The sequence below is a fragment of the Lissotriton helveticus genome, chromosome 2_1, assembly GCF_964261635.1.
Source record: "Lissotriton helveticus chromosome 2_1, aLisHel1.1, whole genome shotgun sequence".
Taxonomy (NCBI): domain Eukaryota; kingdom Metazoa; phylum Chordata; class Amphibia; order Caudata; family Salamandridae; genus Lissotriton; species Lissotriton helveticus.
Genome location: NC_136059.1, coordinates 100,520,404 through 100,664,582, shown reverse-complemented (window position 1 = coordinate 100,664,582; position 144,179 = coordinate 100,520,404). Strand labels below are relative to the sequence as shown.

The following is a 144,179-nucleotide window of genomic DNA, read 5'->3' as shown; positions in this document are numbered from 1 at the left end:
ACAAACTTAAGACAAAATCCTAACTTCTGTGAATACCAAAAGGAGTAAGTTTAGGATTTTGTCTTAAGTTAGTTCTGTGAATCGGGCCCAATTTTTTTTTTTTTTTTTTAAACCTTTATTTGTACAGAAAGGATATACAAATCTGGGCCTACAACCAGACCGGCCGGCCACGACACGATAGAGCAATCAAGAAATACAGAAGAAAAATATACAGAAACAATCAGAATGGTGTGCAATCAATACAGTCCAAAAAAGGAGGGGGGGGGAGGATATGGACGGCCCACAAACAGGAATAAAGAAGGTTAATTTTATAATATTACAATAAGGAGTATAACAGGCTCGGATACAGCATAAATGAATCCGGGTTCCCAGAGCAAACCATTGGCTATAAGAAAACTAAAGGGCAGCAATGCGGAGAAGTGTCACTACAGCATACACCAGTACGAAAACAGATACGGTTAACCCAAATCAACATTCAATTAGACTCATCTTATGCACATCTACCACCCAGTAGTACATCGGAAACAGAACGAAGGAACCGGAATATTAACATCACTAGAACTAACCCGTCATACTAACCTTTGGGAGAGAAAGAAGGAGAAGGGGAGGGGAAGGAAGAGGGGAGAAAGAAAAATATAGACTGAAAGAGAAGAGCGCCGCGCCGAAACAAGCATCCCGTAGCAAGGACACAGAAAAGAGCAGGAGTATTAGCAACAAGGAGGGGATGGGAGTCGCCATTGAAATGCAGCATAGCCACAAGAGGGAGAGCAGCGACGATACAGACCCCATCCCAATCATACCATGGGAGGCAGGGACAGACGCGGCGCTCCTATAAAGAGAGACAAAAGGGCCATAGAACTAAGGAAAATAAACCAGCAAATAAGACCCATCCCACCCATCCCACCCAGCACCCCTGCAGAAGGCTACGGCCTACCCCCCCAGCAGCGTGCCTGTCGCCCTAATCCAGAACCCGAAATGTAGTAGAGACAAGAGAGAGAAGAGGAATAAAGAGACAAAAAGAAGGGCATGAAGACAAAAGAAGTAGGAGAGAGGAGTAAAGGAGCAAAGACAAAACGGTCGGCCTCAGCCCTCCGCCCAACCATACAATCGTAATACGTTTAAACGAAAACGACACAATCTGGAGCGTCATAAAACTTACAAGGGGGTCACCCACAGCACTATTCATACGGGAAACTTCGCCACGGATATGTACACCAGCAATCCACCGGGAGCAATGTATCTCACCCCAGGCCTTTCTTAGCCACAATTAACACCCACCACATGACAGCGGGAAGTGAGCAACTCGGTGCGGGGCAATCACACGGATGAAAAGAAGTCCGATAAAGACGTAGGCCAGGGAGGTCAATCCATAGGCAAGAGAACAAAAGTCCGGGTATGCAGTTCAAGTGTCCCAACAATGTTAACAAGGGCAGGAAAAGACAGGAGTTCAGTCTCGCCGTTCGGGAAAGCGGGGGTTCCCCTGCAGTACAGAAACGCGACCTCATCAAGGCAAAGATATGTAGCAATCCACCATGCTTCTCGGGCACTCGAGTAGGATCGGACCCCAGCACGATATCCAGGCCCCCAAACTCCAAACATTGAAGCGCAGGAGGTTCCAAAGCCACTTGCTTGCATACCTGTCGACGGACAGCGGTAGTAACCCTCATCGCGGCCGAGGGGGGCGAGGCAGTGGCATCACTGAGACGAGAGGAGACCGTGAGGAACCGGCCATCTAAGATGGCGGCGGACCGCACCGGTCCCCCAGGGGCATCGGGGGCCAAGGCCGCATGCAAGGATCGTAGTGCGTCTAGAACGTCGCCAATTGTAGGCTCACGCACACATGTTCAGGCCCCCGTGCAGTCCAGCAACCCACGTCCGCCGTCTTGAGGATATCCACGGCCTAGTTCGACGGCCGCCATTTTGTAGATTCAGCCTCGTCACCACCCTCCGCGACTCTCGGATCAGGTTCACAGATGCGGACCCCCTCAGGTACCAAGGGGATCCCACTAATGTAGCCTTGGTGCAGAAAGGAGAGCCGCCAAAGTCGGGGTTCCGCCTGCAAGATCGCTGGCGTGTCCGATGAACAGAGCCCGGGCGCGAGGCTCCAGGGTGGATGGACGGAGCAGCGGCGGGGAGACCCCTTCACACGATCAGCCCTCAGAGCACCGCTCCCCACACCAGCTTCACGGCCGCCAAGGCAAGCCCGGATCAAGACCACCGGGATGTTCGCACAACGGTCTCTCGCCAGTGGCTCACTCTCTCGGCCGGGGCCGACGTTTACATCAACGCCAGGCTGGGTCCAATAGGCGAGGCCCCGGTTTCATCACCGCGGAGGCCCCGGTTCCTCAGGGGGCACAACTTCGGAACCGCGGCACGCAGGAGCCTCCAGGTCAGACGGTGAGTAAGAGCAACACGTTGCGTTTCTATTTCGGCTCGAGTGTGTCGTCTCGGGGCAGGATATGCAGCAGGATATGCGAGTCAGGCCGGAAGGCTGACGGAGCCGAGCTACAGAGCGACCATTACGATCGCGAGCTTGGCTCCTCCCCCCGGGCCCAATCTTAACATCTGTCTTCCGTAAATCAAGCAGGCAGACCTTTACGTTGGCCGAGAGCATACTCTGTCACCAATGCTAAGCACCTGATCGGGTGTAGTATTCTACTCTTTCACCCATGTTCAGAGATGGTAAGATTCAAGCATTAGCTCACTTTATTCCAATTGTTTAATAGTCATCAGTGCCTTGAGACCCATCAAAGGTCAGAGAGAGCTACACGTGGGTACTCGGTAATGGCAGGTTCTTTAGGCTGCCCTGTTTCTGCACTGCCTTAGTTATCATCACAGTATAAACAACCCTTGCCACTATCACTCAGGCACTGATTCGCATTTGAAGCAGTTTAATGGTTTTCATTTCATCACTGTTGGAAGAGACCATCAACGAGGCAGACGATGCATGCATTACTTTATTTTTAACCATTATACTATATCAATAACATTTCTGTCAATCAATCAAGTTGTATTTGCATAGCATGGCTAATCACCCCGGGGGTATCCAGCCTTTCTTTTGGTCATTGACAATGTTGCATTACACGTTCCTTTTCCACACTACAAAAGAGAGCACAGGGCAGTAGATGGTAAGTGGTAGGCATTATAGATCATGTACATCACATCAACATAAGTCAATGGGAGTGATCGGGTGGGGATGGTAAACATCATAGATCTTGTGCATGACTCGTCACATCAACATAAGCCAATGGGAGTGAGAGGGTGGGGTTGATAGACATCATAGATCGACGGCGTTTCGATCCACTTTAACTGGGATCATCATCAGGACTGGGTAGGGTTGATAGCAGTGCTGGGTCGGGTGGGGCTGGTACACAAGGGCTGGAAGTTCCAAGGGCCTCGTGGGTTGTCAGATGCGACGAATGTAATTGGCCTATCCAAAAGTCATTGGCGCTTAGAGGAGAACAAATCTCTCTATGTTTGCAGACGGACTGCTCGTAAGCTGTGCCTGCGTTGCTAAGAACTTCCAGCCCTCGTGTACCAGCCCCACCGATCGGATCCCCACACGCCGATCTCCATCATTACACGACGATCGCTGGCCACACTCCTGTTTTGGCCTGACGTTCCGGACGCCGAGCGCCTCGGCTACTCCACCCGACCCAGCACTGCTATCAACCCTACCCAGTCCTGATGATGATCCCAAATAAAGTGGATCAAAACGCCGTCGACTCCTCAGCAAAACCATAGGCGCCCCCCACAAAGTGGTTCACACAGAAAATCAACATTTGAATAACCATTCTAAATCATCTGGAACCACTCTGTCGTTATTCACTGTACATATCTATTCACCAGTCACCTTGCGCCGTCCACGCTGACCACGTTGTCACCTGCGTCGCCTCTGTGTTTTTTCACTCACACACTTGAGCACCTTGTACAATTTGGGTTGTTTTCAATTCTTTATTTGTAATCTGCAGTGCTGATACAACTGCTGTTTGTTTTGACCCCTGATTTAAATTGTTTACATAAATGATGCCATGAGCACATGCTACAAATCGAATAGAGTCTCCTTATTTCACTCCGGATAATGCTGCATTCATATCCTTACTAACTGTCTTCAAAATTATACCAGTTGGGACATCATGTGTTTTATATTGTAAGAAAGGTGGCATTTCTAACCTAAAAGCATTATAAATGTTGCTGCCCCTCAAAGGCTGGTCGGAGCTCTACTGACTGAAACTACTGCACCCTCCTTTTTAAGTATACAGTGATAAATGCAAGAGTTCTGGCTTTTATAAGGTAACCGTGTTGGATATTGTAATGAGGCCACGCAGGGGCTTTGATTCTGAAAAGCACCTTTTGTTAGAGCCAGACCGGGCATGGGTGGAGCTTCATCAGTAGCCGTGGTCAGCCTCTTGGCGGACTTTGTTACCATCCATCACTTGCTCTTGCTTGAGAGACTGGAAAACATAGCAAGGGCCTCCAGCCAGAACGCAACGTGGATTGCCTGTTTTCACCAGAATCATACAAAGTGGATGATGTTAGTATAATACAAGCCAATCCAAGGGATCCAACATGTGGCGTCCCGCAGTACGATTGGGAGCTGCCCTGCTTCAGGTCCCTAGATATCATATATCAGTACAACATTGTATGAATCAATACTCCTGGAAACCAAAAAAGAAGCCTTAATCTTCACCTCAAGATTAACCGTCCCCACAGCCTGAAATAGGAGGCACACTGAAGGGGTTCATATCACAAAAGTGTCAGCAACGATATCCCAGCATCTCCTCCATGTGTGGCATCGCCCAATATGTTCGGTGAAGTCAAGTTCTCCCTGGTGTGATTTGAGCATATACAGGATTTTCTATAGCCGGGGACACACAAATTGCAATTCCTGCCCCTACACCAGGAATGAATGACTTAAACCACAATAAATGTGGATCCTTTTTTGTTCTGTTTCCCCGAATACCTCAAGCACTGGAACCCATTCCCCAAAACACCTTTTGTCAGTAGGCACACTATTGCGTCAGTATCCACTTCTAACCCCTTGAGGACAACAGCAGCAAGAAATGTTCAATCTCTGACCTTCAAGTCCCACCAAGAGGCACCCAAGAAAGGGAAACCTGAGACTCTGGTCTTTGCAGCACATGCCTCACTTTCCAAGTGCTCCGCTTTCCATCCTAGAAGCGAAAAGGTGACCACCGAACAATTCCCAAACTCTCAATGTTTTTTGGATCATGCTTTGTTTTCTTGTAACATGTTACCACAGTGCCCACATGTTGTTCCAGGCACCCCATTTTAGCTCCGGCTTTGAAATGCAGTCAGAGAGTGCTTCCAAAGCCTTTTCAATCTTAGCCTCAATGCGCTTCACAGCATTTGGCATTTTTTTCAGTTCCTCTTACTTAGTGTTTCGTCCTTTCTGAAGTAGACATCATCCTTCTCCAGGCACTCCCCATTTTCCTAGTGGTGTGCCAATGATAGTAGAGATATTTGGAAAGAGGAGTCTCCTTTATTTTCCTCAGACCTCAGTACCTGTACCTTGAGTTTTATGGCTACAATTTAGAGAAGTCCTCCCACTTCACTCAGTGACCAAACAGGGAGTAGAGGCCAAACTTAGAGTGAGTGAAGCCTGTAGTGACCTGTGTTTTGAAGGGCTGTCCCTCACCAGTTCTTGATGTGAACAGTACTAAAACCTGGAAGTGACAAACACTAATGTGTCATTTAGTTTCCTGCTAAGCGCCCAGAATACTGGTACCGCTGACATTCAAGATCCCTCAACTCCACAGATATGCGCGTCCTGATTGGCCCAAAGCCTACAACTGCTGAAAATGCCCAATTGGTAATGATCATCCTAAAAGGTGCACCTGGCCTATGAGGCTGCTATCGAAGGCGCGTGCCACTGTGCAATCCCGCTGTGCTAATTCTGCCCCATGGCCAAGTTCTGAGTGAGGTAGTCCCAGAAGCTCCCATTGTGCAAAAGTCACCATCGCAGGAACGCTGAAAGTGCCTGGCTGCATCACCAGCACAAACCATTGCGTGGGACTCATTTAAATCAAGAAACCTCATAAGGAAATTAGAGGGTACAACACATCAATCGAAATTATTACATCTGTTAACTCAATTAGTCATCAACAGTACTAAGTATACACTGTTGGAAGAGCCATCCTTATGGCTCTTTGATAAAAGAAAAAATCAATAAAGTTCTGTACCAAGGAAGGTTCAGTTATACGTGTGTTGTTTTCATACATATATATATATAAAGGTGTGACAGTGTGAATCAATAGTGCAGACGACGCGGTGTCCATACACTAGTTCAAAATACAACAATCATTATAATACAAAGACACTGTGTAATCCCAATGGTTGTGTGTAACTTCAAGTTCACAAAAATGAAGGGAGGCTCAACAATCTAGGCACCCTTCTGGTTAAATTACAATAATCAAACCAACAGGTAATATTGTCGACGTTTTGACCCAAGCTAATTTATAGGGGTTTCTTCAGGATGTCCTCATAATACAACACAGGGGGTAAACAACCTTTACAACGCAACTTTTACCACGCAGTGCCTTTACAACGCAACTTTTACAACGCAAACGATTACAACGCATTGCGCTGGGGGGCGCTCTAGGATAGGGAATAGGTTTAATGTACTATCCAACACCTTCCCTACTATCCACGGGGACTGGAGTTGGAATAGTAAATTAAACAATTCACTATCCAGCGCCTAAAAGCACTATGCGTTGTAATGGTATGCGTTGTAAAAACCGCGTTGTAAAAGCATGCGATGTAAAAGCATGCGTTGTAATGTCATACATCCAACAAAGGGACAGGATGCAATGCCTCAAGGAAGAAAACATTGAGGATCACAGCCCTTTAATTGAGAACCTAATTGAGCTGTGCAGAATTTAGTTTTACTGAAAGAATAAAGCATTTGTTTTCACAAAGAGATGAGCCATGTTATTGTGTCTGCTGGTTGACTCTTGAGTTCTGAGCTCCTGTCCCCAGAAGCCTGTGGCCACTCGCTTTCTCTCTCAGAAAACTTGACAAAAGCTGGAGAGTTGTTACTGACTGGAAAAACGCTGTTCAGCAGGATACACTGACTCAAGGCACTGGAAAGAATCTAGAGAACTACGGGGCATATGTAGGTAATTTTTGTTTTGCGATTCTCAAATTGCGATTTTTTAGGAGTCGCAATTAGAGAATCGCAAAACGAAATGTAGGTAGAATTAGCAATTTTTTGTGTGAATCCCAATTATTCCTTATTTGCGAATCGCAAATAGAGATTCGCAAATAAGGAATACCTTCTCAATTGAGAATGCAATTTCAGGGTTGCAAGGGTGTCAATAGGACACCCTGTTGCACCCCGGAAATTAACATGTGTGCACATGTGGCCCACATACATGCCCTAAGGACATGTATGTGACCCACATGGCACTTTGAAAAATGCCAAAAAGTGCATTTTTCAAAGAAATCGCAATTTACCACCAACCTGAAGTTGGTGGTATTTTGCGGTTCCTTAAGCCACAATTCGCACAACTTGGGTGCTTCCTACATTGCATTTAAGGAATCGCAATTTGCGATTCCTTAAAGGCAATTGCAAAATAAGGAATCGCAAATTTTGGGATTCCTTATTTTGCAAGTGGGTTTTTGTGTGCTACATTGCACACAGCCCTAATTGAGATCGCAAATGCTGAAATTCTGCTGATTTCAGCATTTGCGATCGCAAATGGGCTACCTACATATGGCCCGATATCCGAGGCAACCCCCTACAACAAAGGGGATGTTGGGGGCAACTGACTTTCTACATCAAGAAAGATGGAAAACTAGCAGACTGCTAATTAACAAATGGCTTAAAAGAGAAAGGCGGCCACAGAGCAGACCATAAAACTCGGCTGCACAACGTGGGGGTCTGTGGTGCCAATCCCAAGTTAGTTTTTGGGTCGCAGCCCACTTCTACAACTGGGCAATCCGATTCCTCTCCTGATGTCTGTGTCTTGCTGATTTGTGTGTCATCTTTCTTTATACAAGGTGAGGGTAGAAGAAAGGGAGTGGAACAGAGCATCTGTGGGCCTCTCAATCATTGGCCCCCCCAAAGTCGGCCAATTCCAAAAGAAATAAGGCTACCACCTCCTGCTTCACTACAGACCTGAGATCCCTTAAGCAGAGCTGCAGAAGACAAGAGGAAAAATGGTGCCAGGGGTACAATGAGGCTGAAAAGGCCAAGCATTAGTCATGCTTGGCCATTTGCAAAACTAATATTTTTACAAAACAAAACGCCTACTTTACTCAGAAAATTGAATCGGCCAAAAATTCTACTAAAGAACTCTTCTTAACAATCGCTAAACTTACAACAAGCCCAGATTAAAAATCCACCAATTCTAGCCAGTCCTTTTGCAATGAGATGGCTAGCTTTTTCTTTATCAAAGTCGAAATCTTTTTTTAAATACCTTTTCTATTAAACACACTCCTTCCTTTGGACATCACACTCCGCCACGTCTCACTTCAGTAGCCTCCAGCTTTGCAGCTTTTCCTCCTCTGATGACTGATAGAGTTTCTAGATTGATTAAAGCTGTAAGGCCAGGCTCTCCCTGCGGCCTTGGCGCAGATACTATTGCCCCAGTCTTAACAAACATCTTTTAGCAAGTATTTGATTTGGGCTCCTTTCCAATTCGTTGGAAGAAGGCTTCAGTTCATCCTCTCCCCAAGAAACCTTCTCTGGATCCTTCTGATCCAAACATTATTGTCCTATATCATGCCAGCTAAGATTATCAAAAAAGTAATGAAATCTCAACTCGCGGTTTTTATTTAATCTAACAACCTCTTGGACGCAACTCAGTTCGGTTTCCATTGAAACCACAGTACGAAACAGCCCTAATTAAAGCTACGGAAGGAATCAGAACGACCTTCAATGCAGGAGGCAAGGCAACCATGATTCTACTGGATTTGTTGGAGGCATTCAATACCATTCACCACAGCAAACTGCTGCCCCGCCTGATTGAGATCGGTATCACAGGCTCAGCCTGGAACTTACAGCTAGATGCATCAAACAAAAATCTGCTTGCAAAGGGGCAGATTCTCACATGGTCAGCGACTAGCTGCCGCCTCCCCCCCAATCCGGCACCCGATACCCAGGAACGTGGACACGAGACGTCTTTACTTTTTGGAAGGCGGGCGCTAGTCGCCCGGCCGTATTTATTAAAGTATGAAATTAAAAAAGGTTTTAATTGCATAATCAACAATTTATACAAAAATTCAGCAGGACATTTAGGTACATAATTCTTAGCAACAAGTTTGAGAGCCTGACTTTAACAAAACTCTAATACATGTTGTTTCCTAACTTAGACTAAACATCCTCATCTAGAATTTTTGTACATTTCTGGCCATATGGCAGGGTCACTACCGGTGTCAGGTCCTACAAGCTGCGCCTCCCCTCTGGATGTGCGCATGCGCAGTGTTACCCCGGGAATTGCCCGGTCTACGCCCTGAACTCCATTTACCCACTAAAGGAGGGCCCTTACTCTGCGCCGGTGGCGTCATGAGTCCACGCGCGCGGGGTGGCTACCAGCCTAAGGAAAGCGTGAACTACTCCTACCCGCGCTCCTTTGCCTATTACCTTGCCCCTGGAGTTCTGGGAGTGGCCCGCAGGCCCCTCCCCCTGGGCGGGAACCTCCATAGGATGATGCCCGCCCCCTCAGACCTCAAATATGTGCTCACCGATAATGACCTTACCGCATGCCCCATACCTAATAAATACGACGACCTATGGGAAAAAATTCTAAAGGACAGCTACACTGGCTAATAAATAACAGTATCGACGTATAGCTACAAAGGGAAAAAAGGCCTAAAGACACTTAGCATCAAATACAATTCACTTCACACATGACTTGCTAAAAGGGGAAAAAATTCCTAGACAAAAGCATCAACAAAATATACCGACAGTTCATCTCTATTACCCTGTGAGGCCCGTGGACCGTACCTTCAAAAATTACCATTCAACCAGACATAAGAACTGCTCCAAAACTTTCTGTTCCAAGGGATGGTGGGTGGGAAAACAAAGAAGCCCCGAGCGCGGGGCACACCGTTTCGGCGAGGGAGCGTCCAGGGACAAGGGGGTCTCCTGGGCGCTCCCTATCTCTTTATTCCCGAAGGGCCAGGTGGCCCCTCCTATAGCCCGCCCCCCCTGACCCGGACCCACTTCCCAGGATCCGGGTCAGGGAGGCCGCCAGCCAATCGGCGGTGGGCCGTGCCCCCCAGGGCACGCCCCCACCGCCGAATGGCGACAAAGGAGACAGTGGGGGCGACGGTCGCCGCGCCGCCATGCGTGCGGGGGGCCGAGGGCCCCCCCTTTTCACATGGTCAGCGACTAGCTGCCGCCTCCCCCCCAATCCGGCACCCGATACCCAGGAACGTGGACACGAGACGTCTTTACTTTTTGGAAGGCGGGCGCTAGTCGCCCGGCCGTATTTATTAAAGTATGAAATTAAAAAAGGTTTTAATTGCATAATCAACAATTTATACAAAAATTCAGCAGGACATTTAGGTACATAATTCTTAGCAACAAGTTTGAGAGCCTGACTTTAACAAAACTCTAATACATGTTGTTTCCTAACTTAGACTAAACATCCTCATCTAGAATTTTTGTACATTTCTGGCCATATGGCAGGGTCACTACCGGTGTCAGGTCCTACAAGCTGCGCCTCCCCTCTGGATGTGCGCATGCGCAGTGTTACCCCGGGAATTGCCCGGTCTACGCCCTGAACTCCATTTACCCACTAAAGGAGGGCCCTTACTCTGCGCAGGTGGCGTCATGAGTCCACGCGCGCGGGGTGGCTACCAGCCTAAGGAAAGCGTGAACTACTCCTACCCGCGCTCCTTTGCCTATTACCTTGCCCCTGGAGTTCTGGGAGTGGCCCGCAGGCCCCTCCCCCTGGGCGGGAACCTCCATAGGATGATGCCCGCCCCCTCAGACCTCAAATATGTGCTCACCGATAATGACCTTACCGCCACAGGCCAGCATTGTTAACCGACGATCTGGCCTCCCCCTGCCTAGACCTACCCTAGGAAGTTCTTAATTTAACAAAACCTTCTAACCAAGCCCTGACATCATCAGACCCCAGGACCCTTCCTTCCTCCGTCAAATGGACTCCCCTCACCAGGTAGAACAAATACACCCATGTTGGATCATCCGCAACCGAGGGGGGCTTGCAATAATTCGTCCCTCTGTGTGTTGATCCTCTTTATCGAGTGATTCAACGCCCTGACCGAGTTCCTGCCACCACGGGATAAGTTGAGACCCTACTACTGTGCCACCCGAGCCAGTCCTGAAGACCCACCCACAGTGGAGATGAACTCATTAATGAGTATTCGCCTCCCCAGTTTGGCCAATTCGGTCCCCCCCCAGGTGAAGTATCACCACTGACAGGGGGTCGGGCTGCTGAGCTAAAAAGTCCCTGAAAGAAGTTCCTGAACTGACCATGGCACAGACCCTCAAACCGACTCTTCCCTGTCCTGCGTCCGGCCTGTTGCTTGTGCTGGCACATTGTAGCTCCTCTACTTCTAAGGCTGAGTTCCTCCCCTGCGTGACAGGTTTGAGAAACTGCCCGAAACAGGAAAAGACCAGAAAACCTGGGTGACAATTCCCACTTCCACCTCCAGGAATGGGTAGCACTTACACCTGCCGGCCATACTTGGGCACTTGGTGTCCTCTTTCTCGACGTATGCTTCCCTTTTGACGTCGACCCGCTGCCGATGTTGCGGTGTGGAGCACTCCTCCGATATCCGCAATGGACCCAGCCGTGACTGACGTAAGCCCCCCTTGAGCTGTCCACCTGTTGCAGCTGTTGTGATGTGGAGCACTCCAGATATCCACCATGGACATACATAAATCGGAAAGATAGATACACATCATTAGTGTTCCCGGCGATAACTGCTGTACATACGTTAGACTTACATTACCATCAGTTGCTAAGTGTTAGATAATCTTAGCGCTATATCACTACATATTAACACATGGACAGTCAATCTTAAGCATAGCCTCCGTTTGTCTGGTTGCTAGTGCAGTATCTGTGTCGTTAAGCATAGGATCAGCGCCGCCCCAACCCTGGTAGGCTGTAAAATTGGCTTCCTATTTCCACAATCATTGTTACACAAGAACGTTGCGCTGCAGGCGAGGACATTGCCTCTTAACCCTGGTTTTCTACCCACGTCTTTATGCATAGGATCTATGTGTAAAAAACAGACAGTCTACTTAACAGTGCAGCATCACAGTCTTTAGCTAAAAGCATTAGTACAGCCCTAACTCCGCCAGGCCATACGCTGGCCCAAGGACCTTTTCCGCTCGCCACTTTGGCTTCTGGGAAATACCAACCCAGCCAACTGGACATGATCACATGCATCCCCAGAACTATGTGATGCCGCAACTAGGCTCTTGGGCACCTTTTAGGTGTGACAACAGGGTGTGTATCATTATCAGGACCCCAAGTAGTCTTTCTAAAGGCTCTAGGCCCTGTCTCTATGCTGTTCGTGGTTCCCCCCCCATATTATTAATATCTGGCGTTGGTACACCCCAAGAGCTCAACGTATATGGTGCTAAATTACTGTGTGCTATATAAATTTCACACTGTAATTATTCGCCTCAAATCTCATCATGGGCTCAACGTATATTGTGCCATTTTACTTGTGTGTTAACTAAGTTTCCTGATTGAACTAAAGGGGGGGGTGTTCAGTACAGATACATATATTTGTCGTTAAAGACCTGTTCTTTTTTCATTTACTCATTCATGAGATCAAAAACCGGTAAAACAAGCTGCTCTATAATCCTTCAAGACTTAGCCTGAAGGCTGCATGCAATACAGCTAACCCTAAGATAGCTTACTAATAATGTTGACTTTACCTATCATCCATGAAGGGTCGTTTGAACAGGTGCAATGTTTGGACTGGTGTAATGTCCCCCCTATAATAGTGAACAGCACCTCATATGGTGATTACCCCCACAATGAAATAAGTCCATTGTTTGGCTTTCTGCTTGGCTTGCGAAGGAAAGTGGGACCTGGGAAACTGGCTTTCTCAGTGTCGTCAAGCCCTACCCTTAGATGTTAATCCCCAGGTTGACCCCAAGAGAAGGTGATATCCCTATTCGTGAATGGTTCCATGATTGTTCTCACTATCACCTAGCAGCCACCAATGATAGTCGTTCTATAGCGTCAAAACTTTGCCTTATGTCAAAGGCTGTCCCTTGCGTAAGAGAAATACGCAGCAACCAAGGCTTGGAAAAAGTATTGCAAGTGCTTAGAGGACCTCAATAAAGCAGCCCAGGAATGTCAACATCTATCCTATTCTCCAGGTGAAATTTAATGTCACCCATGTAGCGTGAGCTCTGATTTAGCCAATGAGTGTTCCAAAACGGAACTCATCAACTGAATGACCTGAGGTCTTGAGTGCCGACAGAGCAACTTTTGGGTGGGGACCCGTCCCAACAGGGAGCTGCGTGTGCCTTGTGAATTCTACAAAAAGTACAACCCGAGCATTTTAAAAAACCCAAGCTCCATATTGATCAGTCCCCCCCCAGCACGTGGATGCGATCCCGTTGATGGGCATCGGTCCTTTTTAGTACATCATCGGTTCACATTGAATACAGTGAATCATGCCGGTGCTAATTTAAGATAGAGTAAGTGCCACAGTTTTGGCTGACTGGACTCTTAAATGCTTGAAAAACTGGGGAAGTGTTACTTGACCACGTTTGTGTTAAACTGGTTACTGGTGAAAGAAACTTTTAAGGTACAAGTCTAATCTCGGCTAGAAAGGCAGCAGCATGCCCCCCAATAACCTTAATGTAACAATATAACACAATAATATATCACAGCCCAGCTGGCTTGTTGTGACAGCACAGCCCCACTATTACAGAGTGTCTACTCCGGTTTTACGTGCCCTTAGCCAACAACATGATGACATTGCAAATTGCGTGAAATCTTGTCTTTTGGGATACAAAATCGCATGCAGATGAAAAATGTTCGCGTCAGCCTTAAAACATTCAACCAAGCTATATTTTACCGGAATCATTCACCTGTATGCTCAAGCAAAGTATTGAACATGTTACCTTAATCATATTACGATATTCATAGATATTCATTTAGTATGTCTCCGAAGCTCAACATTGGTGTGACATTTCAGATCATTCAGAAACATTTCATTTAAAATTGTAGTAAACCGTAATTTACTCGAAGTTGCAAAAGTAGAAAGTTCAACTAAATTTAATTTGCAGTAACAAATAGTAACAAATATTTCCAGGTAGAAGCTTGAATGATAATTAGCGTCCAAACGTGTTGAATCGACTATTTTAGTCCATCTTCTGTATGGCAGATACTTAGTAAGTTTTGCGAATTAACTTCGATATCGCTTTGATGTGCATCGTGTTCTGATGGCAAACATCTGATAGGTCTAACTTGGACATTCTACAGAAATGTCATTGTGAGTAATTCTTTTTTAGTGTATTAACGTTGGTCTGAAGTGAAACCAAATCTTCCCTCCATTATGTTTTATACGAGAAATCAAGGAATTCATCTACCAAATGGAGGTGCATCACTCTGCCTCTCTGCCGCATGCTTCGTGATCTGCCCATTTCTCAACCCTATGAATTACGACAGCAGTGGCTTCACGTTGAGCATATATAAGTGCGCCGTGATGGATGTTGCATCACTGTTGAATAACTACCTCTTGTCTGATACAAACTACTTAAATTGTGATATATATTTTTTGCACACTGACTGGCAAATTCGAAGAAACATCCCCACTTTCTGACTGCTCCATGAAAACACACCCAGGTAAAAGCATGGAGCCCATTTTCTTTTTTCTTTGTGCAGACACCCTTCTGAAAGGTCTATACATTCTCCCAATATATGAATACTGAACCTATAAATTGTCAACATTTGTAATATGTTGAATATCTCCTTAGACAATGCATACTGTGTCTTCCAAGATATTCTGTACTAAAATTCTATGCAGTACCTCATCTATTCAGCACAGCTACCGGATGCTGAAGGAGAAAGTGTCAGCAGTTAGCGTAGCTCAGGTCTCCTGAGAGGCAAGCAAACAAAGAAGCCCCGAGCGCGGGGCACACCGTTTCGGCGAGGGAGCGTCCAGGGACAAGGGGGTCTCCTGGGCGCTCCCTATCTCTTTATTCCCGAAGGGCCAGGTGGCCCCTCCTATAGCCCGCCCCCCCTGACCCGGACCCACTTCCCAGGATCCGGGTCAGGGAGGCCGCCAGCCAATCGGCGGTGGGCCGCGCCCCCCAGGGCACGCCCCCACCGCCGAATGGCGACAAAGGAGACAGTGGGGGCGACGGTCGCCGCGCCGCCATGCGTGCGGGGGGGCCGAGGGCCCCCCCTTTTCAGAATCTGCCCCTTTGGGACCGGTATTTCTGCATTTGGGATGCATCATCCCAAATGCAAAAATCGCAAATGGTGAAATCGCTAAATTGCGATTATTTGCATTTAAGGAATCTCAAATTGAGATTCCTTAAATGCAATGCATGAATGTTTTAAAAATAGCGAATTCGCTAATAGGGCACGCAAATTACCATGAAGTACAACTTCATGGTAATTTACAAAAACTTTGAAAAATGCACTAAAGTGCACTTTTCAAAGTTTCATGTTGCGCACACACATGCCCAAAGGGCATGTGTGTGCGCAACATATGTGCACAGATCAATTTCAGGGGTGCAACAGGGTGTCCTTTGGACACCCCTGCACCCTTGAAATCGCAATCTCAATTTGCGATTTACTAATTGCAATTTGCAAATTGATATTATCTTCCCATTCATTCCTATGGGCCTCTAGGCCCATAGGAATGAATGGGGATGTATTCCTTAATTGCGAGTCGCAATTAAGGAATTCTAGGAAATCGCAATTTTTTTAGTGATTTCTTCATGCATTCCATTTTGCTATTCCTTAATAGCCAATCGGTATTTTTCGCTATTAAGGAATCGCAAAAAGGGTTGTTGATGCATCTGGGGGTTACTCAGTTAATTTCTATGATCTTGAGAACAATTGGTTTGACTGGACAACTATGTCTCTCGGCCTTTCTCTCTTCCTTGCGGGGTTTCACAGGGGTCTGCGCTCAGTCCCACGCTTTTTGACATTTATGTTACCGCTCTGGCCAAGTTCGTCAAATCATTTGGCTTTGCCCTTACTTCCTATGCAGACGACACGCAAATCGTTGTCTCTGTTGACAGGGAGGGTCCCGATTAAGGGATCTGCTTTTGCACCTGCATGCAGGCTGTCAGACATCTACAAAAATCATTAGTCACCTCTCTTGCAATTTCCAAACTTGAATATTGCCATGCGCTCTACCTCAATACTCATCAACACGTGCATAATAAGTTACAAACGCTACAGAATGCTGCGGCCCGCCTCCTCCTTTACATTCCAAAACATCATTCATTGTCTAAATATTTGAAGAAGCTTCACTGGTTGCCGATCAGGCACAGAATTGTTTTGAAAGCTCTCTCTATTGCCTACAAGGCTCTACAAGATCAAGGGCCTGTTTTCCTGAAAAAATAGTTCCAACTGGTACATTCCTAACGGGCTGTTAAAATGTTCTGCTGCCACATCTGTGATTCTGCCCAAATACAAAGGTGCATTGTGGGGGTGCGCAGCTTTGTTCTGTGTGCCTCCACTACCTGGAATAAGCTTTCCCTTCATATCAAATCATCCACTAATATGCTGTTCTTCAATAAAGCTCTTAAGACCTGTTTATTCAATTCTGCACCGGACTTTCAATTTTCTTAAGGTTTCTTTGCATTACACAGTAGCCAGCGCCAAGACACCTATGGGTATCTGACCGCTCAATAAATTCATATAACAAACATAACATAACATATACCCACTCGCTCCCCACCACCTCACGACAGGCAACCCCTTAAAAATCCTTTTAACTTAAGAAATTAAAAAAAAGACTAACAGGAGCTTCATCTTCCCCTTTGTAAACCGTGACTCTGCCGGGGGGGATGAGGGTGATAGAAAGCAAGAGGGGCGGGGTATGAGGCAGACATCCAAAGGTCCACACTCCTAATATCTTCCGAAACTGAAAGCTTTTTTTTTTTTTTAAAGTAGCGCTGGCTTCTTTATTGGGCACAGGTGCAAATGCAGTGACGCAGGCCTGCTGTCTCGTGCAGGACTCCATCCCTCCATTTGCAGCCAATAACATTGGGTCTCAAAGTGCTATCTTACTAATTAATATTCTTTAGGCAGGTCAGATTGCAATATGCATTAGCATCTCCAAACCTGATCAGAGCAGAAATATAACATCCCCGATTTGGCAATAGCATTAGTGCATTAGGGGCCATATGTATCAAGCTAATTAGCATTCCCAAAGGCCGAAATTCTGCTAATTAGCTAAATGGTATGTATTTAACATGTTTGATGCAAAATAAGGAATCGCAAAATTTGCTATTCCTTATTTTGCGATTGCACTTAAGGAATCGCAAATTTTGCGATTTCCTAAATGCAATGTATCAAAGAAAAAATATTCAAAAAATGCCCATAAGGATTCGCAAATTACCACCAACTTCTAGTTGGTGGTAAGTTGCGAATTCTTTTAAAAAAGCTTCTTACAAAAAAAACAAAGGTGCCATATGACGCTCATACATGCCCTTAGGGCATGTGTGTGCGCCATATGCCCCCACATGTCATTTTCAGGGGTGCAGCAGTGTGTTCTTGAGACAACCCTGCACCCTTGAAAAAATTCCTAATTAGCGATTAGCAAATTGCTAATCGCAAATTCCCCCTTCATTCCTATGGGCCTCCTGGCCCATAGAAATGAATGGGTAATTTGCGATTAGCAATTTGCTAATCGCTAATTAGGAATGGTAAGGAATCGCTATAAAAAAGCGATTTTGTACATAGATACCGTTTTGCGAATTCTAAATAGCGATTCCTTAAAAATCGCTATTTAGAATTCGCAAAACGGAACTATGATACATATGGCCCTAGGTCCTAAGGGCCACATATGCTTAATTTGCTGCTCGCTATTAGGTAATCGCAAACACCTATGTACTAATGTGTCTTTGACACGTTTAGCGATTCCTAATGGGGTTGCAATTCACCTAACTCATTAATATCCATGATGTAGGTTTCAATTTGGGATCCATTGGAAATCGCTAAAAACCCAGGGATGGTGGCTTGCTGCAGACAGCAGATCACAATGTCTGTGTTTGCTTTTAAATAAAGCAACGTTTAAAAAAAATACAGCTTGTTTTCCTTAAAGGAAAACAGAATGTGGTTCTAAAACAAAAAGAAAAAGTTTTCTTTCACTTTTTAAGAGTAGGCAGTGGTCTGTGGGACCACTGCCTGCTGTTAAAAACGTTTTCGCATACATTCACAAAGGGGAAGGGGTCCCAGTTGCAAATGGCCTAAAACAGGGATGGATGTGTTTTGGCGCCTTTACACTTTTCACTTCATTTTTCTGACTTTTCAAGTTTTATAAAACATCTCAGCCCTTCCTTCTGAAACTGTGGATTATGAGATTTCCAAACTGATGTGTGCTGATGACCTGGTGCTAGTAGATCTCACCTCAGGGATTGGAGAGAGGTTTACATGCATTCGGTAAGCACTCTGACTCACATATTCTGTGAGTTAATGAAGCTAAACCAAAATGATGATAATGACAAAGACCGCCACCTCCAGGTGAATAGTGATTCAATAACAATCTTGAGGTGGTTAAAAGCTATACTTCCCTAGGAGTCACAATGACTAACATCCATTGCAACACAAAAAGATGATGGATAGAATTCTAAACATTGTCAAACATTCACCCCCAGTCACACTTCTGGGATTAAATCCATCGTTTTTTTGCCCCCCATGCCATTACAGTTTGGGCCCAGCCATATGCAAATCAGTCTTGACCCTGTGCCTCATGGGAACAGTCCAGACCGAACTGCCAAGCCATGTCCTTCCTAGACCAGAAACAACATCCTGGGACCGGTTTCGGAGTATCATGCCTCGAAAGCCAGCCTATGTTGGTCAAGTCACCTCAAAAATGGAATTAGCAATAGCCAGTTCTGTTGCATAGTTCTACTTCCTTTTTTACAGTCTTGAAAAAAAAGTGATATGTCTTTGAAGTACGCATATACCTACCTCTAAAATTCCCCATGTTGCACTTCAAGCTATTGAAGCACAACCGATTACTTACATCGCAAAGAGGAATGAATAAACACCATAATCATGGAAGACATATTTGGGCTTATGGCACTGGACTCCAGTTGAGACTCTGAGATTAGAAATGGCATTGAGGGCAATTAGTTATTGAACATTTTCTCAGGTGATACATTATGATTTCCACCTCTCAAGGTTCCATCAGTTGTTATGAGAGAGATCATTTGCCCCAAAATCTGAAAAGATCAGAAAGATCAGGAAACAAAATATTTGTTTTCTGAGCTGGTCTCTTATTGCTTAAATTCATTAGACATATCAGATACTTTAAATCAAAGTACCTCAGCTGGTATGAAAACAAAAACTGTTTTAATAATGATTTCTCTTGTTGTGTAAATGGTAAAAGATTACATTTTAATTGTTGTATATTAAACTGGAGTGAGGCTGCGTTTAACCAGTTCTCAGTATACATACATATATAGGTGTGTGTGTGTGTGTGTGTGTGTGTGTGTATGTATATATATAGTAGTCTCTACTTGCACAAAAGAAGCTTGCAGAGAATTGTGGATGAGAACAAGCTGTGGAATCTAATCAACATCGCCCACGGAAGGGAAAGAACTGGAATGCCGCCAGCAAACTACGAGGACCAGAGTGCTCCAGAGCGTAATCCATCACAGCCCCTACCTGAGGGAAATCACCGGGAGAAACAATTAAACAGCAATGAACTGGCCCGAGTATGTTTGCCCAGCCTCCAGAAACGTAGCTCCTCCTCTGAAGAAGGCCACAGCAGTGGCAGAAAAGCATTAGGAAACGGAGCCTTGCTAAGGAAATAAAGATCGGATTCCAACTCACCGTGATGTGTGTGACTCGTGCTTTCCTCTAGGGGAGAGGTATTTTCATATATATATATATATATATATATTCACTGAAAAAACCATAGGTTTCAGGCCTTATATAGTTAGGAATTAGCATTTAAAAAACCTTTGAAATTCACTGAAAAAACCATAGGTTTCAGGCCTTATATAGTTAGGAATTAGCATTTAAAAAACCTTTGAAATTCACTGAAAAAACCATAGGTTTCAGGCCTTATATAGTTAGGAATTAGCATTTAAAAAGAAGACCGAGGTTGTTATTTTAGGCAAACACAAGCAACCGGTTACCCAAGTTCGTAACCTGGTGTTTATTATCGATAACAACCTCTCAATGCGGCAACAGGCGGTTAGCGTTGCTTCCACCTGCTTTACTATTCTAAGATGGTTGCGGAAGATTATCTGAATGCTTCCTGACCCCACAAAAAGAATGGTAGTCCAGGCGCTTGTCACCTCGCGCCTGGAACACCAGGAACGTTCTGTACCTGGGGGAAATCAGGAGGTGCTGAAGAAACTCCAGGTGGTCCAGAATTCCGCAGCCCGCCTTCTATGTCATATCCCAAGGAGATCATCCATCTCTCCTGTTTTGCTGGATTTACACTGGCTCCGCATTGAGAGTTGCATTAAATTTAAAACCCTGTGCCTTGTTTTTCAAATCAAACAAGGGTCAGCCCCTGTTTACCTTCAGGAGATTGTCCATCCCTATGTCCCTCTCCGGCCCCTACGTTCAGCCACCCAAGGCAATTTGGTAACACCCAGCTGAAGACTATCTAGAATGGGTGGTCGTTCCTTTGCATTTCTCGGCCCCAGATTATGGAATTCTCTTCCCTGGTCCATGAAACAGGAACCTCTTTATCTTAAGTTTCGGCGAGACTTAAGATCTGGCTTTTTTCTCAGTGATTAGCTATCCGGTTATTCAGTTGTAGTATTTGAACTACCTGCGCCGGGAAACCCTGTCTAGGGTAGCTGTGCGCATTATATAAATTTAATTAACAATAATAAACCCACTCAGAAAAAGAAATGAAAGATAGAAAAGAAAGTATTAATATTGTGAATCTATCAGGCTTTGAACGGAATGTGGAGGAAAATAAGATTCTTTCTCTTGGACTCTCATATTGTGCCCACATAAATATGGATCATGTCCAGAGTAGAAAAGATTGTTTTAAATGTACTAGGAAGTTCAGATTAACAAAATTATTTGACAACAGAAGGTATATGGGCAGAAATATCCCTATGAATGGGAGGAATTGAGTAATCTGGCAATCTGATCTAAGTCTTTTAAGGGATTTGGACAGTCTCTCTAGAGGGGATTTCTACTATGCAACTGACGATAGTTTAATTCTTGATCAATCAGTCCATATGGGTTGTGTAGAGTGACAATAATTACATATTACAACTCAACAGCTCAAAACGAGTGGTCCGAATTGCACAATGTCACTTTAACAATTATATATATATAAATACCCATGTATATATATTTACTCATGATATGTACCCACTCATGAGGCAGGGCACACACTTGATCTCGTCTTTACTATTTCAGCGGATGTTACTTGTACTACCCCTCTACCGATTGCATTGTCTGACCATTACTTAATTCAATTTCAAATTTCTTGCAAGCCTACTGTAGCCGCACCTGGGCCGAGACCCTCCAAATTCATCTGTTCATGGAGAGCAGTTGCACCTGATTTTCAAGCTGAACTCTATAAATCAATTTCCATTACATCATTTAAGTACATTGAAGAGGAGGTCAAATCATACTATGAGTCTCTGATTAGGGTCTTTGACCATGGGTCACGGTCAAAAAAATCTCCACCATAGCAGCAAAATGTCACGCCCATGGTATAATAACCATCTACACAATTATAAATCAAAGTGTAAACGCTTAGAGGCATGTTCACAAGAAAGTGGCAGAGCGCAGGTTAGCTCCAGAATTCCTAACACTGCTCTTTTAAAACGCAGGGATGCACTGTATTTACAATAATACGGCTAACCCCTTCTTTTCTCCCTGTACTGGTGCTAAATTCAGTTGCCTAGCACCAATGCAGGGACCCCTGCACCATAGTGCAAGGGGGCCTGCATTGAGGGAATGATGGTTTATGTGCAGGAAGGTGTGTGCCTTCCTGCACAAAAACAATCCAGAATGGCAATTTGCAACTCCTATGAGTGCTGCATAATGCAGCACACATAGAACTTGCAAATTGTCATTTTTTTAAATGGCCTTTTGCTGTTTCTATATGTGCTGCAAAATGAAGCACACATTGAAACAGCAAAAACGAGGAGAAATATAGCATTTCTCCTCGTTGTGCCCTGTTAACCAGGTTTTCGCTGGTCTTAATTTTGGCACTGCCTCCTATTTACGCCACCCTTGTAAATGGGGGGCAGTGTCAAAATCAATGTGGGTTGCGGCAGAACACCCGCCGCAACACCCATTGCCCTCCCTTTTCACGTTAAGTATAGCATGAAAAGGTGCCTTATTTACAAGGCAGTGATAAGCCACGTTAAATAAGGGCTTGTAAATATTCCCCTTAGAGCGTAGATGGCGTACCACCAAATTCCCAGCTGACAAAGAAGCCTATAAGTTGATATTAAAAAGGGACCACAAGCAGCTTAGGACGTCTCGAAGAAATAACCTCTTGGCTACTATTGATAATGCGAGAAGTTCAACTAAAGAACTCTATAAAACTTTGAATAGCTTTTTAAAAGCTTGTTCTTGCATCTAGTCTATTTTGGACTCTCAACAATCTTTGAGGATAAAATCAATCTAATTTATAAGAATTGCCTAATTGCCCTAGAAGGGCACATGAAATAATATGATATTAATCAAGCACCCCTAATGTCACTAGTTCACTAAGTAATTATGACTCATGCTTTCTGGAGCAGGTGCAAAATATGTTTTCACTATCCAAATTCCTATTCCCTCTTTGTCCGTGTCTCCCTAGGATAGAGGCTATTTTGAATCTGGTGATTGCCCCAATTAAAATGAAGATTTCAAATTTCTTGTTAACATCAGCAGAGCTTCCAGCAAGTTGGAAATGTGCACAAGTTAGGCCCATCCATAGGAAGCCTTCAGCTAACCCAGATGGCCTTTCTAACTATCATATTCACTACAACAAAACAACCTTGGTTCAACCCTTCACATAACTCATGTACCATCTACATAGAGTTAAATAGTCACAATAACATCAAGTGACTTGTATATACAAAATATACTTTCTCCTGGGTAAGGAGAGCCCAGATGATGACTAGGGCGGAACCGTTTGGGAACTGATGGGCACTTTTTCCCAATTGTGGGATTGTGTTATTTACTTGCACTTAATGCACTTTCGTCCAACCCTTTAGTACCTTCCATTCCACACATCTTCATTTAAACTTGACCCTCAGATGTTCTTTTTGTCATTGATGTATATAATTGGGGTACATGTCTGATAGGGTAATTAATCTAGCCCCAGGATCCTCCTCTCCACATGCTTTGTTCTTTGGCTTTCTAACTATCGCCCTATTTCTATGCTACCATCACTTGCCAAAACGTTAGAAGGGTATGTCAACTCCCAATAGTCGTAATTTTTGGAAGAGTATAAAATGTTAGATAAGGCACAGTCAGGTTTAGAGCATCCCATATTACATGGACAGTGTAGTGGCAGTCTCTGATAACATCAGGCTTTCTCTAGTTTCTGGGACCGCGATCATGCTGGTTCTTCTGGACATGTTTGCGGCTTTTGATTCTGTCTCCGATTCCATTCCAATCCAAGAACTGTATGAGGTTGGCATATGTGAAAGTGCCTTGCTCGGCCTAGGGACTATTTGTGCGACCAAACCGAAAACATCTGTCTTTTATGTCCAAAACTTGATGAATAAGCAAAGGAATTCCACTATGTTCCTGGCTGAGTCCGACTCTTCTTAGCATTTACATGGCACCTCAAGCACAGATAATGAGAACGTACGGATTTGAGATCATATCCTATGCAGATGATACGCAATTCCTTATCTCCTATGGACCTGATTCCAGGAAGGTTGAGTCGCAGTTCCCCCACTGTATGTGTGAAATTGCTACATGGATGACCAATAATTCTCTTCAGTTGAACAGAGATAAAATGGGGGCAAAATCGATCAATCTTCATCGAGGGAATCCCAGGTTGACTTTATCTGTGGTACCTGCTATGCCACCATGCGGCGCTTCAAGAAAACTCTCTTGTGGCAACCCGCCATATACAGAAAGTCTCTAGTCCAAGCTATCATTAACAGCCACCTGGACTATGGTAATGCACGTCTAGGAGCAGCTAATGACACCTTAGTATCAAAACTCCAAGCGGTACAGAATATTGCTGCCCGGCTAATTTGTAACTTCCATAGCCCCCATTTTAAGGGACATGCATTGGCTGCTCATAAAAAAACGTATATTCTTCAAGTTATTCTGCTTGACACAGAAAGCCTTAATTAAGGCCTTGCCCACTTATTTGCATTCCGAGCTTTGCCTGTATCAGCCCTCTTAAGATCTTCCAACAAGTTTTATTTACAAATACTGCACATCTACACGGCTAGATTCGTTGGTAGATCATTTTCCTATACAGCGGCATCTTACCGGAATGAGCTTCCCCTGCCTATTTGGCTATGTGAGGACCATGCTAAATTCAAAAAGCTATTAAAAACACAGCTATTTGATGTTTTTCTCTAAATTTCTGGTGACTACTCATGCCCATATGCTGTGCCCAGTGCTGAGACGCACCTCTGGGAATGAGTCGTGCGCGAAATTTCAATAACCTAATCTAACATTATTTTCATGAAAGTCTGAAAATCATGCACTGGGAGTCTGGCTTTCCTTTTTCTAGCTTCACTTTAACTTTTTTATTAGTGCCTGTGTTTGTAACACTCTTGCTTTTACAAATTCGTATGGGTGTTCTCTCAAATTATTGATAACCCCATGAGCTCTCCATGAAATACAATAGAACTTTTGAGGTGATCTATTACTTTCTGCTTTTAGATCATTTTATTAGTTAGGGGACACAAGAAATTGACAATCATTTTATCTCATTATTTGGGATTGAATTTTCACTTTTTTTATTGTTAGTAATTAATTATAGTCAATTCTTTTTGTGATTAAGCATTTTAAATAGTGGTTTTGTTTGCTCTATCGTTTCTTTCTATCTGTACTGGCTTTGGACATTGTTCTATTTGGTTGCATTAGCCTTATCAATAAACAGATTTATGTTTTAATAGTGCCATGTGGTTACTCTTTGACGCGATGAGGCGACATTACGTAGTCAAGAAACACCTGTTGGCCTTTTCTGTGAGAGATTTTTATCTCTCACAGAAAAGGCCAACAGGTGTTGAATTGATTTTTGGCAAACCAATTTTTAATAAAAGATTCAACTTATTATAGATTTGCAGAAGTCTCCTGCCTGATATCTACTTAAAAATACCCAACAACACCTTATCCTGTTGTATATGGATCTCCACTAATAAGAGACCATAAGAGTAACAAACTGCAGTGAACAAAATAACACATATGTTATATCAGGTGATTTGAAGGGTGGGAAATAAAAATATCTTAATAGAATTTAATTCCTGTATTTGTTTTTTGTGTGTTGCTTTTTTCATATACCTGTACTTTATTTCTTTCATTGGTTGATTAAGGAATACACAGCAGGCCACAGTATGCCACTTAAAGCCAGTCTGCAAACTCACTGATCACAACCCTTCTATCTTTCATCTATACTGACTAAAAATTAAACTTCCACCAACTGCAGGTTGTCCGCAAACATCCCCCAACCAATGGTTTTCTGCATACTTCCATCAGCAACTCATTGTGTGTAGCCTTCCATTAACCGCAGGTAATTCACAGCCTTTCACCAAAGGTGTCGGTAGACTGCCACCAACCACAAGTTGACTGCATACTTCCATCAACTGCAGGTAGCCCGAAGTCTCCCACCAACCACTGGAACTCTGCAGACTTCCACCAATCACATGTTGTCTGTACACTTTCATCAACTACAGATTGTCTTCAGACTTCCACGCAGCGCTGACTGTCTGCAGCAATCCACCAACCGCAAGTTGTCTACAGACTTCCAATCAACTGCAGGTTATCTGCAGACATCCATTAGTTGCTGGCTGTCTGTGCACTTCCACCAGCCACTGTTTGTCTGCAGACTTCCACCAACTGCTGGTTGTCTACAGACTTCCACCAACTGCTTGTTGTCTGCAGACTTACACCAACTGCTGGTTGTCTGCAGACTTACACCAACTGCTGGTTGTCTGCAGACTTATACCAGCTGCTGGTTGTCTGCAGACTTCTGCCAACTGTAGGTTGTCAGCATACCTCCATCAACCGCAGTTTTTCTGTAGACTTCCATCAATTGCAGTTTGACTGCAGACTAACCCCAAGTTGCTGATCTAGTTTCAGAAACCGCTGGTTGTCTGCTGACTCCCACCAGCTGCAGGTTATCAGCATACTGCCATAAACCTCTGGAGGTTTGACGACTTCCACCAAGTGTGGATTGCTTCAGACTTCCACCAAATGAAGGTTGTGTACAGACATCCACCAACCATTGGTTGTCTGCAGTCTTCCACCAACGGTTGGTTGTCTGCAGGTTTCCATATATCTTAGGTTGTCTGCAGACTTTCAGCAACCGCTGCTTGTTTAAAATACTTCCACTATCCTCTGGTTGTCTTTAATTCAGATTGTAGGTATGGTATGTGATAGCATTCCAGAATGAACTGTTTCCTATCCCATTGAGTTTCTGTATCCCTGGTCCTTGTATGTATGTATATATGTATATTGTCTTCACATAGGGAGCACTTAGCCAAATGACAGCAAACAACTGTATGTGGTCAAAGGGGTCCTTGGTTAGCTTCAAGACTCCTTCCTCTACATAAATAGTTGACTCTTCAGGGAGAACTGTGGTACCACCATGTCCTGGACAGCCATAAATTAAGTAAGACTCTGCATGAACATACGGAAGAAGCAACGGAGCTGTCTTAAAGCTTAGAGAGATACCTATTCCATATACCCTAGTGTCTTCCTTTAATGGAAAGCGGGGATTTTTTAATCAATTTCAACCTCTTGTAGGAGGGCATTACAGCTTGTACAAGCTAACAAATACACATTTAAGAACAATGAGTGGGAAGGGAGTGCAGCAGACGAGGCATAGGGATGCAGGGATGTGAGGGAGAACTGGTGGACACAGCGAGAGGTAGAAAAATGATGCACTAAGATGAATCGCTGAAAGAAAGGAAGAAAAGGGTCCCCTTGAGTGAGCTGTAAAGTATAAAACTTATCCAACCATAACACAATGCTACAGAAATGCTTCTGGGTGTGACAAGCGCAACAATCGAGAGGAAAGTTATCAAATCAATTGGAGATACCTTAGAAAGACAACAAAGCTACTCAGTCATGAAATAATAGGTCTGCCTACAGGTAGCCAAGACCTAAAGACAAGCATTGTCATTATTACCATGGCAAATGGGGTGGCTATAAGGTTACCAAATTGTATCTAAGATATGACAAGCCATATGGGTGGGAGCCCAGACTAACTGGGGGATGCCTAAATAGAAGAGTGAATCAAGAGGATGTGGCCTAACTGCTGGGGCGGTCGACCTCGAAGCTGGTGGAACTGGGTTCGAGTCTCGGCAGGATTCTCAACATCCTGTGTTTCTGGGCAAATCACTTAATCTCCCTGTGCCTAAAATAAAAAAATGAATGTGTCTGTCTCTAAGCAACTGGTGCTCAAGTTAAGCACTCCGATACCTTCTGGTCTATAAAACTCAAAACAAAAAGAGGAGAGTTAGGGCCTGATTTAGATCTTGGCGGACGGGTTACTCCGCCAACACAGTGACAGATATCCTGTCCGCGGAAATATAAATCCCATAGGATATAATGGTATTTATATCTCGGCAGAGGGGATATCTGTCATCGTTGGGATCTAAATCAGGTCCGTTTTGATGGAATAACTCGTCCCCCAAGATCTAAATCAGGTCCGTTGTGATGGAGTAACCCATCTGCCAAGATCTAAATCAGGAACGTTGTGATGGAGTAACCCATTCGCCAAGATCTAAATCAGGAACGTTGTGATGGAGTAACCCATTCGCCAAGATCTAAATCGGGTCCATTGTTAAGGAGGAACCCGTCCGCCAAGATCTAAATCAGGTCTGTTGTGATGGAGTAACCCGTCCGCCAAGATCTAAATCAGGTCCGTTGTGATGGAGTAACCCATTCGCCAAGATCTAAATCGGGTCTGTTGTGATGGAATAAACTGTCCGCCAAGTACTAAATTAGGTCTGTTGTATTGGAGTAACCTGTCCGCCAAGATCTAAATCAGGTCCGTTGTGATCGAGTAACCCATTCGCCAAGATCTAAATCGGGTCCGTTGTGATGGAGTAACCCATCCACCAAGATCTAAATCAGGCCCTTAGTCTCAGATCCTGAGGAATTGTTAGTCCAAATATGGAGGGCGCCTAAAATCATATCGTTATCACGCCGGATAGTGGAAGCAGAAAACAAATATGACAGTAAAAGGCAGAATATCCTCAGCTTTTAAATAACAACAGACATGTCATCAGTGGGAGGATGGTGCTTGGGGTGTGCACAGTACAAACTCACCCGGGTGCTCTCTTTAAGTGTTCTCAATCCCTACACCAGAAAATTTGCAAAAAACGTGTGAGCAAGTGTGGTATGAAGCCAACATCTGCGCACAATGTGGTGGTGTTTACCTGGGAGGTTTTATGTCAAATACGACATTGGAGAAATTCTGAACTTGATGACATCACTCAGGAGCTCCTGAAGGCGGGAGCTGTGCCCTGGTTTGAATAGGTTGACATCTGAACCCAGGAAGTAATGGGGTAGATTTCCTTTCTGGAGGTAAAGCACAAGATAATCCACCAGCCTTGCAAAGCTCTTCGTTAGGTCCTGCCAATCGCTCGGCGAGGGGTTTTCCTCACAAGCCCAGAACAACAAAGTCTGTAGAAAGAAACAAGTGCATTGACAAGTTAGTATTCAAAAAGATGCTCTAAACCACCTCATGGTGACCATGTGTTTGTCACTGCATTAAATGGGTTTTATGGCAAGTCTTTTTCAGACGTTTCTGTTTGCACTTTGGTAAATGTACTGTTTTTTTTAGTCACTTGTGCTTTACATGTTTACGTTTTGTTTTATAAATACTAAGCCCCACTTCAGGGAGGTTATATTGCTGACTGTCGCAACTGCTATTCCTTCCCCTCTCCCTCCCCTAGGAGACACCAAGGCCCGTATTGTAATTGTAATTGCATTGGTATAGCACTTACAACCCCATATAAAGCATTGAAGTGCTTTTCGGCGAGTAGCACGCTGCTCCGGAACCCAAAAAAAGATTAGTAGTGAATTAGTATAGGGAAATATGAAATTAATTTGAGCAGTGGACATGTGAGTCTGTTAATTGGATTGAAAAGGATAGTTAAGGGAAGCAGTGGCGGCTGGTGACTTTACAAATTGGCGTAAAAGTTAGGGGTGAGTTAGCCCAACTGACATGAGGGAGGTTCGTGGGCTTCCCACATGGGAAAATTTGGAAGAGAAAAGGGCAAATAATTATTCTCATGTATGAATGAATGAATGAATGAAAGGGGTTTTTTGTATAGCGCAATGTTCACTCCAAGGAATATGAATGTCTGGCATACATTTTGGTGTTTTTTAAGGGGCATATTTGTTTTACAGCTGTGGGACTTAATGAGCTAAGTATTTCACCCAAACATTTAGAAACTTAAGGCAGAACATTGCACAATAGACGGCTATGAAAGTGGGGATACCGCGATAACTTTGCATAATTATTTAGTGACGTGTGCATATTACACAGACGGTGCCCGATTGAAACTGCTCACTCAGAAATCAGACCTAAACATGCAGGGGCAGATTTACAATTACTTGCGCATTCCTGCAAATTAGCAGGGATGCGCCACTAATTGTGCACCGCAGCTCCATCACCCATGATGCGCCGCATTTACAATGTGGCGCACCATGGGGCCAAAACGGCACAGATGCGTCACGCATCTGTGCCGTAAAGGCGGCACATTGCTGGAGTTGCGTCGCAAGCGTGATGCAGCTCCAGCAATGCTCTGGGGGGTCCTATTATTTCAATGCTGCTTAAAGCCTTACTCCTGCTTCAAGCAGGCGCAGGGTTTTGACGCAGCATGGGCCTAAAAGTGACTGAGTGAAATCTTGTAGATTTCACTCAGCCACTTTTAGGAGGCGTTCCTGCGCAGGAACGCTCCCCCCTGCGCAGGAACGCCTCCTTATGGCGCAGGGCTTTACAACGTGACGCATCTCCCAGATGGGTCACGCTGTAAATACCCCGCACCATGGCGCATCTTCTGCGCCGCCGCTGCGTCACAAAAGTGACGCAACGGCGGCGCAAAAGAGGCGCAAGGGGCTTGTAAATCTACCCTGCAGTGTCTGATTCCCTAAGTTCAAAAAAATGCCAGCACTATTGCCAAAGTATTAATAATTTACATAAACGCAGTGTGTGGTAATATTCACGTGATTGATCCTTCATCCTGCTCTCCAAACAATCTATTAAACATGGTTAAATCAAGCAAGGAATACAAGAATAGGTGCAGCATGAGAGACCCATTACTATGATCCAAATATAGGGGAAACATCCTTTACAACGCAACTTTTACCACGCAGTGCCTTTACGACGCAACTTTTACAACGCAAACCATTACAACGCATTGCGCTGGGGGGCGCTCTAGGATAGGGAATAGGTTTAATGTACTATCCAACACCTTCCCTACTATCAGCGGGGACTGGAGTTGGAATAGTAAATTAAACTATTCACTATCCAGCGCCCCAAAGCACTATGCGTTGTAATGGTATGCGTTGTAAAACTTGCGAAGTAAAAGCATGCGTGGTAAAAGCATGCGTTGTAATGTCGTACATCCAAATATAGCAGTAAACAACAGGCAGGGAGGGCTCAGCTGGTTTCCAGGCCTCCAATGAGCACTTTCTGTACGGGAGCTCGGTGAAAAAATTAAATGGAAACTGTTTCTCAACACGTTTGTAAGTACATCCCCTCCCCTTTAAATAAATAAGCCATTTCTTTCAAATCCAGAATTAAACCATGTTTTGTTTTTCAGCCTATCGAGCTTGCTAGAAACCCCAAATTAGAGTGTCTGAGAATGCAATCGGAAGAACTAGGCCCACGGCGGTGACGATCTGACCTCGAACGACACGTCATTTCCTGCGGCTGACACCACAGACGTGCAGACCCCACACCAACATCAACTGAATAATCGTGCGATCACTTTCAGAAGAAGCCAAACTGAAAAAACAAAGCTGGGTGTTGCTGTGCACATTTACAAACCCTGCAAATTACAAGTCACCCATGTCCTTATGTAATTGGTTTTATTGGAAAGCGCTCTGACACCTTCGGGTAAAGTTTGCACTATATAAAAACGCATTAAATAAAAAAATAAAACCCCACGATTTAAGCACGAGAGGTGTGTGGGTGGCATTATCATGAATATTAACTATAACAGAGGTTTTTGAAAAAGGCCCAATGATAACAAACACTTGGAGAATTGGGGTGGGCACGGTTCCCCCATCCAGACAGGGGTGAGAGGTTTTGGTTCCCCATCCAGGGGTGAGAGGTTTTGGTTCCCCATCCAAGGATGAGAGGTTTTGGTTCCCCCATCCGGGGGGGAGAGGTTTTGGTTCCCCCATCCGGGGGGGGAGGTGTTGGTTCCCCCATCCAGGGGTGAGAAGTTTTGGTTCCCCCTCTACGGGTGAGAGGTTTTGGTTGCCCCCTCCAGGGGAGAGCAGTTTTGGTTCCCCCATCGAGGGGTGAGACGTTTTGGTTCCCCCATCCATAGGTTAGAGATTTTGGTTCCCCCATCCGGGGGTGAGAGGTTTTGGTTCCCCCATCCCGGGTTGAGAGGTTTTGGTTGCCCCATCCAGGGGTGGCAGGGTTTGGTTCTCCCATCCATGGGTGAGAGGTTTTGGTTCCGCCATCCAGGGTGAGAGGTTTTGGTTCCCCCATCCAGGGGTGATAGGTTTTGGTTCCCCCGTCCAGGAGTCAGAGGTTTTGGCTCCCTCATCCAGGGGTAAGAGGTTTAGGTTCCCCCATCCAGGGGTGAGAGGTTTTGGTTCCCCCATCCATAGGTGAGAGGGTTTGGTTCCCCCATCCATAGGTGAGAGGTTTTGGTTCTCCCATCCAGGGGTGAGAGGTTTTGGTTCCCTCATCCGGGGGTGAGATATTTTGGTTCCCCCATCCAGGGGTAAGAGGTTTTGGTTCTCCCATCCAGGGGTGAGAGGTTTTGGTTCCCCCTCTAGGGGTGAGAGGTTTTGGTTCCCCATCCAGGGGTGAGAGGTTGTGGTTCCCCCCTCCGGGGGTGAGAGCTTTTTGTTTCCCCATCCAGGGGTGAGAGGTTTTGGTTCCCCCATCCAGGGGTGAGAGCTTTTGGTTCCCCCATCCAGGGGTGAGAGGTTGTGGTTCCCCCCTCCGGGGGTGAGAGCTTTTTGTTTCCCCATCCAGGGGTGAGAGGTTTTGGTTCCCCCATCCAGAGGTGAGAAGTTTTGGTTCCCCCATCCGGGAGTGAGAGGTTTTTGTTCCGCCATCCATGGGTGAGCGGTTTTGGTTCGCCATCCAGGGGTGAGAGGTTTTGGTTCCCTCTTCCAGGGGTGAGAGGTTTTGGTTCCCTCTTCCAGGGGTGAGAGGTTTTGAGTTGATAGTGCAGTAGGATAGAAGGGATCACCGCTTGAAAGCTATATATATGCCTGTTGCACTGTGTGGCTTCAGCATGGCACCCGGTATGAAATCTAGTATCGGGTATCAATGATGAGCACTGGGTTGGGGTCCGGGCTTTAAGATGGCTGGTGTTAACCACATACAGGGCTGGGTGTAAGTCTGGAGCCCCCGGGAGCTTTACTTTTGTGGTATATAAATAAATAATACCGGATCTATTTTTGGATGAATGAATGAATAACAGATAGCTCAATAAAATAAGAGTCAAGATTCGAGGTAGTAGGAGTTTCTGCAGGTTTATTACAGCATAAGGACAGGATCAGGACAACCTGCATAGGAACAGAGGTGACAGGGCCCAGCAGGACAACTGGGGCCCAGCAAGGGAAAAGAGGCCCAGCAGCTGCTGGGGCTAGGTCTGGGATGAGCGCGCTAACTTTTAATAACAATACATTGACTTATATACATAGCGCAAACACATAGCATTACATTGCAGTAGGCGTAGCAGTGGGTGGAGCAGAAGGCGTGACGCGTAGCAGTCGCGAGAGATAACAGTAAAGGTAGGTGTAACTGGGCGTGTACATAGACATGTGGTGCAAACGTAACAGAATATGTCATGAATGGGCGGAAACATTGGAGGGGGCTACCTAAGGAGCCGGGACCTCTAACCTAATGGTGCGCGAAAACTGGCAATGACGTGTTACTAGGAGAAGCTGGGGGGCTACGAACTCTGTGCTAGGAGCAGAGACTAGAGTCTGGAGGGTCGGAGCGACATGTACCTAAACCCTATCTGGTATCTGATGTTTAGGGAACATGTTGATATAAACTAGGAGTCATGAGGGGAAAAGCTAACTTGACTCTAAGACTGGACCATGCATTATTCTACATGTAGTGCGTGATGAAGAATATTAAATGACCATTAATACAGTATTTCTCTAACGTGGAGACGAGAAGGCTAGACAATGACGGAAACTATTGATGCAGTTCAGTAGCTCAGGAATGCAGAGAAGGAGGACTGAACTGATAACTGGAACTATAACATACTTTTGGCAGACTCAGAGGCAGAGCCAAGCTGCACCGGGCACTGCGAGGTAGGAAGTAAGTGAAGGGTCGAGGATACAGGTGGGGGCTGTATCGCTCCTTAGCGAGGCTTTCAGGAGACAGGAGCTGAATCTGTTGTCCGGGCCCCTTTGAGGCCTGGAAACGGGGACTTTATAATGGAATAACGTGCACACTGGGAAACGTGGCAACGTAACTTTACATAGGCCTGATATTCGTAGTATTCACGAGGACTGGGAGCTGACATACCAGAGGTGGACACAACTGTAATTGCGTCATTAATCAGACATGGGGAATAACATATGCATATTGGTCATGCACACATAACATATGATGGATGAGGCGTAGGGACACAGAACATGGCAAAATTTACTTTTCCACATTCCCTCCTTGTCACTACGTTTCCATCAGGAAACATCAATTTTCATGATACCATCTATCATTTCATACAGTACCATTTGCTCGTCTCGAATTGTCTTGGAACGGGATTTAGAACGGGGCTTGGGACTAGGAATACAAGAGGTAGCACACATGCTGCAAATCGCAGGGCCACATTGTATACAGAGGCAGCAGCTAAATATGATCGCTACTGCAATACCTAAAAAGGACAGGACTTTCCATCCCCATGCGGAAATTATATTCCAGAACCAACCTGACCATGTCCAGGTGCCTGGATCTTGGTGTAACAGATGGGCAATTTTATGGAGTCTGGTTATAGCTGACTAAACAGACGGCGCGTTATTTGGAATGAAAATACAGCAACTAGATCCGATGACTCTACAGGCCCCGCCCCTATCGGCCAGTATGACGTCAAGGACGAGACGATTTTGCAAAACGACAAATCTCATAGCAGATTGTTCTTCGGTTAGGTTACCTAGAGCAGAGGCAGTCTCATTTACTACAGCTTCAAGGGTTCTTGTTAACCTACGGATCAGTTTACTATTCTGGACAGGTCCTACAAAGAAGAAGAAACCTTTATTGAAATCTGTATACTGTTCTAGAGTAGTTTCAGTATAATCGACAATTGGGGACTCCCTTCTATGTCTAATGTGTACTAGATGTGTGTTTCTGTGATAATCAGATGGGGCTAGGAAAACAGGTGGCAGTAGGAAAGCAATGTAACAGGTTCCCTCCCAATCGAGGGGCAGACGAACATATGCAGTTTGACCACAAATAAAATAAGAATGACGTGAAGCTTTGAAAACAGATTTCCCACTGTCACTATACTGGATAACAGTAGTACATTCACTATGACCTACATGTATGGAACCATAATTACGGACACATAATTCGCCTTTGACAGGTAGTACTGAAATAGCAGGTAAGTCTGGAGTGGTATCAGACTGAACATTCAGGACCATGAAATTCGACGAATAATTACCTAAATTATATACTTCATTTTCTAGATCTAAACCTGTTCTGTGGGGGAAACCTTGCTTGTCTGGAAAACATGTACTGTTAAGAAAAGACATATCTGTTGAGGATGACGTTAACGTGGACCATGCTCCACACGAACCATTGTGTGAGAATGGATAAGGAAACAGTGGCAGAACTCCCTTCGGTGTCTGAAAAGGGGGGAGTCGACCACACACCCAACAATTAGTGGCATTGCTGGTCTGGTGTGAATAATGTAACATACGGATAAATGTGTTGTTGCGCATAGCGAGGCGGTAAGAATATTCGTGAGGAGGCAGATCACTAAACGTGTGCTCTACTGTAGCATTAGCAGACATATTTACATGAGGAACTGGAAAATACAGGTAGAACGCATAGCTGGTGCAGGAAATCATTATGCTGATGAATAATACGAAACTCAGAAAAACGATACATCGAATTGAACTTCGACTGACTCTCTCACTATGGGGGTCTATTTTATACATGTCAGAAACAGTCTAACCGTTTCACCTAGGGGAGGACTTATACAATCAAACTGACTGACTTATTTTACTAGACCTGAGCTTTAACTTATACTCCTGCTGCGGAGTTTTCTCTAACAAGGGAGGGGTTGTAATAATGTCTTGTGCGGGACAGTCCTTAAGAGCAATATTTTGGCAGTCCTTCGAATCCTGGGAAATGTTTTTAGAAACGGATTTCAGTCCTTTGAAAAGTTTAACATGAGACAGGTGGATCCATCCTTTTCTGCCTTCCAACTTGACGGCAGTACGGGTGGTCAAGAGGACCTGACGTGGCTCCTTCCAACGTGGTTCCAGCGGACTTGATCTGTCGAAATTTCTGATCATCACCAAGGAGCCTGGAACGATCTCGTGCGGTGCCACCTCGGTATTGTCTGGAAAGGCGGCAGCAACCTGTGAACGACATGAGTTGAGGGCAGACATCAAGGAAGCTAGGTAATCTGTCAGCATATTACATGAAACATCGGTAATACTTCGGGGTCTAGGAGTACCCCACATGTTAGGGGGGCGGCCGAATACGACCTCATACGGGGACAGACCTGATCTGGAATGTGCGACCATGCGCATATAAAACAAAGCGACTGGCAGAGCTACTAGCCAGTCCACACCTTTTTCTTTACAGACTTTTGCAATACGGATTTTCAGGGTCTGATTGTGTCTCTCTACGAGACCGGCTGCTTCAGGATGGCGTACACAATGGAACTTCCACTGGTACCCTAACAACAGGGAAACGTGCTTCATGAGTTCGGATGAGAATGGCTGACCGTTATCAGAATATACGACTCTAGGGAGTCCATATCTAGGGAAGAATTCACGAACCAACTGTTTGGCAGTGGTCGTGGCTGTGTAATCTGGGACTGGATATGCTTCTGTCCACCTGGACAAAGCGCATACTACTACAAGGACATACTTGAAACCTCGACATCGCTCCATCTGAATATAATCCATCTGGAGGACCTCAAAAGGGTGGTCAGGCGGCTGGAAACCACCTTGTTCCACCGGGACACTTTTACCTGGATTAAACTGACAACATATCATACAGGTACGGACTTTCTGCTTGGCTGCAGCTCGTAAATGCTTGTTGAACCAAATGTTCTGGATACTGTCTAACATAGCTTTTTCTCCTAAATGTGCTGGACTATGTGCGGTATTGATAATGACTTGAACCATAGAGTCGGGGAGAAACCATGTGGCTCTACCCTTCGTTAACCATCCTTGATCTGTCTGGACCCCTCCTTGTTCAGACCATTTCTTGATTTCCTCGGGAGTAGCATGTAACTGGATATCTATGACGTCTTGAGTAGGGTCCTTAACTGTCATGCATGTAGTCGGATCTGGAGTATGTGTCATGTTAACTGGAATGTCTGGAGTCTGTGCTGTAAGTTTGGCTGTGCGGTCTGCTAGATCATTACCTTGGGAAATAATGTCAGTAACTTTCGTATGTGCTTTGCATTTCATGATAGCAATAGATGTCGGTAAATGTATGGCATCTAACAGGGCTTGAATAAGGAGACCATGCTGAATCTTGGTTCCATGAGAAGTCATAAAACCTCTCTCCTGCCAGAGCACTCCGAAGTCGTGTACAACTCCGAATGCGTAACGTGAATCTGTGTAAACATTAACTTTCAAGTTCTTGGCATGTATACAGGCTTGTGTCAGAGCGACTAGCTCTGCTGCTTGAGCAGACAGGGTGTCAATACGGTGTGTCTCAATAACTTCAGTGTCAGTAGTTACTGCATACGCGGCGACTAGTTCTCCTGTACTAGTTCTCATACATGAACCATCCACATAAAGTGTCAGGTCAGGATCTTGTAACGGAATGTCTGTCAGGTCTTGTCTTGGCTTTGTCGTAATGTTAACTACTTCCACACAGTCATGTGGGTCAGGATTTGAACTAACTGATGGTAACAGTGTAGCAGGATTCAGGACGTTGCAGCGTCTGATTTCTATGTGTGGCTGGAACAGTGTCAATTCATAACCTGTTAAACGTGCAATTGTCAAGTGCTGTGTTTGTGTTCGGTTTAAAAGAACTTCTACTGAATGTGGAACTTGTACTGTCAGGGAGTGCCCTAAAACTATGGAATCACTTTGTCTGATAGCTAGTGCTGTAGCTGCAACTGACTTGAGGCACGCAGGCAACGCCTGGGCGACTGGATCTAGTGTGCTCGAAAAATAAGCACAGGGCTTGTATTGTCCTGCTTGATCTTGTGTGAGAACAGATAATGCTGTACCTTCGCGTTCAGTAACGAAAAGTGTAAAAGGCTTACTGTAGTTCGGTGTGGCTAGAACTGGAGCTTGACATAGGGCTTTCTTTAACTCATTGAAACTAAGTGTATGTTCAGATGTCCAAGGGAGGACAGTCGATACGGCTGCCTCCTGTGTCGTTAACTGTATCAGTGGCTTGGCTAGAAATGCATACTGGGGAATCCATTGTCTACAATAAGAAGTAAGGCCGATAAAGGCACGTACCTCCTTCTGGGTTCTGGGCTGGGGAAGACTCGCTATTAACTGGATACGATCGGGTGTCAACTGCCTACCCCTCTTGGACAGCAAGTGTCCTAAGTATACCACTTGCTGGACACAGAATTGAAGCTTCGAAGGTGACACTTTGTGCCCCATCTCGGCTAGAAAATACAGAACTGTAAGGGATGCTCGCTCGCAGTCACGTTCAGAACGGGCTGTGATCAGTAGATCATCGACATACTGGAGCAGGGCAGTGTCAGTTGGCATGTGAATGTTGTCTAGTTGTCTCTTGAGTGCTTGACTGTAAATACTAGGGCTTTCTGTGAAACCTTGAGGAGCGCGTGTAAACATATAGCTCCTTCCATTTAAACAAAATCCGAAAAGAAACTGGCTGTCTGGATGAATTGGGACACTAAAAAATGCATTCTTGAGGTCAATGACAGTGAAAAACGTGGCTTCGGAATCAATAGCAGTTAACAGGGAAGAAATGTCTGGAACAACTGGGTACTGAGGAATAATACATTTATTAAGCTCTCGTAAATCAATCACTAATCGATATACTGGGGGTGCATTCGGATCAGTACGTTTCATGACTGGAATGATCGGAGAATTGCATATATTGGAGTCAGTTTCTACAACTACTCCTTGAGCCATGAGCTCGTCAATAATTTTGGATAAGGCTGCTACAGCCTCAGGTGGCAATCTGTACTGTCTGATTCGGGGTAACACTACACCTGGTTTGAGAGTCACACGATGGGGTGTGATTTGCATGTAACCTACATCAGTTGGACCTTGCGCCCATAAGTGCTGTGGAACATTAGACAATCTCGAATCAAAATCTCGTAATACATAGTGACCCTTGAAGTCACGTAGGAACAGACGTATTCCCTCTGGGGAACAGCAAATAACTGCACCTAACTCTTTCAGTGTCTTAATGCCTAATAAGTTTTCTGGACATGACTTAGTAAGTAACAGATCAGTAGTGCGGGACAATGGACCTACTTCTAGAGTGACTGGCTTAGATATCTCATTAACTATTGGCTTTCCTGAAAATCCAAGGGAAACATTTCTTGAGCCTGAGAGCGGAGCCCCTGGAACTTCGGCATGACTAATTGTGGTCCTACTTGCCCCTGTATCGATCAAAAACTTTCTATCTTTCCCTAATACTTGACTGTGAACATAGGGACCCTCTTGATCTACAGGTATCTCGATGAGAGGCAAGCCTACCTCCCTCTCTAGGCTGTTTCATGAATATGGCTGGTACTCTGGATACTCAGACTGTGCATACTGGTACATCTGTGATGTGACGTGCTGTGTTGCAGCAATAGGCTGCGGTGCGGGAACTGTCTGTTGTGCATTCTGTGACTGAGGAATCTGTGAAACTTGTTCTTGTCTCGGCGGACGTGGTCTTTCTTTAGTCTTACCAGTAGCTATGTTATGTTTCAGAACTGCACACTCGTTTATAAAATGACCTGGCTGTTTACAATAATTGCAGTTCCCTTTAACGGGAGCTGCAGGATGACTGGCTTGATTCGGACCCCTCTTCTGACTGTCTTGAGGAACAGTTTGTGCAACTAGCACTTTCATTTTCGTATCTTTCATACGTTTTCTCTCGTGTTCTTGCTCTTCCCTAATTCTATTCTGGTGATACTGAAGCATCTGGAGCATCTGGGACGGAGTATTTGCTTGCCAGGTGCTTTCGACTTTCAAAACTCGATTTTTAATTTGTGGACTTGAATTCTCGACTAATTTAGTAACAAAAAGGTGAGGGTATGACTCACTACTTGTCTTGAGACCACTGTTGATACTGAAACATTTCTCAAATCTAGAATAAAAATCACTAATATCTTCATCTTGTTTCTGTTTACAGGCTGAGATTGCATCCCAGTCTTCTTTTCTCGTTGTCAATAATCTGGGTAAAACTTGAATCAATAATTCTGGTAATTCTTTACATTTATCTCCAAGACCGGTACCTGGTACTCGTGCCTTGTCTTCAGCTTCTAGAGCTGCCCAATCGATCTTTTTCTCTCCCACCTCCCATTCTTTTTCTTTTAGCTTTTCATATACCCCTGCGGGCAGCAGGACCTTTAACATTTTAATGATATCTGGGTAAGTGTATTCTCCCATACGGAGCATGTCTTTTAATTCTCTATGGAACCCCGCTGGATCTTTGTCATGACAGGGAATTAATTTCTTCATTTCAAGAAGTTCCATCTTTGAAATCGGAGTGTATACAAACACTCGTTGCATTACGCCACCCGCCCCTTGGACTGGGTGGACTTCTCGTAACGGATTCTGTCTGTCTATGTAAAATGATTTACTTTCTGGGGGTGAGACATGAACAAAATGCGGGTTCAAGAACGTTCTATATTTGTGGCGCTGTTCTAGAATGACACTAATTAAATCGGTACCTAGACCTCTCCATCTATACTGGAGTAACTCGTTCAGGATATCATGCAACGGACCTGGATCAGAATGTTGACCCTCATACAGAGTAATGAGGTGCTGGATCATATACATACCCACCAGTCGTTGCTCGGCTGGGGGCAGTTTCAGAAACATTTGTGCCACTATTTCGTCTGGAAAAGTGGTAGAATCAGTAATCCATCGGACTGCTGATCGGGCTAGTTCTTGTTCATGCATGGTACTTAATTCACTATAACCGATTCGTGATTTCAGAATGTGATCGGTAGCTTGAAATACTTGTTCTAGAGAACCTAGTTCTGGTGCTGGATGATGAAAAACAGACTTGTGTTCTAGACGTAAATGACGATCTGGAAATCTAGATTTTCCCACATACGCTATTCTGGCGGAATTCTCGTCTTCCTCTTCAGGATCAGAGATACTTTCTTTCTCGCTTACTTGTGCTGCTTTACGTTGTTCGTGTAACCTTATTATTTCTTTACGAATTTTCTTGTACATACTCTCCATGGCACCGACGGTCTTGTGCTTACCCTCGGCTATATTATCACTCCACCTTGTCAGGATTCTCATTTCGGCGGAATCTTTAGACGGGTAATCTTGTTCTCTTATTAGACAATTGATCAGGAACTTTAATATCATGAGCTGGATCTCGGCTTTCCTTTGAGACATAGTCTCGCTAATACTTTCTGGATCATCCCCTGTACGGATGAAACGATATATTCTGTCTAGATCTTCTTTCATATTCGGTAAGGTGACTAAATACTCGGCCACCTTTCTTACGCGGAATGAATATAAAACCATATTATCCTCGCCTGGGACTGGATCATAGCAACATTCGGCAAGGGATTTTCTTATTTCTGCTACAGACTGATATCTAGGCGTACGCTGTAATGCTTGTGCATGTAATTCGGCTAACGTTAAACGCTTGTGTGGCGGCGGGGTTTGAGGAGGACCTCCTCCTGCGGCCCCTATACTGGAGTCGTCTACTGAGGCTCTACGTCCTGGCAGAGTGGGAAATGGAAATGTAGGCTGGACTTGTATGACGGGCTGGACCGGGGGTACCGTAACAGGTACTCCGGTGTCTGGAAGAGCGGGAAGTGCCTGATTTACAGGGACTGGCGGAGCGCGAACAGGATTTGCATATTCTGGGACTGTGTCGTCCAAGTAGGACGAAATAAAAATATCAGCTGCGGTCTGTTTGTGACGTAACTTAGTCGGAACTAATGGTGGCGGGAAATTACTGGATGCCTCTGGGGTCGCTTTTGGCAAACCTTCGGCAAGAAGAGGATACATACCCTTAATGAGGGCATGCCTCTGTCTGTCTGACTGTTCGGCTTTGACTTGTTCACCTATCTCGATTAATTCTCTTTCTTGGGCTCGTTCCTGGGATTCTCTACTTAACTCCGACTTTCTGACTTCCTTTTCCGTTCTTTTATGAGCTTCCTTACGCCATAACTCGATGGCATCTTTCTGTGACTGTCTGGCTTTCTTTTTCCATAATGCTTCTTCTACTCGCATGATACATTCGGCATCCCATGTACCCGATACGGGCCATCTATACTTTTCTTCTAACTGTTTGGTATACTCTACCCATAAATCTAGATACATTATGGCGCTTATGCCATGTTTCTGATACATAAAGTGACCTGGACTGTCCCTAGGCGGAACAGGAACCGCTTCCTCTAACAGACCCTTTCTAGTTTTTAACTGACGTAACTTGGAAAAGAGTGGCATGACTGAACTGTAATCTGGACACAATACAATACACAATGAAAACACGAAATCACATCGCACTCATACCACAACAGTAAAATACATAAAGAACATTATAAATAACAGTTCGAACAGAATATTACCTGGAATACTGAAAACAGAAATAGAACAGATTTTCTCGAGAACGGAACAGACTAGAGTTACTGGATGCACTGCTGTAACAGTACGGAACATACCGGTCCCATAAAGGAACGCATCAAGACCCGTATCCACCTAGGTGAACACTTCGTTTGTGAGTCTGGGCACCACCAACCCACGGACCAGGAGTCAATTTAGATTGGTCCTGTCTAGATACTACCCCAGCAATGGTACTCACCGGGCAGCACGGAACGGAAGGCCTCGGACTGGACTGGACGACGGACGACGAACTTCGGACTTCAGTTACAGGTGGGCCTCCGGATACCTCGGACCTTGGACTCTCGGCTTGGGCTCTGGTCGGGACTCGCCGCGTTCCTCCACCGTCTCGTTCGGATGCTGGACCGCCTCCTCCGTCTCCTCCGTGGGCCTGAGGGATACTTGGAGCAGAAATATCTGCCAGTGCACGGTATGGTTCCGTCACGACTGCAGAGGGTCAGGGGGTCGGCGTGGCTTCACCGACGCGTGGGGAAAGGGCAAGTCCCTGTTCGGGCGCCATTATGTGGTATATAAATAAATAATACCGGATCTATTTTTGGATGAATGAATGAATAACAGATAGCTCAATAAAATAAGAGTCAAGATTCGAGGTAGTAGGAGTTTCTGCAGGTTTATTACAGCATAAGGACAGGATCAGGACAACCTGCATAGGAACAGAGGTGACAGGGCCCAGCAGGACAACTGGGGCCCAGCAAGGGAAAAGAGGCCCAGCAGCTGCTGGGGCTAGGTCTGGGATGAGCGCGCTAACTTTTAATAACAATACATTGACTTATATACATAGCGCAAACACATAGCATTACATTGCAGTAGGCGTAGCAGTGGGTGGAGCAGAAGGCGTGACGCGTAGCAGTCGCGAGAGATAACAGTAAAGGTAGGTGTAACTGGGCGTGTACATAGACATGTGGTGCAAACGTAACAGAATATGTCATGAATGGGCGGAAACATTGGAGGGGGCTACCTAAGGAGCCGGGACCTCTAACCTAATGGTGCGCGAAAACTGGCAATGACGTGTTACTAGGAGAAGCTGGGGGGCTATGAACTCTGTGCTAGGAGCAGAGACTAGAGTCTGGAGGGTCGGAGCGACATGTACCTAAACCCTATCTGGTATCTGATGTTTAGGGAACATGTTGATATAAACTAGGAGTCATGAGGGGAAAAGCTAACTTGACTCTAAGACTGGACCATGCATTATTCTACATGTAGTGCGTGATGAAGAATATTAAATGACCATTAATACAGTATTTCTCTAACGTGGAGACGAGAAGGCTAGACAATGACGGAAACTATTGATGCAGTTCAGTAGCTCAGGAATACAGAGAAGGAGGACTGAACTGATAACTGGAACTATAACATACTTTTGGCAGACTCAGAGGCAGAGCCAAGCTGCACCGGGCACTGCGAGGTAGGAAGTAAGTGAAGGGTCGAGGATACAGGTGGGGGCTGTATCGCTCCTTAGCGAGGCTTTCAGGAGACAGGAGCTGAATCTGTTGTCCGGGCCCCTTTGAGGCCTGGAAACGGGGACTTTATAATGGAATAACGTGCACACTGGGAAACGTGGCAACGTAACTTTACATAGGCCTGATATTCGTAGTATTCACGAGGACTGGGAGCTGACATACCAGAGGTGGACACAACTGTAATTGCGTCATTAATCAGACATGGGGAATAACATATGCATATTGGTCATGCACACATAACATATGATGGATGAGGCGTAGGGACACAGAACATGGCAAAATTTACTTTTCCACACTTTCACAGTCAACAGCCTGCAGCAAGCCGGGGCTGCAGGCAGGTGGTGGCTCCAGGAAAAATCCACACAGATAAATGGCGCCAAGAGTTTTGGAATGCTGTTCCAAGTGCCAAATGAATTGGCTGCTACTACCTAGACAGAAAGGGAGGGAGAGAAAATGGTGGGAAGGAAAAGGACAAGACAAGAGTGAATAAGATTTTAAGACAGGAGTCAGGAAAAGATAAAAAAGGGACTTCAGAAGGAGAAGGAAGAGAGCAAGGGAGGAAAAGAGGGAAAAGACTACTTACCCAACAGGCTTGTCCTTGGGTTCGTCCTGTGGGTGTGGGAGATGGGCAGTCGCGGTCGGCATGACTCGTGGGTGTGGGGGTGTTCGCGGTTGTGGGTTGGGGGGAGAATACAACAAATATTGCCTCCTCTCTTGTGTTTTCCGCTGCTCTACTGCTCCACTGCCTCCGGCAGGAACAGGATGCAAGAAGCCTCCCTCCCCTCCCCGCACCTCCCCTCAGCCAATCACAATGCTGCAATGGCAGTGCTGTGATTGGTGGGGACAGCGCCCAGCCAAGCGCCTATGGCGAGGCCATTATAAAGATGGTCAGCAGTCGAAGTTGATGTTAAATTATAGTTTATTTAATTCATAAACTATGGACCCACCGGAGCAGCAGGGCAAACATCCCAACTCTCCAGAAACCAACCGCCTTCTCCCCACAGCTCACAAAACACCAACATTCTAAATTACATCATGTTGTTCCACAAATGACATAAGCAAGTTCTACAAATGATAAGGCATAACATACAGTAATAGACATAGAGAAAAGATACGACCTACTACCACATGTCTCTTTTTACAAAAACAACAAAATAAAATAAATCAAACATCCAAGATATAATCGTCAAATTTCTTTGGAATTCTAGAAATCCTTTTGTGAGACAAAGGACTAACCTGAGGAGAGGATTCAATAGACTCCTGTAGGTTGGAAGCAGGAACAAAAGAAGCTTCAGAACCACTTTCACCAACAATAGGACACTCAGAAGAAACAACATTTTCAGTACCAACATGTCTGTGCAGTGCCAATCCCATCCTCGTCGCCAATATAAAGATGGTCAGCAGTCGAAGTTGATGTTAAATTATAGTTTATTTAATTCATAAACTATGGACCCACCGGAGCAGCAGGGCAAACATCCCAACTCTCCAGAAACCAACCGCCTTCTCCCCACAGCTCACAAAACACCAACATTCTAAATTACATCATGTAGTTCCACAAATGACATAAGCAAGTTCTACAAATGATAAGGCATAACATACAGTAATAGACATAGAGAAAAGATACGACCTACTACCACAGCCATTTTCTCTATGTAAGAGAAAAGGGAGAGTGCACATGACTGCTTAGGCCCGCAGCATTGGGCAAGCCACTCCTCCACAACTGGTAAACCAGGCATATCCTTCTGCTTTCTCGCAGTGCGAAAAGCAGAAACATAAAATTGTAGTTTTACCATTTTATGTTTCTGCTTCTCTTTACCATTTTATGTTTCTGCTTCTCTTTACCATTTTATGTTTCTGCTTCTCGCACTGCGAGAAAGCAGTGGGGAGATGCTCCTCCACCCTCGTGGAGGAGCCGCCCCTGGAGGGAAGGGTCTAGAAAGTGGCTATTTGTAGATCATAGAAGAAGGATATGGTTTGGGAGGAATAAAGAAGAAATGGAGGTTGGAAGAGCCTCTAGAAGTGGATAAGGGAGGGAGATAAGGTATCGGATGAGTCTAGGAGGAATACGTGAGGGAGAGGTTTAGAAAGGCTTGTTTGGAAGATCTGAATAGTAAAATAGGTTTGAGATGATGCATGGAGGGGTAGATGAGGGAACAGCCTAGAAAGGGTTATTGTGGGTATCGCAAGAGTAGTGAAGGGGAATTTTGTGGTATTTAACAAGGACTGGGACCAAATATAGCTCAAAATCAACTATATGGTCAAGAGAACCTGCAGCGACAAATCAAATTCTATACTTTATTTATAACATCATCATAGCACAAACGATGAGCAAGGAATGTGAGAAGCATGGTTAAACACTAGGAATGGTGACAGAGGAGCTACCTGCCCCCAAAGAGTGGGGAGGAGAGCAGCAGCAGTAGCAGGAGGGTTGAGAATCAAAACCCTCTTCAATTCAAAAATTGCAAATTGTGAAGAGTTCTGGCCCCTGGAGGAGAGAGGAGAAAAGTGTCAGTGACTGCAGGGACGGCTGGAGCAATAACTACCTGTAATGAATGAAGCCCCCCAAACTCACAGGCCACATCGGTGATCAGTGCCAGACAATCATCAGCTTCCTTCATTTCCTATAGATTATACTCTGCTGCATCCGCTTCCCCAGCATCCCAGGTCAGGCAGCGGCAGCGTCACAGAGGGACAGCTGGGCTCATGGAACCCAGCTTCACATACACTGCTGAACGATGCTGGGAACAGTGTCCACAGTCACTATTATGACTATTTGGAAAATTGTGCAAGCACCTAGTCACTTCCTTGCAGAGCAGAAAGATCCCAGGAGATTATAGGACGCATGCGTGATTATCATTGGCTTGCAAGAAATTGTAGGAGGATTTAAAGTCTGCAAGAGAAGTCATAGAGACGTACCATGGACGTGCTCTCCCCACCCCAAAAAAACCACTAAAACATCGTAAACATGTAAATACCGTGGAGCTTATTTATGAGCCTGTGCGTCACTTTTGCGCCGCCAGTGCGTCACTTTTTGTGACGCACCAGCGGTGTAAAAATGCACCATGTTGTGCCATATTTACAAAGTTAGGTAGATGCGTCACTTTGTAAACTCCTGCGCCACATTATACCTGCACCAGGTATAATGTATGCAGTGTGGGCGTTTTGACGCAAGTAAGCCTTGTAGAAGTGACACAGTGAAATTAATGAGATTTCACTGCGTCACTTCTAGTACGCAAATGCGTCAATATACTACGCCGGCCTCGCAGCAGACGTAGGACTGATGCAGGCACATTTCACATGGGACTTGCCCATGTGTAATGACCCATTGCTGGAGTTGCGTCACTTTTGTGACACACTCCAGCAATGCATAATTTTTGCACCTACGGATACATCAGAAATACTGACGTAGCTGTTACTCCTTGCGACATGATGCGTCATACTGTAAATATGACGCATCATTGGTGTTGCAGGGAGGGCGCAATGAAAAGTGACGCATCGCTGCTATCACGCAGCGATGCGTCACTTTTCATAAATGAGGCCCCACGTGTGGAGGAAAATTGAAAAGCGCATAAACTGAGACAAGGCAGTCACAGGAATGTAAATTCTGTGCGTTGATGGATAAATGAAAATGCTGTTAGCTTGCCTTGGCACTCCCCATGCAAACAAGAAAAAAAAATACACTAAGAAATAATGATAGCAAAAATGTAAATACCATGTGTGGGGAAAAGAATTGCTGCCCGCTGATTGCATACATTGAGACATGTAAAACTTAATGCAAAAATTAATGCACCGTTGTGTGGGGTGCAAATAAAAATTCTGTATTCCGCATTTAGAATGAACACAACATCCAGAAAAGGTAAGCCAAGACAAAAACAAAAAATAGTGTGCCGAAACTAACACAAATAGACAGAAGCAAACAATGACATGTAAATAGGGTCAGTCTCCATGGGTGGGAACCAAATACCAAAAGGAGGGACAAATACACCAAATGCACCACATAAAACGCAAGCATTTCCGAGCAGCAAGTCAAAGAGCAAAGTAAAAAAGATGGTTTTACATCAAAGTAATGTTGTTCTAATAAGAGTTACAGTAGCCAGTAGTGTAGATTAGGTAGGTTTATTCAGTAAACAGACATATTATCGACTACAAAATATCGAATGGACATAATATCGAGTTCAAAATATAGGCTGGACAAAATATCGAATGGACAGAATATAGACATCAAAAATATCGTTTTGAAGGTAAGTAATGTAATATCGAATTTTAAAATATAGTCAAAATATCGAAGTACATAATATAGGTTAATTAAAATATCGAAAATGTAATAATATCAATTTTTTTATAGTGTATTTTATGTTAAAAGTGTTTATTTATGTTATAATGTAGTTAAATTAATGAATTTATAGTTAATTAAATTTTGCGTAATTTAATTCTGTAGCGGGTTGTGGGTTTATAGGGGAATAGGGTGGGAAGTAATGTAATTATAATTAATTAAATATGTTAATTAATTTATTGGTATTTGTTTATAATTGTTAATTAGTTTTTAATTTGTAATTAATTACATTTTAATTGCCAATTAATTTTATTTATTTGATTAATTGATAATTATGTTAATTTATTTATTGATATTTGTTTCTAATTAATTGTTAATTAATTTTTATTTAGTATTTTTTTAAGTTTTAATTGTCAATTAATTTTATTTAATTGATTAATTGATAATTATGTTAATTTAACTAATTTAATTTGTGTAGCGGGTTGTGGGTTTCTAGGGGAATAGGGTGGGAAGTAATTTAATTATAATTATTTAAATATGTTAATAAATGTAGTGTTATTTATTTATAATTAATAGTTATATAATTGTTAATTGGTAATTAATTAACTATTAATTGAGAATTAATTTTATTAAATTGATTAATTGATAATTATGTTATCTACTTTCCCTACTGTTGCACTCACTGGAGAGGGAATAGTAAGTTTTACCCCTACGCTATCCAACCCTTTCCCTACTGTTGCACTCTCTGGAGTGGGAATAGTAATTTTTACCCCTACGCTATCCAACGCTTTCCCTACTGTTGCACTCTCTGGAGTTGGAATAGTAATTTTTACCCCTACGTTATCCAACGCTTTCCCTACTGTTGCACTCTCTGGAGTGGGAATAGTAATTTTTACCCCTACGCTATCCAACCCTTTCCCTACTGCTGCACTCTCTGGAGTGGGAATAGTAATTTTTACCCCTACGCTATCCAAACCCTTTCCCTACTGTTGCACTCTCTGGAGTGGGAATAGTAATTTTTACCCCTATGCTATCCAACCCTTTCCCTACTGTTGCACTCTCTGGAGTGGGACTAGTAATTTTACCACGACGCTATCCAATGCTTTCCCTAATGTTGCACTCTCTGGAGTGGGAATAGTAATTTGTACCCCTACGCTATCCAACGCTTTCCCTACTGTTGCACTCTCTGGAGTGGGAATAGTAATTTGTACCCCTACGCTATCCAACGCTTTCCCTACTGTTGCACTCTCTGGAGTGGGAATAGTAGTTTGTACCCCTACGCTATCCAACCCTTTCCCTACTGTTGCACTCTCTGGAGTGGGAATAGTAATTTGTACCGCTACGCTATCCAACGCTTTCCCTACTGTTGCACTCTCTGGAGTGGGAATAGTAATTTTTAACCACCCCCCGGCTATCCAACGTTTTCCCTATAGTTGCACTCTCTGGAGTGGGAATAGTAATTTTTACCCCTACGCTATCCAATCCTTTCCCTACTGTTGCACTCTTTGGAGTGGGAATAGTAATTTTTATCCCTACGCTATCCAACGCTTTCCCTACTGTTGCATTCCCTGGAGTGGGAATAGTAATTTTAACATTTCTGCTATCATACGGTAATAATATTGTATATTATTTGATTATATTATGTTACTATATATATATATATATGTTTTAACAAATATGATTGCAAAAATATTTTTTTATAACTTTCATTAATTATTTAATTTTTATTTTTAAGTATATTTCAGTAATTAATTTTTAATATTAATTTAATTTAACATTGTTTTTAATAAAGTCGATATTTTTTTAAACTACATTTTTTTAAACGATATTTTTTACTCGATATTTTTGTACTTACCTGTTTGTAGATACAAACTCGATATTGTGTCTGTCGATATTTTGTCGCTGATATTTTTGATAGTCGATATTATGTCTCGATATTATGTCAGTGATCCGTTTATTCATCACAAGTAAGATGGTAAAGAAGGTCCCACCGGGAGCAGCATCCAGCTGCTCAGCCCCACTCACTCAAACTGACCACACATTCAAACCATGCATATGCGAACATTCTGATGACATCACACACACAGGCTGAGCAGCAGGTAAGGAGAAGACCAGAATATAACAGATGGGTGTGCTCAAAGCCCACAAAGTAGATGCAGCATGACTCGAAGAGACAGTGCAAGCGCTGCCTAGGCAAGACTGAAAAATATTTTTGGAGATGTTAGATTTTGAGTTTTGGGCTGAATGTTATTTGTTGTAGTGTTTATGCTGTTGATTCAAGGTAGTGATGTTCTTGATTGTTACAAAATAAAAATGGGTTGCTAGCAAGAACTCACGCACCAGTGAGTTTGTTTTGAGGTTTTCGTTTTTAATTGGGTTATGAACTGGTTTGTTCTACACTCTTGGTAGCTTTGCAATTTTTTTAGGATCTCTATACATTGACAGGGTGTTGAGCTGCTCCTTCCAAGTGTTCCTTGGAAATGTTAATGTTAATTGTGATTTGTAGAGTGCTTAATACCGGCAGAGAGAAGAGTAGTTACATTCCCCATTAGTGAATGTGATCCCTGACTGGGCTGTGTTATGCCCAGGCTACAGTGAAGAGGAGAATCTTCAATTTCTTCCTGAACGGAAGGAGAGGTTTTTTGGACCAAAGGTGATGTGGCAACCTATTCCACAGTTGCGGGATGAGGACGGAGAAGGCTCGCCCTCCTTTAGTCATGTAGTTAAACCATGGGCAGGTTAGTTGGCCACCCATGGATGATTTTAGGTTGCGGCCGGGGACGTATTCCCCAGGCGCTCTTTAATGTATCTTGGGGCCTGTCCATGCAGGGCCTTGTGAGTGATACAAAGGCCATAGAATCTGGCCCTCTGTTTGATGGAGAGCTAGTGGAGTTTTTGCAGCAGGGGAGTAGCCCGTGTGAGTCTGAGGAACTTGAAGATCAGCCTACCAGTGTCATTCATCACCACCTGAAGTTTGACTAGGAAGTTGTCCGTTATGCCAATGTAAAGCAAGTTACCATAATCTAGTCATGACATGATCAAAGCTCACCACGTCCACATGGTGGAGACTGGCCCACAGGACCCGAACACAGTGGATACTTGGTTGGACAGTGAGAGTTTGGCATCTATTTTGATACCTAGGCTATTTACCACCGGTGCTGGAGATGGAGTGTGACCAGAATTGGTTTGTCCATGGGTTGCTGTCGGTAGTAATGGCCAATACCTCCTTTTTGTCTGGGTTAACCTTAAGTGAATTGGCTGTCATCCAATTTACCCATATCATAATAATAATAATAATAATACAGACACTTGTAAAACGCAACAGCTACGTCAAACAGAGGTGTCCCGGCGCTATTGCAGTCGGCAGTACACAGAAGGAAAGCCAAAAGCCAAGATCACAGACCCCTACTCTGCCTAAAGAGCTAGGTCTTAACCATTTTCCTAAACATAGGCACTGCCCAATGTTGCGGAGGTCACTTGGCAAGGAGTTCCACAATTTGACATTCCCGACCGTGAAATATCTGCCCCCCAAGCGAACCTTCCTAAAGCGAGGTGTGCAGAGCAGCTTTTGTGAATTGGACCTTAGTGATCTAATCTGCTTGTAGCAGCATAGCCTTTATTTCAGGTAGCTGGGGCAGTTACCATGCATAGCTTGAAATGCAAGATAGCTATCCTTACTTTAAAGCGTGTCAGGTCACTGTATGCACGCAGGCATGATTGCGATGTTTGTGAATTATGCATTTTAAAATTTTCATATAAATTGTCACTCACCATGTCAGAGCACTGATTTTAAAGCGCCCATTAGCCTCTGCATATTTTGTACACTTTCACCCCTCCTACGGCCTCCCTCGCCCCGTTCCACCGCAGCTGACAGTGCTGTTTGAGTGGAGGGCGAGGCGCCATCTTGGGCTGAGTTCCTACTGAAGCCTGGCCGGAGTTAGCGGTTGAGCGCTTTTTGGAGAGGCAGGGCATAAGAAGCAAATGTGCTTCCGGGAGCGCAGCGGACGGGCGCAGCGGGCGCGCCGATGGCGCGCCGAAGGTGCGCCTAAAGTCAGCCCATCTGCGCCCGTCCGCGCCCCGGCAGCGCGCAGGGCCAGAGATGCTGCTCGGCCGGAGCCCCAGCAGGCGACCCCCCCACGTAAGGTATAGCAGAGAAGCACTTCTATCCCTCAACAAAATCACCTGCAATATCGGCAAGGTATGGGAGGTCCAACACTCTGCTAATGTGGTTTGCCCTGTATGCCAGTTCCATTTTAAACCGGACCTTCCCTCCCCATTCGACTTGGGGAAAAAGGAGGGAGATCCCCAAATCCGAGCTGCTCTCATTAACGCCCGGTCCCTAGTCAAGCACACGGAAGAGGTCCGCGAGCTGATACTCGACAACTCGCTTGACCTCCTATTCGTGACTGAGACTTGGCTGCACCCCCATTGTGCCCCCACTATTGAGTTAGCTATTCCTAGGGGCTTCAAAATCACTAGGGTGGATCGCTGCTCGGGGAGGGGAGGAGGACTAGCAGTTATTTATAGAGACACATGGTCCCTGATCAAGGAATGCACTGGGGTCATCGAGGATGGGGAAGCACTGGAATTTTCCATTGCTCTCACGCCTAATTTCACTTTGGGCGGGCTTCTCATCTATCGCCCTCCGGGCGCCTTGGGCTCCTTCATTCCATCATTGGAGGAGCTAGTTGTCCAGAGAGCGCTGAGATTCCCTATGTTTCTGCTCCTGGGGGACTTCCACATACATGTGGATGTCCCTACAGCCCCGGGGGTTAGTGACCTTGTGGAATTATGCACTTTAGCACAGCTTAAAATACAAGGGCCGGATACCACCCACCGTGGAGGTCACTGCCTTGACTTGGTCTATTCCAATTTTGGTGTTATCTTTGAAACTCCTTGCCCAGTTACTTGATCAGACCATTTCTTGGTAAACTTCTCTTGGGCAACGGATAGGGCTCGTGCCACAGCTGATAAACAACAGACCCCCTTCCCCCCAAGGATTAGCATCCCAGCTCTGGCAACCTCCCTATCCCACACTCTGCCGGATAAGTCGGGAAATCTCGAAGAAGCGGTCGAGAACTTCTCGTCATGGATCAACGCCTCTGTAAGCCGGTTATCGCATACTAAAGCGAATATTCGCCCAAGAGCCACCCCGGCTTCCCCCTGGTACACGGATCAGCTTAAAAGTTTAAAAATAAACTGTAAAATGTTGGAAAGATCATGGAGAAGGGAGTATTGCCCGTCAGCTAAGGCAAAACTCCGAGCAGGGCAAAAAGACTATTATGCTGCAATTAAGACAGCCAAGGGAGATTACTATGCAGATAGGATTCTTAAAGCTAAAAACAATAGCAAAGAAATATTTGCTATAGTAAAAAGTTTCACGTCCCCGGTTGCAGAAACTCAGGTAGCCCCCCCTTCGGAGGGGTGGTGTGAAAAACTGTCCTCTTACTTTATTGACAAAATAAAGAAAATTCAAGATAGCCTTAAGATCATTGGCTTTGATCATCCTCCACCGGATCAGGCCATTCAAGAACAGGACAACTTCCCCCTCCTCCGTATTCCATCTAATAGCATAAAGCCCAAATAATTAATGTGCTCTTTTATAGAGGTTGAGGTGAAGGATGTCTTGGCTATTTTGAAGGCACTGAAATCAGGCTCCCTGGCGGACCCCTGTCCGGCCAGAGTTCTGAGTGGTGTGGCGGAAGTTATCGCACCGGCAGTCACAGACCTGGTAAACGAATCCCTTTTAACAAGTAATGTTCCATCTCAGTGGAAACAAGCCAAACTTCTCCCACTAATTAAAAAACCATCCGCAGACCCCCTGGTCACTTCTAACTATAGACCCATTTCCCTGCTCCCAGCATTAGCCAAGGTCTGTGAGAAAGTGGCCTTTCGCCAACTCGAGAGGTTCGTGGAATCTACTGGTGCATTACATCCTGCCCAGTCGGGGTTCCGCTCCTCCTTCAGCACTGAGACCGCGCTAGTGGAGGTCACTGAGGCTATTAGGGACTGTTTGGACGGAGGCGGCAGAGCGGCCTTAATTTTATTGGACCTCTCTGCCGCGTTCGACACGGTTCCTCATGCCCAGTTGATCTCTAGGCTAGAGGACATTGGCATCACTGGCGCGGCTCTCAAATGGGTCAAGTCCTTTCTCACTGACCGCTCTCAACAAATCTGGCTCCCCCGTACCATTCATCGATTAGCAGGGTGGACACTGGAGTCCCCCAAGGGTCGACCCTAAGCCCCCTGCTCTTCAATGTATACATGACCCCCCTGGTATATCTTGCAGAGAGTCTGGGTGCAAAAATAATGGCTTACGCCGATGACACCCAGCTTCTCTTCACGTGGGACAAGAACAACCTTGATACAAAGAGAGTCCAACTATGCTTGTCCTCAGTATTTGCCTGGCTGGCCAAGGCTGCACTCAAATGCAATGAGGACAAGTCGGAGATTCTCCTATATGGCAAATTCCCAGTGGGATTTAAGGAATCCATCTGGCCCACAGGATTGCCGTGCCCCTCTGGAAATTGTGGAATTGCAAAGAACCTAGGGATTTGGTTTGGCGCTGATCTTTGCTTCCGAGATCAGATCTCGCGATTGGCGGGAACCTGTTATGGGACTCTTACCACCCTCCGGAAGTTTTTTCCGCTTCTACCCCAGGAAGCGAAAGAAACAGTGGCCAGAGCACTCATCCTTTCGCGTCTGGACTACGCCAACGCATTATATGTGGGCGCCCCTGATTTCCTGCTTCGCAAACTTCAAGTAGTCCAGAACGCGACAGCGAGGCTTCTATTTAACATCCCCAGATGTCATAGTGTACAAAGACAACTCGTGGAACTTCATTGGCTCCCAGTTGTTCTCAGAGTGCGTTTCAAAATCCTGACACTGGCCTTTAAGGCCTTACACGGCCCATGCCCACCCTACCTGAGTGTTAGGTTTGCCTTTTACCATCCCCTGCGACAATTGAGATCTGCCTCCCTCAAAAAAAAATGGAAGCTTCCGTCCTGAAACACATGGAATTGGTCATCTACTAAAATGGAAATTTGGATTATAATCCTACAATCTCTGGTCACAAATATATATCCTCCTTGGTCATAGGATGGTCCAGTTATTAGATTTTCAGCCAATAAGTAGAAGAAGAATCTAAGTATCTACAGTAGTTTATACTTTAGCTGTGCTTCTTCTTTTAACACTGCAATCCAAGACTGTGAACTGGAAGGTGGTTTATGGAGAGTGAGTGTGACCTAAAGGGAGATAAAGGATGCCGGATAGCCCTAGGGAAGAAGCAACCACTGAAGGAGGAAAATCTAATTGCTGATTAATTAGAAAAAAATAGCTGTAAATATGACTGCTGTGACACACACTGTAGATTTAGAGCCAGACTCTTGTGTGGATGTTTGCAACAGAATGAGTGGAACCTAAGAAAATCATAAATCTGAGGTCTGAAACTTTAGATGAGTAAAAAACTAGGGGGCATATTATCAAGGGGGTTTATCTCCGCTTTTTTGGCTTTAAAAGCCAAGAAAGCGGAGATAAAATTATCTCCCCATTACCTAGCTGTCGCTAACACCAGTTAGCGACAGCTAGTAGGAGATAGCGACCATCTTGGGCCCCACTTTGCATGTCAGAGAAATTTATCACTAATGACATGCAAAGTGGGCGTGCCAAGATGTTAGCGACTGGAAACAGTCGCTAGCATCGCTATCTCCTATTACCAACTTTTGGAGATATTCGCGCTAAGCGCGAATATCTCCAAAAGCTAACACCTGCCCTGAGCAGTTCTTAGCCATGTTATCCAATGGGAAGTGGAAAACATGGCTAAGAGCATTAGCTCGGTAATGCATGAATATCGCGGACTTTTCAGCGATATTCATGTATTTCGGCCGATTTTTATCGCTTAGGAGATAAACCTTGATAATAGCAAGGTTCCTAAGCGATAAAAATCGCCGCAGCTCGGCGATAAAAATATTGCCGCTAAGCCAACATAGCGATAATTATCGCTAGTTGTTGGTAATATGCCCCTAGAAGTCTGATGCCAGAAAGAGATCTTGAGAGGAAAACAAACTGGCTAAGGTTCATGCCCTGAGAATCTCTTGCAACAATCAGTGAATGTAAAGAGCCTAAACAGCAACAATCAGGGGTTGTGTTACCCTTCGCTAGTAATGAGTCCATGAGTACTTCTCTTATAATAATTAAATGTGGCTCGGAACTGGCAGCACATTGACAACGTAAGAGTGTTGCATTCTTATGACAGGTTACTGTGAGGGTCAAGTAATGACAAATTTACAGTAAGTGAGGCCTGGGAGAGAGAGGTATCAAGATCAAGGCTGATGCTCCTGATTGATTTTAGCATAACTTGAAATATTTACACAGAGAAGATAAGGCTACTGCAGACTCACTTTCAGGTGATAGGACATTAACACCTTCTCAAACTTGGTCTTCCATTGATCCTCTCTGACCTTCTTCAGGATACGAAGACTGTCACGTCGACGTCCTCCATCTTCATCAATCTTTTCAAGAAGTACTCGTTCAATACGAGAGAAAGAATATCTGACCAGTGCCAGCAGAGCACATCAAGTTAGTGAAACACAAATGGAACAGGCCCTGGAAAGATGACTTACATTATACAATGAGCATAACTTAATATATGCTGAGAGGTGAATCTCTCTTTCAACTTTTCAAAATCATCAACATTTTAATATCTCAAGCACAACGCTTGCTGATTCAGCAGCCCATTTAGAAACCTGAACCACCCTTGAGCTCACTATTACATGGGGAAGACACATCCTTCACTGAGCCATTCATTTTACCACTCCTTCTTAACCAGTGTTCCATCTGTATCCTACCAACCATCGATGAACCCCTTTTCTTCCCCTGCTTTTTTTCTCCAATCATAGCTCTTGTCTGTATCCTATTGTATTTCCTCCTTCTGTACTTGCTCTGCCTTATGTTTAACCCACTTTGTGGTTAGAATTGCTCTTAAAAGATATGTGGCCCTAAGGCACATGCAGTGAACACCAGGCTTTTTGGATCCGATCCTGATGTCCTGTTGGGCAGTCTGAGATCCATCAGGGGTATCCCCTAATAACAAAGGGGCATATGTATCAATATCACATTTTGCGAATCTCAAATTGCGAATTTTTAATCGTTAACACGTTTTTTTGCGATTTGCAGCGTTTGGGACTAAAATTCGGTTGATACATATGCCTTATAAGGAAGACCAATCAAAAATACTTTTAGTAATCATTTAGTGACTATATAGCATTGAAATTATTCCAGGAATGTCCCCTAGGGGACAAACTAGGCAAGAAACATGAAAGCATGATACTTTGAGCAGCTGCTGATAACATTACTATAGACAGTCGCCAACACTCCCCTTTTAACCAGTGTGGGAGACAGGAATATTAAATTGGTTGCCCTGATCCTCCCTCTCCTTGTTTTAACTCACTTTTTTAGACACCATTTCACTACAGTTCTACACTTTAGGGCCCCTTACACACACTCCTAAACGGCAAGGATTAAAACATCTCCGCCAAAGAGCCCCCACTGAGGGTGCTCGTCAGGTATTGCAGCACCGACGTTAGGAGGAGCATGAACAATGATGAAGCATGACACCCAGCTGCCTTGGTGTTTGAGGGCCATAAATCCGAAAGGAGGAATTCCCCATCCTCCCTCCTGATAGTCAGCGAATTGCACTTTTCCCCCAGTCACTTTTAATCTATTTATTATCTTGTCCCTTGCTCACTTTGCCACTGAATTCAAGTTGGCCTAGCTGATGAGGGGTGTTACCACTGCTCCCAGTTAATAACCCAAAAGCATTTTCACCATCTCATTCATGCACTGTAGGGGCTTCTGAGGGGCTACAATAACCTGTTTTTTTCACATTTAACACTGGTGCATTGAACTAAGTTCACTCGTGTCACCCATGGGTGTGAAAACAAACCTTGAAGAGCTGAACTAAAAAATCAGTTTACGCAACACTTCATTGTAGGTTTTCTTCGGTTGTTTGGATATCTGTGGGTCTTGGGGTGACATATATGTAGCTTTGGATTTTGAGCTTCGCTATTAGGAATACGCAATCAGCTATGTACAACAGTGTGTATTATACTGTTTACCATTCCTAGCAGGTCGCAAATGACCTACCTCATTCTTATTCATGAGGTAGGTCAAAATATGCGACCCGTTTGGAATCTCGAAAAACACATGGATGGTGGGCTGCAGGGGACAGCAGACTACCATGTCTGTGTTTGCTTTTAAATAAAGCAAAGGTTTTTTTTAAATACAGACCGTTTAACTTATTAACTCTATGCTTGCCTTTGACCCTGTCCAGCATGCCACTACCTTTTGATTAGTTTCATGCTGCACAAATACCACATACAAACAAAGATTTTCTAGGGAGGTGATCACCATCATCCCCGAACACTCATTGTATGTGTTGGACTCATTTACTTTCTCAGCGAAAGACACCAATGACTTCTGTGTCCCCATCATTCTCAAAAGTAATGAGCTGTCACTGATTAGGGGTGAGAGGTGCCCACTTTTGTAGGCACAGGCTTCCCTCATATTAAAGAGACTGGGGTGGTTTGGCCTGGGTGCTTAGTTTAGTAGATTGGGTTTGATAGAGCACACTGGGAGCCAGGAGGAAAACAGACATACCTGAAGTCCTACCAGAAGTGTCTAAGCACCACCATTACCCAAGTTACTCCCAATATTAAGCCGCCCACACAATTGATAGATGAATGTTGCTTCTCTGTCCCTCTGCATCGCTTTCTTGTGCACTCAGTGCCAATAAAGGCGGTATTGAGGCTAGTAAGTTGTTAATGTGAGGGGGAGAGTGGTGTGAGGTGGATACTAGAGACCTGTCTTTCTCTGCTGTGGGGATCATGCATTCCCTTCCAACACTTGGAAGTAGCAAAATGGAGAAGCAAAGCCATGTCGCGGGCCCCCGTAAATGCAAGCACCCTTTTCTAGTTATTCGTCATCCGTCCATCCCATACCTCCAGTATAGGTTGTGTTTGGCCACCAGGTCCACACCAGTGTCCTGGATCTCACTGATCTTCTCTGGAGATGGCCAGGACTGTCCAGGACGCGGCCATGGGATGTTCCACCCAACAAATGGATTCTTGATGAGAGGCACCAGGTTCACGCTGATCTCTTTCCGATAGTAGGTCACCATGAGTGTCACATTGGGTGTCCACATCTGCAGTGGCCGGACTGTCACTGAACCTAGACAGCAGGAATTTACAGGGAGATGGAGGAAGAAGACACAATAGTTCAAATATGCAGATACAATCAGGGTTCTGCAAATACATCTACAGTTCTCAATCTCCTCCTGCTATTGTAAATCTATGCTTAAGTATATGCACTTACCGTCATTATATATATATTTTTCCGCTGAAAAAAACATATGTTTCAGACACTTTATAGTTAGAAATTAGCAGTTAAAAACCTTAGAAATCCACTAAAAAACCATAGGTTTCAGTGACGTTATAGTTAGTTGGACATTTCACTCGTTAGTTATTTCAGCTAACTCTAACTTGCGCCACCGCAATGCACTGCTGATGATGTCACATATTACATCATTCATGACATGGTCAGTGACATCACTGATGACATGACTGATGACATCTCAAATGACATCACTGATGACATCATCCAGTGACTGTGTGTTTCTGTAAAGTTTAAATATGTTTTATATATATGCCAAGGTGTATTGAAGAATGGGTGGGTGTATAAGTGTCTGGATGGAGGATTTAGTAGGTGCATGACTGACTGTATAAGTGAGTGATTAAATGTGTCTTACTGAAGGCATGGGTTGGTGACTAAACTGTGTGAATGTCTGTAGCAGTCTGTCTGTTGTTGTTTAAGCTGCTGCATGGGGTGGTCAGTAGCTACATGAGTGTCTATATGGGTTATTGATTGGTTGCCTGAGTATTTGTATGGGAGACTGAGTGTGTGTGTGGGTGGGTGGGAGGTGTGTGACTCTGTGCATAGATGTGTGAGTGGGTGTATGGGTTCAAGAAGAGTGCATGTGGAAACAGCTGTGTGGATGGGTGAGTGTGTGTATGGATGTGTTGGTGAGTGAATGGATGTCTCTGTAGTACATGTCCAAGTAACTACTTATGTAAAAGTCAGTTGGAGTATGAAAATGACTATACATGAGAGTCAGTGATTGTGACAGTGGCTTTATGGATGAGTGTGTACTTGTATACGTTAGTATCTGTATTAATAAGTGAGGTGGTGTGTGTATAACTGTATAGTTGAGGAAATGGAAGTGTGATTGATTCTTTGCATGACCGACTAGGTGTGTGAGTAACTCCATGGATGAGTGGCGGTGTGTGAGTGTCTGTATAGGTGTATGAGTGCATATGATAGTGTTGTATTGATGAGTGACTGCATGTATGAGTGATTGTATGGGTGTATGAGTGAGTGCTTATTTAGTAACTGGTATTGGTGTGTCGATGGTTTCAAAAATGGTAGTCTGTATTTTACAGTGGGTGTATCAAAGGTTATATTAGAGTCTGAGGAGGTGCATTAGATTATCACGTGGATGATGTCATCAGTGATGTTATCTGTGATGTCATTTGAAATGTTTTTTCAGTGAATTTCAAAGGTTTTTTAAATGCAAATTTCTAACTATAGCATACCAGTCGCGTTTCCAGAGTGGTGGAGAAAGTTGAGCGTGGTCTCAGAAACACCTTTTAGCAATGTGCGGGATTTACTGGAGGTAACAAGAGGAGTAATTAGCCCCCAAAGTCAACCTTGGGGACCAACTATCCCTTTTATTTCCACTAGTAAGTCCCATACATCAGGATTGCTAACTTCTTATATCAGGCCGCCCCCTTCCTGCACCACTGTGCACTGTGCAAACGTGCCCCCTAGCACATTGTAAATTGGGGGATAAACAGCCTGATTCATGTACGGGCCGTTTTGCGTGGCCCTAATAGCGAATCATAGCGACTCGCTATTGAGGACACGCAAAACGGCATTCATGTAGGAATTGCTAAATAAATAGCGATTCCTACATGTTCTCTATTTGCGAGTAGAAATTTCCTACTCGCAAAAAAAGGAATAACTCCCGATTCATTCCTATGGGCCAAAAGGCCCATAGGAATGAATGGGGAGTATCCCTTATTTGCGAGTAGCAATTTACTACTCGCAAATAAGATAGCGATTTTAAGGGTGCCAGGGGTGTCCAAAGGACACCCTGTAGCACCCCTAAAATGCACATTTGAACAGGTGTTGCGCACACACATGTCCAAAGGACATGTGTGTGTGCAACATGCAACTTAGAAAAATGCTTTTAAAAGCATTTTTCTGAGTTTTTGCTATTTACCGAGAGGTCTGACCTCTCGGTAAATAGCGGCCCAAATTAGCAAAATCGCAATTTTTGAAAGTGTCATGAATAGCATTTAAGGAATCTCTATTAGAGATTCCTTAAATGCTAATCCTCGCATATTAGCTAATTCTTCATTAGCGATTTTTGCATTTGGGATTGTGAATCCCAAATGCCAAAATTGCACTCGCAAAAGGCAAGATTCTGAGAATCTTGCCCTTTGCGAGTGCAATTTAGCTTCATGAATCAGGCTGTAAGTCCCCTTGAATCCTGAGGGTCCCTGGAGGCCAACTAGCTCACCAGGTACCTCTAGTAAGCGGCAAACGGCTGCTTTGCAGAGAGGTGGTCTGAGGCTACGCCCCTTTTTACAACTCTCTGCAATGCAGCTCTGCGGCGCTTACTGGAGGTACCTGGTGGGCTAGTTGGACCCAAGGACCCTCAGGATTCAAGGGGACTTAATCCCCTAACTTACAAATCGCCAGAGAGCCCGTTTGCACAATGGTGAATGGAGAGGGTGGGGCCTGATGTGACAAGTCTGAAAATGCGCCCGTGGCGCATTCTAAGTTGGGGGAAGGCGCGTCAAAGGCAAGAACGTCTGCGCCCGTCAGCGACCCGTCCGCGACCAGCACCAGGAACCCTGGACCTCCGCCCCGCCAACGCTACGACCCAGCAGCACTCCACGCACTCAACCCAGGCTGCAACAACAACTGCAAGCTAGCATCACCAGCCGACACCCATGGACCCTTCAGCTGTCACCGCTGCCGGCACACCTGCAGCACCGCCAAGAACACGGATCCAGCACAACCCGCCCACAAGAACACAACCGAACCGAAGACCCTGCAATGCATCCTCCTCAACGTCCGATCCCTCCACAAACACGCCACAGAAATCTGGGACCTCCTCGGCAGCACAACCCCAGACGTAGCATTCTTCACCGAAACCTGGACCAACACCACCTCGGGACCGGACATCGCCATCGCCATCCCCCATGGATACAAGATCTCCAGGAAGGACCGCCCCATCCACCCAGGAGGAGGAATCGCCATCGTCCACAAATCCAGCCTCCGCCTGAGCACACTCCCTGACGAGTCCACAGAACTGATGGAACACCTTCACTTCAAGATAGTGGCCAGCCCCACCGCAGCCCTCCGAGGAACCCTCATCTACCGACCCCCTGGACCCCGCAGACCCTTCGCCAACTCCATCACGGACATTATCTCCCCGCAGGCCATCGCATCCACCAACTACACCCTGCTGGGAGACCTCAACTTCCACCTCGACAATCAACTGGACCCCAACACCACATCCCTCCTGGACAACCTCCACAACATTGGACTCCGCCAGATCGTGACTGAGCCCACGCACTCAGCAGGACACACCCTCGACCCCCTCTTCACTACAGGAAACTCCATCACCTTCAGCCACACCACCGAACTCCCATGGACTGACCATCGTTGCGTCCACTTCACCTTCAGAACACCCACCATCCACAGACACCAGCACCTGCTTCCACAAAGAAACTGGACCAAGATCACCGATGACCAGCTCACCTCCTCACTCAACAACTCCACCCCAACCATCGCGGAAAACGACGACCCCAACACCGCAGCCCGAACCCTGCATAGATGGATCTCGGACAGCACCAACACCATAGCCCCACTCAAGAAAAACAACAATACCCGTGCCAAGAAAGCCAGATGGTTTACCACCGAACTTCGAGAGTCCAGGCGCACATGCCGCCGCCTCGAAAAGGCCTGGAGAAACACCAAATCCACAGAAGCCCACAACAACTTCAGAGCCGCCACCAACGCCCACCATCAACTCATCAGAGAAACGAGGAAAAAAGCGATTGAAGACAGAATCTCCACCCACGCACACAACAGCAAGGAACTCTTCAGCATCATCAAGGAGTTCGCCCAACCCACCAGCGAGTCTACCGACATCCCTCCCTCACAAGACCTCTGCGACAAACTCAGCATCTTTTTCCACCACAAAATCAAGAGCATCTACGACAACTTCGACGAAGACAACCAACACACTGAACCCTCACCAACCACCCCCGACACTCGGAAACCAGCGATTGATGACTGGACAGCCCTCACCACCGAAGACACACTGAAGACAATGAAGTCAATCCACTCAGGGGCCCCCATGGACCCCTGCCCCCACCACATCTTCAACAGAGCCGCCAACACCATCGCACCCATGCTCCGCCAAACCATCAACCGCTCCCTGGCGACCGCCTCATTCCCCGATGACTGGAAACACGCCGAGGTCAACCCCCTCCTAAAGAAACCCTCAGCGGACCCCACCGACCTCAAAAACTACAGACCCATCTCCCTGCTCCCGTTCCCAGCGAAAGTCATCGAGAAAGCCATCAACAGCCAACTCGCCACATTCATTGAAGAACACAACATCCTCGACTCCTCCCAATCCGGCTTCAGAAAAAACCACAGTACGGAAACCGCCCTCCTCGCCGCAACAGACGACATCCGCACCTTACTGGACAAAGGAGAAACAGTAGCCCTCATCCTCCTCGACCTATCAGCGGCGTTCGACACAGTCTCCCACCGCACCCTAATACGCAGACTCTACGATGCAGGAATCCAGGACAAGGCCCTCGACTGGATCTGCTCCTTCCTCTCCAGCAGGACGCAGCGGGTCAGACTCCCCCCTTTCCTCTCGGACCCCACACCTATCACCTGCGGAGTCCCCCAGGGCTCCTCCCTCAGCCCGACGCTCTTCAACGTCTACATGGCTCCACTTGCCCCCATCGTCAGAACCTACGGACTCAACATCGTGTCATATGCAGATGACACTCAGCTCATCCTCTCCCTATCCAACGAGCCCAACACCGCCAGACGCAACTTTCGAGAAGGCATGGAAGCCGTCGCCAAATGGATGAAAAACCGCTGCCTACAACTAAACACCAACAAAACAGAAGTACTCATCATGGGCCCAAACCCCGACGCCTGGAGTGACACCTGGTGGCCCACCGCCCTCGGAAACCCGCCAACCCCCACAGACCACGCACGCAACCTGGGAATCATCCTGGACTCCGAGCTCAAAATGGACCGCCAGATCAACTCTGTCTCATCTTCCTGCTTCCACACCCTCCGCCTCCTTCGTAAGACCTTCAAATGGATCCCCCTCGAACACCGAAAGACAGTCACTCACGCCCTGGTCACCAGCAGACTCGACTACGGCAACGCACTCTACGCCGGAATAAACAAAAACCTCATCCGCAAGCTACAGAACATCCAGAACGCCGCCGCAAGACTGGTCCTCAACCTGCCAAAACACTGCCACATCTCCCAGCACCTGCGCACACTCCACTGGCTCCCCGTCGAGGCGAGAATCACCTTTAAGATGCTCACCCACGCACACAAGGCCCTCCACGGCACCGGACCAGCATACCTGAACAGCCGACTCAAATTCCACGCACCCCAAAGGACCCTACGATCAGCCCAGCTTTCCTACGCTGTGGTCCCCCGCACCAGAAAGACCAGATCGGGAGGCCGCTCCTTCTCCTTCCTCGCGGCCAAGGCATGGAACGCCCTTCCGCTCCACCTCAGACAGACAACATCGCTCCCCATCTTCGCAAGAAACCTCAAAACCTGGCTCTTCGACAGACCCCCTCCTTGATGGAATGGAACCTGCACCCCCCCAACTCCCCCCCCCACCCCTAGCGCCTTGAGACCCTTACGGGTGAGTAGTCGCGCTTTAACAAACTCCTGATTGATTGATTGATTGGGGATGAAGTCCCCTTGAATCCTGAGGGTCCCTGGGGGCCAAATAGCCCACCAGGGACTTCCAATAGGCACCAAAGGGCTGCGTTGCAGAGAGGTGGTCAAAGGCCACGCCCCTTTTGACACCTCTCTGCAAAGCAGCTCTGTGGTGCATACTGGAGGTACCTAGTGGGCTAGTTGGCCCCCAGGGACCCCCAGTATTCAAGGGAAATTAGTTCCTCAACTTACAACGCATCACTGGGCGCATTTGCAGAGTGATGTACTGAGGGGGCGGGGCTTCCGGCGCAATGCTGTTTTTTGGGGTTTTTTTTAGAAGGGGGCTGTGTGGCACCACTTCTTTTTCTATTTTTTGGGTCTGGGGACCCCATCCCCTAGGGCCTGACCCCTATTTTGTTATGTATTTTTTAAGAATACAGGAAGGGGTCCACGTGGTCCCCCTCACGAGGACCCCATCCCCCGGGGCATGGCCAGTATTTAAATATTATTTACAATATTTGGAGGGGGGCCTCAAGGTCCCCCTGCCCAGGCCATCCCCCGGGCCGGCCTTTCCTTTTTTTTATTACATTTTTTTGAGGGGGGCCACGTGGCCCCCCCTCCCGGGACACTTCTAGACCCGGGGAACCCCATCCCCTGTGACCTGGCCATGCCGTTGGGGACCAAGGGGGGAGCCCCAATGCCCCCACGGTCCCGCTGGGTCTCCGCCTCCTGCGGGAGCCAGCATTGCTTTTCCACAAGGGAAGCTGCTAACATGCAGCTCCCCTTGTGGAAAAACAATCTGCTCTGAATCTGCTTTGGATTTTGGAAGCGAGAGCAGGAAACCTGCTCTCGCTTCCAAAATTCAAACCAGTGTTTGCTATTACAGGGGAGAAGCCGCACGGCTCCCGCCCTGCCATAGGTAACAGCTGTGTCCCGGTGGTGGGTACCCCGGGACACTGCAGGAGCCGGCAGGGCTCAAGGAGGGGGGCCGCGCGGCCCCCTCCCAACATTTAACATACACCCAGGGAGGTGGTGGTCCCCGGGCTGTGTGCAGGGGATTGGGACCCCACACGCATTTTGTTCACAGCGCCGGGGAGGTGGCGGTCCCCGGGGCTGCGGTGGGGTCGCGTGCCCCTGCAGTTGTTTCTGAAAGCCCCGATGAGGTGGTGGTCCCCGGGACAGCATGGGCCGGATTGGGACCCCCATGCATTTTTCACAGCCCCAGGGAGGTGGTGGTCCCTGGGGCCCAGGGGCACCCGCTAATTAATTGCCAGTGGCCCCGGTACCCGGCCCACCCAGGGGCTTTTTGAAAACAAAACGCGGGAGCCCACGCTTCGTTTAAAAAAAATATTTTCAGCCCCCATCGCGAATTCCGCCGAAAACATTTTTTTTAATGCTTTTTTTGGCCCTGGCGGTCATTGTGGGATCCCCTGAGCAGACCTAGGGGGTCAGGATGTTTCTAACCTGCTCCCTTTGAATTTTTGTATTTTAACCTTTTTTTCTGTTTTCTTGTGACTCGGTTCTTCCAAGTCACAAGATGGCTGCCAACACTTCCTGGTTTGGAGTCAGATCATGCTCGGGAGGAGTAGCGACTCCTCCTCGGTGCTCAGATATCAATATTTTTCATTTTTTTATTTCTCAGGAATTTTAGCTCACTATATGCGTATTTTTATTTTTTTATTTTGGGGTGCCTGTAAAGCCACACTAGCCAGTAGGCCCAGGGGTAGTGAATGGTGCATGGACCAAGTCTTTCTGTGGGGTGTCTTGAATTTAAACATCATTGAGGGCATGGATGGTATTGGATTGTGGTAATTGTTGTGTGTTTTTCGAGTTTTTGGGGTGGTGTTTGGGCCTGGCCATGTGGGTGGGGGCCATTTTGAGGCCTGGTCCAGGCAGGGCCTGGCCATGTGGCTGGGGGTCAAGGGCCCATTTTGAAGCCAGGCAGTGTGCTCAGGGCTGCACCCATTTTGCCTTGCTTTCTTCCATTAGTCCCAGTGTTACTCAGTGGTGCATGGACCAAGTCTTTCTGTGGGGTGTCTTGAATTTTAATATCATTGAGGGCATGGATGGCATTGGATTGTGGTGATTTTTGTGTGTTTTTCGACTTTTTGGGGTGGTCTTGGGGCCTGGCCATGTGGGTGGGGGCCATTTTGAGGCCTGGTCCAGGCAGGGCTTGGCCATGTGGCTGGGGGTCAAGGGCCCATTTTGAAACCAGGCAGTGTGCTCAGGCCTGCACCCAGTTTGCCTTGCTTTCATCCATCGGGCCCAGGGGTAGTGAGTGGTGCATGGACCAAGTCTTTCTGTGGGGTGTCTTGAATTTAAACATCATTGAGGGCATGGATGGCATTGGATTGTGGTGATTTTTGTGTGTTTTTTACTTTTTGGGGTGGTGTGGGGGCCTGGCCATGTGGGTGGGGGCCATTTTGAGGCCTGGTCCAGGCAGAGCCTGGCCATGTGGCTGGGGGTCAAGGGCCCATTTTGAAGCCAGGCAGTGTGCTCAGGCCTGCACCCAGTTTGCCTTACTTTCTTCCATTAGGCCCATGGTTACTCAGTGGTGCATGGACCAAGTCTTTCTGTGGGGTGTCTTGAATTTCAACATCATTGAGGACATGGATGGCATTGGATTGTGGTGATTTGTGTGTATTTTTCGACTTTTTGGGGTGGTCTTGGGGCCTGGCCATGTGGGGGGGGGCCATTTTGAGGCATGGTCCAGGCAGTGCCTGGCCATGTGGCTGGGGGTCAAGGGCCCATTTTGAAACCAGGCAGTGTGCTCAGGCCTGCACCCAGTTTGCCTTGCTTTCATCCATTTGGCCCAGGGGTAGTGAGTGGTGCATGGACCAAGTCTTTCTGTGGGGTGTCTTGAATTTAAACATCATTGAGGGCATGCATCAATGGTTAGAGCAGCAGACCCTGATGCAGAGGTCTAGCCCGGGACCAGGGTTCAATTCTCCGCCTCGGTGGGTCTTGGGCTAAAATAATTCCACGGACCTGATAATTCTCGCCTCGGTGCCTATTCCAATCATGGAGTCCCACTCTGCAACTCTGGGCAATAGCTTGCTTAATCTCCACAACGGCCCCCACAACGCTAAGGATGCCTCGCCTCCACCTTGGGGGTGCCCAGGAGTGGACACCTCACAGGGAAAGCCAGGATGGGTTCCACAGCGGTATTCGTACAAGCGCCTTGAGACCCTCGCGGGTGAGTAGTGCGCTATACAAGTATCAATTTACATTTACATTTACATTTACATGCATGGCATTGGATTGTGGTGATTTTTGTGTGTGTTTCGACTTTTTGGGGTGGTGTGGGGGCATGCCAATGTGAGTGGGGGCCATTTTGAGGCCTGGTCCAGGCAGAGCCTGGCCATGTGGCTGGGTTTCAAGGGCCCATTTTGAAGCCAGGCAGTGTGCTCAGGCCTGCACCCAGTTTGCCTTGCTTTCTTCCATTAGGCCCAGGGTTACTCAGTGGTGCATGGACCAAGTCTTTCTGTGGGGTGTCTTGAATTTCACCATCATTGAGGGCATAGATGGCATTGGATTGTGGTGATTTTTGTGTGTTTTTCGACTTTTTGGGGTGGTCTTGGGGCCTGGCCATGTGGGTGGGGGCCATTTTGAGGCCTGGTCCAGGCAGGGCCTGGCCATGTGGGTGGGGCTCAAGGAGCCATTTTGAAGCCAGGCAGTGTGCTCAGGCCTGCACCCAGTTTGCCTTGCTTTCATCCATTATGCCCAGGGGTAGTGAGTGGTGCATGGACCAAGTCTTTCTGTGGGGTGTTTCTTGAATTTAAACATCATTGAGGGCAAGGATGGCATTGGATTGTGGTGATTTTTGTGTGTTTTTTGACTTTTTGGGGTGGTGTGGGGGCCTGACCATGTGGGTGGGGGCCATTTTGAGGCCTGGTCCAGGCAGGGCCTCGCCATGTGGCTGGGGGTCAAAGGCCCATTTTGAAGCCAGGCAGTGTGCTCAGGCCTGCACCCAGTTTGCCTTGCTTACTTCCATTAGGCACTGGGTTACTCAGTGGTGCATGGACCAAGTCTTTCTGTGGGGTGTCTTGAAATTCAACATCATTGAGGACATAGATGGCATTGGATTGTGGTGATTTTTGTGTGTTTTTCGACTTTTGGGGGTGTTGTTGGGTCCTGGCCATGTGGGTGGGGGCCATTTTGAGGCCTGGCCATGTGGCTGGGGATCAAAGGCCCATTTTGAAGCCAGGCAGTGTGCTCAGGCCTGCACTCAGTTTGCCTTGCTTTCATCCATTAGGCCCAGGGGTAGTGAGTGGTGCATGGACCAAGTCTTTCTGTGGGGTGTCTTGAATTTAAACATCATTGAGGGCATGGATGACATTGGATTGTGGTGATTTTTGTGTGTTTTTTGACTTTTTGGGGTGTTCAACTGATGTTCCTCTGGCTTCCATTGCTTTTAGGTGCACAAGAGAACCACCAGTGCCAGGAAGAAGTCCTGCAGCGGTGTGCGCAGCACAACGTCACATGACGTCACGTGTGGCCACAGACAAGACAACTCTGCAACTCGTGCAACTGCGGCCTGCTGTTCTGACATCTGAAGAAGATGGGCCCAAAGAAAGGTGGCCATAGCGCCTCAGCGAAAAAAGTTGCCAGTGCCACTGCCAGTAAGAAGGAGCAGAAGAAGCAAGTGGCAACACCTACCAAGGAGACTGGTGGGCCCACCGACACCTTTTTTGGGAAAAAGAAAACTATGCCTGCAGCAGCAGCGGTGTCCGCCAGGGAACAAGCTGGAAGCAGTACCTCCGCTTCATTGGGCTCAGTGCCACCACGCCAAGTTAGGTCCAAGACCATGAGTGCTGCTGAGGCAGCCACTTTAGTTTCTCAATCACCATCGACCAGTGATGTTGGCTCATCACAAGAAAGTACCATCAACTCAATGCCAGGTGTAACTCAACTGACGAGTGTTCAACAACCACAGCCGCAACAACAACCACAGGTGCAACTAGTACAAGCGCAAGTACATGGGCAAGGAGAGGCGCAACTACATGCTCAAGTAGAGGCGCAAGTAGAGGCGCAAGGAGAGGCGCAAGTAGAGGCGCATGGAGAGGTGCAACTAAAGGTTCATGGAGCGGCACAACTGCCTACAACGCTTGTTCCTCCAGAAGTAGGGGCACATCAGAAAATTGATATTCAAGCAGAGGTATCATCCAAGGAAGCCACTCCTCCTGATGTTGTTCCATTGTCTTCCGGATCCCCAGCAAGAAAAAGGTCAAGGAGGGCTACTACTGCTACTACAAGTTCTTCTTCAAGCCCCCTTCATTCTGATGATCTTGATCTTGATTGGAACCCACCAATGCAGTCTGAGAGTGAGGCACGCCATGAGCCAACAAAGGTAGCTAAGCCTAAAAGGAAGGTTCCCGCAAGGCTTCCTCTTATGGGTGATGACGACGAACAAGAAGTGGTGTCTTCTGCTGCTGATGAACAGTCTGACGACGACCCAGTCATCACAGTCGTCACTCCAGCCACAGCGGGCATGCAGCAGAGAGACATTTTCACCCTTTCCCGAATGGCTGCTGAGCGGGATGTGGATGATGTGGCACTGGTACCACCACCAACGCAGTTAACTACAACACCAACACGACCTACAGCTTCCATATTTTTTAGTCAGAAGGGCCGGCATGGACCTCCATACAGCTCGACCTCCATTACCTCAAGTAGTGGAGCTGTAAGTGAACAACAGAGACAAATTCAGCCAGGCCTATCCTCCACTTCATCTGGCATTGAAACTGAAAGTAGCACGTCCACCACCAGCAGACATCTCCAGTCCCCAGTTTGGGTCTTCTTTAGTGTTAGCAAAAATGCGGAAAACACGGTCGTTTGTTCGTTTTGTAAAATATTAGTTAGTCGGGGTAAGCTTGGTACCAACTATGGTACCGGAGGCCAGAGAGGTCATCTCCAAAAATACATTAACCAGTGGGAGGCGCACCTAATGAACATCCGGAAAGCCAAAAGTAGAACTGATCCAAATGTATCCATTCACATTGCATCTGATGCTGACGAGGGGCCGACATTTTTTCTGGTACACCCAGTACCCCTGGCAGCAGCACGGCAGTGGTAGCGCCCACACCCTCTACCCCTGCAACATGTATGAGGCACACTAAGAGTCTAAGAGAGACACCAATGCGAAAAAGTACACCAATGAGCCTTATTGGTTTGAAGAAGTCTGCATCATCATCATAACGTAAAACGGTCTGGACCACCATTAGCAGAATGTTTTGGTTGGATGCGCCATTTGAACGCAACCACCCAACGGCACGTCTGTATAATGCAAAGATGGTTAAAATGCTAGCGCTGACGCGGCAGGGGTGTCCATTGTCGCCCCTTTTGTTTGCATTGGCGCTGGAGCCCCTGGCGGCATGGATCAGGTGGGAAAAGATGATACACGGCTTGCGGTGGTCCCCTGAGTGGGAGGATAAGATCTCTCTATATGCTGACGATGTGCTTCTCTATCTCTCTATGCCCCGTTCCTCCCTTGATGTCTTCCTTGATATTCTTAGAGTGTTCGGTGAGTTCTCTGGCTTTGCTATTAATTGGTCTAAGTCGGTGATGTTGGTGTTGTCTGGCGATCCACCGGTGGTCCCGCAGAACTGCCCGCTCCAGGTGACTACTGCCGGTTTTGTGTATCTGGGTTTCTATATTTCTCTAGACGCCAAAGCGAGGTATACGAAAAACCTGCTACCACCCTTGGTTAGATTGCGCACTGATGTGGAGCGTTGGCGGGCATTGCCCTTGTCTCTTTTGGGTAGATCGGTACTCTTTAAAATGTTGGCTCTTCCGCGCTTTTTGTACGTTCTTCAAAACGCTATGGACCCGGTGCCTGCCAAGTACTTTAGGGAGGTTGAGACACTCCAGAGACTCCTCCTTTGGGGAGGCAGGTCCCGCATTGCTTACTCTAAACTTACTCTCGCCTGGTATGATGGCGGTATTGGTCTTCCTGATTTGCGGAAATACTATTAGGCTTCCCAGTTGGCAGCTATCAATCAAATAGTTTACGGTCTTCCGGGAGACCCAGGATATGCTATGGATCGTAGCCAGTCCCCTGGGGGAAACTTTCTCCGAGCTCTATATAATCGGCCAGGGCGTTTTTCCCTTACGGGTCCTACTTTGCACGCAATAAGAGTCTGGCATGCAGCTAATAGGAACCTGGGGTGGGAGGGGAAGCTGACCCTAGCGACCCCTCTCTTTGACTCTGCCAAATTGGGTAATCTGTGGACCACCAAAGGTTTTGACAAGTGGGAGTTGATTGGGCTCAGTCAGATTAAAGATGTCTGGGCGAAGGGGGAGATATTGACTTTTGAGGCACTTCAGGGGAGCCACCACCTACACGCTAAGGAACACTTTCACTATTTACAGGTCAGGCATGCCCTCTTGTCTCATGTTCCGTAGGGAGACCCCCTTCCAGATGCCTCCCCTCTTGAGGATCGTGTCTTGGATGGGCATCTACCTGTTAAGACAATCTCCCTGATCTACCGTAAGTTGATTAACCACATGGGTGATCCGCTGCGGTCTCTCAGAGAGGCTTGGATGGCGGATGGATTGGAGATGGACGATGAGGACTGGGTTGAGGCGGTTTCCTCCCCCAGGGTTGTAGCGGTGCAAATGAGATTGCGTTTGGTGCAGTTGAAGATCTTGCATAGGTCTTACGTGACTGGTCCTGGGTTGGTGAGGATGGGATGGACCACGAATGGTGAATGCAAGAGGGGCTGTGGGGAGGTTGCTACGTTCCTCCACATTTTGTGGCATTGTGATTACGTCCAGGCCTATTGGCGAGACGTACATGATGTTCTGCGGACTGTCTTGGGTTGTGAAGTGAGCTTGGAAGCGCGTAGATGTCTCTTAAACGTTTGGGAGCCCACAGACCTTAATCAGTACTTGAAACAATGGGTCACGCTAGCCTGCATGGTCGCAAAAGGCAACATAGCGCAGCTGTGGGGGGCCGCTCAACCGCCTCGACGTGCTAAATGGTCCCAGGATCTCGACTGGTGTATGTTCAGGGAGCGGGCGGTTTATGTAGCGAGGGGTTGCCCCGAGAAATGGACAAAGATATGGGGACCGTGGAATGTGTATCGGGGAGATATTTGAGTTCCTCCAGCCAGGCGGACTGACTCGGGCACCCTGGACTCCCCTTGATCCCTGGCTTTCTATATACTGCTTCTATCCTATTGCCTGACGTCCCATGCTCCTAGCACTCTGTATTAATGTCGATTTATTCCCAATGCAATTGTTATGTTTGTTTTATGTTTATTATCAATAAAAAGAAATATAAAAAAAAACATGCTAGAGCTGGACATTCTCCCTTTTTCTTTCATGGAAGGGGTGGGTTTTCTAGAATTTGTGGCAACAGTCTGCCCTAAATGGAAGGTTCCTAGCCGGTCCTATTTTGCCATGGTTGCTGTTCCAGCACTACATCAAGATGTGCTGGAGGTGATTGGCGCAGCTATTCTGAAGAGTGCTGTTCACACTATCCACCTTAAAACAGACATGTGGACCAGTTGCCAAGCCCTTGATTACATGTGCATCACTGCACACTGGGTCTCTTTTGCAGGGGTTAAAGAACAGTTAAAAACAGGTGTTGACACTGACACAGTTATTCAAGCTACTCGGAAACATGCAACAGTAGCCATGTTTGCCATGGAGAAATCTCATACTGCAGTAAACATTTTGGAAGAGTTTAACAGTAAGGTCTCTGAGTGGCTGCATCCAAGAAATCGCATGGTTGGTTATGTTTCCACGCATAATGGCTGTAATATAGTTAGGGCCATGACTAATGGTGGATATTTCAGAGTGCCCTGTTTGGCGCACAGTATTAACATCGTGGTGCAAGATTTCTTGAAAAAAGAAAACACAGTCATCAAGTTACTGACCACCTGCCGAAGAATCTGCACACATTTCAGCCATTCTTTTAAGGCCCGGAAGAAGCTGAGGAGCATGCAATATGAACGTAGACTGCCAGTCAAAGGACTCACCCAGGAGGTGGCAACACGTTGGAACTCAACCTTCTACATGCTTGAGCGTCTGTCTGTGCAGTGGGGGGTAATCAATGAGTATGTCTTTGCACTGGGTTCTACTATGAAAGACATGAGGCTAGAGTTGGAGGAATGGAAGCTAGTTGCAAGCCTGACAAACATGCTTCGTCCTTTTGAGGTCTTCACGCGTGAAGTCAGCAGGGAGGACTGTTCTTTGGGCAAAGCTATCCCATTGTTGCGCATGCTAGAGCACCAACTAAAGGCGGTGTCTTCAACGTTCCGAGATGATGCTGAAAAGCAAGACGCATATCAGTTGGCAGAGAGGTTATTAAGCCGCCTAGTTGACAATGAAAGGCTTAAAAACATACATACAGAACAACATTACATTTGTGCCACTATTCTGGATCTACGGTACAAAAAGGCAGTGGCCAGCAAAGCATTCATTCCTTTTGATGAAGCTGATGTTTCAAAGTACAAACATTGGCTAGCTGTGTCAGCCACTCGGTTTGAAAAAGAGCGGCAGAAAATTCAAGGAGCCGGCAGAAGTACAACTGAATCAGCAGGCCATCCGGTGTCAAGTTCCACTTCTGAATCTGTGGCCGAAGGGAGTCACTTTCCCTCGCAGCCGTTAACGACACCAGCAACCGTATCATCATCCTCACCTGCACCAGGCCCAGCCATAATATTGTCGGAAGCGGATTGGCTAACGCATCAAGGGTTTGCTCGTTCCAGTGATGCAAAGGCCACAGAAGGTACGCAAAGTGGAGCAACCCTGGAGAACCTTGAGTCGATGGTGCAGGCCTATCTGGATGACCCAACAGAGGTCTTTGTTAATCAGAACCCATTGCTGTATTGGTATAGGAAAAGGCCTCTATGGCGACTGATCACCAACCTGGCTCTAAATTATTTGTCTTGCCCACTCGCAAGCGTGTCTTCTGAACGTGTTTTCAGTGCTGCTGGTGCAATTGTAACTTCAAAAAGGACCCGCCTCTCGCCCAAAAAATGTGGAGAGGTTAACACTGATCAAGATGAATCAGCACTTCATACCACCAGATTACAAAATACGTGAATGCACGCAGGAAAAAGAGGACACCGATTTAGGTGACGGAAGTTCTTCTCTGTTAGCTGACCTACTCCCGTCTCAATTCAATTGGAGCTCTACTTCCCTGACACCGAGGCCAGAAAATTACTTCCTTTTTTCGCCCCTATTCACTTTTATTCCTGTGTGTCTTTCTTTGTTTTGCAACTTTTACCACAACAAAAATCACAACAAGTCCATCAGCAGCACTGTCTTCATCTCATTTCCTTATTGATTTGAAGGTGCCGCAGTCTGCATTCCACAAGTTCACAACTCAATCAAGCTCCTCTATCCTCCTCCTCCAGACTCCCCCTATCCATTTCCCTCAAGGCAGATGGCTGGATTACGCAGAATAAAGAAACTTTGTCTTCGTAAACGAGTCCCCTCAAGTGGGACTGGAATTACTGACTACATGCTTGCTGATTGCTGACAGTTACTTCTGAAATTGACCGGAGAGGTTGACCTGTGGGCACTCACTTTCAGAAGAAGTTGCGGACAAAAAGTGGAACAGGTAATAAATAATGAGAAGAAGATGGCATGCAGTGGACAGCAATGGCTGTCTGGCTCTGATGAAAGCAATCGCTGTTTGTTTGTTGTGCATGAAATGAATCACATGTCTTCAGTTATTATTTAATCTTTTACACAATAAATGTAACTCAAGTCTACTCTTCTTTATTTAACCTTGTTTAATTCAAATTGTACTTCAACTGCAGAGGCCACTACGTTGCATTTCCAATATGCAAAATGTCCTTGGACTTACTGTTTGCCAATATAGAATATACCATGATGATTGATTAAATAATATATATTTTTTCTTTACAGTCACTCACTGGGATGGATGGATCATCAGCGTCGGTTTACGAAAGAACTATGGCCAATTCGTGAGTGGCAAAGAGGTAAACCAGTCTACAACAACTACTACAGCAGAACTACATGTCTGTCTAGTCGTGATATGGAGTGGTCGAGGCAGTGTAGTGGTGGGAAAGGGGGGTTTGGGCCTAGTTGCAGACAGCGTTTTGGCACGATTGAAACTGAGGCCTAGCAGTATTGCATGTTTTTGGGGTGCTGTTTGGGGGGGGTTATAGATTTTTGGGAGTGGGTTTATGGGTATGGGAGCACTGCTGGGAAGGTCTAATTTTGATTGCAGGTGGTTTGAATAAAATCCATGGTGGAAAAGGGGGGTTTGGGCCTAGTTGCAGACAGCATTTTGGCACAATTTAAACTGAGGCCTAGCAGTATTGCATGTTTTTAGGGGGCTGCTTGGGGGGGTTCTAGATGTTTGGGAGTGGGTTTATGGGTGTGGTAGCACTGCTGGGAAAGTCTAATTTTGATTGCAAGGGTTTGGAGAAAATCTGTGGTGGAAAAGGGGGGTTTGGGCCTCGTTGCAGACAGCGTTTTGACACAATTTAAACTGAGGCCTAGCAGTATTGCATGTTTTTGGGGGGCTGCTTGGGGGGCTTCTAGATGTTTGGGGGTGGATTTGAGGGTCTGGGGGCACTGCTGGGAAAGTCTAATTTTGATTGCAAGTGGCTTGGAGAAAATCCATGGTGGAAAAGGGGAGTTAGGGCCTAGCTGCAGAGCGCGTTTGGACTAAGTTTTTAGGTAGGCCTTAAATTTTCTAAGTGTGACATTTTCCATTTTTGCTTTTTGCCTGTTTGGGGTTGTTCTACTTTTTTGCGGGTGGGTTGAGGGGTCTGGGGGCACTGCTGGGAAGGTCTAATATCGAATGCAAGTGGTTTGGAGAAAATCCATGGTGAAAAAGATTTTCTTTTTTTGCTCACTTGCTTGTTTTTGGGGGGCTGTTTGGGGGGTTCTAGGTTTTTAGGGGTGGGTTTGGGGGTCTGGGGGCACTGCTGGGAAAGTCTAAGTTTGATTGCAAGTGGTTTGGAGCAAATCCGTGGTGGAAAAGGGGAGTTCGGGCCTAGCTACAGATTGCGTTTGGGGTGATTTTTTAGGTAGGCCTTAAATTTTCTAAGTGTGACATTTTCCATTTTTGCTTTTTGCCTGTTTGGGGGTGTTCTACTTTTTGCGGGTGGGTTGAGGGGTCTGGGGGCACTGCTGGGAAGATCTAATATCGAATGCAAGTGGTTTGGAGAAAATTCATGGTGAAAAAGATTTTATTTTTTTGCTCACTTGCGTGTTTTTGGGGGCTGTTTGGGGGGTTCTAGGTTTTTGGGGGTGGGATTGGGGGTCTGGGGGAACTGCTGGGAAACTCTAATTTTGATTGCAAGTGGGGGGGGCACTTCTAGGAAGATCTAATATCGGATGCAAGTGGTTTGAAGAAAATCCATGGTGGAAAATGGGGGTTTGTGCCTTGCCCTAGTTGCAGAGAGCATTTTGGCATGGATAAAAGTTAGGCCTATTACATGTTTTTGGGGGCTGCTTGGGGGTTGTATATGTTTGGGGGTGGGTTGAGGGGTCTGGGGGCACTGCTAGGAAGGTCTAATTTTGGATGCAAGTGGTTTGAAGAAAATCCATGGTGGAAAATGGGAGTTTGGGCCTAGCCCTAGTTGCAGAGAGAGTTTTGGGACAGTTGAAAGTTAGGCCTATCGCATGTTTTTGGGGGGCTGCATGGGGGTTGTAGATGTTTGGGGGTGGGTTGAGGGGTCTGGGGGCACTGCTAGGAAGGTCTAATATTAGATGCAAGTGGTTTGAAGAAAATCCATGGTGGAAAATGGCGGTTGGGCCTAGCCCTATTTGCAGAGAGCGTTTTGGCACGGTTGAAAGTTAGGCCTAGCGCATGTTTTTGGGGGGCTGCTTGAGGGGTTGCAAATTTCAGGGGGTGGGTTGGGGGGTCTGGGGGCACTTATAGGAAGGTCCAATATCAGATGCAAGTGGTTTGAAGAAAATCCATGTTGGAAAATGGGGGTTTGGGCCTTGCCCTAGTTGCAGAGAGCGTTTTGGCACGGTTGAAAGTTAGGCCTATCGCATGTTTTTGGGGGCTGCTTGCGGGGGTTGTAGATGTTTGGGGGTTGGTTGAGGGGTCTGGGGGCACTGCTAGAAAGGTCTAATATCGGATGCAAGTGGTTTGAAGAAAATCCATGGTGGAAAATGGGGGTTTGGGCCTAGCCCTATTTGCAGAGAGCGTTTTGCCACGGTTGAAAGTTAGGCCTTTCGCATATTTTTGGGGGGCTGCTTGGGGGGGTTGTAGATGTTTGGGGGTGGGTTGAGGTGTCTGGGAGCACTGCTGGGAAGGTCTAATATTGTTCTAAAATCGCAGTTTACACTTTACACCTAGCTTGAGGGGAAAGATCCGCAAATTTCGCCCACACTTATTTTTCCTTGAAAAGGAGACTCAGAGTACGCACTTTCGAAATGATGCTTGTATGTATTGTAATACTGTCAAGTCTGAAACTGAAAGTGTTATTTTTGCACTACACAGCGTACCTTATATTTTTTTCTCCATGGTGTTTTAATATCACTTCCTGTTTTTCCATCAACAATTACAGGCCGGCTTTCACCCTGTGTAATGGCAAAAAGGATAAACTACTCAGGCTTACAATTACCGACCCGCAATTCAGCATCCGCCAGGCAGGCAGTGGACAAAGTGTCTTCTGGTCCCCAACATTGATCGACGGAGCGTCAGATGGAATGGAGGAGTACCGCGAAAAAGAGTAATGGCTGGATGCATGCAACTTCCCAAATTCAACAGGACTACTACAACAACATACAGTGACAGTATCCATCATCATTTCTACTTATCTATGAGTGTGACTCTGTGCATTTGTTTGCTTTCTGCTTCAATTCATCCCTCCAGCCATTGTATACTTTTTTCTTTGCTAATTATTTAAACTAATTTAATGTACCAAGTGGTTCTTCTCTCTGAGGGCAGATAGGCAAGTGAAATTGCGTAATTACTGCAGCCCTGTACTGTCACATTGTTTCTTCATAGTTAGTACATTGTAGAAAGTACTACTTACTTTTCAGTAACCTATCCATTTAGCAAACAACTTCATGCATACAGTAGTGCATGCACTTCCTTTATGCCCCTTAAAAAATGTATGGATAGCTTTGTATCCAAATATTTGTTTATCTACATTTGTTGTTTGTCCATGCTGTGTTTTTTTTTCCTCTCTCCACAAAACTTTCCCCACAAACCTAATTCCAATCCAAGTTTCCTAACCCTCTTCATCCGGGCTGTGTGGCTTTCATTGAGGTGTGAGTAAATTACAACAATAATTTCACACACTTGCTGGGGAGGATAAGGTGCAAGCAACCTCCTCAAATCAATTTTAAGGCAGCTAGATGAATCCTAGGATATTGTAATTCTGGCTAACAAAACGAGTATTTTAAAATAAATTCTGAATTTCATGCCCACCATCGATTGGATCCATCGTCAACATCATCCTCCTACATTTCAAGAAGACTTGTTGTTACGCTGCTGTATCACTGTTCTTGTTGTAGCCATAATCATCCATGCAATTCTTTTTTCCCCATACTTATCTTCAGCATTGCTTAGGCTACTGTTCCTCCTAATACCCCTCTCTGGCCACTCAATGTCTCATTTTTTAACTTTGTTTTTCATAAGCAGCTACTGCTAGTGTGCTACCACTCCTACTAACACCACAACAACGGAATTTCGGTCCGGGATGGCGTAATCGCCATTTGCCATGCAGCCAGCGCTGTGCCTAGCTCTATTCTCAAACACGAATCACAGGTAAGATAAGCATTTTGGGGAGGTACAATAATGGGCTAGGACTCGGAGGAGAGGCTGACAGTAGTACTAGTAAAGTACTAGTAGGCCAACTGAATTCACTAACTCTGTTAGTGGCACTTTTGAACATTTTTGGACGTTTTAGATAATTCATGCTGGTAAGTTTGAGGAAACCAAACGTGCCGTAACCCCTGCCCACCACCCCACAAAATAAGATCAACGCGTACACTATGTTGAAGTATGTAAAATAAATAATTATATATGAAGTTGAAGTTGAAGTTGAAAATTCTTGATAAAGCGCACTGTGACCAAGCGGCTTCCTGGCGCTGGAGTTTAAACAGAGAAGCACAGAAATCTGCCAAGAATGGAATCAGCAGGAGTATCCCTGGGAGAACAGGAAAGTCTTAAGCGCTTTGCGAAACTGTAAGTAAACTGGAATGGACCTGATGGACAGGGGAAGGCTATTCCAGAAACGGGGAGCTAATACAGAGAATCTGGTACCTCCAGTTTTGGTCCTGCGGAAGCGAGGGACATTGAGGAGGGCCTGATTAGAGGAGCGAAGGGTACGACTGGGAGTGTAGGGATTAATTAAAGAATTGATGAAGGCCTGGGCAGTGCGGGCAGAAGGCATGAAGGCCAGACATCCCATCTTGAAAAGGGATCTCTGGCGGATGGGGAGCCAGTGAAGGGATTTCAGAATGGGAGTGATGTGGTGGAACTTGGAAAGGTGAAGGATAGCCTGAGGGTGGCGAAGTTCGTAGGCCGGAATGCCCACGTAAAGGATATTCCCTTAATCAAGATGGTAGAGAATCATGGCCGAAATATTAAGTTTGAGGGCATCAGGAGAAAAAAAGCGGGAGACTTTCCGGATGATCAGGAGGGATAGGAAGCAGGAAGAAACAACCGAACTAATCTGGGCATGCATGGAGAGGTCCTGACAGACTTTAATACCCAAGGTCCTTACTGAGGTCGCCGGTGCTGGTGGGGGGCCGAAGATGAAAGGCCAACAGGCAGCGGACCAAGGGGTGATGGTAGCGCCTGTCAGGACCAACTCCGTCTTGTCCGGATTAAGTTTAAGGTGGTTATGATTCATCCACTCAGAGATGAAAACCAGAGTAGAATGAAATTTCAGCAAAGAGTCAGAAGAAGAGGAGAGATCAAATACAAGTTGGAGGTCATCCGCATAATTATACACGGAGACCCCCCTATCAAGAAGAGAAAGAATAAGGAGGTGAATATAAAGATTAAAAAGGAGAGGGGACAGGGAAGATCCCTGGGGGACCCCACAAGAAACCAGGCGGGTAGCGGCAGAAAAGCCGGAAAGATGGACCGCCTGGGTCCTCCCTTTAAGAAAAGAGGCGAGACACGAGAGGGCGGTGCCCCGAACGCCCGCCGCGCTGACACGGCCGAGAAGAATGGAACGATCGACCGTGTCAAACGCAGCGGACAAATTAAGGAGCACCAAGGCTTGGGGTAAGTTGGAATCAGCCTTGTTCTTTAGCTCGTCTAGGACGGACAGGACCACTGACTCAGTCGAGTGGGCCGGGCGGAATCCTGCCTGGTGGGAGGCCAAAAGATGGTTATCCTCAATGAACGTGGAGAGACTAGTTGTAATGTGACTCTCCAGGATCTTTTCTAAGTATGGAAGAAGGGAAATGGGTCTGAAGTTAGACGGAAGGGAAGGATCTAGCCCAGGCTTTTTTAGAATGGGAAAAACTATGGGCAATTTAAAAGGTTTGGGGACTAGACCTTGAGAGATAGAGGCATTAAGCAGGGACAGGGGGGGTCAGGGCACTTGATGAAAAGCTCTCTGAGGATGCGGGCCGGGGCACAATCAGCAGGGGAACCAGACTTCACTTTCTGAAGTAGAACAAGGAAAGAGTCCATAGAGATAGGGGGAAAAGGTCGAGGAGGACGGAGGGGGAAGGGAGAGCAGGGGAAGGAGGGGGCGAAGATACTAAAGGAATATTAGATTTGATCTTCGCGATCTTTTCTATAAAAAATCATTAAGGGACGAGCAAAGAGCTTGGGAAGGAACAAGATTAGGGTTGACCCTATCAGAGGCAACTAAGTTGTGAGCTATGGAGAAGATCTCCTTAGACTTGTTGGCTGATAGTGTAATTTTCTCAGAAAAATATATGGTTTTTGCTGAGAGAATGGCCCTTTTATAGTTAGCTAAAAGCAGCTTATATTTGGCCCGCAAGAGGGGGCAGTAGTTTCGCCTCCAATGGCGTTCAGAACGCCTAAGGTCCAATTTAAGGGTCTTCAGCTCGCCAGTAAACCACTTATGGGCATCGTGAGGGCGACAGGCCTTAACTTTCCTGAAAGGGGCAACCAAATCACATGATGAAGACAGCCAGGTATTCATGGCGTCTGTCAGGTTGTAGACAGCGCGCCTGCCCAACGAACTACAGTTCCCAGCAAGACCGGGGATAGAACTTCAATTCCCAGAATCCTCAGCGTCATGTGGGTTATCCCTGGGCGGAGTTGGGTGTTCGAGGCTTGTGATTCTGATCGCGAGGAGGAAGCGGCTGCTCCTCCTTGAGCCCGGCGTTCTTGTGCTGTTCTGGGATTGCCGAATTCGTCGAGAGGTTTGAGACTGTATGCATTCATGAGTGTATACACGCTGGCTAGCGCGTATGTTTGTTCCCTGTTCCATTGCCAGATACAACGGAGCGGTGCTGCTTTGTTTTGTTGTTTGTCCTCGCGGCTGCGAGGAAGCAGTTATATGGATTCGTTTGAGTCCCATTTTCTAGACACGCATTAGGCTTCCCTACTGTGCGTGTGGAGTCAGATACTTTACGTTTGGAGTGCAAGTGGCGGAGTGCAGGGGGGGATGAGGACCTTCGCACTACCGGCATGAACCAGTAAATTTGTGTTCGTTCACTCATTGGATGGGATTACAATTACCAGAGCGGATGTTAGTAGTTAGCGCTACATCATGCCGTGTTTGGATTAAACATTAATTGTCACGTATTTTCTTACTGTGTAAAGGAGCCATTTACACTAGTGAACCAAAGGAGTTTTTTGTGCACACAACAAAAGGATCTTGGAGTTCTTTTTACTTTCACGGAGTGACTATTCCTTGTGGTGCTTTCCTGGATTACTGTGGAATTCTTTCCAGAGATTATGGAGGGAGGCTATAGGGTAGGTTGTTAAATAGCATCTTTGATTGAGGAGGATGTGGTGTATTGGCACATGTTTATACATTTCTCTTGTGTTGAATAGGACAGAAGGAAGTTTGAAGAAACAGCGGTATGGGGACGGTTCACAAATCATGCAGGTGATCTTCTGGGTTGTGTTGTAGTGAGAATTACATGAGTGTAGCAATTGATGTCGTATTAATCATTGCCCTTTTGTTTTCCAGTTTCTTTTTCCTTGCTGCCCTTCCCTTCTTCTCTTTTCTTTTGGGTTTTTCCCCTTTTGGGGGTTTTTCCCTCGCCGTATCGTCTGAACACCATGTATATATATACTTCAGGGTGTTTGGAGGGTCCGGAGGTGGAGCATTGTTGCTGCATGCTGATCCTGCGGAGTGCAAACCTGACAGCGTCTGCTTGACAGTCAAGGGAAAGCTCGGAGAGAGCAGGCGAGGAGGAGGCAAGCGAAGCAGAGAGAGAGTTAAGATCGATCCAATTCCAGTTTCGAGCAGAAATGTTCTTAGGTAGAGGGAGTTTCTCTAATGCATCAAGGTCGATGGAAAAGGAGATCAATGAATGATCAGACCAGGTGCAAGGGAGAACACTAGGAGAGAGAATAGTGCGATTGGCTGACCAAATTTGGTCTAGAATATGGTCTAGAATATGGCCATGAATATGGGTAGGGGTATGAACGTGGGGGAGAAAATTGAGACACTGGAGGGTTTCCCCTAACAAAAAATAAACTAGTCCCACCCCTCCCTAACCCAGGCAATTGTCCATTTCAAATAGTCCACTAGTCCCAAATAATCCCCAACTCCTAATTCTCACCCTCCCAACAGTCTTTAAAAAAGAGGCAACGGACACAGTCACTTCCGGCGGTGTCTGGACTGGCGGTCCCGCCGCTCCTTGTCGAGGTCCCGGAGCTGCTTTTCAAGGTCGTCCACCTTGCGCTCCAGGTAGTCCACTCTTAGCCTTAGGTGGCGCATGCGTGCCTTCCAGGCTCTGGGGGGGTCAGCTGCTGGTGTTGTTACAGCTGAGCGGCGGTGAGAGGCTGTCCGAGCGCGGCGCCGTGCTGGAGGCTGCTAGCTGGTGGACACAGGGGCACTGGAGGAGGTTGTTGACGCCCCCCTCCTGTTCCCGAGCCCACAGCTAGCAATATTCCACCCAAATGGCCTCCAGCTTCCGGGCCCTGGCCCGGACAGCCATCTCCCTTCTGGTGAGATTTTTGGGAGCATCTATATGAAGAAAGAAAGAAAAATAATGTAACCAATACTCTTTCACAGTAACACAAAATAATTCAACAGAAAGTTGTCTCACAGTAACACTAGCAATTTGCAAGCACAGTATAACATTTTGGCATGTATCTTTCCGCCGTCTTTGTAGGCCTGTAACAGTGGGAGTTTCAGGAATTCTACTACCAGGCAGCAAGTATTCTTCTTTTTTCTCTAGTTTTGCAAAAGAAATTACTTGTACGTGAACTTGTGGTAGCTGGCATAATGCCAGCTCAGTCAGCTTGCACCCAAGAAAAAGAGACACAAGCCATGATGACGCAGACTTGCATGCATTACTTTAAGCAGTACATGCAGGTGGGGATAGGGAAGCTCTTATTTTTTATAGGGGTGGCACTGGCCATACTCGGTTACATCAAGGGCTACTGCTCAATGTAATTTATATTTCGCACTGCCCCCTCTAGGCCTTCAGTACTACAAAAGGAAAATGAAGATTAATAATTTCTGATCATGTATCCAGCCGATCACATGATCTCTTTGCTTATATGATGGATGACTTTAGGTGCTTTGTTGTGATAGATTGAGTGAACAACAGCGATAGTCCACCCATGATTAACACAGCAGAATGAAAATTATGAACATAGGGAGTGAGTGTGGTAACCATAATTGCCGGAGGATGGGACTTGACTTGATATAATTGTCAACTATACAATACACACACAATATATGCTGTGCTTGCAAACTAAACTACTGTACTGTTACTTTCGGCAAAGGAGAGTTTCTGAACAATCACAACTTGTAGTATTTGGATTTCCCCTGCTTTGCTACTCTGGCACGGACATGCTGTTGTTCGAACAAAGTATCACTCTTCATGCACTGAGCGTCTGCTCTACATACACCTCTGCTATGTATGAGGAAGAAGATACCATCCAGGCTTCCAAAGTAAACATCTATCATTCTTCTTAATGTCTGAACTGTAACAACTTTACTTTTTCTCAACAACCATATAACACCCTTTTCATTTTAATTGGTAAACCACCGTCTTGACTTGCATTTGAATTTCACCAAAATGATATATTGCAATGCACACCACACATCAATTTTCTGATTGACCCACACAGGCAGTAATTTTTTCTTTCTCCTCCAACCATCCTTGCTTCAAGCAGCCATGCATCTGATTCCTTCCTATCAGCCACCTCTGCCTGCATTCAAAAACATGTATCATTCTTTAGTCATAAATGTTACGACTCGCTCGTCCTTCCATTGACCCTAAGTTCTTTCCCTTTTCGTTCATCACATCCCTCAAGTTCATCTGATATGACTTGGCTTCACGATAAAAGTTTCCCAGCTGATTAGAAGTCAAATAGAGGGGGCCATTGCTTACTCGAGAACTACCGCCGCTAATGCTATTCCTAAGTCAAGGGTGACTGTCTTCTCCGTTATTGGCTAAAAACATTTAGTTCTAAATCAGTAACTGTTCTTAACAGTACAGTGTACTTGTAGTAGTGTACTGTCTACTGTACAGTACATCATATACTCCTTTGCGAACCTACTCTAAAATGTCAATAAGTAAGGAGTATAATAATAACTTACCACCGTCCCCCGCTGCTGAGCCATCCCCTCAGCTCCTCCTGGTGGCGCCGCCGCATCCGCCGCTTGAGTAGACCCCTCCGCGCTGCTGGCCCCGGCACTGGTGGTGGCAAGTGCTGCATCCGATGTTGTGACGCCTAGAAAAAAGATGTCATATTTTTAGATGACATACACCACCCCCTACTTTGTCTCGTAGTGGAAGAGAAAATGTTAAACAGTATTTTTAATTATTGGGACTGGAAAGAAGTCGCGGTTTTGAGGAGGGTGTTAACTTATATGCTTAGCCATAACATGAAACTCTTTTTGGCACAACTGATGAATGCTTGCTCTTTAACGTGGAACATTTTTATAATTACAGACGGAACCAACTACTCCTCATCACCACCAGGAGGACTTGAAGTTCCAACAAGGTGAGGGCTCCCGAGTCCCGCACAGTTACTTCTGACTGAGGTATGTGGAAAATCTAACTGCACCTATCATCAACAATGTCCTATTTCTCTTGTCCATACTTCTGTATGTGCAGAATAGACCCTGAAACACTAGTAGTATGGTATGTGCTACTATCAAATCAAAAAGCCAACTACTAGCTCATTCTTGGTGGACATTGACATTTTGTTGTTGGAAATTGTCAAAGCACTAACATTAAGAAGACTGGAATAGACAGCAAGGGCAACCCAGAGGACTGCACTGAGTGCCTCTAGAGCTATTGCTGGAAAAGAGTTTTGTTTAACACGGTTTGCCGACTGGGCAAGCATAGATACCTACACAGACCGACTCATAAATAATAGTAAATAGTAGTAGCATAGAGAGTGATGGTAGAGAGGCAGGATAAGAAAGTAGAAACAGTCTACAAGAAGATCAAAGACTATTTTGTAAAAAATAGAATTAGGAAACAGTTTGGAATGAATAGGAGCTGTAAAAGTTAGGGAAGTATAATTATATTAACAACAGAACAACTTACTGGGGCCAGCAGAAGAGCCTGCAGAGGACCGTTCCTGCCCAGTCTGTTCCGCCGGAGTCTGGGATGTTGCTGCCATGCCCCTGGGAGGTGCTGATGATCATGAAATAAACACAAACATGGATGATTGTTTTTGGGAAATATTTCATTTCTTTGACCACAATCTAAAATTATCTCGGGAAAAAAAATAGCAACAATTGCACTACATGTATTGACCTATCTGATCTGGTCAACTAGGAGGATACTAGTACAGTATTGCTGGATTCGCAGACCATCTACTTGGAAAGTTATGTAAATCACTAACTAAACCAACAACAAAAAGGTTCTACTACGACTGCCAGCACTCAGCAGCACGCGACGTGACAGACACAGTCCGTCATCATGATTGCCGAGCACTAAAAATGTCCAACTACTAATAACAAGTCATAATATACTCAACCTATCAATCCATCACTATCTCTCCTTCTTGGTGGCAGCAGGAGTACAAAGGAAGGGCTAGACTTGAGTCTCTAGTCTCTCTAGCATTACCCAGTTCTGTAAAGTATTACAATTATACATATTCAGACCAAGTGAGCACAAAGTTGCAAACAAGTAAGCATAGTAGCAACGCCACTGAGGAGGCGAGCACCTGCAATCACAGAAGCTATTTAAACACTATTTTACCTGCAATGTAATCAAATAGACAGCATTTTTGCTCTTCGGGAAAAATATATATTAGCAATATAACACAGAGCAGAAGAAAACAAAGTAGTTATTAAATAGCTATTCACCAAGGCCAGGGATCTCCACGCCTGGCAGGTGGAGCAGGTCCTGTTCCCGGTCGAGGAGGTCAGCCCACCAGTGCGTCGCTTGGTCATAGGTGCGCCGGACCCCCGACTCCCTCCGCATGGCCCGGCACACCTTATCCCACCGCTGGCGATGCTCCCGGAGGACATACCCTTTACCGGGCCTGCCCCCTGCTACCACGGTCTTAGGGAGGTGGCGCAGAACAAAAAATATTAGCGCGGCCACCTCCACCGCGGTGAAAACCTCCCTGGCCACTACCGCCTCCCCCCTCAATCGCCCACATGGGAGCCGGGTGCGGGGTGCGGGGTGCGGGGTGCGGGGTGCGGGCCCCTTCCCCTTGCTCTTCCCGGCTCCCTTTGACATGGTCCTGGACAGCTGAAGAAAAAAAATAGGAAAGATTAGGGAAAACGTAAAGAAAAGAGTTTAAAAAAGTAGCTTTAAAAGTAACGAAAAGTTGAAAAAAACACAAAATATAGATGTAGAAAAATAGAGGGATAGATAATGAGTAAAAAAGATTAAAAAAAAGTTTAAAGAAACAAAGGATTGCAGAGATTAGGGGAGGATAGGAAAAGCATGCCCAGAACCATACCAGAATGAAAAACAAGATGGCCGCGCCCATTGAGGACCGCGTGGGTAAGTTCGAGCGATATTTTCCCCGCGAGCACGCAAAAACGCACGCGAACTCGTAATAGCGTGCCGCACACAACGCGAGATTGCCAATAGCGCCCGGAAACGGAAATACGCACCACGCATAAGATGGCCACGCCCATGTACGACCGCATGGGTAACTTCGCGGTTGGTGCGCTGCAAGTGGCCCGCAAATACGCAAAAAACCCCGTGAACACGCAAAAAAAATAATCTGCAAATTCGCACGAATTCGCTGATTTTGCGGATCACAAATTCGATTTTGCGCGAATTTGCACATTTCGCCCATACTTAATATATTCACCATATCAAAACGTATGTTGTTGTTGTAGATGGAGCCCATTTTCTGGTCTGTGAGGTATGCAGACACAGCTTTGTTGACTTTTTTGCAACATTTTTCAATCTGAGGACAACATTGTTTGGACCATTTCCACGTCTGTCTTTGGCATATATTGGAATATGTGTGTAAAACAATGGGAGAGAGAGAAGGATTTCCACTATGTGGAAGTGAATACACCTGGTCCCCTTAACGGTCAAGTAAACAAACAATAAAAGGAGTACAACCACAAGAACTGTCAGGGTCTCAAAACGTTTTGAGACCCTGATAGGTCTTGTGTTGGTACTCCATATATTGGAATATACAAAAACAGTAACAGTAAAAGTAACATCAATTGTCCAAAGGTGTCCTTCATAACCATTTCCAAACCTACCCCAGTCAATGTGCCTAGGTCTTTTCAACCACAGTGCACAATCATGAGGTCAATAAGCTTCTCCTAGTGATACGTCATTGCCAGTTTGCGCGCACCGTTAGGTTAGAGGTCCCGGCTCCTTAGGTAGCCCCCTCCAATGTTTCCGCCCATTCATGACATATTCTGTTACGTTTACATCACATGTCTATGTATACGCCCTGTTACACCTTCTTCTCACCCTTATCTTTCGCGACTGCTACGCGTCACACCTACTGCTCCACCCACTGCTACGCCCATTGCAATGTAATGCTATGTGTTTGCGTTATGTATATATGCTCATGTATTGTTATTAAAAGTTAGAGCTAGCCATTCCAGATCCTGTCCCCGGCAGCTGCCGGGCCATGCTAGTCCTTGTCATTCTGTTCCTATGCAGGTTGTCCTGATCCTGTCCTTTATGCTGTAATAAACCTGCAAAACTCCCACTACCTCGAATCTTGACTCTTATTTTATTGAGCTATCTGTTATTCATTCATTCATTCAAAAATAGATCCGGTATTATTTATTTATATACCACATAATGGCGCCCGAACAGGGACTTGCCCTTTCCCCACGCGTCGGTGAAGCCACGCCGACCCCCTGACCCTCTGCAGTCGTGACGGAACTCTTCTGCGCAGTGGCAGATATTTCTGCTCAAGTATCCCTCAGGCCCACGGAGGAGACGGAGGAGGCGGTCCAGCATCCAGACGAGACGGTGGAGGAACGCGGCGAGTCCCGACCAGAGCCCAAGCCAAGAGTCCAAGGTCCGAGGTATCCGGAGGTCCACCCGTAACTGAAGTCCGAAGTCCGAAGTTCGTCGTCCGTCGTCGTAGCAGTCCAGTCCAGTCCGAGGCTTTCCATTCTTGCTGCCCGGTGAGTACCGTTACTGGGGTGGTATCTAGACAGGGTCAATTTAATTGACTTTGGTCTGTGGGTTGGTGGTACACAGTCCCACAAACGAAGTGTCCACTTCGGTGGATGCGGGTCCTGACGTGTCTCTTTATGAGACCGGTAAGTTTCGTACTGTTTCAGCAGTGCATCTAGTTTCTGTTCTAGTCAGTTTCTGTTCTCGAGAAAAATTCATGTGTTCTGTTCTCAGTATTTCCAGGTAGTATTCTGTTCGAACTGTTATTTTAAATGTTCTTCATGTATTTTGATGTCGTGGTATGAATGAAAAGTGAATATCGTGTTCATTGTGTATTGTATTGTGTCTAGATTACAGTTCAGTCATGCCTATATTATCCAAGTTACGTCAGTTAAAAACTAGAAAGGGTCTGCTGGAAGCAGCAGTTCCCGTCCCGCCCAGGGACAGTCCAGGTCACTTTATGTATCAGAAACATGGCATAAGTGCCATATTGTATCTAGATTTATGGGTAGAGTATACCAAACAGTTAGAAGAAAAGTATAGATGGCCCGTATCGGGTACATGGGATGCCGAATGCATCATGCGAGTGGAAGAAGCATTATGGAAAAAGAAAGCCAGACAGTCACAGAAAGATGCCATCGAGTTATGGCGCAAAGAAGCTCATAAAAGAACCAAAAAAGAAATCAGAAAATCAGAATTAAGTAGAGAATCCCAAGAGCGAGCCCAAGAAAAAGAATTAATCGAGATAGGTGAACAAATCAAAACTGAACAAAGAGACAGACAGAGGAATGCCCTCATTAAGGGTATGTACCCTCTTCTTGCCGAGGGCTTGCCAAAAGCGACCCCGGAGGCATCCAGTAATTTTCCGCCACCATTAGTTCCGACCAAGTTACGTCACAAACCGACCGCAGCTGATATTTTTATTTCGTCCTATCTGGACGACGCAGTCCCTGAATATGCGAATCCTGTTCGCGCTCCACCAGTCCCTGTAAATCAGGCACATCCTGCTCCCCCAGACACCGGGGCACCCCATGCAGTACCTGCTACGGTACCCCCGGTCCAGCCAGCATTTCAACTTCCTGCTCCGCCACGAAGAATATCAGTCGACGATTCTAGTCTAGGGGCCGCGGGAGGAGGTCCTCCTCAAACCCCGCCGCCACACAAGCGTTTATCAGCACTCGAATTACATGCTCAAGCATCACAGCGTACTCCCAAGAGTAATAAGTCTGTTGCAGAAATCAGGCAAGCCCTTGGCGAATGTGCCTATGACCCAGTTCCAGGCGAGTTTAATATGGTTTTATATTCAGTACGCGTAAGGAGGGTGACCGAATATCTAGTCACCCTGCCGAATATGAAAGAAGATCTAGACAGAATATATCGTTTCATCCGTACAGGGGATGACCCAGGAAGTATTAGTGATGCCATGTCTCAAAGGAAAGCCGAGATTCAGCGCATGATATTAAAGTTTTTAATTAACTGTCTAATAAGAGAACAAGATTACCCGTCTAAAGACCCGGAAGAAATGAAAATTCTAACAAAGTGGAGTGATAATATAGCTGAGGGTAAGCACAATACCATTAGTGCCATGGAAAGTATGTACAGGAAAATCCGTAGAGAGATAATAAAGATACACGAACAGCGTAAAGCAGCACAAGTAAGCGAGAAAGAAAGTATCTCTGATCCTGAAGAGGAAGAGGATGAGAATCCCGCCAGAATAGCGTATGTAGGAAAACTTAGATTTCCAGATCGCCATTTACGCCTAGAACACAAGCCAATTTTACATCATTCAGCACCAGAACAAGGTTCTCTAGAACAAGTGTTCCAAGCTACCGATCACATTCTGAAATCACGAATCGGTTACAGTGAATTAAGTACCATGCATGAACAAGAACTAGTCCGATCAGCAGTCCGATGGATTACTGATTCTACCACTTTCCCAGACGAAATAGTGGCACAAATGTTTCTGAAATTGCCCCCAGCCGAGCAACGACTGGTGGGTATGTATATGATCCAGCATCTCATTACATTGTATGAGGGTCAGCACTCTGATCCAGGCCCGTTACATGATATCCTGAACGAGTTACTCCAGTATAGATGGAGAGGTCTAGGTACCGATTTAATTAGTGTCATTCTAGAACAGCGCCACAAATATAGAACGTTTCTGAACCCGCATTTTGTTCATGTCTCACCCCCAGAAAGTAAACCATTTTACATAGAAAGACAGAACCCGTTACGAGAAGTGCATCCAGTTAAGGCAGAGGATGGTGAAATGCAACGAGTGTTTGTTTACACCCCAATCACAAAGATGGAACTCCTCGAAATGAAGAAATTAATTCCCTGTCATGATAAAGATCCAGCAGGGTTCCATAGAGAATTAAAAGACATGCTCCGTATGGGGGAATACACTTACCCAGATATCATTAAAATGTTAAAGGTCCTGTTGCCCGCAGGGGTGTATGAAAAGCTCAAAGAAAAAGAATGGGAGGTGGGAGAGAAAAAGATAGATTGGGCAGTTCTAGAAGCAGAAGATAAGTCACGTGTACCAGGTACCGGTCTAGGAGAAAAATGTAAAGAATTACCAGAATTATTGATTCAAGTTTTACCCAGATTGTTAACAACGAAAAAGGAAGACTGGGATGCAATCTCAGCCTGTAAACAGAAACAAGATGAAGATATTAGTGATTTTTATTCTAGGTTTGAAAAGTGCTTTAGCATCAACAGTGGCCTCAAGACCAGTAGTGAGTCATACCCTCATCTTTTTGTTACTAAATTAGTCGAGAATTCAAGTCCACCAATTAAAAACAGAGTTCTGAAAGTTGAAAGCACCTGGCAAGCTAATACTCCGTCCCAGATGCTCCAGATGCTCCAGTACCACCAGAATAGAATCAGGGAAGAGCAAGAACACGAGAGAAAACGTATGAAAGACACGAAAATGAAAGTACTAGTTGCACAATCCGTTCCTCAAGACAGTCAGAAGAGGGGTCCGAATCAAGCCAGTCATCCTGCAGCTCCCGGTAAAGGGAACTGCAATTATTGTAAACAGCCAGGTCATTTTATAAACGAGTGTGCAGTTCTGAAACACAACATAGCTACCGGTAAGACAAAAGAAAGACCACGTCCGCCTAGACAAGAACAAGTTTCACCGACTCCTCAGTCACAGAATGCACCACAGACAGTTACAGCACCGCAGCCTATTGCTGCAACACAGCATGTTACATCGCAGATGTACCAGTATGCACAGTCTGAGTATCCAGAGTATCAACAGTATTCATGAAACAGCCTAGAGAGGGAGGTAGGCTTGCCTCTCATCGAGATACCTGTAGATCAAGAAGGTCCCTATGTTCACAGTCAAGTATTAGGGAAAGACAGAAAGTTTTTGATTGATACAGGGGCAAGTAGGACCACAATTAGTCACGCCGAAGTTCCAGGGGCTCCGCTCTCAGGCTCTAGAAATGTTTCCCTTGGATTTTCAGGAAAACCAATAGTTAACGAGATCTCCACACCAGTCACTCTAGAAGTAGGTCCATTGTCCCGTACTACTGATCTGTTACTTACTAAGTCCTGTCCAGAAAATCTATTAGGCATTAAGACACTGAAAGAGTTAGGTGCAGTTATATGCTGTTCCCCAGAGGGAATACGATTGTTCCTACGTGACTTTAAGGGTCACTATGTATTACGAGATTTTGATTCGAGACTGTCTAATGTTCCACAGCATCTATGGGCGCAAGGTCCAACTGATGTAGGTTATATGCAAATCACACCCCATCGTGTGACTCTCAAACCAGGTGTAGTGTTACCCCGAATCAGACAGTATAGATTGCCACCTGAGGCTGTAGCAGCCTTATCCAAAATTATTGACGAGCTCATCGCTCAAGGAGTAGTTGTAGAAACTGACTCCAATGTATGTAATTCTCGGATCATTCCAGTCATGAAACGTACTGATCCAAATGCACCCCCAGTATATCGATTAGTGATTGATCTACGAGAACTTAACAAATGTATTATTCCTCAATACCCAGTTGTTCCAGATATCTCTTCCCTATTGACAGCCATTGATTCCGAAGCCACGTTCTTTACAGTAATCGATCTCAAGAATGCATTTTTTAGTGTTCCCATTCACCCAGACAGCCAGTTTCTTTTCGGATTCTGTTTAAATGGAAGGAGCTATATGTTTACACGAGCTCCTCAAGGTTTCACAGAAAGTCCTAGTATTTACAGTCAAGCACTTAAGAGACAACTTGATAATGTTCATATGCCAACTGACACTGCCCTGCTCCAGTATGTCGATGATCTACTGATTACAGCCCGTTCTGAACGTGACTGCGAGCGAGCGTCACTGACGGTTCTGTATTTCCTAGCCGAGATGGGGCACAAGGTGTCCCCTTCTAAGCTTCAATTCTGTGTCCAGCAAGTGGTCTACTTAGGACACTTACTGTCCAAGAGGGGTAGGCAGTTGACACCAGACCGTATCCAGTTAATAGCGAGTCTTCCTCAGCCCAAGACCCAGAAGGAGGTACGTGCCTTTATCGGCCTTACTTCTTATTGTAGACAATGGATTCCTCAGTATGCATTTCTAGCCAAGCCACTGATACAGTTAACGACACAGGAGGCAGCCGTATCGACTGTCCTCTCTTGGACATCTGAACATACACTTAGTTTTAATGAATTAAAGAAAGCTTTATGCCAAGCTCCAGTTCTAGCCACACCGAACTACAGTAAGCCTTTTACACTTTTCGTCACAGAACGCGAAGGTACAGCATTATCTGTTCTTACACAAGATCAAGCAGGACAATACAAGCCGTGTGCTTATTTTTCGAGCACATTAGATCCAGTCGCCCAGGCTTTGCCTGCGTGCCTCAAGTCAGTTGCAGCCACAGCACTAGCCATCAGACAAAGTGATTCCATAGTTTTAGGACACTCCCTGACAGTACAGGTTCCACACTCCGTAGAAGTTCTTTTAAATAGAACACAAACACAGCATTTGACAATTGCACGTTTAACAGGTTATGAATTGACACTGTTCCAGCCACACATAGAAATCAGACGCTGCAACATTTTAAACCCTGCTACACTGTTACCATCCGTTAATTCAAATCCTGACACACATGACTGTGTGGAAGTAGTTAACATTACGACAAAGCCAAGACAAGACCTTACAGATATTCCGTTACCAGACCCTGACCTGACACTTTATGTGGATGGTTCATGTATGAGAACAAGTACAGGAGAATTAGTCGCTGCATATGCAGTGACTACTGACACCGAAGTTATTGAGACACACCGCATTGACACTCTGTCCGCTCAAGCAGCAGAGCTAGTTGCTCTGACACAAGCCTGCATACACGCCAAGAACCTGAAAGTTAATATTTACACAGATTCACGCTACGCATTTGGAGTCGTACACGACTTTGGAGTGCTCTGGCAGGAGAGAGGTTTCATGACTTCTCATGGAACCAAGATTCAGCATGGTCTCCTTATTCAAGCTCTGTTAGATGCAATACATTTACCGACATCCATTGCTATCATGAAATGCAAAGCACATACGAAAGTCACTGACATTATTTCCCAGGGTAACGATCTAGCCGATCGCACAGCCAAGCTTACAGCTCAGACTCCAGACATTCCAGTTAACATGACACACACTCCAGATCCGACTACATGTATGACAGTTAAGGACCCTACACAAGATGTCATAGACATCCAGTTACATGCTACTCCCGATGAAATAAAGAAATGGTCCGAACAAGGAGGGGTCCAGACAGATCAAGGATGGGTGACGAAGGGAAGAACCGCATGGTTTCTCCCCGACTCTATGGTTCAAGTCCTTATTAATACCGCACATAGTCCAGCACATTTAGGAGAAAAAGCTATGTTAGACAGTATCCAGAACATTTGGTTCAACAAGCATTTACGAGCTGCAGCCAAGCAGAAAGTCCGTACCTGTATGATATGTTGTCAGTTTAATCCAGGTAAAAGTGTCCCGGTGGAACAAGGTGGATTTCAGCCCCCTGACCACCCTTTTGAAGTCCTCCAGATGGATTATATTCAGATGGAGCGATGTCGAGGTTTCAAGTATGTCCTTGTAGTTGTATGCGCTTTGTCCAGGTGGACAGAAGCATATCCAGTCCCAGATTACACAGCCACGACCACTGCCAAGCAGTTGGTTCGTGAATTTTTCCCTCGTTATGGACTCCCTAGAGTCGTATATTCTGACAATGGTCAGCCATTCTCATCTGAACTCATGAAGCACGTTTCCCTGTTGTTAGGGTATCAGTGGAAGTTCCATTGTGTACGCCATCCTGAAGCAGCCGGTCTCGTTGAGAGACATAATCAGACCCTGAAAATCCGCATCGCTAAAATTTGTAAGGAAAAAGGTGTGGACTGGCTAGTAGCTCTGCCAGTCGCTTTGTTTTATATGCGCATGGTCGCACATTCCAGATCAGGTCTGTCCCCGTATGAGGTCGTCTTCGGCCGCCCCCCTAACATGTGGGGTACACCTAGACCCCGAAGTATTACCGATGTTTCATGTAATATGCTGACAGATTACCTAGCTTCCTTGATGTCTGCCCTCAACTCATGTCGTTCACAGGTTGCCGCCGCATTTCCAGATAATACCGAGGTGGCACCGCATGAAATCGTTCCAGGTTCGATGGTCCTCGTCCGAAACTTTGACAGATCAAGTCCGCTGGAGCCACGTTGGAAGGAGCCTCGTCAGGTCCTCCTCACCACCCGTACAGCCGTGAAGTTGGAAGGACGCCGCGGCTGGGTACACCTTTCGCACGTCAAGAAATTCTATGGATTAAAGCCGGTCTCCAAGAACATTTCCCAGGATTTAAAAACTTGTCAAAACATTGTTCCTAAGGACTGTCCCGCAAATGACATTGACACAACCCCTCCCTTGTTAGAGAAAACTCCGCAGCAGGAGTACAAGCAAAAACTACGGTCTAGTAAATTAAGTCAGCCAGTTTGATTGTATAAGTCCTCCCCTAGGTGAAACGGTTAGACTGTTTCTGACATGTATAAAATAGACCCTCATAGTGAGAGAGTCAGTCAAAATTCAATCCGATGTATCGTTTTTCTAAGTTTCATATTATTTCTCAGCATTTTGATTTCCTGCACCAGCTATGCGTTCTATCTGTATCTCCCAGTTCCTCATATGTCTGCTAATATGTCTGCTAATGCTACAGAAGAGCACACGTTTAGTGATCTGCCCCCTCATGAATTTTCCTACCGCCTCGCTATGAGAAATAATACTTTTATCCGCATGTTACATTATTCGCACCAGACCAGCAATGCCACTAATTGTTGGGTGTGTGGTCGACTCCCCCCTTTTCAGACACCGAAGGGAGTTCTGCCACTCTTTCCTTATCCCTTTTCATATAATGGTTCGTGTGGGGCATGGTCCACGTTAACGTTATCTTCAACAGATATGTCTTTTCTTAACAGTACATGTTTTCCAGACAAGCAGGGTCTTCCCCACAGAACAGGTTTAGATCTAGAAAATGAAGTGTACAATTTAGGTAATTATTCTTCGAATTTTATGGTCCTGAATGTTCAGTCTGATACTACTCCAGACTTACCTGCTATTTCAGTATTACCAGTCAAAGGCGAATTATGTGTCCGTAGTTATGGTTCCGTACATGTAGGACATAGTGATTGTACTACTATTATCAAGTATAGTGACAGTGGGAAATCTATTTTCAAAGCTTCACGTCATTCTTATTTTGTTTGTGGTCATACTGCATATGTCCGTCTGCCCCTCGATTGGGAGGGTACCTGTTACATTGCCTTCCTACTGCCACCTGTTTTCCTAGCTCCACCTGACTATCATAGGAATTCCTACCTAGTACATACTAGACATAAGAGAAACCTCCCGATTGTCGATTATACTGAAACTGCTCTAGAGCAATACATAGATATCAATAAAGGTGTCTTCCCTTATTTAGGTACAGTTGTAAATAGTAAGCTAATCCGTAGGTTAACAAGAACCCTTGAAGCTGTAGTAGATGAGACTGCCTCCGCTCTAGGTAACTTAACTGAAGAGCAATCTTTTATGAGAATTGTCGTGCTCCAGAATCGTCTCGTCCTTGACGTCATACTGGCCGATAGGGGCGGGGCCTGTAGAGTCATCGGATCCAGTTGCTGCATTTTCATTCCAAATAACGCGCCGTCTGTTTATTCAGCTATAACCAGACTTCATAATATTGCCCATCTGTTACACCAAGATCCAGGCACCTGGACATGGTCCGGTTGGTTCTGGAATATAATTTCCGCCTGGGGATGGAAAGTCTTGTCCTTTCTAGGTATTGCAGTAGCGATCATATTCAGCTGCTGCCTCTGTATACAATGTGGCCCTGCGATTTGCGGCATGTGTGCTACATCCTGTATTCCTAGTATAACTCCTAGTCCTAAGTCCCGTTCTAAAACCCGTTCCAAAAGAATTCGAGACGAGCAAATGATACTGTATGAAGTGATAGATGGTATCATGAATATTGATGTTTCCTGATGGAAACGTAGTGACAAGGAGGGAATGTGGAAAAGTAAATTTTGCCATGTTCTGTGTCCCTACGTGTCATCCATCATATGTTATGTGTGCATGATTAAATATGCATATGTTATTCCCCATGTTCGATTAAAGACGCAATTACAGTTGTGTCCATCTCTAGTATGCCAGTTTCCAGTTCTCGTGAATACAACGAATATCAGGCCTATGTAAAGCTACGTTGCCACGTTTCTCAGTGTGCACGTTAATTCATTGAAAGTCCCCGTTTCTAGGCCTCAGAAGGGCCCGGACATCAGATTCAGCTCCTGTCTCCTGAAGCCTCGCTGAGGAGGGATACAGCCCCCACCTGTATCCTCGACCCTTCACTTACTTCCTGCCTCGCAGTGCCCGGTGCAGCCTGGCTCTGCCTCTAAGTCTGCCAAGACTATGTTATGAGTCCAGTTATCAGTTCAGCCCTCCTTCCCTGCATTCCTAAGCTACTGAATCGCATCAATAGTTTCCGTCATTGTCTAGCCTTTAGGGCTCCATGTTAAGAGAAATACTGTATTTAATGGTCATTTAATATTCTTCATCACGCACTACATGTAGAATAATGCATGTTTCAGTCTTAGAGTCCGTTAGCCTTTCCCCTCCTGACTTCTAGTTTATATCAACATGTTCCCTAAACATCAGATACTAGATAGGGTTTAGGTACATGTCGCTCCGACCCTCCAGACTTCAGTCTCTGCTCCTAGCACAGAGTTCATAGCCCCCAGCTTCTCCTAGTGATACGTCATTGCCAGTTTGCGCGCACCATTAGGTTAGAGGTCCCGGCTCCTTAGGTAGCCCCCTCCAATGTTTCCGCCCATTCATGACATATTCTGTTACGTTTACATCACATGTCTATGTATACGCCCTGTTACACCTTCTTCTCACCCTTATCTTTCGCGACTGCTACGCGTCACACCTACTGCTCCACCCACTGCTACGCCCATTGCAATGTAATGCTATGTGTTTGCATTATGTATATATGCTCATGTATTGTTATTAAAAGTTAGAGCTAGCCATTCCAGATCCTGTCCCCGGCAGCTGCCGGGCCATGCTAGTCCTTGTCATTCTGTTCCTATGCAGGTTGTCCTGATCCTGTCCTTTATGCTGTAATAAACCTGCAAAACTCCCACTACCTCGAATCTTGACTCTTATTTTATTGAGCTATCTGTTATTCATTCATTCATTCAAAAATAGATCCGGTATTATTTATTTATATACCACAGGAGATGCAAACAGGTTTTAACCAAAGGTAACAATTGGTGCCACTTCAATCCTCTCTGTCCAAACCATTTAGGGCCATATGTATCAAGGCTTTTTCAATTCGCAAAGGCCGTAATTCGGCGAATTCCAGCCTTTGCGAATCGCAAAAGGCCGTTTTGCATTTATTGATATGTATCAAAAAATCGCATCATAAGGAATCGCATAAATTTGCGATTCCTTTTTTTGCTATAGCATTTAAGGAATCGCATTTTTGCGATTCCTTAAATGCTATGTATGAAGCATTTTACTATAGCGAATTAAGCTTAAGAAATCGCAATTTACCACCAACTTTCAATTGGTGGTAATTTGCGATTTCTTTTAAAAATGCACAAATTGGCATTTGTGAATGTGGCATGTGAGGCACATACATGCCCATAGAGCATGTATGTGCGCCATATGCACACACATGCTGATTTCAGTGGGTGCAGCAGGGTGTCCTTGAGACACCCCTGCACCCTTGAAATCAATCTCATTTTGCGATTAGCAAATTGCGAATAGCAAAATGAAATGCATTTCACAATCATTCCTATGGGCCTCCTGGCCCATAGGAATGAATGGGAAATTATTCCTTATTTGCGAATTCGCAAATAAAGAAGATTAAGGAATCGCAAAAATATGCGATTTTTTACATACATACCGTTTTGCGAATTCTAAATAGCGATTCCTTAAAAATCGCTATTTAAAATTCACAAAACGGAACTATGATACATATGGCCCTTAATGTCCACATTTTATAAACCTAGGTCTTAGTCAATATGTCCCTGTTCTGCATACCTCTTGCACCAGAAAACATAGCTATGTCCTACGATCCACACTAGCATATTGTAGGTATGGCTGGAAGATATGGAAAGATGTCTGTAGCTCATGCAGTTTCTTCGTAGCATAAGAGATATGTTTAAAGATGGGGAACTAGTTTCTTTTCGCATACAAAACGGTACCTGATTGGGAGATGAAAAGCATTGTTTTTAAAAGTAGGGTGCTCATTCATTTTGTGGAAAGGTATCTTTGTGATTGGTTAAGAAAAAGCAGTTTGCACGTGGAGTACATAATATAGGATAAAATTTGCACCACTCAACCGCACCTGCTACTTTCATTTGGAAGGCACTGTTGGAACTTAAAACAATAGTGAACTTTTAACCTGCACATGCCGTTAAATGTTCGAGAAAATGTTGCAAAAAAATATCGTTAGGTTTAAAAAAAATTATGAACTTTTAATCTCCACGTGTTGTAAAGTGATGTGGTCTGGTGTTTGTAGCATACATGTGCAAGTAGTGTTAGTAGGCGTTTATACCATACAGGGAGTGGGAATAGAACTACTGACCGCTACTGTGTGTTGATAGTATATAGGAAGGGGGAAGAGAAGTAGTTACGCCTACTGGTGTGAAGACTTGGGGATGAAACTGAGATGATTGCTGTAAAGTGATGGGCTCTGGGCGCTGTAGGATACTAGCCGCTGTAGTATAAGTGTTTAAGTAGTGTTAGTATTTGTTTATAATATATAAGGAATGGGAAGTGAACAACTCGCCCCTACTGGTGTGAAGACTCGGGGATTAAACTGTGAGCCTAAATTGTGAGCTTATTGCTGTAAAGTGATGTACTCTGGGCGCTGTAGCATTCCTGTGGAAGAAGTGTTAGTGTATGTTAATACAATTTAGGGAGTGGGAAGCAAAATACTTATGCCTACCGGTCTCAAGACTCATGCATGAAACCATGAGCTCATTGCTGTAAAGTCATGTGCTCTGTGTAGTATTCCAATGTAAGTCATAGTAGAATGTTAGTATGTAATGCTACTTGAATATAAGTATGTAATGTTAGAATACAGGGCTGTCATGGGGGAACCTTGCAGAGTTTGTACACGGTGCTGGAGAAGACGGTTGCCTTGCTGTCTGCTCCTGTTGGTGGTTGTTTCAGGTGTCTTGTTCGCTTGTAATAAATCTACCTATTGGATCCACTGCTGTCTGCCTCTTCACTACATAAATTAGGTGACGAGCAGGAGAAGGTAAAAAGAAAGTACCAGTCAGCAATATTTCAAAATTGCTTGCGTTGGGCTGAAGACCCGTTTTCTTTGTGTAGCTGTTTCTACTCATGCTAGGGTCGTCGCCTCATTGAAGTACCACCTGACTACTGGTAGGATTCATATTTTGCGCTTCCTCTGCTTCTTCACTACATTCTGGTCACTGTACTACATGTGTGTAAGTAGTGTTAGTTTGCGTTCATATTAACAAATCGCTCATGGTCCTAGTGAGGGCGACATGTCAGGCGCAGGTCATACAATGTTCCGGGGTGTGCATTCGAGGGACATTTGTGTTTACTATTAGACGACTGGTGCATGGCGTCCACCCTGTGATAGAAAATACTTGTTCGACTACTTGAAGCGAGAGGAGGAAAACCTTGTATCGCTTAAATAGAGGGGATGCGGATGGTAAAAATGGGGAGAAAAGAAGAAACAAAAACAAAAAGCGGGGTCTTATTTGTTTTTTTAAATGAGGCCCCAGGTGGGTAATATTCCATGGCTAATCCAATTATTATATTGCAGGGTCGCTGTAGGACTGGGGATCTTAATGTCACATGTAAATTAGGCGCGGATGGGCTCAGAGATGTTTTTCAGCCTAGGGGAGGGCCACCTTCCCGGGTATTGTTTACTGATTGTTCGGGGGGTTTGAAGCCAACTGAAGTCTGGGGATCACCACACTCTGGGGCTTTATTTAAATATGCAGGGTTAGCCTCGGCAGTCCCTGAAGCCTCGGTGGTCCTGGGCAGTGCCTTATTTATTCGGTAATCACACAGGCAGTACTTATGGTGTTCTTTAGTGATACACTCATAGAACTCTTGCAGTTGTACAATTACCCAGGCTTCATTTTTCTAATAGTGAGTTAGATTATGTTTGGTAGGTGCACTCTAATATTAAATAAATTTGTCCTTAAAGTCTTCTATAAACAGATGATTTTTACAATAAATAATAGACATGTGTTGTCAGAAAATGAAGACCTATACACTCAGTTATTTAGTTGGAAAAAAATAACCTTCATTAAAACACAAATAAATAGAAACGTAACTTTAATAGAAGAAACAGTATAATAAAAAAAAGTGTTGTGGGTTGGACTCCAGTGGAAGCAGCGCAGGAAACCTGCAAGACAAAAATGAAAGTATGTGAGCTATGTGGAAGAGGTAAAGAAAGGTAGTCCGAATGAAAGGACCATATTGAGAATGGAAGGGAGGGGGAGTGGGTGAAAGGGAGAAGGGGAGGGAGAGTCAAAAGAAGGGAGGGAGGAGGAGACAGAGCGTCAGCCTCATGCAACCAGCCCTTAGTGTTTACCCTCTCATCACCCGTTTGTCTAGGACGCTGGGGTCCGTGAGAAAGAGTGTGGTTCAGCAAGTCCTTAAAATGGAACACATGAGGCCAGAGATTATGGGCCATATAATCAAGGAACAGCGATAACATTATCGCCGCTTTAGTGGCAGGAAACTGCCGCTAAAGCTACGATAATGGGTTGATAATATGCCCTTGTAAATTCCAGCCCAGGTTCTGATGTAAGCCTGGGCTTCTGTGGGAATTGTCAAGGGCATATTATCAAGCCTATTGTAGCCACTTTAGCGGCAGTTTCCTGCCACTAAAGTGGTGATAATGTAATCGCCATTCTTTGATAATATAGTCCTACATTATTAGCTACTGGAAAGTGGCTTGCATGCACCTGTGCACCCAGGGTGCTGCACCCAGGGTGCTGCACCCCAGCCCCTTCTCCCACACTGTGCTCAATTGTAGGTCTTGCACACGGAGGCTTCACTGCTCACCTGCCACCACTGGTGTGTCCCACGATGTGTTGGTGCAAGCTCCTAGTCCGGGGTACGTTTATACGGTAGGGAGCGGTGTCTTGATACCACGATGAAAGGTGTCAGAATGCCCAGGCCATCATTGCGGGGTCAGCTCCCCCTCCACCCTTCTTGAGGCAATCAATGGAATGTCTGAAAAGGGAGAAATAATTTAATGGTGGAAACATCTGGAGGTAAATGAAGGTTTATTTCAAGCTTGATAGAAAATAGGAGTTGAGTGCATCCTTAGTTTTTGAAGTATGATCTACCAAGTGGTAATCGTGGTTCGGAGATGGAGTGCTTGAGAATTCACAAGGTTTAATAATTATATATTATACGAAGGTATTTATAGAAAGGAACAGAGCGCATGCTAGAAGTATAATGTGCGCGTGTAATGCAGCGGCGGGAGCCTGTGTGCATGTACACTTAGTAACAAGCTCACTACAGTGTCCTAAAAGCCAACGCCACGTGTCTGTAGGGCAGTGCTGCCCGCTGGCTCAGGCCTACAGTACGGTCCAGTAGGTCTTTAAAATGTGACAGAGATAAGACTGAATGAAGTCAGAGATCACATCATTAAGCACAGCAATATCGTTTGTTCGCACCTGCGCAGCCAGGCTGATGTACCCCACACCGTGCTCAATTGGAGGCCCTGTGCACCCAGGCCGCTCTGCTTACCTGCTGTCATTGTTGTGTGAGCAAACACTACAGACAGCAGTGCTCACAGATAAGATGGAGTATTGATTGCAGGAGAGTGTACACCTCATGGATCCCTTTCGTAGATGACGGGTGGTAGGGCTCACAATTCAGTGCCCGTGTTGATTGCCAGGATGGTGTACACCTCATAGATTCATTTCTTTTTTTCATTGCGCATTGTGATATGCAAGGTGGATGCTGCATATCACTTGAGGTAGTGTGGAAGAAGAGGGACATGTGGTGTCGTGGTTATCCTATTTATACGTACGCAAAGTGGGCTGGGCTTGCGAACACCAGGCCAGCGTAGGGGTGTGAATAATTATTCCAGGGACCTGGGCGTTGTTCAGTTCCTCTCTGGCCAGGAAGTTTACTTATGTGTGTTTCTTTTGTAGTTTTGACCTCGCAGACTGTGCAATTTAGATTAGTGTAGCATGTGTCGGGAGGGCGGAAACTATCGTTAATGAGATGGTGTTTGAAAAGATTGAATGGTGAACTTTATATGTCGTTGTCAAGGTTGTGGATATGTGCAGGCATGCATGTCAATGTTGTGCGGTATTATTGAAAGTGTTGCTATCGCGAAGTGTACACATGTGAATGTGCTTGGATTGAAGGAGGATCAGCAGTGAGGCTACATCATACACAGTGATATCGCTCATTATAATCAAGCAATGTATGTCAAACGTGAATCTGAAAGTCTCACATATGACACACTACTATAGTGGTAAAGCCTGACAACAGAGCGAACAGCAATACAAATCTATACATTACTGTTTACTGTTTGTTACATGTGATCTAGGATGGGCACTTTGCCCATGGCTGATGATACTCCTTAGAGCCACCAATACCCAGGTCGAAAGGCAGCACGATAATGTACACACACACACACCAGGAGCATTGTGTAACACATATTTGTTTTTTAATGGAACGTTTGAGATCCATGGCAATCACACGTGAAAGGCTAATGTACAGAGCATGAATATTGATCAAGATGATCGTTGCATTTTGTGGGTAGTATAAGTGTATAGAGAAAAACACTTTTCTAAAAAGCTTTCTGAGCAGAAGAGTTGTCTGTCTTCAAACGCTGTGGAGAGAATGAGTAAAGTGGGTGGGGTCCTCCAACTGTTACAAAGGGAAATGTCATGAACTAATCAAAAACATTTTTTAAGGTTACATGGCAATCGCGCACCTAGTGCACAAGGAGACTGCATCCGACGTGATTTTGACAAAATATATTTATCATTATATAAGTTTATTACAGTTAGAAATATATAAATGTTTAAAATATTTTAGATTATCGCTTGCTCTCACATACTGTTTAAAGTTATTTAGATATACTTTTGAGACAAAAAAAAGGGAATGGCGTACCCCGCACGATACTATACGTCTGTGACATAACACAGGGCCTGGCAGCGTGTTCTTGTTGCATACACAAAGCGCAGTGGGTGCGATCCCATATGTACATGACGTAACTTGGCTTGGTACTGCGTACCCATCAGATACCACAGTAGCACCTGGAGTGACTTCATGTGTATATGATATTACGCGGGACATGGTGACAAAGTCGTCGGATACAAAATGCGCCTAATTTACGAGTTTAGCAAAATGGCGGATAGGATTAGTGTGGTGATGGAGCTTGGTACGCTACCGGTATGGGAGTGCAGTTTTCTCCCAAAAAAAAAACCATATATACATATTTTGGGGGGAATATATAAAACATTACATCATTTTTTAAGTAGAAAAAGAGAAGAAGCATAATAGAGTTCCAAAATATAAAAAAAATTGAAATAATATACATTTTAGAAACAATAAAATATGAAATTAACATTTAAAAAACCTTTGAAATTCACTGGAAAAAACATAGGTTTCAGGCACGTTATAGTTAGGAGTTACCATTTAAAAAACCTTAGAAATTCACTAAACAGGGACGTTATAGTTAGTTGAACATTTGACTCATATAAAACCAGAGAAATTCGCCTCTTATAGTTAGTTGAGCTAACTATAACTTGTGCGCCCGCAATGCACTGCTAATGATGTAAAATATTACATCACTCATGACATGGTCAGTGACATCACTGATAACATCACTGATGACACTTCAAATGACATCACTGATGAGTTGTCTTCAGTGACCATGTATGTGTGTAAGTTTGCCACCGCGCCGAATGACGCAGAGGTCCTTTGAATTCGTACTTGTAAAGCACACCTATACCCCAGCTGGGGTGTCCTGGTGCTGTACGCATACCGCTGTGGAACCCTTCCTGGCTTTTCTCTGTGAAATGTCCACTCCTGGGCACCCCTAAGGTGAAGCCAGGCATCCCAGCGCTGTTGGGGCTGTTGTGGAGATTAAGCAAGCTATTGCCCAGAGTTGCAGAGTGGGACCCATGATTAGAATAGGCACTGAGGCGAGAATTATCGGGTCCGAGGAAATTGAGCCCAAGACCCGCCGAGGCGGGAATTGAACCCTGGTCCCGGGCCAGACCTCTGCATCAGGGTCTGCTGCTCTAACCATTGAGCCACACTTCTCCACTTTGAGTTAGCTGTCCATCATAGTGGGAAAATGGCGGGAAGACGGTACATACTGATAGTGTGTGTGGGGCATGGCCGAACTAGGCTTCAAATCAATGCGAGTTCATATGCCTCTTGTTTATAAAGGGTCAGATGCCTATCAGAGCAGCAGATGAGGAGAAAGCAGACTCCCGGTCACAAGAACTACACGGGGATGGTGCTTGAGAAACTCATGAGGAGAAAGCAGCCTCCTGGTCACTTCCTGGTGATGTTTAATTACCTCATGCATGCCCTGAATTCCGTTTCACAGAGGATCGCGGATGTTTCGACAGTTGCTCATTCCGCGCGGAATGCAGAAATGCCGAAATTTAGCAAGTTCCGCGAGCGGAGCGGAATTTGTCACCCACCCCTAATCAGCAGTGCATTGCGGGGGTGCGAATTATAGTTCGCTGAACTAACTATAACAGGGAATTTCTCTGGTTTTGTACAAGTGAAATGTCCAACTAGCTGTAACGCCCCTGAAACCTATGGTTTTTTCAGTGAATTTCTAAGAATTTTAAAATGATAATTTCTAACTATGCCTACAGAGGTAGGGCATGTGAAGAAAGAAGAGGAAATGCACAGAAAGAAGCAAAATAAATGCAGAAAGAAGCAACAGAAGGCGCAGAAATATGCTACTTTAACTAGCAGTCACGTTTGCAGAGTGGTGGAGAAAGGGTGCTGGGCGTCCAACCATCGCTCAGGAATTCCGCTGCGTAGGACTTACAGGAGGTACCGGGAGGAATTCTTGGCCCCCAAACACCTTCATGGCTAAATTGGACTTCATCCCCCATCCCGTAGTCTGCCACGAGGCATGTTTGCAGAGTGGTCGACAAAGGGGGCCATGGCCTCCGAAGATGTCTTAGCAATCTCACTGTGTAGGGCTTACTGGAGGTAACAAGAGGGGTAGTTGGCCCCCAAGGACATTCTTGAGGGCCAACTTGCCAAACTATTACCTCCAGTCAGTCCCACACAGCAGCATTGGAAAGTATTCGTACCAGGCCATGGCCCCTTGTTCCACCACTCTGCAAACGCGCCCCCTGGTGCGTTGTAAGTTGGGAGATTAAGTCCCCTTGAATCCTGAGGGGTCCCTGGGGTCCAACTAGCCCACTAGGTACCTCCATTAAGCGTCACAGAGCTGCATTACAGAGAGGTGTAAAAAGGGGCATGGCCTGGACCACCTCTCTGCAACGCAGGCCTGTGGCGCTTACTGGAGGCACCTGGTGGGCTAGTTGGCCCCCAGGGTCCCTCAGGATTGAAGGGGAATTAATTCCTTAACTCAAAACGTGCTACCGGGCGCATTTGCAGAGTGTTGCTGGGAGAGGGCGGGCCCTCCGGCACGATTTCGGTGTTTTAAAAAAACATTTTTAGAAGGGGGGCTGTGTGGCCCCCCTTTTTTCCTTTTTTAGGCCCTGGGGACCCCATCCCCCAGGGCCTGGCCCCTTTCTTGAAAAAAAAAAGTGTATGAACGGGAAGGGGCCGCGTGGCCCCCCTCCCATGGCCAATTCCGGTCAGGGGACCCATCTCCTGGGGCATGGCCACATATTTTTTTGTTTTTTTATGAGGGGGCTGCGTGGCCCCCCTCCTGTGGCCTCTATTGTCCCCAGTGAACCCATCCTCGGGCTGGCCTTTATTTATTTATTTTTCTGGTGTGGAGGGGGGCCGCATGGCCCCCCTCCTGGGCCACTTCTAGCCCCGGGGACCCCGTTCCCCGGGGCAGACCCTACCCATTGGGGACTGTGGGGGAAACCCCAATGCCCCCACGGTCCCGCCAGCTCCCCGAGTCCTTTAGGAGCCGGCATTGCTCTTCCACATGGGGAGCTGCTGACATGCAGCTGCCCGTGTGGAAAAGCAATTCTGCTTCCCTTCATTGAAGCAAGAGCAGGTTTACCTGATCTTGCTTCAATGAAGCAAAGCAGGTTGCAATGACAGGGTGGGAGACGCACGGCTCCCGCCCTGTCATTGCAAATAGCAGTGTCCCGGGGGTGGGTACCCCGGACACTGCCGGAGCTGGCCCTAGGGGGTGGTGATTCCCAGGGCCAACAAGGGCTCCAGGAGGGGGGGGCGCACGTCCCTTCCTCCCAACCTGTAAACAGCGCCGGGGAGGTGCAGTCCCCCGGGTGTGTGGGGGGCTCCAGCCCTCCACACAGGTTCTTTTGTTCTGTTGTTGGGGGTCCTCTGGGCTGCGGGGGGCCATGTGCCCCCCACAAATATTTAAGAAAAGCCCCGGTGTGGCGGTCCATGGGGCTGCGGGGTCCCCCTGGGTCCTCGCAATTACAATATGGCATGCCCCAGAGACTTAGCCCACCTGGGGGCTAAATAATAATGAAGCGCAGGAGTTTTTTTTATTTTCACGGCAGGATCCACGGATCCTCCACGACTTTTGCCAATTAAAAAAAAATCTTTTTTTTTCTCTGGGGGTCCTCGAGGGACCCCCTATGCAGGCCTAGGAGGTCAGGGTGTTTCTACCCTGCCCCCTTTTCTCGTTTTTCGCATTTGCTTTTCTGTTTTCTTGTGACTCAGTTCTACCGAGTCACAAGATGGCTGCCAACACTTCCTGGTTTGGAGTGTTGACAGCCAATTAGAATAAAGCTTGTGGTCGGGAGGGTTCCTAATTTTTTAGTTTTTCTCAGCAACTACTGAACGGATTTACACCATTTTAAAAGAAAGGTCTCTTTTTGAACCAAGGGCTACCTTTTTGCCAAATTTGGTGTAATTCCGTTTTGCAGTTCGAGCTGTAGCCCTGTCTAAATTTAACCCATGGGAAATTGATTTTCTGACCTCTTTTTTTTTTATTTCTCAGGAACTACTGAACAGATTTACACCATTTAACTAAAAGGTCTCTTTCTGAACCAAGGGCTACCTTTTTGCCAAATTTGGGGTTACTCCGTTCAGCAGTTCGAGCTGTAGCTGTGTCTAAAGTTTCCTATGGAAAATAACACTGAGAAAACACTTTTTGGGACCCTCCTTTTTTCTCGCCCCCCCTTGACGAATCACCCCGAAACTATCAAGACAGAAGCTGGCCGAAGCACCCCGTGAGTTTTGAAAATTGCGCAAAGATTCGTCATCCGTTACCAAAGTTATTGGGAAACTAGGTTCGAACTATAACTATCTACTGGCGACCGCCAGTAAATAATACACATACATACTTATACGTACAACACTAGGCATGGGCGGATTTCACGGATCCACGATCCGCGGATTTTGCGGATTCGTGTATTGTTGATCCGCAAAATCCGCGGATCTGCGGATTTTTTTTTTCCCGCTTGCGCTCGTGAAAGTCAAGGATGCAAAGGCCTCTATCCAGCATCACAGCTGATTTTCGACGGTAGATTTGGGTAGAAAGCACACCTGCCCAGCCTCGACAATGCTTACGATTAATAAGGAGCAGCAAGCCCAGGACAAGAGAATATTCTTAGCGCCTTGAAGCACTGCACGAAGGAGCCTGGGCGCGAGTTCATTGCAGATCAAAGTGTCAAAGTGGCTCGGCTCGTCACATTGGAATCCTGGGAGTCTGCCTCTGTGCGTGGTTTCCCTTGTTCACTGGGTCTGTCCTCAAGAGACTGCGGGGGCGGTTCACAAGGGAGAGGTTTGCACACAATCTGCTCCGATAACGAACGAAGGAGCAGTGTGTTTTTTTGTGGGGGGTTTTAGAGTGCACACCTTTCGTCATTGAAATAGATCAGTCGGCAGTCACAAGTGACACCACTGATTCAGATGTTCTTACCGCTCCTCATGGGACGAGATGAAAACCAGAGCAGAATAGGCAAACAGCGGCCCAAGGTGTTTCCTAAATTAGAAAAAAAACTCAACCCACATCAAATGACGCACTTGCTTGGGGGCGGGTACTGTAAGCCAGCTCAGTGGGTTAACAGCGGGCTGATCCACTGTATTGTCGTGTTTTGCAGGCTGTTTCAGGATCGCTTATTTTGAGCATTATTGTTTTAATTCCTCTCCTATAATAACTCACATTGGCTCTGGTGTGTATAAAAAGTCAGAGACCAATCAGAGCAGCAAATTAAGAGAAAGAAGCTCCTGGTCACAGGAACAGCCAGGGGATTGCGCTCGTGAAAGTCAAGGATGCAAAGGCCTCTATCCAGCATCACAGCTGATTTTCGACTGTAGATTTGGGAAGAAAGCACACCTGCCCAGCCTCGACAATGCTCACGATTGTTTTTGGGGTGATGAATGCATCACTGCCATCGTGCCAGAATGAACCCTGCCCTTCATATCCTTTAACTATTTTAGGATGGCGCCGGCAAGCTGCCAGCGCCATATTTTATCTATTAGAGCTTCCTGTTGAAGTTAACTTAGTAACTATTTCAGGATGGCGCTGGCAGCTTGCCGGCGCCATCCTAAAATAGTTACAAACAACAGGCCAGGCTTCAACTTTTGCCCCCGGATCCGCTGCTCGCGGATTTGCGAATTCTCGGTAAATTCGCGGGAGTTCGCGGATCGCGATTTACCGAAAATTCACAAAATCCGCGAGCGGAACGGATTTTGCGCTCACCCTTATACAACACAACAAATCCCACCAGCTCTCAACAGGTGCTGCTGCCAAAGTGAGAGTAGGCTCACGAATACATGTTTCAAGAAAGATTGCAGAGCACTTACGGGCCAGTTCGAAATTACTTTAATCAAAGCAAATGCGTTTCAGCCACATTGCCTTCCTCAGTGCTTATAGATTAAAAGACAAATGGTGCACAGTATTTAAAAAGTTACATCTTTGCACCCACTGGTGGATTACACACTTTGACTATGGGTGAACGACTACATCCGTTTTCCGGTCAATATCTATAGAACAGCTTAACATCCTACATATTTGGAAAATCCTATTTTTCCTAAGTCGGCTGTAACCAGGGCAGAAGAAAATAAAATGCAACAAAGTCTCTTCCGACTGTTGAAATACTGGGCACACATTATTTCCAACCTCTTTTGGATGCCATTTTGAAGTGAATGTTAAGACCAGGAAACTCCCATATCTAAACTTTAAAAACAGGTTTCAGGGACCCAGGGGCTGCCAGATAGTTAAGGAAGTGCTTGAAATCTGTGTTGGGTTTGGTTTCTAAGAAGGCATCTGTAAGGGAGCCGTGGTCTGCCCTTTGCATATAAGCATCCTTTAAAAGATCCTTAGGGAGAGCTGGTGAACCTTTTACCAATGAACACTAAGGTTCAGTTCTGCCAGCATGTATTTTATGTAGCATAACCATCGTGCTCGGACCCTCCCCCTCTGCATGAGACAACACCTGGTGGCCCACTGGCCTCAGCAGCCCCACCTACCCTCACAGACCACACCCGGAACCTCGGCATCATAATCGACTCCTACCTCTCCATGACCCGACAAGTCAACACCGTCGCCTCCACCTGCTTTAACACCCTCCTCATCCTCTGGAAGACCTTAATATGGATCCCCCCCAAATCAAGGGAGACCGTCACCCACACACTCATAACCAGCAGCCTGGACTATGGAAACGCCCTCTACGCCGAGATCAATAAGTATCTGCTCTGCAAACTCCAGACCATACAGAACACCGCAGCCAGACTCGTCCTCTGAATCCCTCGGCATGAACTCATCACCCAACACCTGTGAAACATCCACTGGCTCCCCGTTGAGAAAAGAGTAACTTTCAAGATACTCACCCAAGCCTACAAATGCTTCCACAACACAGGACCCCAATATATCAATGACAAAATCTCCTCCGATATACCCAAGAGAAACCTGAGATCCACCCACATTGCCAAACCCCTGCGCATCAGCAGATCTAGAACTGGTGGAAGAACTCCTACATCGCGGCCAAGACCTGGAATGAGCTCCTGATCGACATTAGATGCTCCCCCATGCTACACGTTTTCAGACAGACCCTCAAGACCTGGCTCTTCAACTGACCTGGAGCTGCCTCCCCCTGCACCATGAGACTCTCAAGGATGAATAGCGCGCTTTAAAATCCCCTGATGGATTGATTGATTGATTTAATTCTATGCGATTTATCTAGTGTCACAAACTCTTTTAAAGCTTTATAGTATTCAGAGAGGACTGGGATATTATTAAGTCTATTCCAAAAAGTAAAGGTGGGAGCTGTGCCTCTGAAGCGAGCAGTTAGACCTGGTCTATTTTACTATTCTTACTTTGTAACCCTGCTGGTAGATAAGACAAGGCTCCATGTTTGTCTATCCAGTGCTCCAGTTGGAACAGGATCTACCTACAGAAGATCTTTTGAATGACGTCAATATGACAAATATGTCTGTATTTAGCAGGGAAGTCTCTATGGCTCTTTTTGTAGATGGGTACAATCTTGGCCGCTTACCTACTCTCTGGAATTTCCATTCCTGCTAGGACCAGGGAAGTTAACTTATCTATATATTCAGCCCAGATAGAGGTCTCCTGGGACCACGCCTGGCTCAGCCGCTTTACCAGATAGATATAATTTCCCTCACTGTCTCCTTCAGCCCAATGGTAAGAAGAGGAGAGGGATGAAAGAGAGTTCAGGGGAGTTATATCATCCACCCTTGTTTCTTCGGTGCAGCCATACAGGTTTGAAAAATGGCTATAGCAAGTGTCTGGGTGGACTGAGTCCACCAGCCGGATTTTTGGGCTATGGCCTTTGTTAGCTACCAGTCTCTAGCAGTGTCTAGAGTCTTTATTAGATCAGGCATCAAATACATTTGGTTAGTACAGGGCATTCCATTAATCATTCGCCTTTAGTTGGATCTGTTTGTAATTTTACCTACTAGCTCTGGTAGTCAAGATGTCCCCATTCGCCTGGGGCTCCTCTGCTTCCTGTTTGGCTTATTATACCAAGTGCGACTTGGCTTCGAGGGCCTACTCTTGTTGGTATAATGGGATGTGAAACACTCCCTCAGTGTACTAAATAATTTCTTGTGTGCCCCGAACATGGATTTGGGCTACTCTATTCATTTTATCTCCACGGTCTGCAAGAGGAGCAACCTTGGCCCACTTAATCCTTCTCCAAGGGGCATATCAACAAGCGACAGCGATAATTATCGCTGGTCGCCCTTAGCGTGAGGAATTTTATCGCCGACTATCGCAGATAATTATCCCCATGCTAGCGCTGTATCACCAATGCATAGCACAATGGGGATAATTATTCCTGTGATAGCGATGTTTTCCATGGAACATCGCTGGTTTTCCAGTGATGTTCCATGGAAACTGGCGATATCCTTGTTGATAGGGCTGGGTGGTCTCAGCCCTATAATCCACCACCCATTGACTAACATTGTTTAGTCAAAGGAAAAGCAGGCGTAAAGAAAAGCAGCGATAACCAAGGTTAGAGCTACTTTTCTTGTCACTCTGCAGGTTAGCGTGAGGCTAGATAATAGGAGAAATGTTGGTTAGTGACATTTCTCCTGTTATTCTGGGAGGAACGCCCACTTTGCATCTCATTAGAGATGCAAAGCTTGGCGTTAAGGGAAAGGGCGCTGAGGCAAGGATTCACGTGATAGCGTGACCCTGCTAATAGGTGATACAATTATCGCACCTTTCCGGATGAAAACGGCCGCTAAAGCGGCGATAATTGTCTTGTTGATATGCCCCCAAATTATTTTTTAGTGTCACTTTCAGACAGCAAACGCAGGGTCCTTTTGGTGAGTGGGCATGGCCTCCCTAAGTGGCCACTTCTCTTCAAGGTAATTAATTCACTGAAATATTCAATAGAAAGATATTTGATATCACTGACATTTTTAGGTTTTGTCTGCATATCGCTTGCGCTGTGCTTGCGAAATCTCTTGTAAACAAAAAAAAACTTAAATATAGTCTTACAGCCCGCCCATTACTATTACTTACAATCGGTTGGCTCTCCTGTCACTCTTGTTCCCTTGCTGCATATTGGTAAGTGCCTCTTCCTTGCCTCAGCTTCCTCCTGTGCTTACAGTCTTCATCATGCCTTGGAGCATGGACCAATTACAGCTTTCTGTGGCCAGTGTCTTTCCACTGGCTGCAGGCTCCTCGGGGTACTCTTTTTTTAGGGTCGGATCTACGAGTGCATACGCTAGCGCATGCGTCGTGCTTGCGAGACACTGTTGTATATAGAAAAGGACTTGGAGCCCTCCTCTTGCTTACCATTTGTCGTCTTCATGTCACTCTTCTTTACAGGCTCTTTAATTGGTCAGTACATGCAGAATGTCACTTCCTGCTTTCTCTTTGGTGCATGGACCAAGTCCAGATTGATTTGGTTTAATTAGTGCCGGGGCTCTGGCTGTGCTGTGAGTTTGGTACTACTCTTCTATTGGCATATGAAAGCTTGCTCTTTTCTCTCCAATTTACACATGAATGTACAATCTCTGACTCCTTAATCTATCTGATTTCAATTTGCACCAAGAGGATGCCACTTGGACTCTCAAACACTAATCGTGAATTTGAATGCTATGAATCTTAATCTAATTAATTCTCCTCCCACTCATGAAGCAGGCCATCTGTTGGCTCCCATATTTTCTCAAATCCCAAGTCTCGTCACAAATGTACATGTATTTATATAGCGCAAATCACCGACACGGTATCTAAGCGCTTGCTTAGGGAACCCGTCCTGGTATTCCCCTGTGAGATACCCCGGCAGGGTATCCACAAGGTGAAAGCCCAGGCATCCCGCCGCGAGGGGCCGTAGTGGAGATTAAGCAAGCTATTGCCCAGAGTCGCAGAGTGTGACCCCGTGAGTTGAGTAGGCACCGGAACGAGAATTATCGAGTCACAGACCCACCTATCTCATTATTATGGTCTGACCATCCTGCAGGACCTTTTTCTGCATCCCACCAACCCTCAATGCCTCTGATAACAACTAAGCCCAAAACATTGACCAGAATTGGTCCAAATGTGATACTCTCGCTTTTAACGCCTGCCTTCTGAGGTCTTTACCTTAGTTAACACAGAGGGTTGAACTAAGCCAACCTGTAATTGATAATTGGTTAACAGAATTGCTATGAACAACATTACCAGCTAAGCCAAAATCCATGCTTAGGCAACATCCTCCCTCTCCGTGGTTCAACGAACCACTGAAGACAGAAAATAGCTTGTTCAAGCGCCTTGAAAGGGCATGGAGGAAACTATATGACACTGAATCAAAGAGGAAATATAAAATGGCACTAAACCAGTACCACTCACACAGCAGGACTGCAGGTGCTCTATTCTACTGAGAAAACAAGTGCGCAAGCACAGAGCCGATAGAGGCTCGTTTCAAGGCCCCCTTTAAAAAAAACTGTGGGAGCTCAGACCAGGTGAGACCCGGTCCACTTAAAGCCCTGAACTCGACCTAAAAAGATTAAGACGTCCTTCCTGAAGCCACGCCCCTGCATTTTGGGATAGTTTCTGCGAATGACAGTGACAAAGAAAGAAAGCAGGATGAAAAAGAACCGGCAAGAGCGGGTTGAAGAGACAGGACTGCAGAGTTGTGGATGCATGAGATGGATTTAAGACCACCAGCCTTAGCGCCCAGACACCCAGGAGCGCCGGTTTAAGGCTTCTGGGAGAACCTTTTCCCGGCACTATTCTTCTACAGATCAGGCATCGAGTCACCAAGCACGTGCCACACACATTCCTGCGGCAGCTCACCTGATAATCTGAATGAACGTCTTACCTGCCTGAGAGACGGTGACGTCACGGACGTGCGTTTTCAAGAGATTCGTCACTTTTTCGGGGAGCAGCAGGCTCGAGTGCCCGATGACGTCAGCCCAGCGGTACTGGTCTGATGGCACCATAAGGGCGCAGGGGGCAGAACTGGGCATCCCCGTGGCCGGGGGCCCCAGTGGTATGAAGCGTGCGCCCATGGAGCCGAGCATCACAGCGCGGAATGAAGAATCGGGTGGCGGGTCGGCTACCCCCACTACTGAGGAAGCTGAGCTCCAGGTGGTGTCCACAGAGGGGGCAGGCAGGCCGTTCACCGCCACTAAGAAGTCGAACTCATTGGGCTCGGACACCTTCAGCCCCTCGATGTGGCTGCCGGACCTCTGGACGATGGAGCAGAACCTGGCGTCCCGGGCACGGACCTGCTGCAGGATGGGCTCCACCTGCGACAGCGCCCCCTGGAGGGCTCGGGCGGTGTCCTCCCTGCTGACCAGGACTCGGCCCCTCAGGAAGGTCTGCAGAGCCCCAGGGTCCAGCCGGCCCCAGCCTCCTCCTGCCTGGGCGCTCATGTCTGGGGACGGGACAGGTACACGGTGCACCTGGTCTCAGGGCCTGTGGGGATGGGCCGGGGAGAGCAGGGGCCTCCTTATGTACCGGCACCCCAACACTTTCACTTTCATATCCAGGGACACTCCCTGAAACAGGCAGTGTCACTAAATGAACATAAGAAACGCCACCCCTGAGGCTGGCACCTGCCACTCCCACCGACAGGTGTGCTGAGACTCTTCACATAAGCACTAGGAGGAAACCAGACCTTCGATCACCCCCTCAGGGCGAAGGACGCGTGCATTCCATACCTAATACCTACAACTGTATGTCGTAGAATGTTTACATTTCACAAATAAACCAATCCCAAGAAAGACAAGCTTTACTTTTGGCAAAGCCCACAGATTTGACTTCACGTAGAGCTTGAACAGGCAGACATGCCACAGATCACACAGTCATGCACACATGCAGGGGAATATACCTAAAGCTATCCACAGGGCCGGCTTTAGAGTTGTTGGCGCCCGGCGCGACAATCATTTTTGGTATCCATGACACAGACCAAGACATGTCCAGACAGCTGCCCAGACCTTTATAAATGCACCCAGAACTCAAAACAAGTTAAATTGGCTTCCTTTTTAGAGCTCTGTCTGCCTCAAAGCAACAGAAATTGCAGGAGAATGAAAAGATTAGAACTAATGAGGGTGCCTTGTGAGTGGAATGAAACTTCCCAAAATGATTGATTGGCCACCAAGGATGCAAGGACCGGGGGGAAGCAGTGCATATGGTGAGACTTGAGAGTAGTCAGGCGTGAGATAGGCCAACCACCATTTAGGTTAACCCAAAAAGATAGTGAAAGAAGCAGAGGGTTGGGATACAATGTGTGGGCAGGTTATCAAGAGACTGATAACACCAGCATGGTTTGCCCATAACAGTGCTCAGGGCACCGCTGTGTTATGGGGGTTGTAGTTTAAAGGCCTATACATCTTGCATAGACTAGCTTCTTTAGAAATACACATTCAAGAGGGATTTGCTAGGGTTCCTTTCAGAAACATGTGATGCTGGCTGTGGAGAACTGTAGCAGACTCCTATTGGCTGCAGCAACAGTCAGTAGTTTAAGCAAATGCTCTGCCACACACAGCCATCTGGATCGGGAGCCACTGTAGCTTCTTGAGGTGGGGTGTGATGTGGGTCCTTCTGGGGAGGTCGAGGATGAATCTTGCCGATGATTTTGAATTGTTTGTAGTTTCTTCTGGAGGCGTGTGGTGTTCCCGTATTCCAGCCTGCAGGTGACAACGACCTGCACGATGGTCCTTCTGGTGTCGACTGGGACCACTTGAAGATCTTGCGGGGCATGCAATAGGGTGACGAAGTAGGGGGATGAGGCTGCGTTTACCTGTTTCTTCATGAACAACTTGCTGTCCAAATGATGCCGAGGTTGTGGGCATGGTCTGTCAGGGTGGGGAGTGGGCTGAGTCCTGCAGGCCACCATGCGTCGCTCCATGGCGAGGTGTTGTTCCCAAACATGAGGATTTCCGTCTTGTCTGTGTCTAGCTTGAGACAGTTGTTCTTCATCGAGTGGGTGACATTCATCATGCAGCTGTGGAAGTTGACTCTGGTGGTTGAGGGGTCTTCTGACAGTGAGAGGGTGAGCTGGGTGTTGTCGGCATAAGAGATGATGTTGAGTCCATGCAATCTGACGATGTTGGCCAGGTGGGTCATGTAGGTTTTGAAGAGGGTGGGGCTGAGGGACGATCCTTGGGGGACACCGCAGATGATCTTATTGGATTCCAAAGTGAACGGTGGGAGGCAGATTCTCTGGGTTCTTCCAGTGAGGTATGAGGGGATCTATTTGAGTGCATCTCCATGGATTACAATGTGGTGGAGTCTGTTGATCAAGATGTGATTGGAGACTGTGTCAAAAGGGGCTGACAGGTCCAGGAGGATAAGTGCTGCTGTTTCTCCACAGTCGAGGAGGGCTCTGATGTCGTCGGTGACTGCAATCAGGACTGTCTCTGTACTGTGGTTGGCTTGAAATCTGGATTGAGAGGGGTCCAGGAGGTTGTTGTGTTCTTGGTGTTCGAGGAGCTGCTGGTTGAATGCTTTCTCGAGAATGTTTGCTGGGAAGACGAGCAGAGAGATAGGCAGGTAGTTCTTCGGTTCTGCTGGGTTGGAGGAAGCTTTCTTCAAGAGGGGCCTCACTTCAATGTGTTTCCAGTCCTCAATCAATCAATCAATCAAGGGTTTGTAAAGCACACTACTCACTCGTGAGGGTCTCAAAGCACTGAGGGTGGGGGCAGTTCCAGATCAGTCGCAGCTTCGGGTCATTCGAAGAGCCAGGTCTTGAGGTCCTTTCTGAAAGTTAGCAGGATTGGGGAGCGTCTGATGTGCACGGGGAGCTCGTTCTAGGTCTTGGCTGCGATGTAGGAGAAGGCTCTCCTGCCAGTTCTAGTTCTGCGAATGTGGGGGCCTTCTGCCAGGGCGAGGTCAGCTGAGCGGACGTTCTTTTTGGGTACATGGAAGGAGACTCTCTCGTTGATGTATTTGGATAGGATGTTGTTGAGGGAATTGTAGGCGTGGGTGAGGACTTTGAAGGTGACCCTGTTCTCAACAGGGAGCCAGTGGAGCTCTCGTAGGTGTTGCGTCATGTGTTCATGGCGCGGAGTCCCGAGTAGGAGTCTGGCGGTGGCGTTCTAGATCGTCTGGAGTCTGTGCAGTAGGCCTCTGTTGATTCCAGCATATAAGGTGTTGCTGTAGTCCAATCTGATGGCTATGAGTGCTCGGGTGACCATCTTTCTGCAGTCAGGGGATCCATTTGAGGGTCTTGTGGAGGATGCACTTGCAGTTGAAGCTGGTGGAAGCGACTGCATTTATCTGGCGATTCATGGAGAGGGAGGAGTCGAGGATGATGCCAAGGCTTTGTCTGTGGTCTGTAGGGATGGGTGGATTCCCGAGGGCTGAGGGCCACCAGGTGGTGTTTCAGGCGGACGTGCAGGTATCGAGGATGAGGACCTCGATCTTCTCTGAGTTGAGCTTCAGACAGCTGTCCTTCATCCAGGCTGCTACGTTCACCATTCCTTCCTGGAAGCGGCATCTGGTGTCTTCCTGTTTCTTCATGAGTGAGGGGATGAGCTGGGTGTCATCGGCGTAGGATACAATGCTGAGCCCATCCTGTCTTACGATGGCGGTTTCCTGATATTTCTAGAGTCCCCTAAAGGATTGGATCCAGTTGAGGGTGGCTCCTTGCGTCATGAAGTCTGGTTGCGAGTGTGCGGTGGGAAATGGTGTTAAAGGCTGCGGAGAGGTTTAGCAGGATGAGGGCTGCGGTGTGACCCTGGTCGAGTAGCATGCGGATGTCATCGGTGGCGGCGAAAAGGGCGGTCTCGGTGCTGTGGTTACTGCAGAATACAGACTGGGTGGAGTGCTCTTCGATTAAGGTGGTCAGCTGGGCGTTCACGAGTCTCTTGGTGACCTTAGCTGCAAAAGGGAGGAGAGAGTTGGGCTGGTAGTTTTTCAGGACAGTAGGGTCAGCCGTGAGTTTCTTGAGGAGTGGTTTGACCTATGCTCGTTTCCAGTCTTCTGGGAAGATGCCGGACATGAAGGATGTGTTAATGATCAGTCTAAGTTTGAGTGGGATGGCGGCGGCGGTGGCCCTGTGGAATCTGTGCGGTGGGCAGGGGTTCATTGGGGCACCTGAGAGGGGTTTTCTTCATGATCGCGGTGATGTGTTCGATGGTGGCGGGATTCCAGGTCATGATTTTTGGTTTATCGGCGGTGTAAGGCAGAGAGATGGTGTTCTGCGTCTGTTCGCTGAAGTTGTCATAGTGAGCTTTGATCTTCGGATGGAAGTATGAGATGAGTTTGTCGCAGAGTTCCTGGGATGGTGTGACATCTGTGGCTTCGCTGGGGGGTTTGGTGAACTGCTGAATGACGTTGAACAGTTCCTTGCTGTTGGGTGTGTTGGCCTGGACTTTGTCTCTAATGAAGGTCTGTGTGGTGTCTCTTATGCGCTGGTGGTATTCCTTCAGGACGCTCCTGTGGTTGGTCCGTGCTTCTGCGGTTTTCAGGTTCTTCCAGGTTTTCTCTAGGTGTCTGCAGGAGCGCCTGGCTTCATGTAGTTCAGTGGTGAACCAGGCGGCCTTCAGAGGGCGTTGTTTGGCAGGGTGGCAGAGGGGTGCAAGTTTGTCGGCGCAACAGGAGATCCAGCGGTGAAGTTCAGTGGCTGCGGAGTTGGTGTTGGTCGTGGCACTGGGGGAGGGTCTTGGAGGAGGGTGGTGCTGAGGAGTTCCTCTGTGACCTTGCTCCAGTTCCTTCTTGGGTGCCCCTGAGCGGGCTAAGGAGCTGTGGTGGTGTTGAAGGTGAAGTGGACACAGTGGTGGTCTGTCCAGGGAGGCTGGGTGGTAAGGCTGACCCGGATGTTTGTTCCTTCCGAGAATATTGGGTCGAGGTTATGTCTGGCTCTGTGTGTGGCGAGGTTGTCGAGGAGAGTGATGGAGTTGGGATTTTTGCGGTTGTTGAGGTGGAAGTTCAGGTCCCTGAGTAGAATGTAGTCCATAGAGGTTATGGTTTGGGGTGTGGTGAGCTGGGGGTGGTAGTGGCAGGCTGAGGGCGAGGTCCTAGTGGTCTGTAGATGAGGGTGCCGTGTAGCGTGTTCCTGGGGATAGTCTGGATCTGGAAATTCAGGTGTTCGGTGTTGGAGTGGGGGTTGTTTGTGCTGGATGTGGAGAGCCAGAGGGGGTCTTGTATATGATGGCGAGTCCCCCTCCAGGACGGTAGGAGCGGTCCTTTCTCTGGATTTTGTATCCTTCGGGATGGCCGTGGCGATGTCGGAGCCGGAGGTGGCATTGGTCGAGGTTTCCGTGAAGAAGGCTACATCAGGTGAGAGGGTGTCGAGCAGGTCTCAGATCTCTACTGCGTGTCGATGCTGGGAGCGTACGTTGAGGAGGATGCACGTCAGGGTTTTGTTTTGCGTGTGCCTTCGGTGGTCATGGGTTTGTTGTCGATGGTGAAAGATCTGCAGCAGCGTCTGCATGAGAACTGTCCATGGGTGGTGATGGGCGAGGGTCTTGTGCAGCCGGTGTGTCTTCCGGGGTTGAGTACGTGGAGGAAGGTAGAGTCATAGCGGTGGGGCCTGGGAGAACCAGGGTTTCTGGCGCTGGTCGTGGTCAGGTCGCAAACAGACAAGTGCAGACGGGCTTGCCTTAGGCGCGCAGCAACTTGACCGAGCAGCGGCTGACATTAAGTAGGGAGGGGGCAGGACTGGAGGAGGAGAGGCGGGGGGCTGTGTCAGGGGGCGGGGCCGCAGAGGTTTGAAAACTGCAAGCGGGTATGGGGGGAAAAACACCTGACAAGGGAAGAAACTAGAACAAAAGAATAGACAGAAGTACACCTTAAAACAGAATCACACCTAAAAAGGAAACAGGAAATAATAAGCAGAGGGGACGCTTGAAATATCAGGAAACTGGGAGCAAAATACAGTGTAAATACAGTGAGTCAGCAGGTGGGAGCGCGATTGCCTCCAGCAGCGACGTGCAGCTGGTGCGAACCCTGGCAGGACAGGAGGCTCTGGGCAGAGATGAGCCTGCGCTGAGTGTGGAGCTGCTGAAGAGAGTGCTGTCCTGGACACAATTCTTGGAAGGGGGTAACGTCATTCTCAGCGACTGCGGGTTTGGAGAACTCCTTCACGATGACGATGTTTTCCTTCTTGCAGTTTGTGCTGGGTTCTATACGATCAGCTAGGGCATTATTCCTTGTTTCTTTCAGGAGATGGTGGCACTGGTTGAGGGCTGTCTTGAAAGTAGTGTGCTCTTTTGTTTTTTGGATGTTGCGCCTCTTCCCTAGTTGGCGGCAGATGCATTTGGTTGTTTTCTGCTCCTCAGTGACCTGACTGGCTCTTCTGGTGGGTCCTTTTGATTTGGCCGGCTTGGTGAGGGCAATTGTGTAATCGCATTCTGTGATCCACTGGGATCTTATCGGCTTGTTCTGGGTTGAGTGATGTGTCTGTAAGGTTGGAGTCCAGGGTGTTGTTCCACTGGTCTTTCAATATCTTTTTCCAGTCTCTGTGCGTGGTGCTGGGGGGCATGGGGCTGGTGGTAGTGGGTCCTGAGATGGTGAAGTGGACGCTGTAGTGGTCGGCCCAGGTGAGCTGTGTGGTATATTTGTACTTAACTCTGTCGCTGGAGGTGAAGGTGGGGGTTGAGCGTGTGTCCTGCGATGTGGGTGGGATCGATGACCAGTTGCTCACACTTGTCATTCGACATTGTAGAATTGATGTTGGAGAAGGCTCAACCCCGGTTTAAGCATCAGATGTGGATGAAATGTGAGGCTGTGTAAAATGCTGTGGAGAGGTCCATGAGGATGAGAACTGCCATATCCCCTCTGTCCAAAGTTATGCAAATACCATACATAGTGGTGATGAGGGCAGTTTCCATGCTATGGTTGGGTCTAAAACCCGACTGAGTGGTGTCAAGGAGTTGGTGGTTGTTGAGGTATCCAGTGATGCATCGCTTCTTGATTTGAAGGCCTTGGCCGAGAATGGTAGCAGGTATATCAATCTGTATTTGGCGAGCACCGAAGGGTCCGCAGAGGGTTTCTTCAGCAAAGGAGGACAGTTGCGTGTTTACAAGCATCTGGGAAGGTTACAGAAGAGATGGAGGCATTCACGATGGGTGTGATCATGGCGCTGGTGGGTTGCAGTCCTCTGGAGTAGGGCTCTGATTGGCCCTGTGTGGATGGACGTCCTTGTGGCTTCTTCTGGGGTGATGACAGGCCATGTGGTTAGCATTGGTTCTTTGGATAAGTACATTTAATGGCATATTAATTTAGTCATATCTAGGGTATGCCTTGAAATGACACACTAGGACTCTACAGTATTTAGTGTACCCGGGCGAAAACTATTGCATTTGTCAATGTTTGTTAGTTCTTCCTTGGTACCTAAGTAATCCTAATTGAAAATGGCAATGCAAATCCTTTTGTAAGTATGGGCTGAAAATCCGTTCCGCTCGCGTAATTTGCGAATTTTTGGCAATTTCGCGGTCCGCGAATTGCGTGAAATTGACAAAGAATTCGCAAGTCGCGAGTTCGCGGATTTTTTTTGCTTGGTTGCGCTTCAAAAATACAATCTCGCGCGCGTGGCGTTGCCTTACCGTGATTATGAGTTTGCCGAGTTATTTTCCTCCTGGTTTGCGTGCGCTGTGCCATTTTAATCTTGCTGCGTGATCGCGCGAGACTTTTCAACTGTGAGTACGTCATTGCGTGATCGTGTGAAACTTTTCGACCGCGAGTACGTCATAGCGTCCGACCATCTTGCACTGCGAGACGCTCAGAACGCGAATACGTCATAAGGGCCCGCGATCATGCATCGCAAGAGTAAATAATTGCGAACACGTAGATGCGCCGCGCAGCTGACATCCGGCGGGAGATTTGAACATCTTGCTTTGCCTGAAATAGCAAAAATTGCAATTCTGCACAAGAAATCTATCGCTGGCAGCATAAACCTTCTGAAATTGATGATTTGGATCAGGATAACTCCTCAGATTGACATTTGGCTGCCCTTTTATGTGCAAGGAATGCATTTTTGGGGGGTTGGGAGGAAATAAGTGCCCCAGAGTCTCCAACTTCCTGTTCCTGTCCAGAAGGCTCCTCCCAGTGCTTTGTCCATGTCCTGGTCACTTTTAATTTGGATCTGGAGCTGGTAGGATTACTCTTTGTGGTTGCTGCTGGATATTTGTATTTGAGGACTTTTTGTTTGGATCACTTTTGGAGTTGAGATTTTACAAGTAAGTTGGTGTTGTTTGTTTGGGGCATTGCAGTTGCTGCAACTACAACTAAACTTTTTCACCAATTTAAAAAAAAAGAATTAAAATATATTGTGGGTAGCAACAGTATCGAGTAGGCCCAGGGTTAGTCATGGGTGAATGATACAACTGTGTCTGTGAGTTTTGTTGAACTTAAATATCATTTACGGCATGGATGGCATGGAATTGAATAGCTCACTGTTATTATATCTATGTGGATGTTTTTTGTAATTTCGGGGTGCGTGTTAATGCCACACTAGCCAGTCGGCCGAGGAGTAGTAAGTGGTGCATGGGCCAAGTCTTTCTGTGTGCTCTCTTGATTTTACAAAGGATATTCCCTTGAAAAATATACAGTGAAACAATTTGAAACTCCAAGCAAGTAGTTCAATACATAAAATCAACAACAATTATGCTAAAAATTTCTTTTGTATTACAAAAGAAATTTTTTGCATAATTGTTGTTGATTTTATGTGTTGAACTACTTGCTTGGAGTTTCAAATTGTTTCACTGTATATTTTTCAAGGGAATATCCTTTGTTTATTGGTTGGTTAACCCTACTTCCCTTGATTTTAATGTAAAGGGTTACCTCTCATTATTTCTACCTCTCTTGATTTTAAACATCATTTAGGGCATGGATGCCATTGGAGTGGGGTGATTTTTGTGTGTATTTCGATTTTTTGATTGTTGTTGGGGCCTGGTCCAAGGGCTGGCCATGTGGGTGGGGGTCTAGGGGCCATTTTGAAGCCAGGCAGTGTGCTTTGTGCCATAGGCCTGCGCCCAGTCTGCCTTGCTTGCTTTTATCCATTATGCCATGGGGTACTCAGTGGTGCTTGGGCCAAGTCTTTCTGTGTGTTCTCTTGATTTTAAACATCATTTAGGGCATGGATGACATTGGATTGGGGTGTTTTTTGTGTGTATTTCGATTTTTTGATTGTTGCTGGGGCCTGGTTCAGGGCCTGGCCATGTGGGTGGTGGTCTAGGGGCCATTTTGAAGTCAGGCAGTGTTCTTTGTGCCATAGGCCTTGTTGGACTTGGCCTGTCCCCTGAAATTTTTCGCTTTTGCCCCCCTAATTTGGAATGTCTCCCCCATGGGATTAAACCTGTATAGGCCATGAGTGGTGTGAGACACCTCGTTAAATTGTAATGCTATGTAATGGTGTGAGCACTTGTAAATTCCCCCCATTGTAAAATGCACCTGACTGAAATGTTCTATGTTTAAAATGGATGCCATGGCCATGGGTTTTGCCACTGGACTGCCATGGGTCAGCGGTCTAGTTATTATTACCCAGCTACCCCTAGCTTTTGGATGGAAAGCCTGGCACCCAGGGTGCTCAACCCCTCCCCTTGAGCCAGTTTAGGCCAGCTTTGCCAACATTCTAGAAGGTTCTGGCACTGTCTGGGAGGAGGGTATAAGAAAGGGGGATGTGCCACCAGAGAGTCAGTCAGAGCTGGGACAAGAAAGAGAGGGGACCTGCTGCATGGTGCTACCGCCACATGGGCCTGTGAGCTGGGCCCTGCACCCCTAAAACCCCCCTCTGCTGTCCCCACGGGCCCCTGACAGAGGAGGGCCCCTACCCAGGTCACTGATGCTGTTTGGACCGGGTACCATGACAGCACTGCGTGAAGAAGCTCCCAGGAGGTGAGGAGTGTGCCCCTGAGGAGCTGTTGTGAGACTGTCTGCCCTACCAGGGTGAAGCTGTGGCCCCTGTGGAAGTGCTGGGTCGTGAGGAGCTGCCCGGGGAGGATTGTGCCCCCGAGTGACTGTGGCATGGTAAAGTACTGTGCCCTGTGACTGGTGTGGCCCCCGAAGTGCTGTTGGCCCTGAAAACTGTGTGGGCCGAGTGAGGAGCGGTGCGCTGTGAATAGTGCCATATAAATAATTAAATAGAAGGGAGCCTACCCCTTATTGCCGCCGATCTCACCGCCGCAGCCTGAGGAGTGTTGGCGCTGCCTTGTGCCGGTGGTAAATTGTTGGAAAATCACGGCCGCGGCCCGGCACTGTCGTGGGGACCCCCCACCATTGTGGATACCGTCGCGGCGGCCCGCGGTGCCAGGAGAGGGCCGCCGAAGTGAAGAGAGGGCCGCGCTAGGCCCGGAAGCCTTCCTGACCCCCCATCACATGACGGGGGCCCGGCCGCATCATCGGCCCGCCCCCGCCAACACCGCGCACGGATTGGCCCGCGCGGCCTTGCCCTCAGAAAGGCCGCGCAGGGATTGGCTGCCGGCCGGGCAGCCAGAGAAGCGAAGACATCCGACTCCGAGCCCGGGTCCCTGTGTGGGAAGGGGACTCTGGTGAAGCGTCGGTGCGGGGCCCCCGTGGTCAGGAGGGAGCCCCGTAAGGAACGACCGGAGCGGGAGTCCACGCCGCCGGTCTGTGGCCTGGATCGAGAGGTCCGCCGTAAGTGAGGAGGAGGGGGGGCATCGAGGCACAGGATCGGTGCCTGCCCCGCCTCTGCCGCAGAGACCCGGGTAGAGGGCTCCGGGGTGTTGCCGTGTTGTGCCGCCCGCAGGGATTGGCTACTGCCCGTGGAGCCGCAGAGGCCATCCGACGGTACTGCGAGGCCCCCGGAGTGAGGAGGGAGCTCCGATTGTGCCTGGACACCGGAGCGGGTGCCCATCACGCCGGTGAGCGCCCCCGCAACGGAAGGAGAAGAGCCCCGCATGTGGAGGGAGACTGGCAGGGACTGCCTAAGCACAGCGTTGGTGCCTTTCCTGCCCGCGACCCACGAGGAGGAGCAGCTGCAGAGGGAGAGGGAGCGTCGAGGCACAGGATCGGTGCCGGTCCCTCCCCCGCATCTAGTGAGAGTCCTAGAGGAGTCAAGAGGCCGGAGTTGTGGGAGCCCCGTGGGGAACAGCGGAGCCCGGGCTTCGAGGCACATTGCCGATGCCTGCCCTTCCTCATTGAAGCCCCACGCCTGCTGAGGTCCCCGTAAGAAAGGAGCCCAGGAGCAGTCGGTGAGTGGGGCCTTGGTCCGACTGTGAGGAGGGTAGAGGGCAACGGGGTACATTGTCGGTGCCCGCCCCAGGGACCGTGTTACCTTATCAGGTGCCCCGTCTGGCAGAGGGCACCTGTGACTTGGGCTCTAGAAGTATTGAACTGCCCTGACTCTCCTGCACCTAACTGCCCTACCAGACAACCCAGGAGCAAGCCGGAGGCCCTGATTGAATATTTTGGGGTAGAGAGCCTCATTCCCCCTCATTGCAAATATAGGTCCCTGCTGTATGGGTTGCCCTGAGGTCCCCCGTGATTACGGAAGCCTGTGGAAGGAAATGTCTAAGGGAGCCTAGAAGTATAAGGGTGCACATGGTTGCCTACTGAACGTTACCTGCTCATGCCAATGTTTGATACGCAGAGCCAGGTGATATGCCTAATGAAATGCACATTTTTACCTGTTGCCTGATGTTCCCTGAAATGTTTAGGCCTGCCATCCAATCTATATGTTTAGGCCCAGGTGCTCAGGATTAGGTTGATGACCCCGGTGGATGGGATTAGACCAGCCCGGTCCCTGCGGAATGAAGTGTTTATACCCACCGGATGAGATGGTTACCCTCCGGGCTTAATGTGATGTCTAAATATGTGCATTCTGGATTGATTGGTTTCTGCCCCTTGATTTAGGCCTGCTCCGCCTGATGTTTGATACCCCTAGGTTTATGGTAGAGGAAGCCTTGCTGTTTCATTACAGGTGTTCCTGGTACAGGAGTATGGCCCCCTACCTGATGTTAATGTTGGGTGATTTACGTTCTGTTCACAGGAGACGCCAATGCAGGACATACTGGATACTTACCACTGATATTGCCAATCTATATTGATGTTTCACGCCTGTTAGGTGATCCTACGCTGAATCCAGGTTGTTAGACAACTAAGGTGTGGGCCCCTGCGGATGTTATTTACCTGCCTAAGTGAGCCTAATGTACGCACTGGTGAGGTGCGCAATGTGTTAGATGCCAGGGTATTGCTCAGTAATAATGCGCCAGTGTTGAAATGCTTATGGTTAAATACTTAATGTCACAGCATAATGTGTATGCCTAAGGTTCAATTGCATACAAGGTGCCTTCTACCCTGATGAGATGGTCATCTCCCTGGCCTAAGGTGAGGAAACCGATATCTAATATTGATGTGCCCTTTTACTGCAGGTGTCCTGCCCCGGTGCTGGCCTGACGTGTCATTCCAGGCCCCTAGTTATATCCCATTGCTTATTTATTACAGGTGTTCCTATCTGTTGGGATTTACTGTGATGCCATGAAGTTTTCCTTTACAGGGGTTGGGTTGGAGTTAAACTGCCAAGGATGAGAGCCTGAGTTGGCCCCGCCATATTGGCCCCAGGTCCAATGTTAATTTAGTCACATTTTTATATTTCATATGGACTTACAGACTCAGCCCTTACTTCCCATGTAAATAATCCCCCTTGATACACTTGGCTCTGGTGCCAGTTGGCGCCGTGTTATGATACCACTGTTATGCATTTTTGCTTTGCAGGTTGGAGATACTAATCTTCTTAACTTTCCAACTCAAACTGGTGTCCTGCCTCTTTTGTGGTGTGCCTGGTGTGTCGTCTGTGGGTACTGCGTGAGTGCTTCACATGTCCTTCGAAGTTTGGCCTGCCCGCTTGGTCCGTGCTACCCCCCTGGAGATTTGGTAACCCCATGTCTTACATTGTTGGCAGTGGTGGGATAGGACTTGTGTTTGCGCAGTACCACAGCGGCCACGGGTTACACCACAAGTAGAGCTTTGAGAGTATTCATAGCCTTGTTGTGGGGATTATTGTTAGGCTGAATATTGAATTGCATATCATTGCTTCCTCCTGAAAGTATTTTGGTGTAATTGTGTCCCCTTGTTCCACTGTGGGTGTGTCCCGAGAAACCTCACCACAACGGGGTTGGTTTATGAGGAGGTGGAACTGATGGAGTATACTGAACAGGAGGTGATAGACTTCGTCCTGGAGAGGGGGATACCCCCAGTAGGAAGCATTAGGAGAAAGTTATTTCTTTATGAGGCCCTCAAGAGGGGAGAGCCCTTAAAGATCGGTGGGGACCTGTCTGATTACCCCCCGAGTATTTGCAGGGTGGATTCATTAGAAGCCAGTGGCAGGGCTCCCAATCTATAACCCTGGAGGGTAAATACCCTGATGAAAAGGAGGAAGAGTTTAACAGGGCAGAGGCGCCAGTAGCTGTTGAGGACACCGTAGATAGGGAGTCTCGCACTGGGTCCTGTCCCGGTGGCACTGCCCCATCCCTTTCCCTGTCCCCAGAAGAGTGGGTAGATAGGAGGGAAGAAAGGGAGCATCAGCTAGCGCTGGAGAAGCTCAGGTTTGAGCAGGCCATGGAGTTAGCGCAGCTGAGGATTCAACAGCAGAGGCTAGAGACAGACATGGTCCTAGCCCAGGAGAGGATGGCAGAGGCGGAGAGGGCCTTTGCCAGGGAGAGAGCCGCTCAGGTGGGTAGGTTGTCCCCTGAGAGTGGTTTTAAGAGCCTGGATACACCGGTGAGGGTGGGATCCAGTTGTGGCAGCGAGTGTAGGTCCAGAGCAAGGAGTCCTACTCCCGAAGCCCAGGAGACCGTGCCTGATTCCCAGGAAGAGGGGGATGGGTTAGTGTTCAGGGGCAGGGGAAAACTGTCCCACCAGTCCTGGGGAGAGTTTGAGGAGGAGTGTTGGACTGCATTGGAGGATTGGGTGGTGAGTAGAGCAGTGGAGGATTGGGAAGGGCTGTGCCATGCCGTTATCCGGGAGCACATGCTGAGGAATTGTGTCCCAAGTCTGCGTCACCATCTGTTGCAGCGTGGGTTCTCTGACCCCAGGGAACTTGCACGGGAGGCAGACCTCTGGGTAAGTGCCAGAGCGTCTGGGAAGACATTGGGGAGTGATCCTGAAGGGAGTGGTGCAGGGTTCTTCCGACCCAGCGAGGCGGAGGAGGTGAAGAATGGCCCAGCTAGGTCCCAGGATAGTGAGCGGGTTGTAGGGCCTCACATCCCATCTATAGGAGGGAGTGAGACGGGGAGGTGTCCTGAGGTGCCCCAACTGCAGTCACAGGGCCTGGAGAGTTCCATAAGAGGACCCCAGGTTGGGAGCCTAGGCTGTCCTGATGTGCCTTCTCATGAAGGGAATCCCCTTATGTCAGGAGAACCCGGAGCATCAGTAACCAGAGCTCCAGTGGTTCGGGGGTCTGACCAGTCACAGGGTTTAGATCCTGGACTGGGGTTCCAGGTTCAGGGGTTGCCTGACCTGGAGGGTGGGGTACCTGTAATTAAGGTCCCTACCAGTTTGACTACCAGGGGTACTTCTCCCGGCAGGAGGGTGCGGAACTCTGGGAGGGGGTGCAGAGGGAGGAAGGTCTCTCCTCTGTCACCGGCTCAGCCAAAGGGCGCAGATCCCGGGTTGGGTGGCCAGGTTGAGGGTTTGCCGGACCTGGCGGGTGGGACATCTGTGTTCAGAGTCCCCCCAAATTTGACTCTCAGGGGTACTACTCCTGTTAGGAGGGTGCGGAACTCTGGGAGGGGGTGCAGGGGGAGGGAGGACTCGCCCCTGTCACTGGTTCAGCCTGAGGGTTTCGACTCCAGGTTGGGGAGAGAGTGGTTGTGTGAGGGTGTCCCCGGGAGAAGGAGATGGAGGAACCCTAGGAGGACAGGTAGGGGGAGGAAAGCCTCTCCCATGAGAGCTGGTCAGCTTGAGGGTGTAGACCCCAGGTGGGTGGACCAGTGGCAATTTGGAAAGAGGAGAGTGGTCCAAGAGTATTACAAGCCTGAGGCTAGAGCCTCCCACTCTAGGAAGGTACAAGGGCCAGAGATTTCTGGATGGCCTAGAGGCCAGTCCTGGCCAGATCCCACTAGGGAACACCAGTGGGGTGGTTTTGTTGGTGAAGGGAGGGTTGCGAGAGAGAACCATTGGGTTCCAGGGTGGAGAAGAGACTGCAGGTGCTCCTGTAGTTGCTGGTCTGCGTCCACCTTTTTCCGCCCCAAGCAGGGAAGCCCATCAAGGTATTGATCGGTCTACCCTGGCTTTTGGCTGGGGGGGAGTTGTGTTGGACTTGGCCTGTCCCCTGAAATTTTTCGATTTTGCCCCCCTAATTTGGAATGTCTCCCCCATGGGATTAAACCTGTATAGGCCATGAGTGGTGTGAGACACCTTGTTAAATTGTAATGCTATGTAATGGTGTGAGCACTTGTAAATTCCCCCCATTGTAAAATGCACCTGACTGAAATATTCTATGTTTAAAATGGACGCCATGGCCATGGGTTTTGCCACTGTACTGCCATAGGTCAGCGGTCTAGTTATTATTACCCAGCTATCCCTTGCTTTTGGAGGGAAAGCCTGGCACCCAGGGTGCTCAACCCCTCCCCTTGAGCCAGTTTAGGCCAGCTTTGCCAACATTCTAGAAGGTTCTGGCACTGCCTGGGAGGAGGGTATAAGAAAGGGGGATGTGCCACCAGAGAGTTAGTCAGAGCTGGGACAAGAAAGAGAGGGGACCTGCTGCATGGTGCTACCGCCACATGGGCCTGTGAGCTGGGCCCTGCACCTCTAAAACCCCCCCTCTGCTGTCCCCACGGGCCCCTGACAGAGGAGGGCCCCTACCCAGGTCACTGACGCTGTTTGGACCCTGTACCACGCCAGCACTGCGTGAAGAAGCACCCTGGAGGTGAGGAGTGTGCCCCTGAGGAGCTGTTGTGGGACTGTCTGCCCCCCCCAGGGTGAAGCTGTGGCCCCTGTGGAAGTGCTGGGTCGTGAGGTGCTGCCCGGGGAGGATTGTGCCCCCGAGGGACTGTGGCATGGTAAAGTACTGTGCCCTGTGACTGGGGTGGCCCCCGAAGTGCTGTTGGCCCTGAGAACTGTGTGGGCCGAGTGAGGAGCGGTGTGCTGCGAATAGCGCCATATAAATAATTAAATAGAAGGGAGCCTACCCTTTATTGCCGCCGATCTCACCGCCGCAGCCCGAGGAGTGTTGGCGCTGCCTTGCGCCGGTGGTAAATTGTTGGAAAATCACCGCCATGGCCCGGCGCTGTCGTGGGGACCCCCCACCATTGTGGATACTGTTGCGGCGGCCCCCGGTGCCAGGAGAGGGCCGCCGAAGTGAAGAAAGGGCCGCGCTAGACCCGGAAGCCTTCCTGACCCCCCATCACGTGACGGGGGCCCGGCCGCGTCATCGGCCCGCCCCCGCCAACGCCGCGCACGGATTGGTCCGCGCGGCCGTGCCCCCAGAAAGTCCGTGCAGGGATTGGCTGCCGGCCGGGCAGCCAGAGAAGCAAAGACATCCGACTCCGAGCCCCGGGTCCCTGTGTGGGAAGGGGACCCGGGTGAAGCATCGGTGCGGGCCCCCCGTCGTCAGGAGGGAGCCTCGTAAGGAACGACCGGAGAGGGAGTCCACCCCGCCGGTCTGTGACCTGGATCGAGAAGGCCGCCGTAAGTGAGGAGGAGGGGGGGCATCGAGGCACAGGATCGGTGCCTGCCCCGCCTCTGCCGCAGAGACCCGGGTAGAGGGCTCCGGGGTGTTGCCGTGTTGTGCCGCCCCGCAGGGATTGACTGCTGCCCGTGGAGCCGCAGAGGCCATCCGGCGCTGCTGCGGGGCCCCCGGAGTGAGGAGGGAGCCCCGATTGTGCCTGGACACCGGAGCGGGTGCCCATCCCGCCGGTGAGCGCCCCCACAACGAAAGTAGAAGAGCCCCGCATGTGGAGGGAGACTGGCAGGGACTGCCTAGGCACAGCGTTGGTGCCTTTCCTGCCTGCGACCCACGAGGTGGAGCAGCTGCAGAGGGAGAGGGAGCGTCGAGGCACAGGATCGGTGCCGGTCCCTCCCCCGCATCTAGTGAGAGTCCTAGAGGAGTCAAGAGGCCGGAGTTGAGGGAGCCCCGTGGGAAACAGCGGAGCCAGGGCCTCGAGGCACATTGCCGGTGCCTGCCCTTCCTCATTGAAGCCCCACGCCTGCTGAGGTCCCCGTAAGAAAGGAGCCCAGGAGCAGTCGGTGAGTGGGGCCTTGGTCCGACTGTGAGGAGGGTAGAGGGCAACGGGGTACATTGTCGGTGCCCGCCCCGGGGACTGTGTTACCTTATCAGGTGCCCCGTCTGGCAGAGGGCACCTGTGACTTGGGCTCTAGAAGTATTGAACTGCCCTGACTCTCCTGCACCTAACTGCCCTACCAGACAACCCGGGAGCAAGCCGGAGGCCCTGATTGAATATTTTGGGGTAGAGAGCCTCATTCCCCCTCATTGCAAATATAGGTCCCTGCTGTATGGGTTGCCCTGAGGTCCCCCGTGATTACGGAAGCCTGAGGAAGGAAATATCTAAGGGAGCCTAGAAGTATAAGGGTGCAAATGGTTGCCTACTGAACGTTACCTGCTCATGCCAAGGTTTGATACGCAGAGCCAGGTGATATGCCTAATGAAATGCACATTTTTACCTGTTGCCTGATGTTCCCTGAAATGTTTAGGCCTGCCATCCAATCTATATGTTTAGGCCCAGGTGCTCAGGATTAAGTTGATGACCCCGGGTGGATGGGATTAGACCAGCCCGGTCCCTGCGGAATGAAGTGTCTATACCCACCGGATGAGATGGTTACCCTCCGGGCTTAATGTGATGTCTAAATATGTGCATTCTGGATTGATTGGTTTCTGCCCCTTGATTTAGGCCTGCTCCGCCTGATGTTTGATACCCCTAGGTTTATGGTAGAGGAAGCCTTGCTGTTTCATTACAGGTGTTCCTGGTCCAGGAGTATGGCCCCTACCTGATGTTAATGTTGGGTGATTTACGTTCTGTTCACAGGAGACGCCAATGCAGGACATACTGGATACTTACCACTGATATTGCCAATGTATATTGATGTTTCACGCCTGTTAGGTGATCCTACGCTGAATCCTGGTTGTTAGACAACTAAGGTTGTGGGCCCCTGCGGATGTTATTTACCTGCCTAAGTAAGCCTAATGTACGCACTGGTGAGGTGCGCAATGTGTTAGATGCCAGGGTATTGCTCAGGAATAATGCGCCAGTGTTGAAATGCTTATGGTTAAATACCTAATGTCACAGCGTAATGTGTATGCCTAAGGTTCAATTGTATACAAGGTGCCTTCTACCCTGATGAGATGGTCATCTCCCTGGCCTAAGGTGAGGAGACCGATATCTAATATTGATGTGCCCTTTTACTGCAGGTGTCCTGCCCCGGTGCTGGCCTGACGTGTCATTCCAGGCACCTGGTTCTATCCCATTGCTTATTTATTACAGGTGTTCCTGTCTGTTGGAATTTACTGTGATGCCATGAAGTTTTCCTTTACAGGGGTTGGATTGGAGTTAAACTGCCAAGGATGAGAGCCTGAGTTGGCCCCGCCATATTGGCCCCAAGTCCAATGTTAATTTAGTCACATTTTTATATTTCAGATGGACTTACAGACTCAGCCCTTACTTCCCATGTAAATAATCGCCCTTGATACACTTGGCTCTGGTGCCAGTTGGCGCCGTGTTATGATACCACTGTTATGCATTTTTGCTTTGCAGGTTGGAGATACTAAACTTCTTAACTTTCCAACTCAAACTGGTGTCCTGCCTCTTTTGTGGTGTGCCTGGTGTGTCGTCTGTGGGTACTGCGTGAGTGCTTCACATGTCCTTCGAAGTTTGGCCGGCCCCCTTGGTCCGTGCTACCCCCCTGGAGATTAGGTAACCCCATTTCTTACAGGCCTGCGCCCAGTCTGCCTTGTTTGCTTTCATCCATTATGCCCAGTGGTACTCAGTGGGGCATGGGCCAAGTTTTTTGTGTGTTCTCTTGATTTTAAACATCATTTAAGGCATGGATGCCATTGGATTGGGGTGTTTTTTTGTGTGTATTTCGATTTTTTGGGAGTTGTTGGGTCCAGGGCCTGGCCATGTGGGTGGGGGCCATTTTGAGGCCTGGTCCAGGGCCTGGCCATGTGGGTGGGGGTTTAGGGGCCATTTTGAAACCAGCCAGTGTGCTTTGTGCCATAGTCCTGCACCGAGTTTGCCTTGCTTTCATCCATTATATGCCCAGGGGTAGTCAGTGGTGCATGAAACAACTCTCTCTGTGTGGTCTCTCTTCTATTAATTTAAACATCCATTTTGGATTAGAATTGCAATTTTTATTTTGGGTATTTCCGTTTTTGGGTGTGTTGTGTTAATAATAATAAATGCCTAGTTGCAAATATTAATTGAAGCACGACATATGCAACATTTATTTAACCGATGTTCCTCTGGCTTCCTTTGCTTTAGGTGCACAAAGACTGAGGTGAGAACCAGGAATCATCCTCATCATCCACACTTGTTGTAGTGCCAGGAAGAAGTCCAGCTGCGGTGTGCACACTACATCACGTGGCGTCACGTGTGGTGGCCACAGACAACTCTGCAACTCATGCAACTGCGTACTGCTGTTCTGACATCTGAAGGAGATGGGCCCAAAGAAAGGTGGCCGTAGCTCCTCTACCAAGAAAGTTGCCAGTGCCACTGCCAGTAAGAAGGAGCAGAAGTAGCAAGTGACGCCACTTACCAAAGAGACTGGTGTGCCGCCAGACACTTTTTTTGGGAAAAAAAACTACGCCTGCAGCAGCTGTGTCCGCCGGGGACCAAGCGGGGAGCAGCACCTCCGCTTCATTGGTCTCAGTGCCACCACGCCAAGTTAGGCCCAAGTCCATGAGTGCCGCAGAGGCAGCCTCTTTAATTGCTCTTTCACCATCGACCAGTGATGTTGGCATTGACTCATCACAGAGTAGCATCCAATCAACGCAGGGTGTAACTCATCTGAGGAGTGTGCAACCACAGCGGCAATGACAACCACAGGTGCAACAAGGAGAGGCGCATGTAGAGGTGCAAGTAGAGGCGCAAGTAGAGGCGCATGGAGAGGCACAACTGCCCACAATGCTTGTTCCTCCAGAAGTAGGGGCATATCAGGAAATTGAGATTCAAGCGGAGGTATGATCCGAGCAAGCCACTCCTCCTGATGATCCATTGTCTTCCAGATCCCCAGCAAGAAAAAAGTCAAGGAGGACTAGTACAAGTTCTTCTTTAAGCCTCCTTCCATCTGATGATCTAGATCTAGATTGGCAGCCACCAATGCAGTCTGAGAGGGAGTCACGCCATGAGCCGACAAAGGTAGCTAAAAGGAAGGTTACCGCAAGGCTTTCACGTATGGGTGATGATGACGAACAAGAAGTAGAAGTGGTGTATTCTGCTGCTGATGAACAGTCTGACGATGACGACCCTGTCATCACAGTCGTCACTCCAGCCCCAGCGGGCATGCAGCAGACAGACATTTTTACCCTATCCAAAAATGCTGCTTTGCAGGATGTGTGTGGCATGGCACCACTGGTGGTACCACCACCAACACAGGTAACTACTACACCAACAATATCTATAGCTTCCATATTTTCTTGTCAGAAGGGACCTCCATCCAGCTCAACCTCCTTTGCCTCAAGTAGTGGTGCTGAAAGTGCACAACAGACTCAAATTCAGCCACTCCCATCCTCCACTTCATCTGGCATTGAAAGTAGCACCCCCAGTTTGGGACTTCTTTAGTATTAGCAAAAAGGCGGAAAACCTAGTCATTTGTTCGATTTGTAAACAAGTAGTTAGTCGGGGTAAGCTTGGTACCAACTATGGTACCGGTGGCCAGAGAGGTCATCTCAAAAAACACCACATTATCCAGTGGGAGGCACACCTAAGTAACATCCGGAAAGCCAAAAGTACAAATCCAAATGTAGACATTGATATTGCATCTGATGACGAGGAGGAGCTGATCCTGCAGGGGGGAGGTGAACAACCTAGAGAAATTTTTTCTGGTACACACAGTACCCCTGGCAGCAGCACTGCCGTGGTAGCGCCCACACCCTCCTCTTCCCCAGCAACATCAAGGAGGCACAGTAGTCTGGTAGAGACACGAATGTGAAAAAGTACATCACTGAGCCTAACCGGGTTGAAGAGGTCTGGATCCTCCTCATCACATATGAAAACTGTCCAGTCCACCATTAAAAGCATGTTTTGTTCGGAGGCGCCATTTGAATGCAACCATCCAACGGCACGTCTTTATAATGCAATGCTGGCTAAAATGTTAGCGCTGGACCTTCTCCCTTTTTCTTTCGTGGAAGGGGTGGGTGTTATAGAATTTGTGGCAACAGTCTGCCCTAAATGGAAGGTTCCTAGCTGGTCCTATTTTGCCAGAGTTGCGGTTCCAGCACTACATCAAGATGTGCTGGAGGTGATTGGGGCAGCTTTGCAGAAGAGTGCTGTTCACACTATCCACCTGACAACAGACGTGGCCCAGTTGCCAAGCCGTTGATTACATGTGCATCACTGCAAACTGGGTCTCTTTTGCGGGGGTTGACAGTGCCACAATTTTTAAAGCTAGTTGGAAACAAGCCACAGTAGCCATGTTTGCCATGGAGAAATCTCATCCTGCAGTAAACATTTTGGAGGAGTTTAACAGTAAGGTCTTTAAATGGCAGCATCCAAGAAAGCTCATGATTGGCTATGTTTCCACGGATAATGGCAGTAATATGGTTAGGGCCATGAATGATGGTGGCTATTTCAGAGTGCCGTGTTTGGCGCACAGTATTAACATTGTTGTTCAAGATTTCTTGAAAAAAGAAAACAAAGTCAGCAAGTTACTGACCACCTGCCGAAGAATCTGCACACATTTCAGCCATTCTTTTAAGGCCCGAAAGCAGCTGAGGATCATTTAACGTGCCCGTAGAGTCCCAGTCACAGGACTCATCCAGCAGGTGGCAACACATTGGAACTCAACCTTCTACGTGCTTGAGCGTCTGTTTCAGCAGTGCTTGGTAATCAATGAGTATGTCTTTAACGCACAGGGTTCTTCTGTGAAAGACATGAGGCTAGAGGTGGAGGAATGGCACCTAGTTAAAAGCCTGACAGACATGGTTCGTCCTTTTGAGGTCTTCACGCATGAAGTCAACAGGGAGGACTGTACTTTGGGCAAAGCTATCCCATTGTTGCACATTCTAGAGCACCAACTGAAGGCAGTGTCTTCAACGTTCAAAGATGATACTGACAAGCAAGACACATATCAGTTGGCGGAGAGCTTTTTAACCCGCCTACTTGACAATGCAAGGCTTAAAGGAATACATTGTGAACAACATTACATTTGTGCCACTATTCTGGATCCACGGTACAAAAAGGAACTGGCCAGCAATACATTCATTCCTTTTAATGAAGCAGATGTTTCAAAGTAGAAACATTAGATATCTCTGTCAGCCACTCGGTTCGAAAAAGAGCGGCAGGAAGTTTAAGGAACCGGCAGAAGTACTACTGAATCAGCAGGCCATCCGGCGTCAAGCTCCACTTCCACTTCTGTGGCCGAAGGCAGTTAATTTCCCTCAGAGCCGTTACCGACACCAGCAACCGTATCATCATCATCCTCACCTGCACCAGGCCCAGCCTTAATATTGTCGGAAGCGGATTGGATAACTGGGTTTGCTTGTTCCAGTGTTGATGCAAAGGCCACAGATGGTACACAAAGTGGAGCACCCCTGGATGACCTTGAGTGGATAGTGCAGGCCTATCTGGAAGACCCAACAGAGGTCTTCATTGATCACAACCCATTGCTGTATTGGTATGGGAAAAGGGGTCAATGGCCACTGATCACCAAGCTGGCTCTAAATTATTTGTCTTGCCCACTCACAAGCGTGTCTTCTGAATGTGTTTTCAGTGCTGCTGGTGCCATTGTAACTTCAAAAAGGACCCACCTCTCACCCAAAAATGTGGAGAGGTTAACAATTATCAAGATGAATCAGCACTTCATACCACCAGATTACAAAATACATGAATCCACGCAGGAAGAAGAGGACTCCGACTTAGGTGTCGGAAGTTCTTCTCTGTTAGATGACCTACTCCTGTCTCAATTCATTGAGTCTGAGGACAAGCTCTACTTCCCTGACACCTAGGCCTGAAACCGACTTCCTTTTTTTCGTCCTTATTCACTTTTATTCCTGCGTGTTTTTCTTTGTTTTGCAACTTTTACCACAACAAAACTCTAATCACAACAAATCCATGAGCCGCACTGTCTTTGTCTTATTTTCCTTATTGAAGGTGCCGCTGTCTGCATTCCTGAAATTCACAAGTTCACAATTCAGTCATGCTTCTCTATCCTCCTCCTCCAGACTCCCACTATCCATTTCCCTCAAGGCAGATGGCTGGATTACGCAGAATCAAGAAACTGTCGCTTCGTAGACGAGTCCCCTCAAAAGAAGTGGGACTGGAATTACTGACTATATGATGATTGCTGACAGTTACTTCTGAAATTGACACGAGAGGCTGCCCTGTGAGCCTTCACTTTAAGAACAAGATGCGGACAAAAAATGGAACAGGTAATGATTAATGAGATGGCATGCAGTGGACAACACTGGCTGTCTGGCTCTGATGAAAGCAATTGCTGTTTGTTTGTTGTGCATGAAATGAATCATAGGTCTTATATTATTATTTAATCTTTTACACACTAAATGTAACTCAAGTCTACTCTGTTTTTACCTTGTTTAATTCAAATTGTACTTTTACTGCAGGGGCCACTACGTTGCATTTTTTAATATGGAAAATGTTCTTGGACTCACTGTGTGTGTAGATTGTGACTGCATGAACAACATTGAGTTTGCCAATATACCATGATGATGATGAGTCTTGATGATCAAAGTTACATAATATCTTTTTTCTTTAGAGTCACTCACTGGGATGGATGGATCATCATCGTTGGTTTATGGAAGAACTATGGCCATTTCGTGAGTGCAAACAGGTAAACAAGTCAACAACAACTACAGCAGAACTACATGTCTGTCTAGTCGTTGTATGGAGTGGTCGAGCCAGTGTAGTGCTGTTATGCCAGAGTCCAGACAGCAGTTCATGTAAAATTGTGGCTATGTGGCTTGCTGCATAAATTAGATATGCTTTGTCTGTCTGTGTCAAAGAGGTATGCTACATCAGGTTGCTTCACTCAGTGGTGCCTGCCTTGACCGTCTGCATGGCCTTGGCCTGCTGAGTGCTAATTACTATCCTTGAAAAGGAGACTCAGAGTAGGCACTTCAGAAATGATGCTTGTATATAATACTGTCGCCTCTGAAACTAAAAGTGTTATTTTTGCACTACAGACCGTACCTTTTATTTTTTCTCCATGGTGTTTTAATATCACTTCCTGTTTTTCCATCAACAATTACTGGCCGGCTTTTATCCTGTGCGATGGGAAAAACATTAACTCTGGCTTACTATTAGCGATCCGCAATTCCACATCCACCAGGCAGGCAGTGGACTGTGTGTCTGGTCGCCAAGATTGATCGACGGAACGTCAGATGGAATGGAGGAGTACCGCGAATAGGAGGAATGGCTGGATGCATGCAACTTCCCAAATTGAACAGTACAACTACAAGATACAGTTACAGTACCCTCTTCACTTCTCCTTATCTTTTAAATAATTTTATTGTTGTGAACTTCTATGAATGTGAATCTGTGCGTTTGTTTGCTCTCTGCTTCAAATTCATCCCTCCAGCTATTTGATAAGTTTCTTTATTGTTTTTAAAACTAATCTAATATACTAATAAGGCAAGTGAAATTGCATAATTACTGCAGCCCTATAGTGTCAAATTGTTTCTTCATATTTAGTAAGTTGTAGTAAGTACTACTTTTCAGTAACCTAACCATCCATTTAGCAAACAACTTCATGCATGCAGTGCACTTCCTTTATGTCCCTTAAAAGATTTATGAATATCTTCGTATCCAAAGATTTGTTTTTCTTCATTTGTTGTTTGTCCATGCTGTGTTTTTTTTCCTCTCTCCACAAAACTTTCCCAAAAAAAACCATTCCCATCCAATTTTCAAACCCTAACCCTCTTCCCCCCGGCTTTGTGGTTTTCATTGAGGTGTGACTAAATGACAACAATAATTCCACACACTTGCTGGGAGGATAAGGTCAAAGCAACATAAAATCAATTTCAAGGCTGGTGAAGGAATCCAAGGATATATTCTTATTCTGCTTGACACACACCGATGAGTATTTGAAAATCAAATCAGAATTTCATGTGCACCATCATGTGCACCATCAAGTGGATTGATCATCAACAACATCCTCCTCCTACACGTGACGAATGCTTATGCTGCTGTGTCCTTCACCTTCAGTACTATTTCCTGTAGTAGCCATACTCCACGTAACTACTACTTATATTTTGAATACTTTAGCATTGCTTAGGCTACAATTTAAGGCACTGTTCTTGTGTACTGTACTATCTATCTTTCTGTTCTAATGCTCCGCTCAGGCCACTCAATGTTTCATTTCCTTTTGTTTCATATGCTGCTACTGCCAGTGTGTACCACTACTAGTACCACCACAAAGATGATATTTCATTTGTCCAGGATTCCATAGCTAACCTTAATCGCCATATGCCATGCAGCCAGCCCTGTGCCTAGCCCTATTCTCAAACACGAATCACAAGTAAGAAGATAAGCCTTTTTGGGGAGGAAGAATAATGGAGTAGGAGAAGAGGAGAGACTGACGGTAGTACTAGTAAAGTAGTAGGACAATTGAATTCACTAACTCTGTCAGTGGCACTTTTCTACAAATTTGAGCGATTAGACAATTTGAATCAACCAGCCAGTTAAGTTTCAGGGAGACAAACATACAGTTAACCCCCCCCCGCCTCCCCCACAAAACAGTAAAAAAAACACGGATGCTATGTTTAAGTTGAAATAAATCATTATTTGCGCCCTAACAAAAATAAACTATCCCACAAGAAGACCCGACCCACCCTCCTCCCTAACCCCAACCAATGTCCATGAAATCAATGTGTGGGAGGGTATACTCAGACGTGAGTCCCTTGCTCATTGCACCATCAGGATTCAAGCAAGCCGGGCCGAAGAAGGCTGTGATGCCAGAAACCGGTCCCCGGAAGCTTGTTTCCTTCCCAGTATAAGAATTGGCTTGGTAGTTTGGTTTGCCCTGTTCCCATCATGCACTGGGACAGGAACACACTAATTTGCATATAGCCAGGTTCTGAGCTGGGATGGTGCAGTGAGCTAAAAAACGGTGATGGATTAAAACCATGATCTCTTGACTTGGTAAGAGTATTCTGCATCATTCAGAAACTCTGTCCATCACCACCCCCCCTTTTCCAAAATCGGTTTTATCCACACTATGTGTGGGAGGGTATACTCAGACGTGAGTCCCTTGCTCATTGCACCATCAGGATTCAAGCAAGCCGGGCCGAAGAAGGCTGTGATGCCAGAAACCGGTCCCCGGAAGCTTGTTTCCTTCCCAGTATAAGATTAGGGTTGGTAGTTTGGTTTGCCCTGTTCCCATCATGCACTGGGACAGGAACACACTAATTTGCATATAGCCAGGTTCTGAGCTGGGATGGTGCAGTGAGCTAAAAAACGGTGATGGATTAAAACCATGATCTCTTGACTTGGTAAGAGTATTCTGCATCATTCAGAAACTCTGTCCATCACCACCCCCCCTTTTCCAAAATCGGTTTTATCCACACTATGTGTGGGAGGGTATACTCAGACGTGAGTCCCTTGCTCATTGCACCATCAGGATTCAAGCAAGCCGGGCCGAAGAAGGCTGTGATGCCAGAAACCGGTCCCCGGAAGCTTGTTTCCTTCCCAGTATAAGAATTGGCTTGGTAGTTTGGTTTGCCCTGTTCCCATCATGCACTGGGACAGGAACACACTAATTTGCATATAGCCAGGTTCTGAGCTGGGATGGTGCAGTGAGCTAAAAAACGGTGATGGATTAAAACCATGATCTCTTGACTTGGTAAGAGTATTCTGCATCATTCAGAAACTCTGTCCATCACCACACCCCCCCTTTTCCAAAATCATGAAATCAATGTCCCCAGTCCAAAAACCCCAATGCCCAACCCCCCCCCAAAAGTCTTTAATAAAGGGGCAAGGGACAGTCTCTCTACTTCCGCCGGCGGTGTCCTTTGACCAGGTAATCACGCTGCTCTCTCTGGAGGTCCTTGAGCAGGGCTTTCAACCTCGCCACCTCCTGCTCAAGGTTGGACACTCTCAGGGTCAAGCAGTGCACACAACCCTTGCACTTGCAGGTACTGTGGGGGGCAGCAGTTGTTTTTGCTGCTCAGCGGTGGCGGGTGGCTGCCAGACCGCGGCTCCGTACCGCTGGAGGTTTGCACTGGCTGTATGACCCAGGGGCAGCCGAGGAGGATGCAGCTGTTGTGGATGTCGTTGTTGTAGACTGCGTGTCATCCTCCTACTCCTGAGCCACCAGCCGCCAATATTCGGCGACAATTGCCTCCAGCTTCCGTTGCCGGGCCCGGATAGCCAACTCCTTCCTTGTTAGTTTGGAAGGAGTCTCTAAATGAAGAAAGAAAAACATACTGCAACCAATGCTCTTTAAGATTAATACAAAATAATTCAGCAGAAAGTTGTGTCACAGTAGCACCAGCAACTTGCAAGCATAGTACATAACATTAGTGGCATGTATCTATCTAACCTCCCACTTTGTCGGCCTCTGCTCTAACATTAGTGGGAGTTTCAGGAATTCTACTAGCACTATATGGACTCACTAC

At 46.8% G+C, this 144,179-nt stretch overlaps 1 protein-coding gene across 1 annotated transcript; it reads right to left on the bottom strand.

Moving 5' to 3' along the window:
• Window positions 1-28,724: 28,724 nt before the first annotated feature.
• Window positions 28,725-116,901, bottom strand: LOC144820067 (protein mab-21-like 3). Its single transcript, XM_078677720.1, has 4 exons — window positions 116,346-116,901; window positions 59,207-59,435; window positions 56,609-56,759; window positions 28,725-28,961 (listed from the first exon to the last, which is right to left on the bottom strand). Exons 1-4 carry the CDS (start codon window positions 116,899-116,901, stop codon window positions 28,725-28,727), a joined length of 1,173 nt encoding a protein of 390 aa, XP_078533846.1.
• Between the last annotated feature and the right edge of the window lie 27,278 nt (window positions 116,902-144,179).

Bases quoted from the DNA above. Each gene is read 5' to 3' on its own strand.
- LOC144820067 (XM_078677720.1), bottom strand. From the start codon at position 116,901: ATGAGCGCCCAGGCAGGAGGAGGCTGGGGCCGGCTGGACCCTGGGGCT. The intron at 56,760-59,206 runs GTATGGGATGGA...GGCACTGGTCAG, and splicing joins AAACACAACCTATACTGGAG to ATATTCTTTCTCTCGTATTG. The intron at 28,962-56,608 runs GTGAGTCTGCAG...TTCTTTCTACAG, and splicing joins TAATGTCCTATCACCTGAAA to ACTTTGTTGTTCTGGGCTTG.